Below are 142,826 nucleotides of genomic sequence, written 5' to 3' on the forward strand. Positions count from 1 at the left end.
TTTTTTAGGACTACAGTTCCCATCATCCCCGAACACTGGTCCCGATAGCTAGGGATGATGGGAGTTGTAGTCCCCCCCCCAAAAAAAAACACAGCTGGAGACCCAAGTTTGGGAAAACTCTGGTCTAGTTAGAGTAAATAATAAATAATAATAAATTTCATTTATATCCCGCCCTCCCCAGCCGAAGCCGGGCTCAGGGCGGCTAACAACACTAAAACAGTGCAACATTATAAAAACATTATAAAAGTTAATTAAAATCAAAATTGATGGCATAAACTAAAGTTTTGTAAAGATTGCCAAAGGCCTGGTGGAACAGCTCTGTCTTGCAGGCCCTGCGGAAAGATGTCAAGTCCTGCAGAGCCCTGGTCTCTTGTGACAATAAATAAATAAAGTCAAATGGGCCTTAGAAAGCACTGCAAATAACAAGGCCAGTGGAAGTGATGACATTCCAACTGAACTATTTAAAATTTTAAAAGATGATGCTGTTAAGGTGCTACACTCAACATACCAGCAAGTTTGGAAAACTCAGCAGTGGCCAGAGGACTGGAGAAGATCTGTCTACATCCCAATCCCAAAGAAGGGCAGTGCCAAAGAATGCTCCAACTACCGCACAATTGCACTCATTTCACACGCTAGCAAGGTTATGCTTAAAATTCTACAAGGAAGGCTCAAGCAGTATGTGGACCGAGAACTTCCAGAAGTGCAAGCTGGATTTCGAAGGGGCAGAGGAACCAGAGACCAAATTGCAAACATGCGCTGGTTTGTGGAGAAAGCTAGAGAGATCCAGAAAGACATCTACTTCTGCTTCATTGACTATGCAAAAGTGTTTGACTGTGTCGACCACAGGAAACTATGGCAAGTTCTTAAAGAAATGGGAGTGCCTGATCACCTCATCTGTCTCCTGAGAAATCTCTATGTGGGACAAGAAGCTACAGTTAGAACTGGATATGGAACAACTGATTGGTTCAAAATTGGGAAAGGAGTACGACAAGGCTGTATATTGTCTCCCTGCTTATTTAACTTATATGCAGAATTCATCATGCGAAAGGCTGGGCTGGATGAATCCCAAGCCGGAATTAAGATTGCCGGAAGAAATATCAACAACCTCAGATATGCAGATGACACAACCTTGATGGCAGAAAGTGAGGAGGAATTAAAGAACCTTTTATTGAGGGTGAAAGAGGAGAGTGCAAAATATGGTCTGATGCTCAACATCAAAAAAACCAAGATCATGGCCACTGGGCCTATCATCTTCTGGCAAATAGAAGAGGAAGAAATGGAGGCAGTAAAGGTTTTACCTTCTTGGGTTCCATGATCACTGCAGATGGTGACAGCAGTCATGATATTAAAAGATGCCTGCTCCTTGGGAGAAAGGTGATAGCAAACCTAGACAGCATCTGAAAAAGCAGAGACATCACCTTGCCAACAAAGGTCCGTATAGTTAAAGGTCTGGTTTTCCCCGTAGGGATGTGTGGAAGTGAGAGCTGGACCATCAAGTAGGCTGATCGCCAAAGAATCAGTGCTTTTGAATTCTGGTACTGGAGGAGACTCTTGAGAGTCCCATGGACTGCAAGAAGATCTAACCTCTCCATTCTGAAGAAAATCAGCCCTGAGTGCTCACTGGAAGGACAGATCCTGAAGCTGAGGCTCCAAGACTTTGGCCACCTCCTGAGAAGAGAAGACTCCCTGGAAAAGACCCTGGTGTCGGGAAAGATGGAGGGCACAAGGAGAAGGGGACGGCAGAGGACGAGATGGTTGGATAGTGTTCTCGAAGCTACCAGCATGAGTTTGACCAAACTGCGGGAGGCAGTGGAAGACAGGAGTGCCTGGCGTGCTCTGGTCCAGGGGGTCATGAAGAGTCAGACGCGACTAAACAACAACAGCAGTAGCCTGTGTGGTTCCCTTGGCCAAGCCAAGGGAAAAGGCGAGGAGGGCGGGGATCATGGGAGATGTAGTCCCAGGAAGGGTGGTTGTATGGTAGGCGGCTTTTCCAGGGGTTGATGGACTACAGTTCCCATCATGCTCATCGGCCCAGCTGATCATTGCCTACCAGGCGGGCTGCTGGGGGAAGATGGGAGATGCAGTCCAGCAGCCTCTGAAAAGCCCACCCCCACTGTTCCTCTCTGGGAGGCTAGAAGCTGCCCAGGGTGGCCAACAGATAGATATACCATCTAAAGAATAGATTAAAATAGTGTGTGTGTGTGTGTATCGTGTTTCCTTTTATATTTTGTTGGAAGCAAGCTGTCCAGCGCATCTAGGGCAACCCAGTTATGCAGGGTGCAAGTAGTAAATTATTGTTATTGTTGTTGTTATTAATATTATTATGAATTGCACATTTCTTCTCCAAGTCGCTCAAGATGGCATACGTTGTTCTCCCCCTCCATCATTTAATTCTCACAACAACCCTGTGTGGTAGGTTGGTCTAGACTCGAGGCAGTAATTCGCCAAAAGTTTTAAATCTTTGACATTTTACTATGCTTTTTTAAGTGCTGTGAGCCGCCCAGAGTGGATTATTATTATTATTATTATTATTATTATTATTATTAGAGTGGCAATTTGAACTGCAATATGAAAATCAGGTCCTAGTTAATTTACAATGAACTAAAATGCTTTGAGACTTCCGCGCTTCACAGCATAAGCAATATTCAAGTGGGGATGCTCTTTAAGAAGAGGAAGACGACCAGAACTGCCACTGACATCAGTGAGGAACTGCTGCTCTGAGGCTGTGTACATAACGCCCATTTAAAGGTAAAGGTAAAGGGTCCCCTGAGCATTAGGTCCAGTTGCGGATGACTCTGGGATTTACTGACTGAGGGAGCCGGCATACAGCTTCTGGATCATGTGGCCAGCAGGACTAAGCCACTTCTGGCGAACCAGAGCAGTGCACGGAAACGCCGTTTACCTTCCTGTTAAGTTGTGGGTTGACATAGCAGACGACACAGCGATTTCTCCCAAGCAGCTCTTTATTTGCAAGCTGGAACAGAACTGCCTGAGCAGCTCAGTCAGCCTGCTTATATAGAGCTCCGAACAATTGTAACTGTTGCAACGTTCTAAAACTATCCAATCACTGAACGTCACTTTCGATCCTTCATTTGCATAACTATCTACAGTATCCCCCTGCTGGCCCAGGGTGAGAACTTCAGTACATAACACTTCCCGCCGGAGTGGTACCTATTTATCTACTTGCACTTTCCCGCCGGAGTGGTACCTATTTATCTACTTGCACTTTGACTTGCTTTCGAACTGCTAAGTTGGCAGGAGCTGGGACCAAGCAACGGGAGCTCACCCCACTGCCCACCTAATCAGCAAGCCCTAGGCTCAGTGGTTTAGACCACAGCGCCACCTGCGTTTTACTCTGCATCAAATGCCCTACCAAGGTTAGCCACGATTCTATGAAATCCTGCATTTCCCCCGGAAAAACAGCTTCGAACCAAACAGGAAAAAAGACCGGCCTAGACGCAGGTGGCGCTGTGGGTTAAAGCCTCAGCGCCTAGGACTTGCCGATTGAAAGGTCGGCGGTTCGAATCCCTGCGGTGGGGTGCGCTCCCGCTGCTCGGTCCCAGCGCCTGCCAACCTAGCAGTTCGAAAGCACCTCCGGGTGCAAGTAGATAAATAGGGACCGCTTACCAGCGGGAAGGTAAACGGCGTTTCCGTGTGCGGCTCTGGCTCTGGCCAGAGCAGCGATGTCACGCTGGCCACGTGACCCGGAAGTGTCTCCGGACAGCGCTGGCCCCCGGCCTCTTAAGTGAGATGGGCGCACAACCCCAGAGTCTGTCAAGACTGGCCTGTACGGGCAGGGGTACCTTTACCTTTACCTATCTGTGTTTTAAGCTGGTGAGGTATACACAGTCTTTGAGCCTTTTTTGGCTAAAGGATGGGACATGAAAGCCATAAAGAAATCCTAATAAACCCAATAAAAAGGTGGAGAGACTTGCAACATTAGAAGCAACAGTCATTACCATCTAGTGTCATATTGCCTCCCTGCCCAGAAGACCATTAAGTCCAGCGTCTAAAATCACTTTATTCTCCGAGCTGGAGGGGAATGTGCATCAACCCTCATAGGAGTTTAACCCTAGGGGGGGAAATGTTACAGGATTTGCAATTTTGGGCAAGTCACATCCAAAATGAGGGAGAAGGGGGGGAAATGCAATTCCCTGTCCATGTGCTAATAAATAATAAATAATAAATAAATATTAGGCACTGCATGTTAATTAATTATCTCAATTATTAATAACTCATTAATCAGAGCCTAAATCCTCGTCGCGGAGCTTCATGGGAATTGCAGTCCAGGGCAGCCTAAAACGGTTCGCTGGGCGCCGCTATGCCAAGACTGCGCACGCGCCTTTGCTGCAATGCCTCATGGGAGTTGGAGTTCAGGGATGGAGGCAGGCAGGCAAGGACACGCCCCTTTGGAACGGCCGCTGCTCCAAGGGGAAAAAAACGTGAGCGGGCGGAGAGTTACGTTCTCCTTGCCTCGCGCGGCGTCAGGGGAGGCGCGCCCCGCCTCTTTCGCGCAAGGGCTTTCGGGGGCTGTAGTTCCGCTGAGTGGGGCGTGGGTAACAGGTTGCCATGGGCAACCACAGCCCTGGGGCCTGGCTTGGTTCTTTCCCCTTCCAATTCCCCAGCTTGCAACGTTTTCTAAATCCACCCTTGAAAATAAGAGAAAAATAAAACCGAGTTTTGCTGACAACATTCGCTGTTATGATAGCCATGTTATTTAGAGTCATAGAATCAAGCATATGAGTTGGAAGGGGGCCCAGCCAGATGGGCAGGGTATTAATAATAATAAATTATTATTATTATTATTATTATTATTATTATTGTTGTTGTTGTTGTTGTTGTTGTTGTTATTATTAACCCAACCCCCCACAAGGCAGGAATCCCAGCTAGATCATACACGGCAGATGGCCTTCAAATACGTTGTTCTGAAGTTTACAAATTAACCTTTCCATATTCAGTGCTACTTTCCTGCTCACATAAGAGTAATATTAAACCGTACCCTGCTTTTGTTTTATAAACAATTTTGGGCATTACGGCTGTTATTTTGCATTGGCCATACTCAGAGCAGACCCACTGAAATCTGTGGGCATAACTACGGCCACAGAATTGTGGGAGTTATAGTTTGTTAGCATCTTAAAAAGCAGAGACATCACCTTGCCTACAAAGATCCGTATAGTTAAAGCTCTGGTTTTCCCACTAGTGATGTATGGAAGTGAGAGCTGGACCATCAAGAAGGTTGATCGCCGAAGAATTGATGCTTTTGAATTCTGGTGCTGGAAGAGACTCTTGAGAGTCCCATGGACTGCAAGAAGATCAAACCTCTCCATTCTTAAGGAAATCAGCCCTGAGTGCTCACTGGAAGGACAGATCCTGAAGCTGAGGCTCCAAGACTTTGGCCACCTCATGAGAAGAGAAGACTCCCTGGAAAAGACCCTGATGTTGGGAAAGATGGAGGGCGCAAGGAGAAGGGGACGACGGAGGACGAGATGGTGGGACAGTGTTCTCGAAGCTACCAGCATGAGTTTGAGCAAACTGCGGGAGGCAGTGGAAGACAGGAGTGCCTGGCGTGCTCTGGTCCAGGGGGTCACGAAGAGGCGGACACGACTAAACAACAAGGGTGCTGAGAGTTCTTAGGAGATCTCTGTTCCCCCTTCCCAGAGCTACAATTCCCAGAGTTCCCTCCATACCTGTCCGCATTTTCCTCGGAGACTCAGGGAAACCTATTCCGAAAGGCTAGAGGCACCCTTCTCCTCCCAGAGGCATCCGCCAACCAGAGGAGGAGAAGTGGGCGATATTAATTAACAGCTTGCGTATTTGATTGTCAACACATATGGGCTAATGGGAAGCAAATCGAGTCAATGTTTGCAAATGCTCACAGCTGCGTCGGCTTAAGGGGAAACAGCAGGGTTGTGCGTGTTGTTGTTTTGCACTCAACCAAACCTCTGCAATAGCAAATGTTTGCCTGGAAGGCCCGCCTGCAAGAGTCGCGCACCTGGGCAGGTAAAAGCGTTTGCATTTTCCGCATGCAGGGACACACATCCCTGGGTGCAGCTAGCTGGACATCGCTCTATCATACAGGAGAGGGAGCCTTCATTTAGTCCCATCTTTGCTGAATTGGAACACAGCAGGGTTTGTTTTGAAATTTAAAAATTGAGGTCTTATAAATATAATAAATGTTCATAACTGCATATATAAACCACATGTCTGAAACCCCACAGAAAAAGTCCTGAAACCATTTTGTCCCTCCATAATTGACCTCAAATATTTCTCTGCAAGGTCGAAGGAAAATGGAAAAGCCTCCCCATTGTCTTTTCCTTCACAAGTCCTATCTTAAGAGTATGTCTGTGTATGAACAGGGTGAGCCTGTGACCTGGCTCAGGAACTAAGTATTTATCATTACAAAAGACTGGCCAGGATCCCCAGGTAATCCAATCAAGGGACCATTAACAGGTAACCTGCCAGACAGGAGATAAGCACCGCACTCAGATTTCTGTTGTAGACCGCTCTTTCTGTGATTTAGGTATGATGTGTCTGGGGGTGGTCTTTGACTCCAAGGCAGGGAATTTAAAATGTCTATATAAGGGCGGACACACCCTCCTTCTCCTGCGTGTGAGGGGAGCACCCTGTTGCAACAGTTCAATAAAGATCAGGCTTACAAGCTGCTTTGCTTCTCAGTATTCTCTGGTTGGCCTCTGTTATTTTCTCCGACCGATGGAGAACCTACAAAAGACTCTATAAGGACTCTTGTGTTCCCCATAAGGGCATATTTTTGTTTATTACAGTTTCCAGGTACAGTGGTGCCTTGCAAGACGAAAAAAATTCGCCGCGAGTCTCTTCGTCTTGCGGTTTTTTCGTCTTGCGAAGCACCCCTATTAGCGGATTAGCGCTATTAGCGGCTTAGCGGCTTAGAAAAAGGGGAAAAAAGGGAAAAAACTCGCAAGACTCGCAAGGCGTTTTCGTCTTGCGAAGCAAGCCCATAGGGAAATTCGTCTTGCGAAGCGCCTCGAAAAACGGAAACCCTTTCGTCTAGCGGGTTTTTCGTCTTGCGAGGCATTCGTCTTGCGGGGCACAACTGTATTACTGCCTCAGATTCCCGACACAACAAGCCTTCCCTCCGGAAAGCAGGCTTCCCTCCGGTTTCAGAGTTACATGAGCTTCGTATTATGAGGTGCACTAAAGAAACAGAATTGAAAACCCGGGGTGGTTTCTGCATGCGATGGGGATGTTGTCGACTGCTAGCGTTTTCCCCGCCCCTTGGCCATGGGTGAAATCTCAGAGTGGGCTGTGGGTTTCGGGGGTTTTGCACCAAAGACAGGCTAACCCATCAGCTCTGCTGTGAGATCAGTTCCCTCAGGGCTCCTCACCCATAGCTGTCACCCGGGGGCAGTCATTCCCTCCTACTCCCTTGGTGGGAGAGATGGGAGGCAGAAAACTTGCTCCATCAGCTCTGCCAAAAGGCCAGCTCCAACAGGTGCCTTCTACCCCCACACTGTGCCAGCATTTGATCATGATACCAAAAAACATTGTTTAAAAATTGGGTCCTGAGTTTGTTTGTTTTCCTCCTCCCTCCCTGTGCCTTTTTCCTTGTGTGTCATGGTGGTTTCTCTTTCCTTCTTTCTTTCTTCCTTTCAAGATTATAAGCCTGCAGGCAGAGACTTGTCTTGTTTTAATTGAATGTAAGTAAGCCCCTCTGGGAGCCCTTTTGTCTGAAGAGGGAGATAAAACACTCTAAATAAGTTAGGTACTGATAAGTAACCCTTTCCCACTCCATCTCAGAACACTATGCAGAATGGGGCTTTTCTGAAAGATGCAAGAACGCTTCTACTGGAAGCTCCACTGTAGTCAACCTACCGCTTAATTTACACTATTAATTTCCCAGGCCCTTAACCATTGGGGTCTAGGGTACGTCAAGTCCCCCAGAACCCTTATATCCCAGAGGCCTTCGGGGGAGTCACTGTTCACGGTCCCCCACGGGTCAGATCCAAGAGGAGCCATGCAAAATTTATGGAACTGCCTTCCAGTTGGGGTCAGACAGGCCCACTCTCCCTGTTGAACTTCCAACACCAAGTGAAGTCTTCTTCCATTCCAGCAGGCAGGTAAACTGAATCCCGATTTTATGGGTTCCACTTACTTTTATCTGCATTGCATTGTTTTTCCCAGCTTAAGAGACGAAGAGGTACGCAGTCAAAATGAGTATAGCCAGCTGCCCTGTGGAAAGGATCCCAATGCCCTTTAAATAGGTTAAAAAGGGAAAGGTAAAGGTACCCCTGCCCGTACGGTCCAGTCTTGACAGACTCTGGGGTTGTGCGCCCATCTCACTTAAGAGGCCAGGGGCCAGCACTGTCCGGAGACACTTCCGGGTCACGTGGCCAGCGTGACATCGCTGCTCTGGCGAGCCAGAGCCGCACACGGAAACGCCGTTTACCTTCCCGCTGGTAAGCGGTCCCTATTTATCTACTTGCACCCGGAGGTGCTTTCGAACTGCTAGGTTGGCAGGCGCTGGGACCGAGTAGCGGGAGCGCACCCGCCGCAGGGATTCGAACCGCCGACCTTTCAATCGGCAAGCCCTAGGCACTGAGGCTTTAACCCACAGCGCCACCTGCGTCCCCTTTAAATAGGTTAAATAGGTTAGCAGCATATATTTTTGAAGTCTGTCCATTGAATGATATTGCTTGTAAGCCACACCTTGGTAAGGTTTGTATCTTGAGATGCAGGATCTAAATTACAACACATCAATCATGCTGTCAAAAGGGAGGTGATTCATCCTCATGCAAGTTTCTCAGGGACCAGGCCTACCACTCAGACTTACCAGAAAAGGCTGACTTTTTCTCTGGTGCAAGTTTTTAATTGTTTTTATCAGGTTTCAAATAGATATAGAAAAATTTTAAAACCCTCCTTGTTAAGTTGTGGGTGAACATATCAGACGACACAGCGATTCTTCAAACAGCTCTTGTTTATTCATAGGCCAGAACAGAACTGAACTGAAGGGTTCAGCCAGCCTGCTTATATAGAGCTCCACTAGAACGCAACAGTAACCACTTTCTGTAACTATCCAATCACTGAATGTCACTTTCGATCCCTTATTTGCATATGTGGACCTGAGTGAAAACTATCTACAGTATCCCCCTGCTGGCCCACGGTGAGAACTTCAGTACATAACACTCCTCTGGGTATAGAGGATGAATCACAATACAGATATTTTGATAAAAGAAAAAGGGACAAAGTCCATTAACTTTGCGATTGTTACTATACATTCTATTACGTTTACATGCGGGATCTCATCTACAGCTTCTATGGCAGATTCAGCTTCTGCTTTGAAATCTCCCAAATAAGAGTTTCTTGAAGGAAAATTGTCAAAATGGCCATGTTGTTTGGTAATTCCCTTTTTCCCAAGCAAGGATAATGCAAACTTTCACCTTTCAATAAAAAGCTGTTTGCATCATTGAAAGCTGTTATTGTGTTTTCCTTTTAAGACAAAAGATGTTAACGTATGACTTGTTTTTACTAAACTAAAACCTCAGTATTCAGGTTAAATTGCCGTGAGATAAATAAGTGGGTTTTGGGTTGCAGTTTGGGCACTGGGTCTCTAAAAGGTTCGCCACCACTAGTATAAGGCACCTCTCTGGGTTCCCAAGGCTTGCCCTCCAATGCAGAGACATGTATAGGTTTTGCTGACAAGTTGTGTTCATCCTTATCTATGTGGAAGCCGCTGCCTGCAGCGACTAAGACAAGAGGGGACCCACAGCATAAATGCAGACCCCTCCAAGCCTCTACATGCCCCCGGCACCCTTTGCAGGCCACACGCCCTCACCTCCCTTGCTTTGCATGCCCCTCGAGTGTTGGATGGTAGCTAATGGATCATTTTCTATGATTCTATAGGGAACCAGGCAGAGGGCCTTCTCGGTAGCGGCGCCCGCCCTATGGAATGCCCTCCCACCAGATGTCAAAGAGAAAAACTACCACCAGACTTTTAGAAGACATCTGAAGGCAGCCCTGTTCAGGGGAGTTTTTAATGTGTGACATTTTAGTGTATTTTTGATCTTTATTATTATTATTATTATTATTATTATTATTATTATTATTTCTACATGGCTGAAATGCATCCTTGAACTCTGATGATGCTTCTTGCTTACCTGACGGGCAGACAGAGAAAGGGCTGTGTGTTTAGAAACTAGCCTTCTGTAGAAAAAGGTAAAATTTGCATGCGTTGATCCACTCCCTTTTGCCCACTCCGGTAAGTGGACCTCAAGGGGTTGCCCAGAAGGGAATGTGGCCCTCGGGCAGAAAACATTCCCCACCATGGACTAGGACCCTGCCTTCCCCAACCTGCAGTTGTTGTTTTTCTGGAGAGCTGCCATCGTCCACGCTTGGGGTTGAAGGAAGTTGTAGCTGAGCCAGACAGGGCTGAGAGTAGGTTGCAGGCGCGAGGGACCTTTGGCCCATCAGATGTCGCTGAACTATAACTCCCGCCAGCCCCACAGGAATGGGTTATAAGCCAGGGGTGATGGGTGCCATAGCATCCGGGCGGCCAAAGGTTTCCGGCAGGCAGGCAGGCAGACCCCAACTTTTGCAAAATGAATCCAGATACAGTAGCCTTTGTTCTGACCCAGCCAAAAGGTGACTCCTAACGTTCTCAAAAGCAGGTGTGGGCGCACCAAGGAGCTCTCTTCGAGGGATGGGGGTCAAGCCCCTTTGAGCTGCAAAGTTTATCAACCGATAGTAGGCGGCAAAGATCTTTTTTAGAAGTAGACTCAAAGCAAACCCTTGCTTTAATGCATGGGTAGGCAAACTAAAAGGACGTGGCTGGCGCTGTGGTCTAAACCACTGAGCCTCTTGGGCTTGCCGATCAGAAGGCTGGCGGTTCGAATCCCTGCGACAGGGTGAGCTCCTGTTGCTCGGTCCCAGCTCCTGCCAACCTAGCAGTTCGAAAGCACATCAAAGTGCAAGTAGATAAATAGGTACCACTCCAGCGGGAAGATAAATGGCGTTTCCGTGTGTTGCTCTGGTTCACCAGAAGCGGCTTTGTCATGCTGGCCACATGTCTGTGGACAAACACTGGCTCCCTCGGCCACTAAAGCGAGATGAGCACCGCAACCCCCGAGTCCTCCGCAACTGAATGGTCAGGGGTCCCTTTACTTAGGCAAACTAAGGTCCGGGGGGCCAGATCCAGCCGAATCGCCTTCTAAATCCAGCCTGCGGGCGGTCCAGGAATCAGCATGTTTTTACATGAGTAGAATGTGCCCTATTATTTAATATGCATCTCTGGATTATTTGTGGGGTATAGGAATTCGTTCATTTCCCCCCAAAAAACATAGACCGGCCCCCCACAAGGTCTGAGAGACAGTGGACTGGCCCCCTGCTGAAAAAATTTGCTGACCCCTGCTTAATGCATATGAAACACCTCCTCTTTTTTTTTAAACACTCAACTCAGTATTTATTTCTACATTCACACAATGCTAGATTACATTATACGAGTCGATCCTCTACGTTCTGCCACGGTGCGGCGTGGGCAACCGACAGAGTTAAATGCAGACATGGGGTAATCTCTGTTCTCTAGGGGGCTAGGCCGAGTTTGACGGGAGAAGTTCACTCGCGGCCTGAGAGGTGGATGGGCAGTCGCTGAAACATATTCTTTCAGAGGCGAGAAGAGGCAAGAAACCAGGACAAGAAACCTCCTCAACTTTGTCCAACCCAATGCGCCTTTACACTGTTATTAATAATCTGAAAACAACCCTTGATAGGCGTACTGGCTTGAACGGGGATAAAAACTGAACGTCCTAGCACTGGACGGAGCTAATAGCCATATATATACACGACGTATATAATTATATATATAATTACTAAAAAGGCACTTTCTTTCCAAAAAGGGACCAGCCTTACAGATCAATTGCAAGAAATGCAAAGGTTCCTTCTTGCGGCCTTTGGGTGGGGCAAAAGCGTCCTTTTGGCCTTCAAACGTCCTCATGTCCCGTCCCGATCAAACCCCTTTTCAGAAAATCCTCCTTTTTTTCTTTTTTTTGCGGCTTCAAGCAGGCCGTGCTGCTGGGCGGATGGGGCAACCCAGAGAGTCCCACCGCATGCTACAAGGGAGTTGTCTGCCTCTGGGGAGTGAGCAGCAAGGGCGAAGCAGCTGGCGATGGACTAAGGGCCCGGCGAGCTTGCAGAGGGTTCCTTTTTCGGGGAGCGGGGAGCGGAGGAGAGGAGTTTGAGTTCATGTTTCCAGCACTCGGATGAGAGGCAAAGGTTTGGGGCCTGGAGACTTGGTGAGCCGTTTGCTGCAGGAGAGAGAGAGAATAAGCCGACATTAGGAAACGTGGAGGTAAAGGTGTTGGGATATTCCGTTCCACCTTGAGCAACAGGAATGACTGTTGTGTGTCACATGCCTGTTTACACTCCAGCACAGCTTGCTGGAAAATTTGTGTATAGCTTTTGCTTTAGCTGACTTGCTTTGGACACGGAGATCAGACATGTTTCCTTTTGTCCTGATGTTCCGTATTTTTCAGGGACACGGGCAGCACTAGGGACACGGGTGGCACTGTGGGTTAAACCACAGAGCCTAGGGCTTGCTGATCAGAAGGTCAGCGGTTCAAATCCCTGCGACGGGGTGAGCTCCCGTTGCTCGGTCCCTGCTCCTGCCAACCTAGCAGTTCGAAAGCACGTCAAAGTGCAAGTAGATCAATAGGTACCGCTCCGGTGGGAAGGTAAACGGCGTTTCTGTGCGCTGCTCTGGTTCACCAGAAGCGGCTTAGTCATGCTGGCCACATGACCTGGAAGCTGTATGCCGGCTCCCTCGGCCAGTAAAGCGAGATGAGCGCCGCAACCCCAGAGTTGGCCACAACTGGACCTAATGGTCAGGGGTCCCTTTACCTTACCGTATTTTTCGCTCTATAAGACTCACCCGACCATAAGACACACCTAGTTTTAGAGGAGGAGGACAAGAAAAAAAATGTTCTTTCCCTCTCTGCGCAGCACCTCTCCAGTGAAGCGAAGCTAGGAGAGAAAGGGGGATCGATCCCTCTTGCTCTCCTGGTTTCAGCGAAAGCTGCGCAGCCTGCATTCGCTCCATAAGACACACAAACATTTCCCCTTACTTTTTAGAAGGGGAAAAGTGCATCTTATAGAGTGAAAAATATGGTGCACTGAACAAGCTGCTTGCAAATATGCTCACACAGCCTCTCCGGCCACTTCTGTTTGTGCAGCGTTATCTCTGCTGAGTCGCATGCCCTGGCTTCTGAAGCTCGGGCCGCAGATTCATGCAGCCCCAAGGACTGGAGTTCGCCCGGCACGCCGATCAGTGGGCTGGAGCCAGCTGGGGGCCTGCCAATTGCCCCCATTTCCTTGTCTGCATGCCAACATAAGGATGGCCTTTCGCTCACATGGGCCTACTTGGAGGTTGCTGCCTGCGTACCTTCACTTGGGGAATGTCAAGATCCCAGTCCCCATGGGTTCAAATAGGTTCAAGGGTTCAAATAGGAACACAGGACGCTGCCTTGCCAATCTGCTCACCATCGTCAACACTGATTGGCAGCGCCTCTCCGGGGTTTCAGGCAAGACTCTGTATCCCGGCCCTAATGGGAGATGCTGGGGACATTCTGCTTGCCCCCCCAGGGAGCCATGCCCCTTCCAAGGTATGTTCTGCAGTGAGTGGGTAGGACTTCTAGCTTTTTGCAGTGAACTGAATAATAATAATAATAATAATTTATTATTTATACCCCACCACTCTGGGCGGCATCCAACAAAACACTAAAATACAATAACCTATTAAACATTAAAAGCTTCCCTAAACAGGGCTGCCTTCAGATGTCTTCTAAAAGTTTGGTAGTTGTTTTTCTCTTTGACATCTGATGGGAGGGCGTTCCACAGGGCGGGCGCCACCACCAAGAAGGCCCTCTGCCTGGTTCCCTGTAACTTGGCTTCTCACAGCGAGGGAACAGCCAGAAGGCCCTCGGAGCTGGACCTCAGTATCCGGGCAGAACAATGGAGGTGGAGACGCTCCTTCAGGTCTACTGGGCCGAGGCCGTTTAGGGCTTTCAAGGTCAGCACCGACACTTTGAATTGTGCTCAGAAATGTACTGGGAGCCAATGTAGGTCTTTCCAGACCGGTGTTATGTGGTCTCGGTGGCCGCTCCCAGTCACCAGTCTAGCTGCCGCATTCTGGATTAGTTGTGGTTTCTGGGTCACCTTCAAAGGTAGCCCCACGTACAGCGCATTGCAGTAGCCCAAGCAGGAGATAACCAGAGCATGCACCACTCTGGAGAGGCAGTCCGCGGGCAGGGAGGGTCTCATCCTGCGTACCAGATGGTGCTGGTAGACAGCTGCCCTGGACACAGAATGTGCGGGTGAGCACTTCCTAGGGATTCTGGCCCATCGCTTTGAAGGCGTGTTAAGCAATTCGCATTTTAGGAACGTGCAAGTCGCTTTGGGGAGGGGGAATAGAAGAGGGGTGCACAAAAGCAGCTCATGGCTCAGAGAGTGTAGGGGGTGAGGGGCAAGACCCCACCAGGCAAGGCCTCTTTCCACCTGCCTTGCCCCACCCTCCAGTCTCTGCTTCTCATTTTGTACTGCATTATGTTGTGTACTGTGGCTTGCTGTTGTTTTATTGACTGGAGTTGGGAAATTACTTATTTTAACTGTTAAGAGTGCATTTCTGTTTAATCTTGAGATGCTGATATTTAATATTACAGTGGTACCTCAGCTTACAAACCTAATTCGATCTGGAGGTCCATTCTTAACCTGAGACTATTCTTAACCTGAAGCACCACTTTAGCTAATGGGGCCTCCTCCTGCTGCTGCCGCACCGCCATCACACATTTTCTGTTCTCATCCTGAAGCAAAGTTCTTAACCCGAGGTACTATTTCTGGGTCTGTAACCTGAAGCGTCTGTAACCTGAAGCATCTTTAACCTGAAGCATCTGTAACCCAAGGTACCACTGTATTCTATATTATTCTAATGAATGTTGAATGTTATTTTATTTGCATATTGTATATTGTATTATGCATATTGTCTTATTTATTATGATGTTAGCCACTCTGAGCCCAGCTTCGGCCGGGGAGGGCAGGATACAAATAATATATATATTTTAATTATTAATTATTATTATTATTATTATTATTCCAACCCAGGCCGGATGCCACTGCCCCTAAAGGGCAGGTGGCAACCCTTCCACCCCGCCCCCTCTTCCCAGCCGCTCACCTGCTGACATACTCTGATTTGGAGCGGGGCCTTGCATTGTGGACCCCGGAGCTCTGGGCCTGCTTTTCAATGAGGTGCTCCATGCGGTCGTGCATCTCAAGGTTCTGAAGGGAGCAAACACGAGAGTGAAAGGGATGATGTCACTGAACTGCAGAGGGCTGCTCTAAATGAACTGGGGGTGGGGGGCTTCCAGCTCTAAAACCGTATTAAAAAGAGGGGCATGTTCATTATACCGGCAACATTTCGCTCGGGGAAAAGGGAGGCAGACAGAACTGGTCTGAACCAATGGAAGAACAAACGGCATTTCAGTAACGGCAGCAAAGCATCATGGTCTGGACGTGGCAAGAGAAAAACTACGCATTTGGCAGAAACTGGCAAAATGTGCATTAAATTCCTCTTTGATGGCGCTGTTTGATCTGCTTTGATGCTCATTTTGGCGGGGAGGGACAGCAGTCCCACCTGCAAGTCAGTTTCATGCCTGTGTGTGTCCCTTCAACACACCTGGAGAGTCAGGTTGCAAGAGTCTGCTCTGGACCCGGCTGACATTCCCGTGGCACCGCAAACACCCCACCAGGGGGCAGCCAAGGGCTCTTCTGGGGCAAGGAATGCGCTTGGTCTTTCACCACCCAGATTGCCAACTTGCAAAATCGAAATGCAAACACCCCGCCCTACTCCAAAATTGGATGACGCATTTTCTCCAGATTTCACGATGGGAAAGGATGTGAAAAAATAGGTGTTTTTAAGGCTGTGTATGCAGCCTTAAAGCACGTGCAAAAACCGGGTCTTTTTTTAAGGCTGCGTATGCCATGCCTTGTTTTTACAGGCGAATGCACTGAGAAGTATTAGCGGTGCATTTTACGTTTTTAAAAGAGTATATTGTACGTAAGGAGAGCATCCAAAATGTGGGCTTCAGGGGTGGTGCCCTACTCAGCGTAGACCTCTGCCTAAATTAGCAAACCTAAGCTAGGCATGTTGATTTCAATGAGTCCTAGTAGGACTAACGTTGGATAAAATTGTAATAATCTGGAGCCAAATGCACAAACATCGTAGGGAGAAATATGATCACAAGGTGAGCTGATAGGGGACTGCACTGGATGGCGCTAAAAGGGGACTACAGTGGGGCCTCGCAAGACGAAAAGAATCCGTTCCGCGAGTCTCTTCGTCTAGCGGTTTTTTCGTCTTGCGAAGCAAGCCCATTAGCGGCTTAGCGGATTAGCGCTATTAGCGGCTTAGGGGCTTAGCGGATCAGCTGTTAAGCGGCTTAGCGGATCAGCTGATAAGCGGCTTAGCGGATCAGCTGATAAGCGGCTTAGCGGCTTAGAAAAAGGGGAGAAAAAGGGGGGGGGACCGCAGAAACTCGCAAGACATTTTCGTCTTGCGAAGCAAGCCCATAGGAAATTTGTTTTGCGAAGCACCTCCAAAACGGAAAACCCTTTCGTCTAGCGGGTTTTCCGTCTTGCGAGGCATTCGTCTTGCGGGGCACCACTGTATATGGGTTTGCAGCCAATGATAGCCCTACTCAATGCATAGAAAAACAACTCATGAGAAAACCTAGGCCTTTTAATGACAACATCTTGCAGGCAATTGGATTAGGAACTTTAATGAAAATGGCTGCCTACCTCAGCCTCCAGGTAGGCCACACGTTCTTTGAGTTCTTGGATGATTGTGTCTTTGGACTGAATCACAGTCTTGGAGTTTTGAAGCTGTGGAGAAGGAGGATTGTTAGAAATGAACAGCCCTGGAGTTTCCAGAAAAGGAGACGCTAGCTGCAAACATACCCCCAAAAGGCCCAGGTTAAGTTGCACCAGGGACGCGGGTGGCGCTGTGGGTTAAACCACAGAGCCTAGGACTTGCCAATCAGAAGGTCGGCAGTTCGAATCCCTGTGACGGGGTGAGCTCCCGTTGCTCAGTCCCAGCTCCTGCCAACCTAGCAGTTCGAAAGCACATCAAAGTGCAAGCAGATAAATAGGTACCGCTCCAGCGGGAAGGTAAACGGCGTTTCCGTGCGCTGCTCTGGTTCGCCAGAAGCGGCTTAGTCATGCTGGCCACATGACCCAGAAGCTGTACGCTGGCTCCCTCGGCCAATAAAGCGAGATGAGCAACCCGAGTCGGCCACGACTGGACCTAATGGTCAGGGGTCCCTTTACCTTTTAAGTTACACCAGGGGTTTAAAACTAGCACCCCCACCCCCAGAGAAAGTGGGATCTGTAATCTTGGGGAAGGTGGGAGAGAGACAGACAGATCTCAAAGCAAAGATGCAACATCCAACTTCAACTCCCATGAAGTGGGGCCACAGCTGTCAAAGGAGGAGTGAGGAATCGGCAGAAAGCTCCCGATGTTGCTGGACTTCAACTCCCAGCAGCCCACAGGGTCAAAGGTCAGGAATGCAGCTGTAATCCACTACCACCGATGACACAGAAATGTCTGAAAACACTCTCTCTCTCTCTCTCTGTAGTTAATGCATGCTGCTTGATTAATTGGGCTCCTAGAGCAGCTTATAAATCATTTTAAAAATGCAACAGCCCCTCCCCATAGGCTTAGAATCTAAAAAGTCGCAACACACAAGGAAAACCGATTGGGAGGGAAGAGGAAAGAAGGAAACTCAAAGCCCGTAAGTTGCAAAGTTGTCCTAACGACCAGCTGGGAGGCTCCAAAGGTTTTTCTAACACAATTTAAGTTTGAATCCCTAATCCTCTGGCGATTTGCAGAACTTTCAGAGAGAGAGAGAGAGAGAGAGAAAGAAAATCATCACTGCATCAGCCCCAGACACCTCCATGAAAAGGGCTTAGTTACAGGAGTCCTTTTGAGGTGTGAGTCACTCAAAAGATGGGAGGTCAGTTTTAAATCAAACAGAAGCCAAATTAATTGGCACAGGGCTTAAGAGTTAACTCTTTCCCAAGTCAGGGAGATACACACACGGCTGGTTTTAAAGGCGGAGAGACTCTCTCATTTTTATTTGTTAATCTTACCATCTGGTTTCTGTTATGTTTGGCTGTTAGCTCACTTTCACCGTCTAGACTTACAAATGTACGAAGACAAGCCTATCCAGACATGCAGAGCATTGACATGTGTTTTAATATGGCTTTTTATAGCTCTCCATTAACTATTTTTTTGAAGGTTTTAAAGAATTGTTCAACAGGTTTTTGAAAAACAGATAATTCCCTTGCTTTATTGTCTCTGTAATCTGCTTTGTGGTCCAATTAGCTTTTTCACATTCAAGTGACATATAAACTCTCCGGAGTAAAATAGGTAAGAGCAGATACGCAAAAATTCTCTTTTGGGTTACTCCCAGTGGCGGCCTGGTGCCGATTGGGACTGGTGGGGAAGAAGGCAGAGAAATAATCCCAACGGGAGGCGGAGCCAGAGCTAACGGGAGGCGGAGCCAGTGTCAACAGGGGTGGAGCCTGTGTCAACAGGAGGCGGAGCCAACTTCCTCTACTTCCGCCCCTTCTTCCTCCTACCTGCCCAGTTCTACAAGGGGCAATGCTGAGACCAAGGGTGTCAGGTGTGCGTGCAGGAGCCGGGCCCTGTGACCAGTAGGGCTTCGCAGGACTGGGGCCTTCCTAAGTTTGCTCTGGAGAGGCAAGACGCGGCCACACAGGTGAGGCCGATTGGTAACTCGCTGCACCTGGTGGCAAGAGCCGGGAAGGGATATAAGGGCAGCATTTTCCCTTCGGCTCTTGGCCACAGCAACACATTCCCTGCCTTGCTGCGTTTGGCTTCTTGCTTCCTGATCCTTGAACCTTGGGCTTCTTGATCCTCTGACCCTTGACTTCTTGACTCCTTGCTTCTTCACCCTCGGACCCCTGACTTTGTGACTCCTTGCTTCTTGACCCTCGGACCCCTGACATCGTGACTCCTTGCTTCTTGATCCCCTGACTTTGTGACTCCTTGCTTCTTGATCCTCTGACCCCTGACTTTGTGACTCCTTGCTTCTTGACCCTCGGACCCCTGACTTTGTGACTCCTTGCTTCTTGATCCTCTGACCCCTGACTTTGTGACTCCTTGCTTCTTGATCCTCGGACCCCTGACATCGTGACTCCTTGCTTCTTGATCCTCTGACCCCTGACTTCATGACTCCTTGCTTCTTGATCCTCTGACCCATGACTTTGTGACTCCTTGCTTCTTGATCCTCGGACCCCTGACTTCATGACTCCTTGCTTCTTGACCCTCGGACCCCTGACTTTGTGACTCCTTGCTTCTTGATCCTCTGACCCCTGACTTTGTGACTCCTTGCTTCTTCACCCTCAGACCCCTGACTTTGTGACTCCTTGCTTCTTGTTTCTCGGACCCCTGACTTCTTGACTCCTTGCTTCCTGACCCTCGGACCCCTGACTTCGTGACTCCTTGCTTCTTGATTCTCGGACCCTTGACTTTGTGACTCCTTGCTTCTTGACCCTCGGACCCCTGACTTTGTGACTCCTTTCTTCTTGACCCTCGGACCCCTGACTTTGTGACTCCTTTCTTCTTGACCCTCGGACCCCTGACTTTGTGACTCCTTTCTTCTTGACCCTCGGACCCTTGACTTTGTGACTCCTTGCTTCTTGACCCTCGGACCCCTGACTTTGTGACTCCTTGCTTCTTCACCCTCGGACCCCTGACTTTGTGACTCCTTGCTTCTTCACCCTCGGACCCCTGACTTTGTGACTCCTTGCTTCTTGACCCTCGGACCCCTGACTTCGTGACTCCTTGCTTCTTGATCCTCGGACCCCTGACTTCATGACTCCTTGCTTCTTGATCCTCTGACCCATGACTTTGTGACTCCTTGCTTCTTGATCCTCGGACCCCTGACTTCATGACTCCTTGCTTCTTGATCCTCGGACCCCTGACATCGTGACTCCTTGCTTCTTGATCCTCTGACCCCTGACTTCGTGACTCCTTGCTTCTTGATACTCGGACCCCTGACTTTGTGACTCCTTGCTTCTTGATTCTCGGACCCTTGACTTTGTGACTCCTTGCTTCCTGACCCTCGGACCCTTGGGCTTCTTGACTCCCGGCTCTCGGACTCTTGGCTTCCTGACTCCTGGCTTCTGGACCCCCGTTCCTGCTCCCACCCCGCCATCTTGTCCCCGGTCCTGACATCCCCTGCCGGGACTTTGATCCCCCATGAACCGGACCATGACAAAGGGTGAGGAGGAAGCGAACAGGCAGGGCCCCCCCTCGTACTGGTTGTTAAGCAGGAAGCTAGGCAGGGAAGGAGTTGGCTGAGAGCAGAGTGGGAACAAGGACGCTGGACTCATCCTGCTCTTTGCATTACGCTCGGGTCTAGCACAACATTACCTCTGGAGACAGCAGGATGTCACGCTGCCGGCAAGCGGAGGGGTAAGAGTGGAGGAAGGAGAAAGAAGCAGGTTGCATAACCCAAAACTCAGGAAGGGGACAAGGCCCCCAAAACGCTCCATCGTAGCCGCAGCGCACAGCTCATCCCCAGCACCCACCTGCTCAATCATCTGCCGGACCTTCCTCTGCTGGCTCTTGAGCATGTCATCCAAGTGGTGTATCTTTTCCCGCAAAGTGGCAACTTCCTTCTCCAGTTTGGCCGACCTGAGAGCAGGAGGACGAAGAAGAAGGACAAAGAAAGAGGCCACAGGTTATGCAAAAGCCAGTTTCGTAAGATCCCGCTTTTCGTTCCAGCTTGAAAAGCGGCTGCACGGCCAGCTCCTCATTTACGCGCTCTCGGGGCACATACGTGCATTGCTGCGAACTCGGGCGCAGCATAAAAGGGGGCGGAAACAGCCCCGTAGGAGCACAAAAACGGCCCCATGACAACACTAGGGAGGTCCCAAGTAGCAAGATTGGTCTCAACTAAGGAAGTTAGATTAGCCTCAACCAGAGCCAGGGCCTTTTCAGTACTGGCCCCGGCCTGGTGGAACGCTCTGTCTCATGAGACCAGGGCCCTGCAGGATCTGATTTCTTTCTGCAGGGCCTGTCAGACAGAGTTGTTCCACCTGGCCTTTGGCTCAGAATCAGTTTGATTCCCTCCCCCTCTTTCTTTTTCCTTTCTCCTCCTATGAAGAGATTGCTCCCTAATTGTTTTAATGTTGTATCTTAATCTTTTAAATTGTATTTTAATCAACTTGTTTTTATTATTGGTTGTTAGCCGCCCTGAGCCCGGTCTTGGCTGGGGAGGGCGGGGTATAAATAAAATTTATTGTTATTATATTATTATTATTATTATTATTATTATTATTATTATTATTATTATTAACTAGGGCCAGGGCCTTTTCAGTACTGGCCCCAACTTGGTGGAACACTCTGTCCCAAGAGACTAGGGCCCTGCGGGACTTGACATCTTTCTGCAGGGCCTGCAAGACAGAGCTGTTCCACCTGGCCTTTGGTTTGGACTCGGTCTGACCCTTATGTTTCCCTCCCCTTATGGTTTTGATCTATGGACTACTTTTAAAATGAGGCTGCTTTTTAAATTGCATTTTAACCTGTATTTTAAATTGTTGTTGTTTTTCCCCTATTATGTTTTTATTCTAATTTTACTGGTGTTAGCCACCCTAGCCCATCTCTGGCCGGGGAGGGTGGGGTATAAAATATTATTATTATTATTATTATTATTAATGATTTATTAATCACTCAAAAATAACATGTAGCAATCCCAGCACTGAACTTTGAGGCCTGTGGAGCATTGGGAGTTTGAGCAAGGAGTGATCACAGTGGAGTTTGGTGGGGGGTTTTTGGTTTTTTAAAAGGGTTTTCCAAAAGTTTGGAGGGTATTTGGCGGTTTTCCCTATGGTGTTCCAATATATGTGATTTCACTTAAACGTGTTGTGCCTCGGAATGTAACCCGTATGCAAATGGGGATCTGCTTATTATCTCTCCTCCCATCCCATGCCCTGTTCTATGCTATCCGTCGCAAAACCCTACTGGACGCAAGTCAGACACAAGGCCCCAGCCCCACAGATCCCCGCCTGGGGCTCAACCCTCTCACCTTTCCTGCTCGGCAACTTTGTCTTTCTCGACGCTGCGCAGCTGCTCCAGCTCCGACTCGTCGTCTCTCATCTTCTGCAGCAGAGTTTTGTGCTCCTGCAACGGGGAGAGAAGGGCAAGCGGGGTTAAGGTGGCTGCCGTGAGGCTCTCAGATCCGGCAGCAGGCCTTGCAAAAAACCCGAAAAGCTACGCCTAGGGAGGGGAACGCCGTAGGGCTGGGCAGTATTCCTGACCCACAGTACACACATAATTTGCTCTCGCTAGAGGCAGCGACACCTGCCAACTTGAATGTCTTTTTAAAAGAGGACGAGGCGGATTCACAGATGGTGAAAAGGGCCACTCTTCTTCTTAGATTCCCATTCTGTGCAGGTGTGGGTACTTTAAGCCAGTATTTCCCAGCCTTGGGTCTCCGGCTGTTTTTGGACTCCCATTCCCATCATCCCTGCTAGCTAGGGATGATGGGAGTTGTAGTCCTAAAAACTGCTGGAGGCCCAAGTTTGGGAAATGCTGCTTTACGATACGATAATCTTTATTGTTATTGTCCCATACAGAACAAGGAAATTGGAAGGGGAAAAAATCTACACAAGACATTCAAAACCAACAAGCCTGCTATCCCAGCCTGGTTAGCTGCCTAAAAACTCTGATACCCCATTTTAAAAATACAATACACTCCCATAGAGACCCCTTAAAGTAAAGGTAAAGGGACCCCTGACCATTAGGCCCAGTCGTGGCCGACTCTGGGGTTGTGGCACTCATCTCGCTTTATTGGCCGAGGGAGCTGGCGTACAGCTTCCAGGTCATGTGGCCAGCATGACTAAGCCGCTTCTGGCGAACCAGAGCAGCGCACAGAAACGCCGTTTACCTTCCCGCCGGAGCGGGACCTATTGATCTACTTGCACTTTGACGTGCTTTCGAACTGCTAGGTGGGCAGGAGCAGGGACCGAGCAATGGGCGCTCACCCTGTCGGGACTCGAACCACCGACCTTCTGATCGGCAAGCCCTGGGCTCTGTGGTTTAACCCACAGCACAAAATCACATTTGGATAGAAACGGTTTCTCAGGCGGCTAGTCCTAATCTTTTAAGCTGTAAACCAGCACGTTTTGGGTTGAATGGTATTGTTACATTTTTTATTTTATTTTTTTAAAGGCATTCTGGTCTACGGCTGCTCCTTTCCAGGGTCTAAAGAATTGTTTGGTCTCTGATAAGTTTGCTAGACTGTTTTTAATGCTATCTTCTGCTTGCAAGGGCCACTTCAAATAAAAGACAACTAGAGAAAAGAGGGTTCTGAATTAAACAAAAGGTACAATTAGATGCATCACCAAACCAAGCAAATTTGCACCCTCTCTTAATTTTGGCCCAGCGGCACAACGGCTTTCGCTGCGCCAATCTGCCCTGCGGACAACCGCCGGCGTCTTCCATCAAGCAAAAGTACCTTTTCCATCCCTGTCAGGAGTCTCTGCAGCTCCTCCAGCTTCAAATCCTTCTCTTCCAAATCCAGTTCCGCCCTCCTGAGAGCTGCTCCCGAATGTTCGGCTTCCCTCCGATAATGGGAAATGGACGTCTGCAAGAAGAAGGGAGAGGGGGCACTTTTGCATGCATGTCGACCGTTTCACACACACACACGGCTAGCGAAATTGCATGGTTCACCCCAAAAGGCTGGCAACCATCAATGTGGAGGCCATGACAAGGGGTCCCTTCCCTGGCCATCAGCTCAAGCATCTCATCCAACCGGCAGCGCAGCCTCAGAGAGGGTGGTCCTTGCAACCACGGTCAAGGATGCAGAACCACGGGCCTCCCAGGTGTTGCTTAAGAGAGGATGTTGGGCCAGATCAATGGTTCTCAAAGTGGACAGAACCACTCCTGGGGGAGAGGGGAGATTACCCAGCAGGGTTCGAGGAGGGATGATGTGTGTCACTGTGCGTGATGCAGGGAAAACCATGACTACTGCAATGCGCTCTACGTGGGGTTACCTTTGAAGGTGACCTGGAAACTACAAATAATCCAGAATGTGGCAGCTAGACTGGTGACTGGGAGTGGCCAAGACCACATAACACTCGTCTTGAAAGACCTACACTGGCTCCCAGTACGTTTCTGAGCACAATTCGAAGTGTTGGTGTTGATTTTTAAAGCCCTAAACGGCCTCAGTCCAGTAGACTTGAAGGAGCGTCTCCACCTCCATCGTTCTGCCCAGACACTGAGGTCCGAGGGCCTTCTGGCGGTTCCCTCCCTGCGAGAAGCCAAGTTACAGGGAACCAGGCAGAGGGCCTTCTCGGTGGTGGCACCTGCCCTGTGGAACGCCCTCCCAGCAGATGTCAAAGAGAAAAACAACTACCAAACTTTTAGAAGACATCTGAAGGCAGCCCTGTTTAAAAAGGTAAAGGTAAAGGTACCCCTGCCCGTACGGGCCAGTCTTGACAGACTCTGGGGTTGTGCGCCCATCTCACTTAAGAGGCCAGGGGCCAGCGCTGTCCGGAGACACTTCCGGGTCACGTGGCCAGCGTGACATCGCTGCTCTGGCGAGCCAGAGCCGCACACGGAAACGCCGTTTACCTTCCCGCTGGTAAGCGGTCCCTATTTATCTACTTGCACCCGGAGGTGCTTTCGAACTGCTAGGTTGGCAGGCGCTGGTTAGGGAAGCTTTTAATATTTAATAGGTTATTGTATTTTAGCGTTTTGTTGGAAGCCGCCCAGAATGGCTGGGGAAGCCCAGCCAGATGGGCGGGGTATAAATAATAAATTATTATTATTATTATTATTATGAAGCCAGGCAATGCTCTGCATAGCTCTGTCCTTATTTCAGACACCGTGATATTGTTAGAATTCCTGCTCCGTGATTGCAGTCATGGGATTTTATTTTTCACATGACGGTGTATGTTTTGACTCCACAGAGTGGGAAGTGACGCAGACAGGATGTTTGTGTTGCTGTGTTCCGTGAAGTGGGACTATTGTCCTTTGTCCTTTTTCTCTTTGCTGTCTGATGCTAGAGAAAGGGGGAGCCATGTTGCAGTGCTCCGTGTGTGTTTATATGTAAAGAAAGTAGATTAGCCCAAATGCTGAGTTGCTGAGGTCTGTCACGCATGATGCACAAACTCTGCGGATCCCTAAGTGTGCCGGTGTCGCTTGGCATCGGTCGCTGTGATGTTCAGGCTGAAGAAAGCTTATGAAGCTCCCAAAAGTTCGACCAGGAGGGAGAGTACATGCCGGTCGGGCTTGTGTCTCTACCAGGGTCCTACTCGTGTGTAGGCCGAGCTCCTGACAGATATATCAGTACAGTCGTACCTTGGAAGTTGAACGGAATCCGTTCCGGAAGGCCGTTCGACTTCCAAAACATTTGAAAACCAAATTGCAGCTTCTGATTGGCTGCAGGAAGCCCCGCCAGAGGTTCAGGTTCCAAACGAGCGTTCGGAAACCAGAACTCTCGCTTCCAGGTTTCAATCGTCCGGGAGCCAAAATGTCCGGGACCCAAGGCACGACTGCATATTGCAATGTTTAGCTGGTGATATATCGCAATGCTGAAAGCCAGGTATCAACCAGCCCTACACCGGGGTGCCGGAGGTGTAAATAACTGTCACACTTTGGAAAACTGCTATCCCTGGATCAAGTTCATCAATTTTGTTGAATTACTCAAGCTAAACTGTATTCAGGATTTAACCTCCTTCCGCCGGGCCTGTAAGACAGAGCTATTCCGCCTGGCCTTTAATTTGAACTCAGCTTGATCTTTTATCTCCCTTCTCTTCCCTCCCCTTTTATGAAGACCACCCGCTCTGAGACCCCACAGCTAATTCTCCCCTGGCCTCCTCACTGGCCCAAGTAGGACCAATTCAGCCAGCTAGCCCCACGGATTATCTAAATTGATTTCTGAACTTTGAATTTTATTGTTATTCATGTTTGTATACTGTATTTTATGCTGCTTTTACAGTTAAGTCTTTTAAATTTGTTGTTAGCCGCCCTGAGCCCAGTTTCTGAACCAGGAAGGGCAGGGTATAAATAAATTTTTATTATTATTATTATTATTATTATGAACTGGATTTTGAAGAAATGTGCAATTGATTGCGACTGCTTTGAATGTTATTGCGTTATGAGCTTCCTGAGCAGGTAGCTCAAACTGCAGTTTTCAATCATGATTTTTGTAGGGTAAGGTTGCGGGCCCTGGGGATGAGCTTATGGAACCAAGGAAGCAGTGACCCCCATAAAAGTTTGGGAACCCCTGGCTTGATCCAGTCTTGTGTTCTGACCTCATAAGCGGCTCTGTCCGACTGGTGGCGCTTCTCAGCCTCTTGAAGTTTCGTGAAGAGCTTCTTGGTGGTCTCCCGCATTATTGAGATGTCTTCTCCGGGGTACGTGGGCTCATCCTGAAGAGAGGTAAGGTTTTTAAGCAAGGGGGACCTTTTTCGGCCGGAGGGCCACCTTCCCATTTGGGGGCAGCCTCCCGAGGGCCGCACACCAGCAGTGGGCGGGGACAGAAACAAGAGTGGGCGGAGCAATGAAAGGGGATGTTTTGTTTTTTATGATAGGTTAGTTTCCTACTTCGCTCTCTCTCAACAGATTGAGGTTGAATCCTGACAAGAGAGAAGTACTGTTTCGGGGGGACAGGAGGCGGGCAGGTGTGGGGGACTCCCTGGTCCTGAATGGGGCAACTGTGCCCCTGAAGCGACTAGGAGCGCAGCCTGGGAGTCATTCTGGACTCACAGCTGTCCATGGAGGCGCAGGTCAAATCCGTGTCCAGGGCAGCTGTTTACCAGCTCCATCTGGTACGCAGGCTGAGACCCTCCCTGCCCGTGGACTGTCTCGCCAGAGTGGTGCATGCTCTGGTTATGTCTTGCTTGGACTACTCCAATGCGCTCTATGTGGGGCTACCTTTGAAGGTGACCCAGAAACTGCAATTAATCCAGAATGCGGCAGCTAGACTGGTGACTGGAGCGGCCGTCAGGACCACATAACACCGGTCTTGAAAGACCTACATTGGCTCCCAGTCCGTTTCTGAGCACAATTCAAAGTGTTGGTGCTGACCTTTAAAGCCCTAAATGGCCTCAGTCCAGTATACCTGAAGGAGCGTCTCCACCCCCATCGTTCTGCCCGGACACTGAGGTCCAGCTCCGAGGGCCTTCTGGCGATTCCCTCACTGCGAGAAGTGAGGTTACAGGGAACCAGGCAGAGGGCCTTCTCGGTGGTGGCACCCTCCCTGTGGAACGCCCTCCCACCAGATGTCAAGCAGCTATCTTATTTTTTAAAGACACCTGAAGGCAGCCCTGTTTAGGGAAGTTTTTAATATTTAATACTGTATTGTTTTTAATACTCGATTGGAAGCCGCCCAGAGTGGCTGGCAAAGACCAGACACAGAGGCCTGGAGGGGCACATTTAGCCCCCCCCCCCAGGCCTGAGATCTCCCCACCCCTGAACTGCCAACGATGGACTCCCATCTCCCCATTTGGTGCTGACATCCAGGGTGGTGCAATGGTTAGTGCGCCGGACTGGGCTTCAAATCCCCACCAGGGTGACCCCGGACTAAGCCTAACCTACCTCACAGGGTTGTTGTGAGGGGGGCGGGCTGAAGAGAAAGGGAGAGGTGCATAGGCCACCTTGAGATCCTTGGAGAAAATATGGGGTATAAATGCAATAATAAATAACGTGCAAACGAGTCACAAGCAAGCTGGCTCACCTTGCCCATGGCATTTATTAATATCTTTCCTCCCTAAGAAGTTCCAAGGCAAGGGGCAGGGCTTTCACTTCCCTGGCTTCTCCTTGCAAGGTCGGCGCCCCCAAAAATCACCCAGCGGCAGAGTGAGGATGCCCTACCCCACTGGCCTGAGGCTCTAACCATTGCACCACACTGCTTCCCCTCTCTCCCCTAACTTCAGCTCTAGGTCAGAGCGAGTGAACAAGCCGGCCCTTTTGTGACCAGCCCAGTTTCTCCCCAACCTCAGTTCCTTCCAGACATGGAGGCCACCTGTGAACGGCAACCGTACCCCCACCACCACCACGGACTCTCGCACACGGACCTGGCATAGCGACACGCTGCGAAATGAGGTAGTTCTGTGAGGACGGATCCCGTTTGGCTTGTCCAGCGTTTTCTGTGTTTAAAGACATACACGCAAATAATATAAAATTAAAATGGAGAAATGGACCAGAACAGCATCTCTTTTCGTGACAGAACTCCACACAGAGGTGTCTCTCACACCCTTTTAATCATGCAGATAAAGAAACCATATTTATCGCCAGGGTTTTAGCAGCTGACAGGTTATGCCATTTTCAGGACAGTTTTCAAAAGTATATTACTTATGCAATTTATCACAATTATTTCAATGCTTTTTTGTGTTGTTTTTTTCAGATTGCCCTGTGACCATTTTTAGTGAAGGGCAGTATAGCAATCTCTTCATTATTTTATTAATAAGCGGTTATAATAATTGACATCAGAGATGTACAGTTAATATGCAACTGAATAAAAGTGGCTCTCTCTGTGTGTGTGTGTGTGTGTGTGTCTGCACTTGAACGATGGTTCCTGAGGCAAAGGAGCAACAGTGCCTCCATTTTGGGAAGCCACCTGGAAACAAAACGGCGGACTCAAACTTTTGGAAGTGCAGCGATTTGGACCCCTCTTAATGTTTGGGAACCAAATTTGGCAAGGCGGTCCTTGGGACTGAGGAGCATGGTTTTCTCTAGGCCCAAATACTCTTGGGCGCCATTTTGAATCAAGATGGCGGACTCAACATTTCAAAGCTGCAGGGTCCATGGGTTCATGAAGATACCAACAAAAGGTAAGTTTGGAGATATTCACAATACCATAATCAAAAGGCTGCTGCTCGCCCCCGATGGGGCCCTTTAGGCTAAGCAAATCAGTCTCTTTAAGCTTAAGCCAAGAAAGAGCATTCTCTATAAGACTGAATATCAATATACAATATCAAGACCTTGAGGTTAGACCACTGAAGAAGCCCGGAAAACTACCTTGGGAGTGTGCTACCTGCAAGCCCCAGTTAAAGGGTCCCATCGGGGGCATACAGCGGCCTTTTGATTACTTGGACTGCCAGGGCGAAACAGGTGCAAAACGCCGGCACCCTGTTTCTACAACTCCACTAGCATCTCTCGGTATTGTGAATATCACCAAACTTACCTTTTGTTAGTATCTTTGTTAACTTATCTAATAGACAGAGTTAAGCATTTGAAAAAAATCTATTGAAACTGGACATTATAAGTTCATCTTAGGTTAGGTAGTTTGCAAGTCTTTGTGGCTTTGTTTAATGTTTTGTATTTTTCTCAGGTGGTTGATAATGTATGTACAGTGGTACCTCAGGTTACATACGCTTTAGGTTATATACGCTTCAGGTTACAGGCTCCGCTAACCCAGAAATAGTGCTTCAGGTTAAGAACTTTGATTCAGGATGAGAACAGAAATCGTGTGGCAGCAGAAGGCCCCATTAGCTAAAGTGGTGCTTCAGGTTAAGAACAGTTTCAGGTTAAGTACGGACCTCCGGAACGATAACCCGAGGTACCACTGTATAATTATTGTTCTGTGTATATTACCGTATTTTTCGCTCTAAGACGCACCTAATTTTTGGAAGAGGAAAACAAGAAAAAAAGTATTCTGAATCCCAGAAGCCAGTCCTGGTTTCTGGGATAGCCACACGCAGCCTCTCCCAAGCAAGGGAAGCCTTCATCCCCTGCTGGGGAGAGGCTGCACGCAGCTAAGCCTCCCTCAAGGGCCACGCTCCCTTTAAAGAGCGCGCGCATAGCTGTCAACCGTCCCTTATTTGGCGGGAAAGTCCCTTATCCCTGCTGTCCCGGATTGATGATGTCCCTTAAATTCCCCGGGTTTCAAAGGAAACAGCTCCTCTCCCTCTCTCCCGGCCAGGGAGGAGGGAGGCTCCACCTGTGTTGCTTGGCTACGTTGCTCACCCAATAAGGAGTCTGAGAACGACTGGGGGGTGGAGCTTGCATGCCTTGTGCCAATCAAATCGGCCGCCTTGCCTGGGGACTCGCCTTTGCTCAGCGCTTCCCAGCGGAGAGGTGACAGTGGTTTTCCTTGCTGCATCCCCTTTGCCGGGTTGCTGCGCTGTGGGAACCACCGCTTGAGGCTTCGTTTGGCTGCTGGCTGGGCTTTCTGCCTTTGGCTCGGAGGGGCTCAGAAGTTGAAGCTCCATGTGCTCTGAAAATCCCTTATTTTGGCTGCTGATCCCTTATTTTCAAATCTGTAAGTTGACAGCTATGCTGCATGCGGCGTATGTGTGCGGCTCTTGGGGGCTTTTCCCTGAGGAGGGAGATGGGCAGCCCTTCTCCCTCCTCGGGGAAAAGCCCCCAAGAGCTGCACACACGCTCCACACACTCTTTAAAGAGAGCGCTGAGCAGAACCTCCCGCCTGCATTTGCCCCATAAAATGCACACACATTTCCCCTTACTTTGTAGGATGCGGAAGTGCATCTTACAGAGCAAAAAAATACGGTAAGTGCCAACGTGTTGCATGAGTCACAATACTTTTATCAGCAGCATTTTATCAGGTTGCATTTTTCTAGCAGGGTCCATGGGGGCTGCTGCTTCCTGAGCGACGCCAGTCACTCCTGCTCTTCCCCCGACACACAAACACACACAAACTCCAGTCACAACCTCTTAGCTTGGCCGACCTCACAGGGTTGTTGTGAGATAAATTTGGGGAATTTTTTTTTGTTGGGGGAGAGAAACACTCCGTACATCGCCCTGGAATTCCTCGAAGGAAAGACGGGATATAAACAGAGCCAAATCCTCGTCTGCTCCCCCTCTGGCTCAGCCTAACCTCTCCATCTCAGGCAGATGAAGATGATGGAATTTATGGAGCTGGCTGATCTCACTGGGAGAATCCGCGACCAGAAAGGACTACCAAGAAGACCGGAAGAAATTTAAAGACTATTTGAACAAATATTCTAATATTAAAGAAATGTAACCACTTGAAAGAACCAATCAGGCCTAGGATTAAATTAGACTTAAATATATAAATAAGAAAATGTACTATAAGAAAGGTAAAGAAATTGGAATACGACTGTAATATTGTTTTATGAAATAATGATATTGGAAACTGCTACATTCAAATTAAGAGGAAATTCAGACGGAGGAGATTAGAGGAAGTCAACTAAAATGTTTATGGAAATGGATTTCAATTAATTAATTGAGGGTTTTTTTCTGTTTACGAATTTTAAGTTTGTTATTCTTTTTTTCTCCTTTTTCACTTCTCTATTGTGTTGTTGCATATTTTCTTTTTTGTTATGTCTATTGAAAATTAATAAATATTATTGTCAAAAAAAAAAAAAAACCCTCTCCGTCTCAGACTTTCTCATCTCTGAAGGAACCGAGCAAAAACCCATCAGGCTGGCTGCGGTTGCAGACCTCCCAAAACTCTTGGGAAACGCCGGGGACTTTTGCTAAAGGAACCGCCAAACACTTCAGAGCGGGGAGAGGCCCTCGCTGTGAGGTGTGGCAGGCAGGCAGCTGGCCAAGACAGGCAGACAAAACACAGAAGGCAACTCCTGACAGATACTTTCCAGCTAGCAAAGCAATTACGGCTTCAGATCCGGCAGCGCTTCTAAGGCGGGCGTGAGTCAGCGAGCTTCTTGATGCAAAAGGGGGGGGGGAGAGAGAAAACACCCTTTGGTGCCAGTTAGGCGGAGCAGATTTCTATAACCAAGCTCCAACACAAGGCGTTCCTCTGCACAAAGGTTTGCCTTTTGCAACTTGTCTTAAGGGCCTTCCTTACTCCCCTTTGCAGAATGCATCAGCAAGAATGCACAAATATATTTTTTTTCTGGGGTGGAATCTGTGCATTGGTGGGAGAAGAATACACTGGGTAGCAACAGGTTTTTTCCGAACTGCTGAAGAGGCAAGCCTCCCTTTCTGGCTGTAGCTGAAAAGTTGCTTGCCTCTTCAGCCGCTGCAGTAAACTTCAAAAATATTTGTTATTTCTGCACACACACACACACACACACACACACCCCTACCTTTCAGTGCCCCGTTGAGAGTCCGTGCCCCCAGCTCCTTCCGTTTTGCAAAATTACCTCCCCGCTACTTGCCAGCACACATTATTTAAAAGGATGCTAATTACCGCTTGGAGATGACAGCCGTCACTTTTCAGTTGATGGAGGCTCTTTTCGTTCTGGGCCCTGTCCTCGGCTCGGGCTCGGAGGTAGACCTGAGTCACAGAGGAGAAACCACAACACCCATCAAGTCCGGGAAGGAAAGCTGCCCCGGTAGGAAGAAGGCAAACCCGGCGCAAGATGGGGCAGTTGGGGAACGGTTGAGGATCAGGGCTGGGGGAGCAAGTTGGAGCCCTCCAGACGTGGCTGGACTCCAAGTCCCATCAAGCATGGCCAGACACCAGGGATGAGGGGAGTCGGTAGAAAAAAGACAGTCACGGAACTGAGAATTGCACAAAACAAATGAAAATCCCTGAAACGAGAAGTAATCGACTAGAAATATTCTCTTGTAGAAATAAGCTAAATAATAAAAATCAAAAAGTTTAAGGGGAAAAATTAGAAAAACCTTGCTTTACCTAGGATTATAATACCAGAAGTTTGGGGAGTTCTACCCTTTTTTTGAATTTTGGTCCTTTAAAGTTTATGATTTTTCTATTTCCTTCTGAGGAAACTCAATAGTTTAGTGAAACGAGGTTTGTAGCCAGCATCCCATTAAGGCTTTGTTCAATTTTAGGTTTTTCTAAAATTTTTTCTTAAACTTATTTCTATTATTTAGTTTATTTTTACCACGGATGACGGGAGCTGGAGTCCAGCAAAATCAGGAAGTACGTAGCCTCCTCTGTAAGCTTCACCTACACTGCCTTGTTGCTGAACTGCAATCCTTCCCCCTAACAGCAAAGATTCTAGTCCTCATGTTTCGAAAAAGAAGCCAGAGCCACAGCACCCGGCTTCCCCTTGCAAAGCATCCTGGGAACTGCGGCTCTGAGAGGGGGCAAACTACAGTTCCCAGGAACCGTTGAGGGGAAGCAAAGGAAGAACGGATTCAAAAACTTACAGAACAGGCGGAGAAACTTACCGGAGGAATAAGAAATCAAGTTAACAAACTTTTTATAAAAGAATGGAAATGGTTTATTGAATATTTACTGATAAATTGTAAACAGATAAGAACATTGGCAGGATTATTGCAATGACCTGCAGTTCTATAAGAGCATATACCGTATTTTTCGCTCTATAGGATGCACTTTTTCCCCTTCAAAAATGAAGGGGAAATGTGTGTGAGTCCTATGGAGCGAAGACGCCATAGCCCCGCGACCCTCTCCCGGCTGGAGAGGTGATGCGCGGCTATGGCAGGAGCCTCTATAGCCATGCGTCACCTCTCCAGCGGGAAGAGCTCGCGCGGGGCTAAAGAAGCACCCCACAACCCTCTCCCAGCTGGAGAGGTGATGCGCGACTATGGCAGCAGCCTCTGCGCTGCGCCTTTCCGCTGCTCCCTGACCTGCTCTTTGGGGCTGGTGGTGGGCTTCCCCCGCCAGCCCCAAAGAGCAGGTTGAAAGGAACCTGAAGCCTGGAGAGTGAGAGGGGTCAGTGCACACCGACCCCTCTCACTCTCCAGGCTTCCAAGGTAGCCACCTGAACGCACCTTAAACGACACCTTGTTTTAGAGCGGGAAAACAAGAGGGGGAAAATTCTCCCCCTCTCTGCGCAGCACCTCCTGCCACTTCGCTGAAGGGGCGCTGGGCAGAGAGGGGGGATTTTTTTTTCCTTGTTCTCCCCCCTCTAAAACAAGGTGCGTCCTATTGTCCGGTGCGTCCTATGGTGCGAAAAATACGGTATTTAAAGCAGATGAATAAATGAGCAAATTAAGTGGATATGCAAAAGGTATTAAAAATAAATTTAAGGAACTGCGGAAAGAAGGAGAAGGAAGTCAAAGTTATGAAATGTTAAAACGATTGTGAAATTAGTGAAATGTATAAACCTGAAAAGCATAAATGAAATGAAATGAAATGAAATAAAATGAGCCCTTGAGGAGAAGGCAGGTGCTTTAAATGTACACCGTGACCTTAAACAGGAACACAGGAAGCTGCCCTTCCACAGAGCCAGGTCACTGGGGTCTACATACCTCAGTGCTGCCAACACTGGCTGGCAGCTGCTCTCCTGGGTTTCAAGAAGAAACCAACCCCATCTGGAGATATGGGGGGCAGGATTGAACCCAGGAACTTCTGCATGCAAAGCAGGGACTCTCCCCCAGAGCTGCACACATTCCCCCCCTTAAAATGAAGCAAGGCTCCAGTCCTCATGGTTCTGAGCAAGAGGGCTGCTTTAAGCAGAGGCACCAGAAGTTGCCTTATACTGAAGCATCAGGGCATATAGCTCCATACTGCCTACACTGACTGGCAGCTTCAGGCAGGGCGTCTCTCCCAACCCTGCCTGGAGATGCTGGGGTTTTGCACCTGGGACCTTCTGGTTGCAAAAGCTACAAGACTACAAGACCCTCCCTGAAAAGCCGGTTCCTTCCTTCTATTTTTCGCTCGCAAACAACACCCTGTCTGCTAAAAATAAAGCCGCGAAAGCCGAGCACCGGCTGGTCCCAGCTCACCTTGATGATTTCCTCGTCGCCCTCGCTGGACTTGATGTACTCAGACGCCAAGGCGTGGCTGTTGGGGGGCCGGTTGGCCACCATGGCAAAGGCCCTTCCCACCGGCTGCGGGAGACAAAATGAAGACTTTGTGTGAGCAGATTCCCTTTTCTGCTTGCCCTCTGGATTTTAGATTGAACTGATTTTAGAATGTATTTTAATTAATTGATTGTGATTTTATTTTATTATTATTATTATTAAATTTATTTATTCATTTTTTCAATACAAACAACAACCACAAAAGGCACACACAACAAAAACCACAGTAACACTAATAACACAATTTAACAATTCAGATTTGAGTACGGATATACCTATAACTACACCTTTTTAACAATATTTCCCCACCTCTCCTCCCCCTACTTCCCACCGCCTTATCGTTTAATTGATTGTGATCTTATGCAACTGTCGCTCTGAGCCCAGCTTCGGCTGGGGAGGGCGGAATAATAATAATAATTATTACAGTGTTACCTCGCAAGACGAATGCCTCGCAAGACGAAAAACGTGCAAGACGAAAGAGTTTTCCGTTTTTTGAGTCGTTCCGCAAGACGAATTTCCCTATGGGCTTGCTTCGCAAAACGAAACGTCTTGCGAGTTTGTTTCCTTTTTCTTAAACCCGCTAAGCCGCTAATAGCCATGCTTTGCAAGACGAAAAAACCGCAAGACGAAGAGACTCGCGGAACGGATTAATTTCGTCTTGCGAGGCACCGCTGTATTATTATTTGTTATTATTATTATCATTACTACAGTGGTACCTCGGGTTACATACACTTCAGGTACAGACGCTTCAGGTTACAGACTTCGCTAACCCAGAAATAGTACCTCGGGTTAAGAACTTTGCTTCAGGATGAGAACAGAAATCGTGCGGTGGCGGCACAGCAGCAGAGGGAGGCCTCATTAGCTAACGTGGTGCTTCAGGTTAAGAACAGTTTCAGGTTAAGAACGGACCTCCAGAATGAATTAAGTACTTAACCTGAGGTACCACTGTATTATTATTGTTGTTGTCGTCGTCATCATCATCATCATCTCTCCGGGGAGGGCCAAGTTAGCAGTGGGAAAGCTCGAAGGGAGGTGACGAGGGACCTGAGGGCCACACTCCCTTCCTGGGTAGCCTCGTGGGGGCCGCACTAAAGGAGGCCCAGGTGCAAAAGCAAGGAGGGCAAAGGATTCTCAACTCCGCAAATAAATGAAATGAATGGAAATCTATACGATGCCACCCATCTTTAAAAACAATTTCGGCCGTCCTCTGGGCAGTTTCTCTTAAAATTTTATTTCAGTAGCACTGGACACACACCTTGCAAGAATAAATTCTTCACTGGTATGCTGGAAAGGCTGTGGAGAGCATGGTTCCTATTTTCATGACTGCCAGGAGTGCACTTTTGGGAAAAGGTGTTTCGTCCGTCCTCCAAAATCACTAAACAGTCTGTTTCTCCCAATTTGGCCCTTGCTTTTATTAGATCCGACTCCGAATCTTACTCTCAGATGCAAAGAAATAATTTCCTTCTTGCTCATACCGGCATTTGGACTTCTTCTCTCCCCCCCCCCTTCTTTATTAATGAAAAACAAAGACATTTAAATGCCCTCATCATCCCAAGGATGCTTATGGACAGGGTATAGTGACTGAAAACGTTTCATGAGCCAATGTGACGGTTAGATATTGACTGGAAATGTGGCCAACATGGCAGCAATGTGTAATTAAAGCTTATTATTAGGAACATTTTATAATGCTGTAGTAAGAGAGAAAGTTATATTGCAACTTTAAATTTCATTTGAAGTCTATTGTCATGACTTGCTTTAATATTAACATTAATAACAATTTTTTAAAAAATAAGCTCTGCAAATCAGGCAGTTCTACAGCCCCACAAAACCCAGAAATTTCTATATATAGACCCAAACACACCTCCTTCCCCTCATTACCAGCTGCGCAGCCTGGGAGTAATTTCGGACTCACAGCTGCCCATGGAGGCGCAGGTCAATTCTGTGTTCTGGCAGCTGTCTACCAGCTCCATCTGGTACGCAGGATGAGACCCTCCCTGCCCGCAGGCTGTCTAGCCAGTTATCTCCCGCTTGGACTACTGCAATGCGCTCTATGTGGGGCTACCATTGAAGGTGATCCAAAAAGTACAGCTAATCCAGAATGCGGCAGCTAGACTGATGACTGGGAGCGGCCGCCGAGACCACATAACACCGGTCTTGAAAGACCTACACTGGCTCCCAGTACGTTTCCGAGCACAATTCAAAGTGTTGGTGCTTACTAACCCTCCACCCCAGAAAGAAGATCGTTGCGTTTTACTAAACACAAGCAGGAATGCAAGAACTGTGTGGAGTGGATTATAGTTAAAGAGATGACTGGTAAACAACGAGAACGGAGGAAAATTTTATGACGCAGCTTAAAATGGCGCCTCGCTAAGACAGGCTTGCCTGAGAAAGAAAGACAGGGGAATGAGGATCAGGACCACTGAAATGTGAATGATGATTGGAATGTGATCTTAACCTGACAGAGCCCTCCTGATATACTTGGCAAGCCTGAGAAAATTAAAGGACAGACCGAAGATAATTTCTTTATGGAAGCGTGGAATGGCGGCTGTCCCTAAGTGGTATGATCTTTGGAGAGTACAAAACCCACACAGAGGATGTCTGTCTCTAATCTGCTTGTGAAGATTATCAGAGATCGCAAAGAAAGGAATATATGATAACAACAAGATGAAGAACAAAGTAATAAAGGACTACAGTCGTACCTCGCAAGACGAAATTAATTCGTTCTGCGAGTTTTTTCGTCTTGCGATTTTTTTCGTCTTGCAAAGCACGGATTTTGGAAAAGCTTCAAAAATTACCAAAGTCTTCAAAAACCTCAAAAAAGGCTACCACACCGCGTGCTATGAGTTGCTCCTCAAAGTCAAGTCGCAACTGCATCCCCTGAATGCACGGTTTTAAGAAAAAGGAAACAAACTTGCAAGACAAAGGAAACAAACCTGCAAGACGTTTTCGTCTTGCGAAGCAAGCCCATAGGGAAATCCGTCTTGCGAAGCAACTCAAAAAACGAAAAACTCTTTCGTCTTGCGAGTTTTTCGTCTTACGAGGCATTCGTCTTGCGAGGTACCACTGTATCTGGATAGAACTGGATAGAACTGCTTAATGAAAGCAGCAATATAAGTGATGTTTGGACCCATTCGGAGCTTGATGTTTGGGTACCCCCAACAAAATTTAAAATTTGGCTGTATAATTTGGAACTAATGTGATTTGGATAATGTGATGTGATTGGCCTGTTAATAAAAATTATTATTAAAAAAAACAAAGTGTTGGTGCTGACCTTGAAAGTCCTAAACGGCCACGGTCCAGTATACCTGAAGGAGCGTCTCCGAGGGCCTTCTGGCGGTTCCCTCATTGCGAGAAACCAAGTTACAGGGAACCAAGCAGAGGGCCTTCTTGGTGGTGGCGCCCGCCCTGTGGAACACCCTCCCACCAGACGTCAAAGAGAAAAACAACTACCAGACTTTTAGAAGACATCTGAAGGCAGCCCTGTTCGGGGAAGCTTTTAAAGCTTAATAGGTTATTGTATTTTAGTGTTCTGTTGGAATCCACCCAGAGTGGTTGGGGAAACCCAAATCGCTCCCCATAATGAGGACCTGGACATTGTCTTTCACGCCACATTTAACAAACATGGCTTCTTCCCAAAAGAACCTGGGCAGTGCCAGATTTACGTATAAGCTAAACAAGCTATCGCTTAGGGCCCTACTCTCTTGCCCCCCCCCATATACTTCTTAATTGCATTTCACTATTAATATACTGTATTTTTCTGTGTATAACACGCCTGTGTATAAGACGCTCCCTTTTTGGGGGGACTCAAAATTAAGAAAATGGGGGGGTTGCCCCTACGTATAAGACTACCCCCCCCCTTTTAACGTTATTTTTTAGTAACAAAAAACAAAAAACCTAGTCTTATACATGGAAAATACGGTACTTCTTCTAAATTGTATTTCAGTTCAACAATTACTTTGATAAAATACATATTTTGTGATGTGCAAATGGCTTTAGATACCTATTAGGTCCATCAATTTCCATATAGCATATATTCAGCACAAAAAACAGTGACAATTTGTTGTTGACAAAGGACAGCTGGGCATATAAAGGGCCCCATTACCTTCAGGAGCTGAGGGCCTCATCAAACCTAAATCCGGCCCTCATCCTGGGAACTGTAGCATTTTAAGGGTGCTGAGAGTTATGAGTTATCACAAAGCTACAGTTCCCAAAATTTCCTAGGAAGGTTCAGTCAAGCTGCTGAGAGTTGCAGCTCTGTGAGGGGAACTGGGGGGGGGGGTCTCCAGACAAATCTCAGCACCCGCAACAAACTACAGCTCCCAGGTTTCTTTGGGGGCAGTCGTGGCTGCTAAAATAGTATAGCAGACGGGGCCTTATTCACACAAGCCACTCACCTTTTGCTTTCCTTGGTCGCGCCTGTCCCCAGGGAGGTCATTCTGGAGGGTCAGTCTTAGTATTTTCACACTGTCCTGGAAAAGAAGACGGCAAAGGAAACACGCTCAATACATTGGCTTAGCAACATTTACCACTATTTGCAAATTGCATCCCAAAGCGATCTCTAATATAACAGCCGCAGAAAGGTTGTCATTCAAGGTGCTGTTGTCGATTTCGTTCGTGGATCGTTTCCCATGAGGCATCCCAAATTTGCGGCATGATCAAAACATAATCAACCATTATATAGAACTGCATATGCAGTCTATAAAATATGTATAAACAGGTGAAACTCGAAAAATTAGAATGTCGTAGGAAAGTTCGTTTATTTCAGTAATTCAACTTAAAAGGCGAAACTAATATATGAGATCGACTCATGACATGCAAAGCGAGAGATGCTTCTACTTCTCAGAGGTCCAATCTTGCTCGATTTGCAATCCTTGTCTTGCTGATTTCCTTGAATTTTCTGATTTTCTGAGATTGTTAATTTGGGGTTTTCATAAGCTGTATGCCATGATCATCGCAATGGTAACAAATCAAGGCTTGACATATCTCGCTTTGCATGTCACGAGTCTATCTCATATATGACTTTCACCTTTCAAGCTGGATTACAGAAATAAAGGAACTTTTCCATGATATTCTAATTTTTCAGTTTCACCTGTAGAACAAATCAAGGCTTGACATATCTTGCTTTGCATGTCATGAGTCTATCTCGTATATGAGTTTCACCTTTGAAGCTGAATTAGTGAAAGAAAGGAACTTTTCCACGATATTCTAATTTTTCGAGTTTCACCTGTATATCCTAAAATACAAAACACAGTCTCAACATAACAGCGGTTGCTTGAAATCAACTTGCACCCATCTAAGAGAGAAGGAAGCTGGGATGGAGATTTTAGAAGGCTGTTGAAAGAGGAACTTATTAAACAGGTGCCAAAAAGACGAGAGAGAAGGCACCTATCTGATACGTGCAGTGCGAGGGAGTTCCGAAGGCTAGGGGCCACCACACAGGAGGCCTGGTTCTGTGATGGTGTGAAGCAGATCTCCTGATCTCAAGAATGACAGGCCTCAGCCGAAGGCTTCATGGGATGGGTCGACTTTACAGAGGGATCTGAAGCAGGGGAAATGAAGTGCCGTCTAACAGCTGAAGAGATTCTTCCAAAAAGGCACTATTATGAACAAACCCTAGACAGCATCTTAAAAAGCAGAGACCTCACCTTGCTAACAAAGGTCCGTATAGTTAAAGCTATGGATTTCCCAGTAGTGGTGTATGGAAGTGAGAGCTGGACCATAAAGAAGGCTGATGGCCGAAGAATGGATGCTTTTGAATTCTGGTGCTGGAGGAGACTCTTGAGAGTCCCATGGACTGCAAGAAGATCAAACCGATCCATTCTGAAGGAAATCAGCCCTGAGTGCTCACTGGAAGGACAGATCTTGAGGCTGAGGCTCCAAGACTTTGGCCACCTCATGAGAAGAGAAGACTCCCTGGAAAAGACCCTGATGTTGGGAAAGATGGAGGGCACAAGGAGGAGAAGGGGACGACAGAGGACGAGATGGTGGGACAGTGTTCTCGAAGCCACAAACATGAGTCTGACCAAACTGCAGGAGGCAGTGGAAGACAGGAGGGCCTGGCGTGCTCTGGTCCAGGGGGTCACGAAGAGGCGGACACGCCGAAATGACTAAACAACAACATGAACAAATAACAGCTTTGGGCGACTAGCAATTCTTAGTGAACAGCCAGAGGTGGTAGAGAACAACTACCGTATTTTTCGTCCCATAGGACGCTCCGTCCCATAGGACGCACCTAGTTTTTTTGGGGGGAAATAAAGGAAAAAAATTTTTCCTTTATTTCCCCCCAAAAGCAGGTCGGGGAAACCGAACCAGGTCGAGGAACGGCGCTGCGCCTCCCTGAGCTTGTGGGGCTGGCCGATGTCTGCCTCAGGCGGCAGGCTGCTATCCGCAGCGTGGGGAGCCCTGCGGGGAACCCCTGCAGGGCTCCCCACGCTGCGGATGTCTTCCTGAAGCCTGGAGAGCGAGAGGGGTCAGTGCGCACCGACCCCTCTCGCTCTCCAAGCTTCAGCGAAAGCCTGCATTCGCCCCATAGGACGCACCCAGATTTCCCCTTCATTTTTGGAGGGGAAAAAGTGCGTCCTATAGGGCGAAAAGTATGGTACTCTGCATGCAGAAGGTCCTGTTTAAACTACCCCTGTGTTCAGAACCATGAGGACTGGAGTCTTGATTTGTTTTTGGAGAAGGCGGCTCAGGGGCAGAGCGGCCGTTTTGCATGCACAAGGTCCCAGCTTCCATCGCTGGCGTCTCCAGGAATGGCTGGGGAACGTCTCCCGGTCTGAAACCCTGGCAAGCAGCTGCCAGCCAGTGCAGTCTGCACTGAACTAGAGGGACCACAGGTCTGGGTCTGCAGAAGGCTGCTTTCTGTGAGCCCCCCAAACCCTCCCAGGCCTCAGGCTGGCTCTGCAGGAATCAATGCAAGTGCTGTTCTGCCCGAGAGACAGGCACTCATTTTTAATTCGTGGGAGACAGTTGGCGCGGAGAATTCGTTTCCGCCTCCCTGCGCTGTGTAAAGAGCTTAACATGCAGGCTTTCCTTTTCTCCTTCTGCCCCTAGCCAAACTTGTTCAGCAACTTGTTCTCAGCCTTGTAAACAAGTGTGAAAATAGACTTATTTTAGCCACACACAGAGAAAGAGAGAGAGAGCGCGCCAGACATCGGGGCTCTGAGACTCAGCAAAAGCGACGCTCTTATGGTGTCTTCTCTCCCTGCGAAGTCGACCACAGCGTTCAGTTGCTGTGCACACGTCCAACAAACTCAGGGCGAACGTTTTCACGGCAAACGGCAGCCCACGGCAAAGGATGATGGAGCAGAGTTGGAAACTCAGATCTGTATTTAGCCAAACGGCTCCTTAAACCAGGCTTACAGAGCGGCTTCCAAGTCATGTTTTTCAACGTGACTTCTCGGTTCCTGAAATTCATTCCAATTGTGCAGATAAAACGTAACGGGAATAATTCTACAGGACGTGTTGCTAATGTGTGGAAACAGTCAAGATCATGGGCAGGCAAACTAAGGCCCGGGGGCTGGATCCAGCCCAATCGCCTTCTCAATCCAGCCTGCGGATGGTCCAGGAATCAGCGTGTTTTCACATGAGTAGAATGTGTCCTTTTATTTAAAATGCATCTCTGGGTTATTTGTGGGGCATAGGAATTCGTTCATTTCCCCCCCCCAAAATATAGTCCGGCCCTCCACAAGGTCTGAGGGACAGTGGACCGGCCCCCTGCTGAAAAATTTTACTGACCCCTGGTCAAAATCCAAGGATCCCCAGACGTGCAACTCCAAGTGGTGCGGGCAGGTGTCTGGTGAATTTTGAACGCTGGATGGGAGCTGTAGCCGGAAATCACCTGAAAGGCATCATAGAAATGTGGAGTTGGATGGGACCCCGAGGGTCATCCAGTCCAACCCCAGACAATCTCAAAGATTAGCCTCAACCAGAGCCAGGGCCTTTTCAACACTGGCTCCAGCCTGGTGGAACGCTCTCTCTCTCATGAGACCAGGGCCCTGCAGGATCTGATTTCTTTCCGCAGGGCCTGTAACACAGAGTTGTTCCGCCTGGCCTTTGGGCCTGGAATCAACTTGATCCCCTCTTTCTTTTTCTTTTCTCCTCCTGTGATGGAACTCCTATTTGGGGACTTCCCTGGCTTTTTTCTGGCCCACGTAGGACCAGTCTGGATAGCTAGCCTTGGTGAAGACTTGACGTTTTCATCCCCAAAGAAGTTTTTGAGTTTCTGCTGAAATGAGGCTGCATTTTAATGTTGTATTTTAATCTTGTTTTTAAGTTATTATTTATTATTAAATCCTACATGACAGGTGGCCTAGGCCTGGTTTACTGGCGAACCACCCTACGTTCAGACACCCACTTGATGTCCTGAACGCATTTTATGAAATGGAGTGACACGGGGGGTGTGGTGTGCAACAGTCAATGTCACACAACACCTGACACAGGGCCTCTCTCGACAAATTTGCACGCCATCTGAGAGCACGCTGTTGCTTTTCTTTCCTGCTGGTGGTCTCCTCGTGAGCAGATTGCTTGAGTGTTGTAGCTGCTGGTGCCAGCCAAGATCCTTCTGCCGTTCAGCTAATTAACACGGCGCTACCAGCACACGGACAAGTACGGCGTGATCAGCAAAGCGTGAGCATTTGGGCAAGAGAGAGAGCACCTGCCAACTTCCGCACATCACACCTCTGTGGAACTGCACACACCTGTTTAGGATACCCGTGACCCCACCTGGACGCCCAGGGGGCCACAATTAGGACCGACCCACGTTCCCCGTGCTTTAATCGCCAGCAATTTGTACGTGCGCCGCCAGCCCTTGAACACCCAATTCCAGTTGAGAGGGAGGGCGTTCCAGAAGCAGCTTCGAGAGCACATCGTCTTTCAACATGACACAGAAAGGCGTACCTTAATTACCTGGCGGGCAAATGGCTCTAGCGAAGCCTATTAAAGTCACTGTCGTCGTCTTGTTTGCAGTTTTTTAAAAAAACACCATTCCAGCTCCACGTTGGCAGGCGACCAGGAGTTCGGGCCGACCTGGGGCGATTTGTGGCACAAGGGCAAGGCATCCTCCGCCCACCTCTGACATTTTGGGGCTTTCCCCCCTTATTCTGGGTCTGTCCCAACTCTCGATTACGACATCCGGGGTTTATGAAGCAAGAATCAGGAACAAACCGGGACGGCAACATTTTTTAGGCAAACTCGGAGCAGGATCTCCGCAATGCCTCATTCCACACCCAGGACAACCCAGCTGCTGCTCCAGAGGTGCAGGATCTGCCCTGAACAAATGCTCTCACGTTTGCAAGAAGATATTTGCCTTGTTTTTTGGGCGGGGGAGAATTCGGCTGGAGATAGCAAGCAGAGTAGAAGAGATTGCACCACATCTACCTGTCTGGAAAGGAATTTCGACCCAGAGAATACAGTCGGTATTCCGCTTTCGGTTCGCTCACAATACGTTCCCCTCTGCGCTGAAAAGAACTCGCCTGGCATAACGTAAGGGCTTTATCATTTACGTAATGTAATTACGCAAGTTATGAGGTTTCGCCACGGCAGAGAGTGAGACGCACGATGTAGCTTTTGGCAGAAGGCAAACTGCAGGGGAACAGAAACGGCGCCACGTGCAACCACTACAGGGCAGAACAGAAAATGCCTTCTTGCTTCCCGCACCAAAGCCTGCAGAGCTGCAGAACCAAAACAAAAAATATAAACAGGCTCGTTCTGTTATCCAGGAGCATGCAAAACCCACACATAATATGATAGTAAGCTCCAAATTCTGATCTCAGAGAATTTCAACTTTTAAAAGCACATACACACAAACAAGGTTGTAGTCCTCATTATGCACAGATAAACTTGGAAGAATGCAGGTGGTGCCTGCAGGAATCACCAAAACAAAGAGGGTGGCTGGAATATCGGCCCTTGTCTGAAACAATGCCTTCATTCCCCGCCCCCCCCCCTTTTCTCCATCTCCTTTGGGCTAATGCCTAGGTCAGAGGTTCTCAAACTTTGCTTTCCTGCCATGGGCCACATTAAAATTGCCAAGAGTCCTGCGGGGCAAACGGCGTAATTATTTTTTTTCTGCCCATGGTAGCATTTGCAATTCTTTTTAACCTGCATTTTTATTGCTTCTTTTAGTTCTTACACATTGTACTCTATCATGTTACAATCCGAATTCCATAGGATTCAAGCCATAATACGGCAACGTAAGAAGCAGAAGCAGCAATAAAAATACAATTAGAAGCCAATTTGAATCTCTGCTGCTATATGAATATTTGATGGGGGGGGGGCGTTCTCCTAACAACTCTCAGCAGCCTAAACTACCATGACCAGAATTTGTTCCAAGTGATATCACAGTGCTTCAAATACCATGGTGTGAATGTGGCCATACACAACTCACAAATAAAAGATGCATTTCTGCGCCCACAGTAGGCTTCCCCAACCTGGTGCCTGCAAAATGGACGCTGCTGGGACTCCAACACCCATCATCCATTGCTGGCGCTGCCAGTGGATGATGGGAGTCGTAGTCCAACACTTCGGGGGGGGGGCCATGATCTAGAGCCATGGTTTCTTCAACTTGGGAGTTGTTGCTGAATTACAATGCCCACTAACATATGGTCGAAATTCGCTGGTGTAAAGAGGGTTGATTATCTCCAAGAGATTCGACTAACTGCAGATTTTCTTCCAACGGCTGACTACCTTTTCCCTGTTTGGGTGACTGGCTCCAGTTCCTGAAATATGAGGATTTGTGGCAGAGATCTACCAGCCCCACCAAGAATTCTGAAGGTTTGGCAGGTCAACCGAAGCAGTTATTAACCTGGTCTCTATAGCAGCCATTGCCACGCAAACACAAAATACACAGGTGAGATTCTGCAATCGCCCCATATATGGTAAGGGGGAGGGCAGAACTTCACAGATCTGCTGAGTGTTTCAGGAAATGAGTCACTGCATTCACCAATATCAAGGTGGGAAAGCCCCTAGGGGAATTATATATCCATACACACACACACACACACACACACACACACACACACATATGCAAAAATAAAACCAGCCCAGAAAATGCAAGTCAAGGTGTAGAAGTTAATATTTTGTTAACGGTCAATGAGCTTGCTCTATGTAAACAGCCTAAGCACGGAATTTTTCCTTCGCATCCAAGGTGAATCTTATGCTTGTATATTTTGGAAGCATGCCGAGAACACTTTAAGAGTCACAGTCTTTCCCCACACACACTCCTGAGAGAATCCTGGGAGCTGTAGAACTACAATTCCCAGCACCCTGAAACCCTACAGTTCCCAGGAAAAAAGCGCAAACCCAGGTGTAAGTTCTTAGCTGCAAATTCTTCTAGGTGGCCAGCCGGGATGGGAAAGGAGAACAGGCACAGAAGTGGATAATCCTGCCGCTGCTTAACATAGATTCCAAACAAGACAGTCCCTACCTCAATAATTTTATTTTATTTTTAAAAAGACACACAAGGGAAAAGGGACAGGGAGGGAAGAGGAAAACTCAAGCACCTATTTCTCAACAGGTGTTCCTGTAATGACCAAATGCTGGCGCAGTTCAGGGGCAGGAGGTGCCTAAGGGAACGGGGTCTCCAGAAAAGATGATGAGACGTGCCCTATTGATTCCCAACTCTCCCACTGACACAGCCTGATGGAATGGCTTTCCCCAATGAAATATGGGGGGAGAGGCGGCCGAATGGAGCTGATCTGCCCCAGCAGAGGCAATGGAGGGAGCTCTGCTTCACAGATGTGGTCCAAAACCTGTGGACCAGGTTGGGGGTGGTTGCTCTGGCCAATCGGTCAATGTTCTATTTTATTTCTTGGCTAGGGAAATGCCCGACCTTAAAGCAATTAAGGTTCATCCCAGTTCAGAAATCATGCAAACATTGGCAGTTGCTAGAGATCTGCACCATCTGTGGACTCGAGACTCTGAAAAACACCCCCTTAGCGTTTTTGCACAAAGAGGCATCGCAAAATCAATTTTGCAACTGAAAAGAGCATCTAGAACAGCACTATTACATCAAGCAGGGGCTGTGGGTGGGTGGTCTTCGTCACAGCGGCACGCAGGTTTCCCCAGGTTTTCAGAGCATCAGTTCCCAATGTATCTCCATTCACCTTTGCTGTCCACCGCTCAGCCAGATTCCTCTTTTTAAAACCTCAAAAGGCATTATGTGCTGTGTCAGGAGAGCTGTGACACGCATCTGGATCCGTCACTTCAAGCCGAGGTGCGATCAGCTGAACGAAATTGCGGCTAAGCCTCGCGGCTCTCTCCTGAGAAATAAATGACTGAACGAGCAACATGCCGCAATTTAAGTCCCAGGAGATGTCTTGATTACGCAAATGCGATTCTCCCGAGTCCCCGGCACAATTACCCACTCGGCAAGGGGCATGTTAAATGTTGCAGAAAGATTACAGCCCCATTTTCCACGCCGGGTTATAATTATCTTTACATTCCTCACTCTATCAGAACCCATTTGCGAGCGACGTTTATGAGAAACATGAGGTCAGAGCGATAGGTATTTTTCAAGACACTAATGAGCAAGAAACACATAACCAAACCCCTATTTGTAGTTTCCCCCCCAAGGTTAAGAGGAATGGGTGTCTTAAAACAGCCGTGGGGGTGGTCACTTACGCTGAGTAGATGCTGCCTACAGGTAACGAGTCTTACTCATTTTTTGAAAACCACTTGGAGGCTTTTTACAATCAAGGTTTGTATAAATTTCATTAAATAAGTAAATGTATTTACTTCTTCTCTAAGACGGGAACTAATAACAGGGCGGTAATGGGAGGGCGGTGTCTTAACTGTGGTGGCTCCCTGGGGGGAGAAGGAGCAGTCAGGTGTAGAATGAGAGTCAGACTAGGTTCAGAGTTCAAATCTCAACTCAAGTCACAAAGCTCAATGGATCAGGGTGATTAGGCTGAGAGGGAGGGACTGGCCCACATTTACCGTATTTTTCAATCTATAAGATGCCCCCGCTTTTGGGGGGGGTGGAAGGATGTATCCGTGTATAAGAGGCCCCCTAATTTTTGACATTATTTTCTAGCGAAAAAACCTAGTCTTATACACGGAGAAATAAGGTAATTAAGTGGAGATTTTGAAGCAGGTGATATTTTCCAACGCTCATCAATTAAAAAGGCACTAATTGACATATTTTAGCCAATGTGGTGCACTGCTGTATACTGGTCATGAGGACGCGGGTTCCAAATTCTATTGTATGAACCTTAAGTCGGTCACACAGTTCTACCTCACAGGGATGTTGGTAGGATAAGATGAGACCACGTACGTAGCCTTGGGAAAACTGGAGGAAGGACAGGTTAAATAAAAATAAAAAATAACAGCCGCCACCTGATAGGATGTGAACAGAAGAAAAAGTTTGTGGCCTCCTTTACAAGTCTGTTGTACAAAGCCTTCACATTTTCTCTTCAGCAGGGCTTAGAGCCCAGTCAGAAGTCTTTTCCACAATACTGTAATTTGAGGTGGGTTAACTGGAGATACTGGGCATTGAACCTGGGAAAAGAGGCAAGTTACTAGTCCTCAGTGTGCTTAATCACTAGTATCCACCCAGGCAGGATATTAGCCACAAAATCCCTCTGGGTTTGTTGTTGTTGCTGTTGTGTCATCAACCTAACATCACAAACTTCCGACTCCCAAACGCAAGCACGTTATGTATTTGATAATAACTAACTCCCAATCGGGGCGCGGGTGGCGCTGTGGGTAAAAGCCTCAGCGCCTAGGACTTGCCGATCGCATGGTCGGCGGTTCGAATCCCCGCGGCGGGGTGCGCTCCCGTCACTCGGTCCCAGTGCCTGCCCACCTAGCAGTTCGAAAGCACCCCTAAGTGCAAGTAGATAAATAGGTACCGCTTTCTAGCGGGAAGGTAAACGGCGTTTCCGTGTGCTGCGCTGGTTTGCCAGATGCAGCTAGTCACGCTGGCCACGTGACCCGGAAGTGTCTGCGGACAGTGCTGGCTCCCGGCCTCTAGAGTGAGATGAGCGCACAACCCTAGAGTCTGGCAAGACTGGCCCGAACGGGCAGGGGTACCTTTACCTTTACCTTTAAGTCCCAATTGCAAGCATGTTATGTATTTGGTAATAACTAACATTTATATTGGGACGCAGGTGGCGCTGTGGGTTAAAGCCTCAGCGCCTAGGACTTGCCGATCGAAAGGTCGGCGGTTCGAATCCCTGCGGCGGGGTGCGCTCCCGCTGCTCGGTCCCAGCGCCTGCCAACCTAGCAGTTCGAAAGCACCTCCGGGTGCAAGTAGATAAATAGGGACCGCTTACCAGCGGGAAGGTAAACGGCGTTTCCGTGTGCGGCTCTGGCTCTGGCTCTGGCCAGAGCAGCGATGTCACGCTGGCCACGTGACCCGGAAGTGTCTCCGGACAGCGCTGGCCCCTGGCCTCTTAAGTGAGATGGGCGCACAACCCCAGAGTCTGTAAAGACTGGCCCGTACGGGCAGGGGTACCTTTACCTTTAACAGTTATATAGGAGTCCAGCTAGCAAGACTCTTGTGATCCAGGATGTAATTGCAGAAAGGCCACAGGCACCTAGTGGACAGCGCCTGTGACGTCACTGGTAAGGCACCCTTGGTTGCTAGAACGTGGATACGTTCACACAGTAGCCACAAAACTGGCTCATCCCAAAACAAGAGGTAGGTAAAGGTAAAGGGACCCCTGACCATTAGGTCCAGTCGCAGCCGACCCTGGGGTTGCGGCGCTCATCTCGCTTTACTGGCCGAGGGAGCCGGCGTTCAGCTTCCGGGTCATGTGGCCAGCAGGACTAAGCCGCTTCTGGCGAACCAGAGCAGCGCACGAAAACGCCGTTTGCCTTCCCGCCAGAGCGGTACCTATTTATCTACTTGCACTTTGACGTGCTTTCGAACTGCTAGGTTGGCAGAAGCAGGGACTGAGCAACGGGAGCTCATTCCGGAGCGGGGATTCGAACCGCCGACCTTCTGATCAGCAAGTCCTAGGCTCAGTGGTTTAACCCACAGCGCCATCTTATAACAAGTTTGGGATGGGCTTAGCACACAACTGAAGAAAATAAGAGTTGTCAAAACAGTCACTTTCCTCAAGAACGCAAGCTGGGGGAGGTTGGGAGAAGAGGTTTATAAATCTACCCTGCAGAGACAAGGAATGCTATTGTTATGACACTGCCTAGGAATTTTAAAATACCTTGTTGGAGTCCTGAGATGCCGCAGCTGCATTCAGTGGCAGTTTAGCTTTAATTTCCACCTTAATCATTACTTGTAGGAGAGGGGGGGATTGTTAATTCGGGAAAACTTCAGTGACAAAATTCAGTGGCCTACGGTTCTTTACCGCCATTTAAAATTCAGCGCGATGTGGCGGTAAACTGATTTTTAAAAGGCCAGTTTTCTAACGCAAGGCATTGCAGTGTAAATGGAATGCTGGAAATCAAGGCGTAAGCGCTACAATTTATGACCAGTAAAACTAGCACACACAAAAAGCCCACACCTGAATGTAGCCCATGTCTTGCAAACTATTTTTTTTAAAAAATATACTGTTTTCCAAATGAAATCTGAGTCACAAAGACACCATTTCAGAAGTCTGTGATAAGCCAGACGTTCACATTCATAACCCTGCCTAATAAGAACAGAGGGTCACAGTAGATTAAAAAAACAGGTAACTTTCCTTCTCAATGATCACACAATACATCCCTGGCAAAACAACTTTTTTTTTTAGGAGTGGGCAGGGAACGACCATTGTTGGGGCAGGGAGATTTGAGTCGCATCCTAGCTAAGCATTCCAGTTGTTTATTTACATTATGTTATTACACTTATTAGGGACGCAGGTGGCGCTGTGGGTTAAAGCCTCAGCGCCTAGGACTTGCCGATCGAAAGGTCGGCGGTTCGAATCCCTGCGGCGGGGTGCGCTCCCGCTGCTCGGTCCCAGCGCCTGCCAACCTAGCAGTTCGAAAGCACCTCCGGGTGCAAGCAGATAAGTAGGGACCGCTTACCAGCGGGAAGGTAAACGGCGTTTCCGTGTGCGGCTCTGGCTCGCCAGAGCAGCGATGTCACGCTGGCCACGTGACCCGGAAGTGTCTCCGGACAGCGCTGGCCCCCGGCCTCTTGAGTGAGATGGGCGCACAACCCCAGAGTCTGTCAAGACTGGCCCGTACGGGCAGGGGTACCTTTACCTTTACCTATTACACTTATTAGTCTTTTAAAATAAAACCACACAAAGCCAACTCAAAAGCAACAAGCGAACATTAAAACCAGCATAAAACAAAACAAAAAGACAATTGTGTTTTTAAAAGGCAGGATTAAAACATCCCACCCAATCAAGGAGCCTACAGATAACGAAAGCCGAAGGCCTTGCAGAAAGGTAAAAGGTTTCCTAAAGGTGAACAATGATGGGGATCAGGTGAGCATCCCTGTTTCTAACCAGAAGAGACGGTTTCCCCCCTTTGACCTTTTCTTACTCTCTCAGAAGCATATATATATGCTAAAATCCACTCAGAAGCCTTCCTCCTTCGGCTTAAAATTAAGTTTTGTACACCAGCCAACTGACCACTTAAATGTTGTCAATTCGCCAGCAGTCAAATATTCTATGAGGCTTGACAAAGTGGACGGCTGTCTACTTAGCAAAAACAGCCTTTGTTTCAGGTTTGGCTTTTTTAAAAAAAAAAAATGCTTGCTGTTACGTTTGCTTTATTTGGCTTAATAGCCTTTCTTAAAAAATGGACTTGAAGCAGATTCTGTGTTCCAGGATTAAATAAAAAGCGCGTGTCATGATCTGTTTGTTTATTGGGAGCCTTAGGGAGTGTTGTGCAAAGTTGGAACATTAAATAAAAAGGAGCTGGATTCCTTTGCTACTGAACCAGAGTTACCTACTTTGTTTTTGTGTTCCGCCTACCTGCTAAGCCTGCTGATTATTTAAACTTTAAACGATTTAAATCACATTTCTGTTCCAACACAAATAAAGTGCAAAATGCTTCACTGTAACTTGACTGGTCAAATGGATAATTTTATTTTTTTTTCTTTTTTGCTGGGTCAAATGCCCAAATTTTTATCCAAGCGACAGCTACTCATTAAAGAAAGGGGGGGGGGAAATTCCTTCAGAGTGTTGTTGTTGTTTTACTTTTTTAAAATGCCAAGACCCGGACAAGGAATGAGCAGCAAATTAAGCCAAGGAAAAGGCTGGGAAGGAGAAACTCATTATCTTGGCCTTTTAAGGTGAAGGATGTGACGGTCAAAGTTCATGCTTTGATTCAGCAATTTCAAGAATTTGGGTGGGCAGAGGAATTTGCAAAACCAGGTAAAACAGCAGAGAAAGAACAAGATAAGGAAGAAGAGAGAGAGAATTCAGGTGAACTACCATACCCTACCTATCTCTCTAAGGAGAGTAAACACAGGTAAATTTAGCTATTGAGTCAGACCAACCTGGGCAGTTTACAAATCTGTGTACCAGAGGTTTTATTTACAATTAAGTGGCACGTAAATTCTGTTAAATAAATACTGGCAAATTAACAAACACAACAGACACCCACTCTGTTTTGCAAAAGTGCAAGACATTAACATCCGCCTGAACTTGCATTAATTTTTTCAAAAATATGTTCCCACCAGCCATCCTTTCAACTCCTACCTCACCTCCCTTCCCCCAAAAAGGACTATTTCGGGAACATCTCATTAATTTGCCCTCCTCATCTCCCAGCGGAGACATCAGATAAGCAACCATTTTCAGCAGCAAGGAGTGGCATCATCATGTCATCACTGGTGCCATCCCAGAGAGATTTGACATGTCAAAACAGCCAACCTGCAATTCCTTCAGATAACAGTTTTAAATCATGTTCGACCTTCCGCTGCTTCTCAGGCACCGGAGAAACAAGACATTCCTAAGAGTCTGTGACCAGAAGGAGGGGGGTTACCAGGAAGAATGGACGAAATTTAAAGACTATTTAGTAAACTATGTTAAGTTAAACTAATTGGAGAAGCTTGCAAATAACAGATAGGACATAATCAGATAATAGGATGAATTAATATGTTTAATACAGAGTTGGAAAGGAAAATAAAAATATTTTAAGTGACTAAGTTAGTTTTATAAGAATAGTGGTTTTGGGAAACCGTTAAAATGATATACACTGAAATTCAAGCAGGGGGATATGAGGAAGTCACTCAACAATGTTACCAAGTTTGGTTTAAATACGGTTGAGATATATGTTTGTTTTTCTATTTGTGTGTTTGTTTAAAAAAATTTTTGGAAAATTAATAAAATTTTTGGAAAAAAAGAAAAGAAACGAGACTCATTCCTGCGTCTCACAGTACAAAACACTCCGATCAAAGACCATGCAACCCCATTGGAAGCCCCCCCAAAATAGTAAGATGTTGGAAAACCCCTAGGGACTCCCCAGGTAGCAGGCCAAGCCCCAGTTGCTGACTCCCAGACCCCTACAACTAAATCTACCCTGGGATTTAAAGAGTCACAGGGATCCTGCTTTAAGAATTTTATTTGGGGGGGCAGTGGGAGATGGGACAACCCCAAACTCACCAGAGAGAGATGATCACTAGGTGACCTTCACAAGTGACAGGTAATGGTGGGAGAGTCTCTAAAAAAGTGTTTCCCAACCTTAGGCATCCAGATGTTTTTGGCCTACAACTCCCATCATCCCTAGCTAGCAAGACCAGTGGTCAGGGATGATGGGAATTGTAGTTCAAAACAGCTGGAGGCCCAAGGTTGGGAAACACTGCTCTAAAACAGGGTGGATCTGATTTAAATCACGATTTAAATCACTAGTCAGTAAGACTTGATTTAAATCTTTCCTTTTTGGAATAATAAATTTCCAGAGCGGTTTTTACACTTATATCAAAAATTACTGATTTGGTTATACTATTAGAAATACATAGACAGATAATTATGAAATTACTGTGAGGTTCAATAAGTGAACTGTTTATATTTGGACAACTTTTCTGCGGTACTTTATTTGGAAGGAGAAAAATAATCATTTACTTAATAACAATTTAAACAACTTATTTAACTAAAGCAATAACATTGTAGCATATGTATCCATGTTTGTTAACTTAAAACAAATCCTTATTTCCTGATGAACAGCCTTTGGACTATAATGTAACCTAAACAGAAAACTACCTTTAGAAAAAATTTTCTTCCAAAGCATTTTATTTTTAAAATCCTATTTAAATAAAAAAAATCCATTTTTTTTAAAAAAATCAGTGATTTTTATCCACCCTGCCCTAAAATAAGTCCTAGAAGAAGAGAGGCCTTTAGTAACTGCAACCTCACAAACATATAGGAATAGATGTCACCTCCGGGCTACCACATACAACAAAAATCACTATGACAAAAGTTAAAACACAACTGCAGTGAACACTGGTAGTCCTCACAAACTCATCAGGTGGCCTGAGGCAAATCATTTTCTCCTGGCCTCCATTTCCCCCATTGCCATCTGCAAAATGGGCACACAAAAGTGTTTCATTCCTTGCTTCCAAGGGTCAATGTTACGGCCAGATGATACGGCACACAAAGACAAAAACTTTTTGGGGAATCCTTTTTCAACTGAAGCATGGCAATTATGTCCTAAATCTAGCCACTGCCTTTGACATTTTGCACAGATCACCCTGCAAAATAAATACTTCTCAAAACCGTTGAGCCTCTCAAATATTAAGTGTTACAACTCAGAAGTCACCGCAGGAATAGCAGTAAAAAATTATATAGCCTCCTCCTTACAGAGGAGCGTATGCTATGTATTTCTTTAAAACACAGTTTGCTTTTCTCCATTTTTTTTAAACAGGACACCCAAGGAAGAAGCAAACAGAGCAATCCGATCAGCAGACTCATGCATACATATAGGCAGTGATCCTAGCTACACCTACTCAAAAGTAAACCCCACAGAATTCGATGGGGAGTCACTTCTGAGCAATCAAACTTAGGTTTGAAGCAATAGATTTGTTCTTTAAATCTTGAGTCTACTTGACTTTAATACAAGTTCAGACTAATCCCAGATAAAAAATGTGTCTCTAGTAGTCTCTTCCACACCAAATAGGAGCTTTTTGGCCCAGAATTGAGGATATCATGCCTCCCCCCCCCCGAAAAAACTATAACCTCTACTTTAGGGGTGACTGGCAAAAAAAGAGACAGAGACTAAGAAATACTGTATATATGTGTGGAACTTGCTGACATAAGGGTCAACTGCCCATGCTCAGAGGCAACCTTTACAAAGCGCAATGAGCGACAGCTAGTATTTACATTACGAGTAACCACCACACAGGACTATCTTATACAGTACTTATTTAACTGAGTGCCAACTGCACTCAACTAACAGGGCGATCCTACACAGGTCTACTCAGAAGTAAGTTCTGCTAAGGTTCAAGGAGTTGTATTCTCAGGGACAAGATTACAGTCCAAGTGTTTACAGGATTCAACCTTGATCTGCCAAACACACACCTACACTTCTGGCTGCTTTTAGTATCGCATTATAATCTGATTTTGACTTAGAACGAACTTGTCTATCTTTTTGACAGTCGTTTTTCTTTTTACATCTCAGACGCCACATTATTCTTAAATAATGTACAGTACTGCATTTAAACACACAAACACACAATCACAATACTTCATTTTCTTTTTATTTTCTTTTAAGTATCAACAGGGCACATCGCTTTCCAAGGGTGTGAACTCGATGCTCCTCAGAGTAGACCCACTGAAGAAACACAACGAATTCAGGTTCAGAAAATTCAGTGGACCTACTCTGAGTAACATTTAGCAACCTAAAATCTTTTTTTTTTCTTTTTAAAAAATAGCAAATAAAGTTACCAAGGAACGATGCTTTACAAAGGGGAAGGAATTTTTAAAAAATGATATTAAAAAGGAAAATACTTGCTACGGGACCTGTTTGTTACTCTTTATGATTGCCACAGTCTTGCAAAGGTTTCAAATATTAGAGAGAAGTAAAATTTATTTAAAAGTTTAATTATTATCTATAAAGCCTCGAACAGGTGCAGAGGAACGCTGCTTTACAAACAGTAAGGAATTTTTAAAAATGATATTAAAAAGTAACATACTTGCTACGGGACCTGTTTGTTACTCTTTACGACTGCCACAGTCTTAGAATCATAGAATCCTAGAGTTGGAAGAGACCCCAAGGGCCATCGAGTCCAACCCCCTGCCAAGCAGGAAACACCATCAGAGCACTCCTGACATATGGTTGTCAAGCCTCTGCTTAAAGACCTCCAAAGAAGGAGACTCCACCACACTCCTTGGCAGCAAATTCCACTGTCAAACAGCTCTTACTGTCAGGAAGTTCTTCCTAATGTTTAGGTGGAATCTTCTTTCTTGTAGTTTGGAACCATCGCTCCGTGTCCGCTTCTCTGGAGCAGCAGAAAACAACCTTTCTCCCTCCTCTATGTGACATCCTTTTATATATTTGAACATGGCTATCATGTCACCCCTTAACCTCCTCTTCTCCAGCTCCCTTAGCCGTTCCTCATAAGGCATCGTTTCCAGGCCTTGGACCATTTTGGTTGCCCTCCTCTGGACACGTTCCAGTTTGTCAGTGTCCTTCTTGAACTGTGGTGCCCAGAACTGGACACAGTACTCCAGGTGAGGTCTGACCAGAGCAGAATACAGTGGCACTATTACTTCCCTTGATCTAGATGCAATATTCCTATTGATGCAGCCCAGAATTGCATTGGCTTTTTTAGCTGCCGCGTCACACTGTTGGCTCATGTCAAGTTTGTGGTCAACCAAGACTCCTAGATCCTTTTCACATGTACTGCTCTCAAGCCAGGTGTCACCCATCTTGTATTTGTGCCTCTCCTTTTTTTTGCCCAAGTGCAATACTTGCCATTTCTCCCTGTTAAAATTCAACCATCTTGCAAAGGTTGTAAACATTAGAGAAAAGTAAGTTTTATTTAAAAGTTTAATTTTTATCTATACAGCCTCGAACAGGGGAGGCTGAAAAGGTGCAGAGTCGCTTACCGGGTTCTCTCCCTCCGGTTGCACATCCACCAGCGTGCAAAGGCTCCGTGCCCCGTTCATTGCAGCAAACCTCACCCGCCAGCTCCGCTCCCGGCGACGCTTCCTGACGACTGAAGGCGCATCCGGCCGCGCCCGCTCCTTATATACCGGCCACGCCCACTTCCCCGCCCCTACCGCCTCGGCACGCCCCTTCGCTTCTCCCCTTACTCGCCCGGCCACGCCCACCCTCCGTTCTGCAGCGTCATCTCCCCTCGCGCTGGCCACGCCTCCGCGCGCTCTCAAAGGCCCGCCCACCGTTGCCGTCATTCTTTTGTCCGCCGCGGCTCGGCGACTCCTTAGGCTCCGCCCCCTTCCCCTCCCAACTCCCTTTCCCCGCACATGCGCACTCGCTTTGTCCCTTTATATTAATGCATTGGCAATGTATACAATCTATTAACTAATTGGTTAGTCCCACGCATAAAGTCTGCAAACGTTTGAGGGCAGGGAATTGCCGCTAGAGTCAGGATGCCTGCCGTCCTCAGTGATCCAGCCTTCAGTCAATAATAATTCATTTTAATATTTTCAGTAATTATTAATTATTGGCTATTAAGCAATTAATAATTACGTATAAACTCGTTATTATTAAGTTTTGGCTACTTATGGCGATTATTAATAAACATAATTAAGAAATTGCAATTTTATTTAAAAATTACAATTGTAATTGTTATTGATTAGCCTTATTAAATATTAGTAATGGTCATGCATTAGTTACTGAGTGCATGGTATTGTAAGCTACCTTCCAGGCTCGGGTAGTTTACAGGTAGACTGCTTTGCTCAGAGATTGCTTGAGTTTTCATTGCTTCCAGATACAGCATGAGACACACAATTGTTTTGCAAACAGCATCAGTCAGAGATACACAAAACAACACATTCTGGGAAGGCTTTTAATGTTTGGGTCGCCTGTGTGTGGAAACTGGGTTACTGCACAAAGGGGGAAATAGCTCAGCTGTCAGAACATGAAACTCCATCTCAAGGGCTTGGGTTTGAGCCCCTCATTGGGCAAATGTTTGGGCAAATAAATACACACACATACATATATGCAGCAGTGTTGAATAGTGGTTAGAGGGCTGGGCTAAGATCTGGGCGTGTCCAGGGTTCAAATCCCCACACAGCCCCATGACGTTGGTTCAGTCACAACCTCTCAGCCAAACCTACCTCACAGGGTTGTTTTGAGAATACAAGGGTGGGGGGGGGGAGAAGCACATGGGCTCCCTTGAGCTCCTTGGAGGAAACGTGGGATAGAAATGTGATAATGAACAAACTAAATCTATAAAGTAGAAACACCAAGCACCACATCTCAAGAGCATGTGCAGAGTGCATTTTGCCTGTGCTATTAAGCAGTCGCCTTCAGGCACATCTCCACCAACCTGACATGGAAGGTGGCCTCCTGGAGCCATCGTTGGCCCATAAACCCAGGACTGCAGCTTGGCAAGGACAGTCTGTGCCAGTTTGCTCCCAGGCCCTGAAGCCTGAGCTCAACAGTGGCCAATATCTTTTTTTTTTGTTTTTGTTTTTCTGACAAGGCCCACATGCCCTCAGGATGGCAGGTGCCCCAAACCAAATGAGTGACATTCTCTCTCTCTTGAGTGGCACATCTCATTTTTTAAAATTATTTTTATTGATTTTCCAATAAAAACATCCAATTAATATATCCAATCATAATACTCCAATTAAAATAAAAACCTAAAATTTAGAAAAGACCAAATTATAGTCCAAATTATAACTATTAATTTTCCGGAGCTCCCCATAGTCTGGATCTCTGAAGCATATCTCCACATCTCAGTCCAGCCTCTCCTCGTTGATTCCATATTTTCCACATCTCGGTTTTAATGCTTTAGGCACATCTCGTGTTTAATGCACCCTCTGTGAGGCATGCTCTTTTCAGCTGTGCAAACCTCCACCCCCTGCCCACCCATCAATGCCCGTAGGTCCCACCAGTGCCTGGCATGGGGAGATGGCAGAGAGTGTGAGTCTGCTGATTCTCTCTGTGGCTTTCCATACCACTGGGAATCAGTTCTGCTTTGAAGGCTCCTGGCCCCCTGGAGCCTTCAAAACGGGGGTCTACAGGAGTCAGTCCCCCCACCCCCGTGCTGTTAAGAATGTAAGAAGAGCCCTGGAGCTGGATCAGGCCAATCTCCTGTTCTCACAATGGCCAAATGCCCCTATCTCAACCCAGAAATTGAGATAGACTGTCTCTGGAGCTGGAGGTTCCATCAGAATATCTGAGAAGCCCTGCTGGATGAAGCCAAAGTCCCACCGAGTCTCACATCCTGTTCTTACAGTGTCCATAAGGGACAGCTACACATTGCTGCATTGGGGGGGTTGGACTAGATGGACTCAGGGGTCCCTTCCAACTCTATGATTCTAAGCAGAATCTGATCTCCCCATTTTGTTGTTGTTTAGTCCTTTAGTCGTGTCCGCCTCTTTGTGACCCCCTGGACCAGAGCATGCCAGCCACTCCTGTCTTCCACTGCCTCCTGCAGTTTGGTCAAACTCATGCTGGTAGCTTTGAGAACACTGTCCCAACCATCTCGTCCTCCGTCGTCCCCTTCTCCTTGTGCCCTCCATCTTTCCCAACATCAGGGTCTTTTCCAGGGAGTCTTCTCTTCTCATGAGGTGGCCAAAGTCTTGGAGCCTCAGCTTCAGGATCTGTCCTTCCAGTGAGCACTCAGGGCTGATTTCCTTCAGAATGGAGAGGTTTGATCTTCTTGCAGTCCATGGGACTCTCAAGAGTCTCCTCCAGCACCAGAATTCAAAAGCATCCATTCTTCGGCAATCAGCCTTCTTGATGGTCCAGCTCTCACTTCCATACATCACGACTGGGAAAACCATGGCTTGAACTATACGGACCTTTGTTGGCAAGGTGATGTCTCTGCTTTTTAAGATGCTGTCTAGGTTTGTCATTGCTTTTCTCCCAAGGAGCAGGCATCTTTTAATTTCATGACTGCTGTCACCATCTGCAGTGATCATGGAGCCCAGGAAAGTGAAATCTCTCACTGCCTCCATTTCTTCCCCTTCTATTTGCCAGGAGGTGATGGGACCAGTGGCCATGATCTTCGTTTTTTTGATGTTGAGCTTCAGACCATATTTTGTGCTCTCTTCTTTCACCCTCATTAAAAGGTTCTTTGATTCCTCCTCACTTTCTGCCATCAAAGTTGTGTCATCTGCATATCTGAGGTTGTTGATTCTCCCCATTTAGGATCCTACAGAACAGAGCTACCAAGGCTAGTAGCCCTTGATAGCTGCTCCCCTCCTCTCTGTATTCATCCAACGCTCTTTTAAAACCCTCCAAGTCAGTGGTCATCGATCTGAATCTGCTGAGCAGGGTCATCCAGAGATTTGGAGTGCGTTGTCATCAATTCGCTGATGACACACAGCTCTTATTTCGCCTTTACATCAGAAAGTGCAGCGGTGAATGTGCTGGTTTGGTGTCTTATTTCGGTAATAGGCTGGACAAGAGCCTCGAGCCCTAATCTCCAGACCAAGAGAAAACAAGCAGGCTCCATCTTTCCATGTGAGATATTTGAGATATTTGAAGATAGCTCTCATATCTCTTCTCAGTCACCTCTCTTCCAGGCTAAACATGCCCAGCTCCCCTACAGTGGTCTACACACTAAAGGAGACAATAGAATTATCTATTGAAGAATGGAAGGGACTTGACGTTTTGTTCCTGAATAACAAAGCCTCTGTAGAGGAATTACAAGCTTTTTGGAATTAGAACATTTGTGCAGGAGAGCAGGGGGGAAAAAGAAAAAAAAAAAAAAAGAGGAGAAGAGAGAACAATAAGAACAACAAGAAAAACAAGAACTGGACAAAGTTGGAAGATAGACCCCTCCTTAGATTGGACATTTGAAATTAAAGATGATTAAAAGATGGTAAAGACTTTTAAAAAGACGGCAAAGCGAACTGGTGAAGGATTATGGCTTAGATGTGGGAGCTCCAGGAGACAGTGGATATTGATGGACATTGGGAACGCAACCGGGAAAGGGGGGAGGGAAATTTGGAATCCAAAGGGTGTTAAATTATATTTTATTCTTTTTTTAATTCTTTTATGTTAATCTGTATCTTATATTAAAGAGGGGAACTCGTGGAAGGGAACAGGTCGATTTTAGGGGATGGGAAAATATTTTTTTAATTGAGTTAATGATAATAATTTTAATTTGGGGTAAGAATTTGTTGAATTTATTTGAAAGAATTGGAATATAAGAGGGGGTGGGGAGGGGGAAGTCCTGGAAAGATGATATTGAAAATAAGGTCTTAAATTTGGATGTTTTTCTTTTTTTGTTATATTTGAAAATCTTTAATAAATATTAATAATAATAATAATAAATAAATAAACATGCCCAGCTCCCTAAACCATTCCTCATAAGGCTTAGTTTCCAGACCCTTGATCATTTTGGTCGCCCTCCTCTGCACATGTTCCAGCTTGTCAACAGCACCCAGAACTGGACACAGTATTCCAGGTGTGCTCTGACCAAGGCAGAAGAGAGTGGGACTATTACTTCCCTTGATCTGGACCCTAGACTTCTGTTGATGCAGTCTAAAATAGTGTTAGCTTTTTTTTGCTGCTGCATCACATAGTTGACTCATGTTGAGCTTGTGGTCCACCAAGTGGTACCTTGGGTTACAGACGCTTCAGGTTACAGACTCCGCTAACCCAGAAATAGTACCTCAGGTTAATAACTTTGCTTCAGGATGAGAACAGAAATTGCGCGGCGGCAGCGGGAGGCCCCATTAGCTAAAGTGGTGCCTCAGGTTAAGAACAGTTTCAGGTTAAGAACGGACCTCCGGAATGAATTAAGCTCTTAACCCGAGGTGCCACTGTACTGCTGGCAAGCCAGGTGTCCCCCATCCCATATTTGTGCATCTGGTTCTTCCTGCCAAAGTGCAGAACCTTACATTTGCCCTTATAGAAATTCATTTTGTTAACTTGCTTGCACCCAGGTCTCCAATCCGTTAAGGTCATTTTGAATTCTGATTCTGTCTTCTGCGGCATTAGCTACCCCTCCCAGTTTGGTGTCATCTGCACATTTGATGAGCACCCCCTCAATTCCTTCATCCAAGTCATTTATAAAGACGTTGAAAACAACCGGCCCAGGACACAACCCTGCGGCACCCCACTTGCCAACTTTCCCCCAGGATGACGAGGAACCATTAATGCAGCGGTTCTCAACCTGTGGATCCCCAGATGTTGTTGGACTACAACTCCCATCATCCCTGAGCTCTGGCCTTGCTAGCTAGGGATGATGGGAGTTGTAGTCCAACAACATCTGGGGACCCACAGGTTGAGAACCACTGCATCAATCTTTGGGTTAGGTTGGTTAACCAGCTACAAATCCACCTAACAGTTACCTCGTTTGACCCAGAGTTTACCAGTTTCCTCATGAGAATATCACGGGGGACTTTGTCAAAAACCACACTGAAATCAATATATTGTATACTACACTCCCTGTGTTCAAATTTAAATCAGTCCTATAACCAAAACCATGAGAACTGGAAACTTAACTGTTATATTTAAGGGATAAGGCGTAGTTCCTAGCAGCAGATCTCAAACACACACACACTGGGAGGCGAGGCCAGAGAAAACCCATGACAGGAATAAAGTTATTTGATGTGAACACATCCGTGTCTTTTTATATTCTCCGTTCCGGTTGTTGATGTAAGGAAAGGCCAGCGCTTGTGTGAGAGACACACCCCTGAGAGTTAAGGATAAATTACAGGGCTCGCTCACCCTGCCAGAATCGTAAGGTTTAAAACGAAAACAAGAACTGGGTAAGGGCTTTTGTTTGCTTTTACTCCGGCTGAACCCTTAGGAAAAGCTCCTGGCAGTTTCATCAGTAATTTGTTTTTCCCCCGCTATAGAATCATGAGAACTAGAAACATCCCATTTATTTATTTTTTAAAGAGAGAAACCATGCATTTGCTCCTTAAATAAACACCAGGGTTTGAGCAATAAAGCTAGGCCTGCCGCGTCTGTCTATTTGCAAACGGCTGTGTGTCTTTGCATCTTAATCAAATACAGCGGAGCCACAGGAAGCAGGTGCTCTAACACAGAGCCACAGCCTCTCTCTTAAAGTAAGGCGCTAGTCCTCATGGTTCCTGAATACAGGGCTGCTCTAGAAAGCCTTATCTAGGTCTTATACCTAGTCAGTACAATGCTCTGCCTAGCTTCATACTGTACTGGTTTCCTCTGTGGGGTTTCAGTCAGGGATCTTGCTATAAAGCACATTTAAAGAGCACACACACACAAATCCAAGAAAAAGAATTGTAGTTTGTTAAGGGTGCTGAGAATTGTAGCTCTGTTAAGAGGTAAACTATAGTTCCCAGGATCTTTGCTGTGTGCATTAAATGTGCTTTAAATGTGTGTACGCAGCTTATTCTTCCTCAATCTAAGAAATATTACGGAAACCAAAGATCTGGCTTGTTAGCAGTGTAAAATTCAGCCCTCTATATCACCTCCTGGCAAATAGAAGGGGGAGAAATGTAAAGAATGTCCTTCAGAGGCAGTGAGAGATTTTACTTTCTTGGGCTCCATGATCACTGCAGATGGTGACAGCAGCCACGAAATTAAAAGACACCTGCTTCTTGGGAGAAAAGCAATGACAAACCTAAACAGCATCTTGAGAAGTAGAGACCTCACCTTGCCAACAAAGGTCCGTATAGTTAAAGCTCTGGTTTTCCCAGTAGTGATGTATGGAAGTGAGAGCTGGACCATCAAGAAGGCTGATTGCCGAAGAATGGATGCTTTTGAATTCTGGTGCTGGAGGAGACTCTTGAGAGTCCCATGGACTGCAAGAAGATCAAACCTCTCCATTCTGAAGGAAACCAGCCCTGAGTGCTCACTGGAAGGACAGATCCTGAAGCTGAGGCTCCAAGACTTTGGCCACCTCATGAGAAGAGAAGACTCCCTGGAAAAGACCCTGATGTTGGGAAAGATGGAGGGCACAAGGAGAAGGGGACGACGGAGGACGAGATGGTGGGACAGTGTTCTCAAAGCGACCAGCATGAGGGAGGCAGTGGAAGACAGGAGTGCCTGGCGTGCTCTGGTCCAGGGGGTCACAAAGAGGCGGACACGACTAAACGACTAAACAACAACAACCATGTACTGAACCAAACCCTCGATCCGTGTACCTCAGTATGGTCTACACAAGGCATGTCCAACTTCCAAGAGAATGGTAAAGGTAAAAGGTAAAGGGACCCCTGACCATTAGGTCCAGTCGCTGATTGCTGAAGAATGGATGCTTTTGAATTCTGGTGCTGGAGGAGGCTCTTGAGAGTCCCATGGACTGCAAGAAGATCAAACCTCTCCATTCTTAAGGAAAGTGCTCACTGGAAGGACAGATCCTGAAGCTGAGGCTCCAAGACTTTGGCCACCTCATGAGAAGAGAAGACTCCCTGGAAAAGACCCTGATGTTGGGAAAGATGGAGGGCACAAGGAGAAGGGGACGACGGAGGACGAGATGGTGGGACAATGTTCTCGAAGCTATCAGCATGAGTTTGACCAAACTGCGGGAGGCAGTGGAAGACAGGAAGGCCTGGCGTGCTCAGGTCCAGGGGGTCACAAAGAGTCGGACACGGCTAAACGACTAAACAACAACAACAAGGGTGCTGAGAATTGTAGCTCTGTCAGGGGTAAACTATAGTTCCCAGGATCATTGCTGTGTGCATTAAATGTGCTTTAAATGTGTGTACGCAGCTTATTCCCTATTCAAAGTTTCTTCCTCAATCCAAGAAATATTACGGAAACCAAAGATCTGGCCCCTCGCTGACACACACAACCTGTCCTAACACCCCCCCCCCCATTTTATCCCTAGCCCCTTGACTCCTCAACTCCGCTTCAAGAGATCTCCTTGCCTCTGTGACATTTTTGATATTCCTCCCTTCCTAAAACTGCTTCTGGCCACAAAAATACTAATTCCCCGCCTGTCGACTCTCTGCAGTTCCATCCATTTTTCTGCATTCCGCGACTGCCCTTTGGAGGCAGCTGAACATTCTGTGTCATCAGAGAAGGTCATCCAATGGGAAAAGTGTTCGCAGACAATGGCATTTTTTTAAAAAAAGCAGTTACACACACATGACACATAACGAAGAGCAACTCTGTTCTTGGAACTTGTATCCTGGAAGTCATCAGGAAATCCTATCCACCCCCAAGGCATTGGTAATGTCACTGCCAATGACATTTTGGAACAATACAAAGAACAAAACAAATTTAAATACGTCCTGCACAGGTCAGGAATTTTAATTAGGTGAGGCCGAGAAGGAACTTGAGCGGTGCGTACACAAAACACATCCCTCCCACCCCGAGAATCCTGGGAAGTGCGGGGGGCCGCTAGGGACACCTTGGAAGATGGCCGACAATACCATCTATCTAGCTTGCACAAGGTAATTAGAGGCTGATTATGGGGAATAAATCAGTCTCCCTCGTCTTCTCAGGGGTTTGGGAAGATGCTGCCTCACCTGCAGTTGCCATAAATCACCCCCGAGTTCGGAAGAAGGAGGGAGTGAGAGGCACTGGGCGGAAAGCCCTCAGGCAGGCTTTGGAACTCCCTGAAGCTGCTTCCAAGAGCGAAACTGGTTGCGTTGCTTAAGAGTAACAAAAATTGGAGAAGTAAACGCACATGCTTCGAGTGAGGTCAGGAGTATTTTATCTGCTAAATAATTCCACCACTGAGACGATGAAGAATGGGACGGAAGGAACAGAGGACAGCATCAAAGATCGCAGACATATTGGTATGCTGAACGGAATGGAAAGGGGGGGAGACTTTCTTCTTTTTCAATATGATTTACCTAACAACCCTCCCCCTTAGAAGAACCGTCACAACGACTAATTGCAAGTGGGATCAAAAATAAACTTGGGGGGGGGGAATATACGAATTAAGGTTTTACTCTGTGAAAGATTTGGAAAGAAGAAAGGCTCTCTTTGTGACGCAGTTATAAAAGTGATCCGACACCAAGAGGCAGACCTTTGCTGCAAGATTGGTAGTCTTAGGGAGGGTGAGCCGTCATTCTGCTATCAGGTTTGGATTGTAAATCCGAAAGGGCAATAACCCTCCTGGACAGACTTATTTACGATGCAGCGGGTCTGGGAAAATTAACGAGCAGACATTTAGACTGTATTTCATCGGAACGGAATAAGATGGCGATGCCCACTCGAACGGGACTCTTGGACTATTGTATCTATGTGAGTGAATTACGAGAGAGCATTACAAAGTTCACACAGAAATATAAACAAGACTGTTTCTTTCAACTCACTTGTGGAGACAACTCAGAGGTGATTGAGAAGAGAAAGGGTAACGACAAGGAGATGAGAAGACAGGATTGTGACTATATTGTAAACATCAAAGCAGCAGGAATATAAGATGATTGGACTCCTACCGATCTCGAAGCATGGGTACCCCCCACAAAAATTTATAATTAGGCAAAATATTTGGATTTTATTATTTGTATTGTTATAATTTAGAATAATTAGTATGATATGATTTGGTAAATGGAAATTTAATAAGAATTAATTTTTAAAAAAAGAGAATCCCAGGAAGTGCAGTTCACCCTTCAGTGGTCTGCAAGTTCATAGCGCCCGTAAAAAACTACAGTTCCCAACATTATTGGAAGGGTGCTTTTAATATATGGTGCGTGCACAGTCACAGAATAAAAAAGGAAACAGGAAGTTTGTTTGGCCAAAAGAAACAGAGGCTGCCATCGTTTGGGGGGTAGAGACACCAAGTGACAGGCAGAAATTCTGCAGGTGCAGCTTATGTTCTTTACTGCAGCTCTGTGCTAAGGGGGAAAGCTTCACCTGTGAGTTTTCTGCTGGACAGGCAGCTACTGAATATTATCCTGAAAGAGCATTAAAGATAGCAAGCTCCCCTCTCAATATGTATTACATCTGATCAGACCGAGAGATAGAGAAATATTGTTATATTCATGTTATTGTAAGTTGCCTTGTGCTTTTAAAAAATGGGGAGAGAATTTTTTTCAAAGGAGGACATTTAAGAAGGAGAAAACCTGCATTTGCTGGATCCGTTCCCTTCGGTATCTATTTTATAATTTTGCTTTTCATCTTTTAATTTTCATCTGTTATCTGTCGCTATGCTTGTTCTCTCTTATATGCATTATATTCATTTTCGTTAAAAAAGAAACAGAAAAGCTATACCAAAATAATAAATAAATTCCTTTCAGCTTTTCCGCCTGCAAGTCTTCACACCAAATAGTCTGCAGCCTGCAAATTTGTGTTGGCTATGCATGACATATTTCCTATCTAAATTTGACTGCCTCCTCCAGGTGATTTGAATATACTTCTCCATCAACATGCAAATGTATTTTCTTTTCAAAAAACACAGTTGGTTTCTTTCAAATGAATCAGACCCCGAGTTCAAATTACGCCCCTTCTGCTGTGCCAGCTCCTTGAGATCTGGCTGAGTTACCAGAATTCAAGATGAGCCCAGCAATATGCCTTTTCCTTGAGAGGGCGTCTCTGCTTATCGCATCGTCATGTCAGCAGATGCCTCCTTAAATATCTTGAAAACATATTGAGGTTTTGTCCAAATGCTAATTTGTTTAATTGATTAAATGAGTCTAATTACAGAGGATTAATCACACGTACAGACTTCTTTTTTAATCAAGTTGCTGAAAACATGTCAAGCAGCGGCGTAGCGTGGGTTGTCAGGACCCGGGCAAGGCAAGTAATTTGCGCCCCTAACCCCTAACCTGCCGCCGCTGCCAGCTTCTTCTTGCTGCTGCCTGGGCTGGGGTATTTACGGTAAGGTAGCCACGGCGGCGGCAGCGGGTCCGTGTCAGGTGATCTGAGGCGAGTTGCCGCTGGCGCTGCCGCCCAAACGACGCCGCTTGCCCGGAGGAGGAGGAGGGCAGAGAGGCGAGGAAAATGCAACATGGCCCAGCAGCTGCGGCGGGGCTGTGAGGAGGGGCTGCCTGGCGCACCCTCCGTGGCCCTGACGCGCGGGGACGGCGGCGAGCGCTGAGAGCCGCTGCCTGCCGGACGCCTTCAGTCCGGACGCACGCGCAGCTCGTCGGTTCCGCGAGACATGGGGCTCTGCTACAGCCTGCGCCTGAGGCTCTTCGGCGACTCCGGAGGCAGCGAGCGCGCCCCCCCAGATGTTGCGCCCGGTGCGGCTGGCCCCCCTGCACCCCCCATGCTACGCCACTGATGCCAAGCACACGTCAGTGAATATTCAACACCAAAGCAGGTGTGTTGACACACACACCCAGAACGAGGGTTTATTGGGGTGCAAGGCCACCCCATCCAATAGCCTGGGTGCCCCTCAATAACAGATAACCATGCAATCGCTACCAACACATCTTAAGTCCTGAAATAACTCATTTCCATTATTTATTACATTAATATCCCAAGGTTCTTCTCACAACAACGTTGTGAGGTAGGCTAGGCTGAGAGGCCATGACTGGGCCATCAAAGCTCCATGGCTGACTGGAGATTTGAACCCGGGTCTCTCCCTAGTACGGCACTCTAACCACTACACAACCACTGCCTCTGAAGTGCCTCAGGTTCCCCCCTCCTGCCTTACCAAGTCAAATTGCTTCAAGAAAAGGCATCCGTTTAGCGAAGAATTGGAAGAAACAAGATTTACCAACTATCAAAGAATGGCAGATGAAGATGAGACCAGAGAGACGAGACGGTGGAAGAAGAATGGAAGAAGTTTAAAGAATATTTCAAAATAATATGTTAATATTTAAATCTTAGAATAGCTTTGGAAGTGGATATAGGCTGTAGGGTTAGAAGTAGAAGATAGGGTATTTTAAAATAGTATTATTTTTAAGTATAAAATGTGAAGTTATTTTAAGTGTGATTAAAAAAAAATTAGAAATTATAATGCTAAAGATGAAGTAAAATGAAAATCAGATATGGGGGACTTGGGGAAGTGCACTTAACAATGTTTAGAAAAATAAGGCTATGACAAGAATTTGTTTGTATTGTTTGTCTTTTCTGTTTGCGTTTTTTATTTTTGTTATAAAATTAATAAAAAAATCTGAGAAAATAAAAAAGAGCAGGCGTCCGTTTTCTGCCGGTCGCAGTGCGGCTCGCTGTCTCGAGTCGTCGGGAGCTTTTAAAGAAGTCTGACAAGGCGCAGGTTCTGGTCCAACACTCTGACTGGCACATCTCACAGACTCAAGACTCATCGGCGCATTAAACGGAGCACAAGCCGTGGGCCAGCGCTTGTGCAAAAGGCTGTGTACACTTGTGGGAAAGAGTGAACACGTCTGTCGTTGAACCTTAGAGGTGAGCAGCTACATGGCTGCACAGCTTGTGTACAGTGGTACCTCGGGTTAAGTACTTAATTCGTTCTGGAGGTCCGTTCTTAACCTGAAACTGTTCTTAACCTGAAGCACCACTTTAGCTAATGGGGCCTCCTCCTGCTGCTGCTCCGCCAGAGCACGATTTCTGTTCTTATCCTGAAGCAAAGTTCTTAACCTGAAGCACTATTTCTGGGTTAGCGGAGTCTGTAACCTGAAGCGTCTGTAACCTGAAGCGTATGTAACCCGAGGTACCACTGTACTTGTCAAATGCAGCATGTAAACACTCGTTGCAGGAGAAGGTGAGCAGAAGGTTCTGGATTTAATTCCTGGCATCTCCTGGTAGGGCTGGGAAACAGCTTCCCATCTTCTTCCTATCTTTAAATCAGCCCCATATTTCGAACGCTGAGGACTGGAATCTTAATTTCTTTTTAAGGAAAAGACTGCAGCTTAAATGGGCAGGGCAGCTGCCCTGCATGCAGAAGATTTTAGGTTCAATCCCAAACATCTCCAGGTACAGCTGGGAATGTTCCCTGCCGGAAACCCCTGGAGAGAGCCTGCCAGTCAGTGTAGACAATATTGAGGTAAATGAACCCCTGGGCTAACTTGGTGGGAGCCAGCAGCTCCCAGTGTTCCTACGAGAGCCTCCTCTGAAAGATATAAAATGAAGAGACATCTTTTTCTCTCTCTCACCAAAGCACTCACCACACCAACAGCCAGATAGACCCCCCCCCTTTCTGAGGCGGGAACACCTCCAGGGACTCCCCGCAGGTAGACCACTCCTGGCTGGGGAGGCTCTATCTGGCCTCATCCACACAGACCTAGGAGAAACATTTATCCCCCTTCAGGGATGGCGTCTAGACGGGAGCGGATTTTGCCCGAGGGGTCAGCCGTGAGCTTCCTTGGCCCCAAATCACTTGACAGATCTCCATCTAGTGCAATTTTGCTTCCCAGAGTTGCCTGCACACCATATCTTTAAAGCACTACCCCCCAAAGAACCCTGGATACTGTAATTTACGCCACAGAACTACAATTCCCAGCACGCCCAACAACTTACTTTTAACACCCCCTCCAATAACCTGAGAACTATAGTTTCATAGAATCATAGAATCATAGAATCCTAGAGTTGGAAGAGACCACAAGGGCCATCGAGTCCAACCCCCTGCCAAGCAGGAAACACCATCAGAGCACTCCTGACATATGGTTGTCAAGCCTCTGCTTAAAGACCTCCAAAGAAGGAGACTCCACCACACTCCTTGGCAGCAAATTCCACTGTCAAACAGCTCTTACTGTCAGGAAGTTCTTCCTAATGTTTAGGTGGAATCTTCTTTCTTGTAGTTTGGATCCATTGCTCCGTGTCCGCTTCTCTGGAGCAGCAGAAAACAACCTTTCTCCCTCCTCTATGTGACATCCTTTTATATATTTGAACATGGCTATCATATCACCCCTTAACCTCCTCTTCTCCAGGCTAAACATGCCCAGCTCCCTTAGCCGTTCCTCATAAGGCATCGTTTCCAGGCCTTTGACCATTTTGGTTGTCCTCCTCTGGACACGTTCCAGTTTGTCCGTGTCCTTCTTGAACTGTGGTGCCCAGAACTGGACACAGTACTCCAGGTGAGGTCTGACCAGAGCAGAATACAGTGGCACTATTACTTCCCTTGATCTAGATGCTACACTCCTATTGATGCAGCCCAGAATTGCATTGGCTTTTTTAGCTGCCGCATTTTTTAGTTTACTTCTCCCAGAGCGACAATTCCCAGCACCCGTGACAAACAACTTTTATAACACCCCCCCCCCAAGAATCCTGCAGTTCACCCCTCGTAGTGCTACATTTCCCAGCACCCCTGACAAACTACATTTAAAGCAGCCATGCACCCCAATAACCTGAGAACTGCCATTTACCTCTTTTAAAAAAGCTATACATTTCCCAGCACCCCAACAAACTACATTCAAAACACACCTACCCCTCCAGAATCCTGGAAATTTTAGTTCGCCCCTCACAGAGCTACAATTCCTAGCACCCTCGACAAACTACAATTCCCATATCTTTTTGTGGAGATCGAATGCGCTTCCAAAACGTCGCCAATCCAGTTCATCCATCCTTCTGCCGCTCCTGGGCCAAATTTGGCACAAGGTCCGCCAGTTGCTGACCCAGGTCACCAAGCAGACTCTGCGGGAAGCCCCTTCCCCTTCAGAGACTCACCTGGGGGCAAAAGACCCTCCTCTCTTCTTCTGGGCCCCAGAGATGAGGGTGCAGCCAGCTTCTCCCTATTCCTCCGGCCGGCATGGAGAGCCTCCTGGGACGGTTCCAGGAGGCCATAGCGCCTTTTCGGCTCGGAGCATCTGTCGACAACAACCTCTCCTTCTTCTTCTTCTCCTCACCTGCCTGAGCTGAGGAGCCGGTCTGACCTCCAGCTCGGCTGAGAGAGGCGTTCCATCTTTCCCTTGGGCTGCTCCTCCTCCTCCTCCTAATTGTCACATTCCCTCGAAATTACATCATGGAGGCCCAAGACAGAAGGAAGTCTTCAAACACATCGGGGAGACTGGAGACTGCATGCACAAGGACAGAATTAAAGCAGATTCTCCCGTGGGAATGTCTTGTTGTTGTTTTAAAAATTTATTCATTTTTCTTTTTCATTCATTACATACATCTCAAATTCTGAACGTTTACTATATAGTCCTCCCCCCTCCTCTCCAAGATTTTCCCCAACTTCCGCTACTAGTTTGTTTCTCCTTTCACCCGCTTTGCTATCTCTCAGCAGAAAAAGATAATATTTATTTATTTATTTATTTATTTATTTATTTATTTATTCATACATACATACATACATACATACATACATACCCTGCCCATCTGACTGGGTTTCCCCAGCCACTCTGGGCGGCTTCCAATAAAACACTAAAATACAATAACCTATTAAACATTAAAAGCTTCCCTAAACAGGGTTGCCTTCAGATGTCTTCTAAAAGTTTGGTAATTATTTTTCTCTTTGACATCTGGTGGGAGGGCGTTCCACAGGGCGGGTGCCACCACCGAGAAGGCCGTCTGTCTGGTTCCCTGTAACTTGGCTTCTCGCAGGGAGGGAACCGCCAGAAGGCCCTCGGTGCTGGACCTCAGTGTCTGGGCTGAACGTTGGGGGTGGAGACGCTCCTTCAGGTATACTGGACATAACATCAAACCTAAAAACATAGAAATAAAAGTAAATACACCATCCTATTTCACCATCTTCTAAATATTTTCTGATGCTGATAATGTGGATGTTTTTTTAAATCCTGCCATCAAGTCTATTTTTTTTTAAAAAAATAATATTTATTGAAAATTTCCAAATATAACAAGAAAAAGAAACATAAAAAAAACAAAACATTCACTTTACCTTCTTTTCATTAACATCCTTCCAGGACTTCCCCACCCCACTCCTTCTTGTATTCCAATTCCTTCAAATAAATTCAGCAAATTCTTACCCCAAATTTTAAACTTATTATCATTAACCCAAGGTTAAGGACATTTTTTTAACCCCTAGAATCGACCCCTTTTCCCTTCCACGAGTTCCCCTCTTTAGTATACAGAACAGAATAAAATAAAAGATAAAAAACAATGTATAATTTTACACCCTTTGGATTCCAAATTTCCCTCCCCCCTTTCCCGGTTACGTTCCCCAATGTCCATCAAAGTCTGCTGTCATCCTGGAGATCCCACGTCTAGGCCCAAATCCCTCACAGCTGCACTTTGCCGTCTTTTTGATAGTCTTTGCCTTCTTTTTAATTGTCTTTAACTTCGAACATCCAATCTTGGAAGAACTCTGTCTCGAAGAGGTCCATTTTTTCCATCCAGATCTCTATATTTAGGAGTAAAACTCCAATTTTATTTCTTTAAGCCTTTTCACTCTGAATGTCCCAAATGTTCCGACTTCCAGCTTTGTCCAATTCTTGTTATTCTCTTTCCTCACTTTCCTCTGTTTTCACTGCAAAAATGTTCTAATTCCAAAAGCTTCTAATTCCTCTACAGAGGCTTTGTTGTTCAGGAACAAAACCTTACGTCAAGTCCCTTCCATTCTTCAATAGATAAATCTATTGTCTCCTTTAGTGTAGAGACCTCTGTAGACAAAACAGTGTTCCATTTCTGCAGTTTTCCCAAGAGATAAGAAATCCTATTCAATTCCATGCATACAGCAATACTTGTAGTGTCCCAAAGCCCCTCTAGGGGGATTGTGGTAACTCAGTTTCCTTCCAGATCACACCCAACAGTCAAAATAACTTGTTATCCCTTGTTTTTAACAAATTATATCCAAATTGTAACAAATGTAACCGGCAAAGTCCTCGTAACAAAGATCTCTTTTTATTCTTCAACTTTGACAGTTCCTTTGACAGCTGTCAAAGCTTCTATTTCTCCTCGCCAGGCGCTCTCACGAATCGCTCCCGGTTCCCGGGGGGGGGGGTTACGTTTAGCTCACACGTTCCACTTTTCTCCTCCAGCACAGTCTTATAATTTTCCATCGTGAAATTAATAACTTTTATCAATATAAAACAGCTCTCGATCTTAATTGTCGAATCCTTTGCTTTAAATCCTCTACAACGGGGGGAGACGGACTTCCTTTTTGCACCTCCCCCGCTCGTTCCGAATTTAAAAAAAAAAAAATTTCTTCCTTTTAAATCCAATTTTCCCAATTACTCACGGGTTATTCTTTTTAGTCCAAATTTTCAATGGAAGAAGTCAGCGCTCTCCGTCGAATGGCATGCGGCTTCGCTCGGCAGGGGAAGCGGAGGACTCATAGCACCACACCACCCCCCGTCCCCCGCTCCGTAGCCTTTAAAAAGGCTCCTTCGCGGGTCGGGGGGGCGCAAACGGTGCCCGCCGAGTCACCATGTCCATGGGTTTCAGCGCCCATGGTTTTTGAGGGTCCCCGCGTCGCCGGCGCGGTAGGACCCAGCCCCTGCCGTGCAGGCTCCCTCCGGAGCTCGGAGGGAGTCCGCCATTCGGCGATGGCGCCAACCCGGAAGTCTATTGACTTTCTTTGTTTCTGCAAATATAATATGAATGGTTCCCAATCTTTTCCAAAGTCTCTGTTGTCTTTTTCTCTTAGTCTATCTGTCATTTTTGCCACTTCTGCATCGTTCATCAACTTCTCTTGCCGTTGTTCTTTAGTTGGTATTTCTCCAGTCTTCCAATTTTGTTCAATCAATGTGTTGTTGTTTTTTAAGGGTGCTGGGAACTGTAGATCTGCCCATGGGGAAACTACGGTTCCCAGGATTAAGAACATAAGGAAAGCCTGCTGAATCGGCCCAAAGGGGGCCCAACCAGTTCAGCATCTGATTCTCACCTTGGCCAACCTGAGGCCTGTGGGGAACCAGCAAGCAGGATTCAAACTCTTTCTCCTCCTGTGGTTTCAGCGACTGGTATTCAGAAGTGTTATGTACTGAAGTTCTCACCCTGGGCCAGCAGGGGGATACTGTAGATAGTTATGCAAATAAAGGATCGAAAGTGACGTTCAGTGATTGGATAGTTTTAGAAAGTTGCTACAGTAACGTTGTAGTGGAGCTCTATATAAGGAGGCTGACTGAGCCCTTCAGTTCAGTTCTGTTCTGGCCTCTGAATAAACAAGAGCTGTTTGAAGAATTGCTGTGTCGTCTCACATGTTCACCCACCACTTAACAAGAAGCACTGCTGCCTCTGGCTGTGGAGGTTCTGGTAACCTCCGTTAATTAATACATCCAATCCTCTTTTACAGGTAAAGGGACCCTTGACCATGAGGTCCTGTTGTGGCCAACTCTGGGGTTGCGGCACTCATCTCGCTTTATTGGCCGAGGGAGCCGGTGTGCAACTTCCGGGTCATGTGGCCAGCAGGACTAAGCCGCTTCTGGCGAACCAGAGCAGCGCACGGAAATGTCATTTACCTTCCCGCCGGAGCGGTACCTATTTATCTACTTGCATTTTGACGTGCTTTCGAACTGCTAGGTTGGCAGGAGCAGGGACTGAGCAACGGGAGCTCACCCCATCGCGGGGATTCAAACCGCCAACCTTCTGATCAGCAAGTCCTAGTCTCTGTGGTTTAACCCACAGCGCCACCCGCGTCCCTAGATATATAATAAATGTTCATAAATGTACTAAGTACATAGATCAGCACAGGAAGACCGACCTAAAACCATTTTTGATTCCCAAACTGACCAAATGTTTTCTTTGCAAGGAGGGAGGCGGGTCAGGGAGCCTTCCCACTGTCTCAGGAATTGAGTAATCAGCATTTTAATGGGTGACAGACTATCAGGAAAGGCAATCAGGAAAGGCAGATAAACTGGCAGACAGGAAAAATGCGTTCAGATTTCTGCTGTAGACCGCCTTTTCTGTGATGTAGGTATGTGGGGGGTGGTCTTGGGTTACACCCCTTCTTTGATGTATGTATGACGTGTGGAGGGGTACCTCGGTTTTTTAACGTAATCCGGTCTGGAAAACCATTTGAGTTCTGAAATATTCAATAAGCGAAGAATTTACTCCTGGAAGCATTTAATTAAGGAAAATTCAATATGGAAGCCGCGTGGCCAGTTCGACTTCTGAAAAGCATTCAAAAAACGAAGCAGTTACTTCCGGATTTTGGGTGTTTGAAAACAGAATGAATCAAGAAGGGAGTTTCAGGTAGAAAGACACGCTTCAGAATAGACCCCCAATCAGGATTGAATCCTCCATTCCCCAGCCATAAATGGGAGGGTAATACTGAGTTGTGGGACGCAGGTGGCGCTGTGGGTTAAAGCCTCAGCGCCTAGGGCTTGCCGATCGAAAGGTCGGCAGTTCGAATCCCTGCGGCGGGGTGCGCTCCCGCTGCTCGGTCCCAGCGCCTGCCAACCTAGCAGTTCGAAAGCACCTCCGGGTGCAAGTAGATAAATAGGGACCGCTTACCAGCGGGAAGGTAAACGGCGTTTCCGTGTGCGGCTCTGGCTCGCCAGATGCAGCTTTGTCACGCTGGCCACGTGACCCGGAAGTGTCTCCGGACAGCGCTGGCCCTTGGCCTCTTAAGTGAGATGGGCGCACAACCCCAGAGTCTGTCAAGACTGGCCCGTACGGGCAGGGGTACCTTTACCTTTTTAATACTGAGTTAGATGGAACAACGGCCAGACTACACAGGGAAGCTCCCTTTGAGGCTGGTGTCTCCTGAATTCAATTTAGAGGGCTTTGTTTAAAGCAAACTGTCAGGGAGGTGCCATCAGTACTGGAGGGAGAGAGCCAAAGCCAGAGCGATTCCAGAGGGCGTCCAGGGATCGGGAGAAGCAGCCCATCTTCTGGGGAAGAGAATCAGCGTAGCACCAGTGGAGAAGGGGGGCAGGTGGGGGAAGTGGCGAGGCGGTCCCATGACTCCTTGCCTGGGACCAGCGGGGAGAGTAGGGGTCCTCCGTTGCCCACGCCCTCCCTGCGCAGAAGGCTTCCGCGCAGAGAGGGTAGGCGGAGACTAGGCGTCAAAGAACTTCTTCGCTGGAAGAAGTTTAAGAAACGCCCACTGACGGATTCTGCCAGCGATTGAGTCAGCCACGGGCAAGTGGCTGTCCGGACAGAGGAGGTTCACTTTGGCAGCCCAGCCAGGTGTTGGCACCCAGCCAGGGAGATAAGCACCTGCTTACACACGAGCAACCCCCTTAGGAACCTTTACACAAACATATGTAGGGAAACTTAAAATGGCTTCTAAAAGAAACAGATAAAACTGTTCCAGACTGGAAAGATGGGGATTACACATAACATCTACATGCAGCTGCTGGGAGAGATCACCAGGGGGTTTGGGTTGGGTGTCCATCAATATGCGGATGATACCCAGCTCTACTTCTCTTTTAAATCAGAACCAGTAAAGGCAGTGAAGGTCCTGTGTGAGTGCCTGGAGCCGGTTGGAGGACGGATGGCGGCTAACAGATTGAAGTTGAATCCTGACAAGAGAGAAGTACTGTTTTTGGGGGACAGGAGGCGGGCGGGTGTGGGGGCCTCCCTGATCCTGAATGGGGTAACTGTGCCCCTGAAGGACCAGGTGCGCAGCCTGGGAGTCATTCTGGACTCACAGCTGTCCATGGAGGTGCAGGTCAATTCTGTATCCACGGCAGCTGTCTACCAGCTCCATCTGGCATGCAGGCTGAGAGCCTACCTGCCTGCAGATATTCTTGCCAGAGTGGTGTGTGTTCTAGTTATCTCCCGCTTGGACTACTGCAATGCTCACTACGTGGGGCTACCTTTGAAGGTGACTCGGAAACTGCAATTAATCCAGAATGCAGCAGCTAGACTGGTGACTGGGGGTGGCCGCCGAGACCATATAACACCAGTCCTGAAAGATCTTCATTGGCTCCTGGTACGTTTCTGAGCACAATTTAAAGTGTTGGTGCTGACCTTTAAAGCCCTAAATGGCCTTGTTCCTGTATACCTGAAGGAGCGTCTCCACCCCCATTGTTCTGCCCGGACACGGAGGTCCAGCACCGAGGGCCTTCTGGTAGTTCCCTCGCTGCGAGAAGTGAGGTTACAGGGAACCAGGCAGAGGGCCTTCTCGGTGGTGGCGCCCGCCCTGTGGAGCAGATGTCAAGGCAAAAAAAACCTATTTTACTTTTAAAAGACAACTGAAGGCGGCCCTGTTTATGGAAGTTTTAAATGTCTGATGCTGTATTGTTTTTAATATTCGGTTGGAAGCCACCCAGATTGAATTCAATTTCAAAGACTTTTTTTAAAGGGAAGTTTAAAAGGTCTTCCATGAACCAGATGGAACCACCCATGCCTGGTGTGATAGGAATTTTATGGTCTTTGATATATGGTAATATTCATAACCGCACATACATAGATCAACACAGGAAGACCAACCTGGAACCATTTTGATTCCTAAACTGACCAAATCCTTTCTCTGCAAGGTTAAACTGGAAAAGCCTCCCCATTGTCTCTTTCCTCACAAATCCTGTCTCAAGGATATGTCTGTTTGAATAAGGTGTGAGCCTGTGACCTAGCCCAGGAAATAAGTATTTTACCACTACAAAAGAATGGCCAGGCTCCCCAGGCAATCCAATCAAGTAACCTGCCAGACAGGAAATAAGGACAAGAGAAAAACAACATTTAAATTTCTGTGATGTAGGTGGGATGTATCTGAGGGGTGGTCTTAGGTTACACCCCTTCTGTGATGTATTCATAATGTTTCTGGGGATGGTCTTGATCTAGATCAGTGTTTCCCAACCTTTGGTCTCCAGCTGTTTTTGGACTACAATTCCCATCATCCCTGACCACTGGTCTTGTAGCTAGGGATGATGGGAGTTGTAGTCCAAAAACAGCTGGAGACCAAAGGTTGGGAAACACTGATCTAGAGGATGGGAATTTCAAAAGTCTTTATAAGCCCTTGCACAGCATTTTGGGGGTTCCTCCTCCTTTCCTGCGAATGAGGGGAGCACCCTGTTGCAACAGATCAATAAAGATCAAGCTTACGAGCTGCTTTGCTTCTCAATATTTTCTGGCTGGCCTCTGTTATTTTCTCCTACCAATAGGGAAACTATGTAAGGACTCTATATGGGCTCTTGGATACCCCATAAGGGAAAAAAGGGCATATTTTTATTTACAACACTGGGATGATGGGCTTTACACCAATCTCTAGAATTGAGTGGACTGGGGGCTTGTAACTTTGACAGGCACGCATTCTTTATAAAGCAGGGGGCAACACCAGTTGTAAAAAGTATCATAATTAGTCATCAAAAGGAGTAAATAGGAGGATAATGAAAGGGGAATGGAATTGGATAAAACACATGTTAATGAATACAAGGCAGCTCAGGAATGGCTGGATGAAGTCCATGTCCAACAATTAGTCAGGGAGGGTAGGACACCTGAAGGCAGTTTTTGTCTACAAGGGAGGGACTTGCGGTCCTGGAATCGTATAAAAGGACTTGTTGCCCCCCCCCCCATTCTAACAACAGCTCATCTCACCTTCACCTGAGTACTTCTCTTGAGACCTTGGTAAGTGAGAGAACTCCATGCCTTTTGCTGCCTCTTCCTTTCCAAACTTCATTCTCCGCTTCCTTTTTTGAACCCAGACCCGCCTCTCCTTGCTCATCATCTTTCTCATTTCCTAAGGGCACTTTGGCTATTAAGGAAGACTCCTTTCGTATGGAGTCAGAGCGATCCTCCATATAGTTCAGGTCTGTCTACAGGAGGGACGGGGAATATCAATGGTCCTCCCAGAGTTGCTGGACTACAACTCCCATCCTTCCTTGCCATTGCCTGTGCCAGCGGGGCCTGATGGGTGCTGGAGTCCAGCAACACCTGGAGGCACACAGATACCCCCACCCTATTCCTGGTCCACACGGACTGGTGCTGGGGGCTCTCCTAATTTTACTTTGAGATGCCAGGCATTTCTTTCTCCAAAGTGTATTTGGCAGGGCTCCTAGAACACGTTGCAAAAAATCAGATAGGAAAACAAAATGAAACACTGAAGGGGTAGCTTCTTGGTGCAAGTTTAGCTTTGCAACTGCAAAAAAGCACAGCATAAAAGGGAAAGGGGGTGAGGAAGGAAGAGGTGATTATGAAGCCATATACCTTCCATTGGGGACGCAGGTGGCGCTGTGGGTTAAAGCCTCAGCGCCTAGGACTTGCCGATTGAAAGGTCGGCGGTTCGAATCCCTGCGGCGGGGTGCGCTCCCGCTGCTCGGTCCCAGCGCCTGCCAACCTAGCAGTTCGAAAGCACCTCCGGGTGCAAGTAGATAAATAGGGACCGCTTACCAGCGGGAAGGTAAACGGCGTTTCCGTGTGCGGCTCTGGCTCGCCAGAGCAGCGATGTCACGCTGGCCACATGACCCGGAAGTGTCTCCGGACAGCGCTGGCCCCTGGCCTCTTAAGTGAGATGGGCGCACAACCCCAGAGTCTGTCAAGACTGGCCCGTACGGGCAGGGGTACCTTTACCTTTACCTTTTATACCTTCCATTGTCAAATATCTTAAGGGCTGTGGCATTGATGACAGAGAATATCTGCTTTCTGTTGCTGGAGAAAGTGTGGGGAATCTGTGGCTGCCATGGGGTTGTTGCATTCCAAGTAGTATTAAATCTTAGTATTAAATCTCAACAGCATATGGTAAACACAACATAAAATGGTCCCAACCAGAGAAAGGGTTTGTGTATGAGAAAGAGAAGGGCACAAATATATAATAGAATTAATATCTTACATTTGAGTTTCCTGAGCTCTCACACCCTTCAAAGTTTATTCTGAGGGGTCAGGACAACCTTCAGCTCCTAGAAACACAAAAGAAAAGCATGAAAATGTAATAATTTCAGAGTTCGCAGGAACAGACAAGGATAAAGAAGAATGCTTTTAGATCTTTTCTCAAAGTAAGTCATAAGGATGATAGACACTCTTCAGAGGGCCACGTGTTCCAAGAGGAGGAGCTGCCTGGAGGAAGATCATCTCATGAGCTTGCAAGGGAGACAAACCCGTGGGTGACACCACCAAGAGTCCTCCAATGCTAGACTGCTGCACTATAGCTGGCTTGGGATTTTTTAATGATAGAGAATGTTTTTAACGAACTTGCATATTGTGTTGTAATCTCCCCTTCTTCCTCTCTGTCTTCACTGCTGGTGGTAGGGCTTGTTGTTGTGGTTGTTGTTTTGTTATAAATTGGATGTGTGAATCATCATGAATGTGTGAATAAATTGGATGAATGTTTGCTCATCCTCATTTCAGATCCAGTACCCATCACTCCAAAATGACCTGTGGCTACACTTCCTCCTGCTGTTACCCAGTTGGCGGTCTGGCCTCGCTGAAACCAAGTTGTGGCTCTGGGGGCTTTGTGCGAAGTGGGGCCTTAGGAGTCTGGGGGGGCTTTGGCTCCCTTGCAGTCTATGGGGGTTCAAGTGGTGGTGGAGTGTCATCACGTAGCCTCGCTAGAAATCCTGCCGCCAGTGTTGATCGCATCACTCAGGTACCACCATTAGAAATAATCATCAAGCCACCTTCATTTTTTGTGATCTTCCCAGGAGCAATACTTTCTGCCTATTGTGATCCAGTTCGTGTGGGAGGACACATCGCCCGTGGTGGTACATAGTCTGTGGGAGGAGACCAGGGACACGGCTGCTCTAGACGCTATTTGTGCTATTAAAGAGAGCAGAATGACCTCACCGGCAATTGACGAACTCGGCATGGCCTCACGACTGATTATCTCATGGGCCTTGGTGCCAGAAATGCCAAGCGTCCCCAGTTCAACCACCAAGTTTACTGGATTCCCAGATGCTTTGCTCATCCATGTTTGTCTTACAAATGTGCAGCTGCTTCCTAGGATGTGTTGATCCCAACTTCTATTCACTATGCATTTCCTCCTCCTCCTCCTCCTCCTCCTCTTCTTCTTCTTCTTCTTCTTCTTCTTCTTCTTCTTCTTCTTCTTCGCTTTTGCTGTGGAATGTATCTCCAGTTGAGGCACAGATGTTTGAATGAATCCAACTTGTAATGCGTTTGAATGCCATAGAAACATAATACAAATTGATTTTAGCTCACAGTTTTTTTGACATTCACATTTGGAAGTGTCCATAAGTTCATTAGGAGAAAATAACTCCTGGTAATTTTGCTTGTTTCTGAGAGACTTTTTATTGCCCAAACATGGTGGAATCTACAAGGTTTGGGAGGAGACTCATAGTATAAAAAAGGGGGGAGGCTGGCTATAGCTTTGAAAATAACCCACAATGCAATGGTGCTGACAGGAAAGGAGGGAAAGTGTTAAGTTGTGGGTGAACATATCAGACGACACAGCGATTCTTCAAACAGCTCTTCTTTATTCAGATGCCAGAACAGAACTAACTGAGGAGCTCAGTCAGCCTGCTTATATAGAGCTCCAGAACAATTGTAACTGTTGCGACTTTCTAAAACTATCCAATCACAGAACGTCACTTTGCGATCCTTCGTTTGCATACAAACTATCCAATCACAGAACGTCACTTTCGATCCTTCATTTGCATAACTATCTACAGTATCCCCCTGCTGGCCCAGGGTGAGAACATCAGTACATAACAGAAAGGATGCCTTTTATGTCATGTAATGTCTGTGTGATGGCCTGGGAATCCGATTCAGAGGCTGAACCGGAGGAATCCCAGCCTGCACAGGAGTCCCCGCCTCCAGGGCCGGCTGAACTGGGGCAGGGCCTTGATTCTGAAGCGCCTGCACCTGTGCCGGATCCTCAGGAGCAGGCACCAGGTGAATGGCTCCAGAGGTGGTTGAGGACTCAGTGCCTGCAGGTGAGTCTCCCCCTGGGCCCAGTAACCCTTCAGCCTCTCCTGAACTGCAGAGGCTCAGGGCAGAGAGGCGAAGGGAACTGGTTTCTCCCAGGAGGAGTGTTCGCCTTAAGGCCAGGAGAGGCGGGTCTCCTGGGGGCCGGGACCGCCCCTGGCCTCAGAGAAGATAAAGGCCAGTCAGCCCGGTCCCAGGTTGCGGGAGCAATGTCGTTGATGAGCTGTTTTGGCCAGCACCCAGTCCTGTTTCTCCCAGAGTTCCTGTCCTTGCCCGGCTTCCCTCTGCGGACCCCGCTTCACCCGTGGAGGACTGTCTGCCAACCCTCAACTCAGGTCCTGGACCTCGCCCCACGGTAACCTCCCCCCCCCCTCGACCAGCACAGTCTGCTTATTTACCAGATGGAGGGAGACACCATTCCTGATAGGGATGACTCCCCTGTGGGAAACAGGCAGGGTCTTCAACTTGCAATGTCCTCTCCAGAGGGGAGGAATCACCCCATCTCTCCACAACAACCCTGCCTGCTGCAAAGGTGGTTGTGTCTTCATGTCTTTCTCTCTGTGTAAAGAGAAACACTTGAGTGCTTGCTTGAGTTGTGGGGTTTCCCCCTTTGCCCTGTCCTCTGCTTCATCCTGTTTGCTAGATCATCATTCTGATCATCTTTGTTTTACTGTGTTTTCCAGTTGCCTCCCCCCCCCCCAGCTTCTTCATTCTATTCATGCTTCTCCCCACCCCCCGTGTTGTCTGGGGAAGGAAGAGTCTAGGGGGCAGCTGGATTCCGACCCGAGTGCCGGGCAGGCACAGGAGAAGTCCCCAGAAGCAACTGGGCCAGGAGCTTGTGTTTCCCTTCTATTTCATAAAATGTCATGAATGCCATTCTGTTGGAACAACTCAGAGTTTCTTCAGGAGGCCTGCATATGAAAAAGGCTTACAAAATATTTAATCAGTTTCATTGCCAGCAATCTCAAATTGTTGAAAAGGAGAAGGAGAAAGTTGCTGTTGTCGAACCTAAAGCAATACAAAGGGGAGCTTAAGTCTTACAGAGGCGAATTGAAGACTATAAGTTGAGGCCCTTTATGATTGAAACTAGAAAAAGTCAGATTTTGAAGATCGGAGCCCGGCCTGGACTGGAAAAGGAAAGTTGGAAAGATCCCTCTACGCAGGGATTAACTGACTTTTGGAATATGGACTTGGGTCAGGAGGAGACTGGAGCTCGGGGGGCCTTTGGATTTGGAGGAATTTTGAAATATGCCCTGAAATACTTTATGGATCCTAGCTTTAATTATGGAAATTTGGCTGACCTGTCGAGAAGGAACAGAAGTATCGTTGGATTGGAGTTTCCTCGAGATCTGCTCTTTAGCATCAAAGAATATGAAGAAGACTGGCAGAAGGGACGTGGAAAAGAGTTAAGAGCCTCGGACATAAGATCTCCAGGTTGATGGACTGTATGGAGTGGACGGACGTGTCTGGCAGAGCCCGAGACCGGGGAGAGGAGATGGTGGAAGAAGATTGGAAGATTTAAAGTTTATATATAGAAATATTGCAAAATTAATGAGTGACAGGAAAATGTTGGAAAGAAATTTTATGGCCTTAGTAGAAATGCTATAAGGAGTTAAGCTTAAATAAGTATACTAATTTTAATGGAAATAAGATTAAAAATATGTTAAGATATTTATATGATAGAAAATAGAGAAAGATGGAAAGGAATTGCTGAAATAATTAATGGAAGTGGAATACAAAGAGGGAGGTGAGAGGAGGTCAATGATACAAGGGAATGAAAGAAAGAATATGGAAAAGGAACGATGTATGTTTTTAAATTGTTTTTGCTTTGTTTAGTTTAGTTTATCGTGTTAGATTAATGTGTTAAGGTTGTGTTTTGTATGGTTCACATATTGTATTGTATTGCTTTATGGTTTTTTTGTTTTCTTTTTTGTTGTTGTTGTTGTTCTTGCTCTTTTTTTTCTCTCTTGTCTTTTTTTCCTCTTTAAAAAAGTAATAAATATTATTTTTTTAAAAAAAGAGATTCTACTCATTCAGCCAGTGGACAGGATGGAAACATATGAGGATCTCATTTATTCAAAATGTATTTGCACAACAGGTTTTTTTTTTGTGTGTGTGTGTGTGTGTGTGCATGCTTCCGTTTTTCAGTGATTCCACCATGAAAAACCAGTGTGATATAGTTGAAAGCCAGTTGTGGCATAGTGGGAGACCAGGGTTCTGATCCCCACTCAGCCATGAAAACAATGGGAAGATTACAATGTAAAACTTCAGAGATTTTCCATCTTAACAGGGTTACAGATTTATTTATATTTTTCTGGAAGCTGCTAACATGAATAAGAATGCTAAACCAGATAGGACTAGGTTTCCCAAAGTGGCTTTTACTTAAAAAAAAAAAAAAATCAATTCATTTCATTTCAACATCATTAACGTTCAAAAATTTTACAGTTCAATTTACCGTTAATTTCTTTAACCTTATCTTGCCTTCAAAACAATAAAATTTCATAATTTAAACCATATTTTTAAACTTAACTCCTTCAAACCTTTCTGCTAAGGCCAATTAGTTCCTTTCCAGCACATTCTAGTAATAAGGTAAAATAAGAATTTGCAAGAACGGATTGATATTAGATGAAAATTTGAAGTTATAATATGGGAGGATAAACAATAAGAGGGTATGAATTTGCTGAACCAACTTTTAAATGGAATACAAAAAAGGGAGGTGTGAGGAAGTCAGGAAAATAAGTAAATGAACGGAAAGAAATTGAAAAGAGGGATTTTTATTTTTTATTTTTTTATTTTTTATTATTTTTCTATGTTAAATTTGGTTTTTGTATTTTTCTTGTGTTTTTTTGTTTATCGTTTTGTAACTTTTTTCTTGCTAAAATTTAATAAAATATCATTATAAAAAAAAATCAATTCTAAGCTTTTAATTCAAAGAACGAGAACAGAGTCAAAGCATAAACCGCAGCCCCTTGTCAACAGAGGGCTATAAACACAAGTGACAATGTATGTGTGCAGCATTCAAAGAACATCTCCCAAGAACATCAAAAGACCTTGTAACACATTGGTTTAAGTGACACGTTTGGGGGGGGGGTTCAGAGGAGAAACATTTCCTACATTAGATATATTGGCAAAATGAGACCGAAGGCAGAGGGGTGAACCTCATCTAAAACACATCACGGACAAAAGAAAGCAGAGATTTCTAAAATCGACTGCTCACGAGGACACCGGTCTTGAGCTCCAGGGCAGGGAATTTAAAATGTCTAGACGTTGTTCGAGGTCCTCCTCCTGAGGCATCTAATCATAGCCTGCATTTTTATTAAGGCTTGATCAGGGCCTGTATTTTAAAATGAGCTTAAAGATTTTCAAATGTTTCATGCCAGGCAGAAGAGCAGCTGCCTAAGAACCTTGGCAATGTTTTCCTCCTGGATAAGGGGGCCCCCTGATTTATAGCAGAAAACAATTCTCAAAGTCGTAAAAAGGGAATTACAGGCTGACAGCCAAGGTTACACTGACCCTACATATTACAGAAGATAAAAAAAGAGATAAACATAATTAAGAGTGGGTAAATAGTAAAATAAAACCATGTGCCTCCCATTCAACTTGAGCCATATTTTCCTAAGGTTGAAAGGTCAAGAGCAATGGAAAAGCATCTAGCTGGCAGAAAGGAAGAGAATATTTTGGGAAGTCTTTTTCTAAAGTTGTTTCTTTCTTAAACTGAGATCCTTTTAAGATTTCTTTTCCTTTTAAAAGGTTATTTATGTTATGTATTAAATATATTGGCTTAAATGTAATTATGCAAAGGAATTAGAAGCTAAGAAATGTTAAATCCTTATGCTAGATTCTTATTTCATATAGTTGGAAGAGATCACAGGGGCCATCAGCCACCAGCCCAGCCCCCCTTGCCAAGCAGGAAACATCATTAGAGCACATATGGTTGTCAAGCTTTTGTTTAGAGACCTCCAAAGGAAGGAGATCTTTCAATGATGATCCTTGACATCTGTTTAAGATAAAAATTTAAGATTAACCATCTGTTTTGGAGGGCAATAGGGCGAGGTGAGCTGGTAATTACGGTTCCTTGTTGAGACACATGTAAGATATATTACTACTTATTTGTCATTTATAGATAGAAGAATATATAGCTTTTTGTTTCCCATAAAAGGACAAGAGGAAATGGGTGTATCTTTTGTGATTGGTTCTAGCAAACAATAGGAATTTCAACCAGGCTGATTGGACAGAGGCAGCCACAGGAGGAGCAAGGGGGCTGGATTAAGGAAATATAAGTGCTGGCCAGAATGGCAGGAGGCCAGGCCAGAGCTTGGTAACCATATACCACTGTGCCTCATATTTATTTGTCTGACAAATAAATTATTTTAATTTCTCTATTGCTGCGTTGAATATTTCATTCCAGCTAAGCGTTAACCACAAGCAGGGTGCTACACTCCTTTCCTGCATGCGAGGGGAGCAGCACCCTATTGCAACAGATCAATAAAGATCAGGCTTACTAGCTGCTTTGCTTCTCAGTATTCTCTGCTTGGCCTCTGTTCTTTTCTCCTACCAATTGGGAACCCACGTAAGGACTCTATATGGGCTCTTGGATACCCCATAAGGGAAAAGGGCAATTTTTGTTTACAACACTCCTTCCTTGGATGTTTTTAAGCAGAGGTTGGACGGCCCTCTGTCATGGATGCTTTCGCTGAGATTTCTGCATTGGACTGGATGACCCCTGGGACCCCTTCTAACTATGATTCTATCCTTATGCAAGACAGCTTGCTCTGAAAAATACAGAAGATCAGCCACCGGATGAAGCAGAAGGGCAGGCGCTGCTCCCTGGAAGCTTCTACCTGGAAAGGTAGGCAATGATCTCTGATTGGCGGCTCCTCCTAAGGAAACTCAGCGAAACTTGAGCGACAGGAGCCTGCAAAAGTTGCACAGCAGAATTGGATGTGAACTTTGTCCTGACCAGCTGAGCAAACACAAACAGTGCCCAGCCCAGGCCACAGTTTGCCACTTACCCCAGCAGCTGATAACTGGGGCCGGTTTGGCAGATTTTAGATATTTGAGATGTAGCAAAGCCACTTTCCTTCTCCTGAGGGAAGGAGCTTCGGGGGTGCAAAGGATCTGCTACTGGGAAATTGGTAGATTGCCAGGAGGCTGCTGAGTCTTTCTCAGTAGACCAGAAAACCTTGAAAGCCTTTCTTGACTCGGCTCTAACTGTAGGCAAGCTCTGAGCCTCGGTGTTCCACAGATGTAAAATGGGCCTGCGTGCTGCCGCTGCTGCTGCACCACGTTGCTTTTTCCTCCTCCCTCCCAATCACTTTTCCTTTTGTGCCATGTCTGTTTTATTCCTTCATGCTTCCAAGCTGACCTGGAAGGCTTTTCCAGCAGTGAGCAGCGGGTTAAAAAATGCTTTGAATGGATGGATAAAAATATTCATTCTAGCCTGGTGTGAATTTCTTTCTTTCTCTCTCTCTCTCTCTCTCTCTCTCTCTCTCTCTCTCTCTCTCTCTCTCTGTTTTTCACCTAGAAATATGAGTGGTTGTGAATGAGAACCTAAAGCATGGGTAGGCAAACTAAGGTCCGGGGGCCGGATCCAGCCCAATCGCCTTCTCAATCCAGCCCGCGGATGGTCCGGGAATCAGCATGTTTTTTCCTTGAGTAGAATGTGTCCTTTTATTTAAAATGCATCTCTGGGTTATTTGTGGGACATAGGAATTCGTTCATTATTTTTTTCAAAATATAGTCCAGCCCCCCACAAGATCTGAGGGACAGTGAGCCGGCCCCCTGCTGAAAAAGATTGCCGACCCCTGAGTTAAAGCTACATGGAACTGTTGCATAAATTAGGGAAGATCAGAGCAAACCTCGCTGGCTCCTCCATCCTACTGAGGTTGCCCTTTCTCTATACCCAACATAGTCATGTTTTCCGTCTCGCCACAGGTATGATGTCACACCTGAGCAGGAGGGAGGCGAGTTCTGCAAACCAGGTGTCCAATTACAGAGCAATTCCTTCGCAGTCTCAGAGAGGTTCCATCACCGCAGATGGCTGAGCGGATCATTTTTGCCCTGTGAATCACCTGGAAGACACGCAACATCTGGCCAAAGGTGGTGTTTACAGGATCACAACAAGGAGGCCGGAAGACTCGAGGCGCAGAGCTCATCTGCTTTCTCTCTCCGTATCCTGCTTTTCTCTTCTTGCTCTGCTTGCTGTTGTAAACTGTAGCAGGAACCCCCCACCCCAATCATTCTGTTTGTACAAACTTCACACACACACTCACACTCACACACTACATACGCCACACTTCTGTTATAAATTCATAAGAAAATTAGCCATAATTCGGATTTGCACTGTTCCATTTTTATTTTACTCCATGAAGGAAGGACTACAAAATGGGGAAGGTTTGATACAGGGCAGCCATAATCCCTTCACCATCCCAGCACATCCACAGGAGCCCTGCCCAGTTGCTATGCCAACCCTGATGGTCCTAGACAGAAGACAATCAAGATCACAAAGAACTTGCATATGGGAGTGGATTCAGCATGGACTGAAACAAAGGACACTGATCAGATCTTCCCTCAGGGGGCAGGAAACTGCCAACTCCCCTTTGTCTCCTGGAAGTGACTCATGGGGAGGGGGAGAGAAGGGAACCAGCCAGGTGACAGGACACTCAGGTTGCCACCACAACTCCTCCCTCAACCCCTCCTATCTGTAATGTATGCATGATGTTTCTGGGGGTGGGCTTGACCTAAAGGTAAAGGTAAAGGTACCCCTGCCCGTACGGGCCAGTCTTGACAGACTCTGGGGTTGTGCGCCCATCTCACTTAAGAGGCCAGGGGCCAGCGCTGTCCGGAGACACTTCCGGGTCACGTGGCCAGCGTGACATCGCTGCTCTGGCGAGCCAGAGCCACACACGGAAACGCCGTTTACCTTCCCGCTGGTAAGCGGTCCCTATTTATCTACTTGCACCCGGAGGTGCTTTCGAACTGCTAGGTTGGCAGGCGCTGGGACCGAGCAGCGGGAGCGCACCCCGCCGCAGGGATTCGAACCGCCGACCATGCGATCGGCAAGCCCTAGGCGCTGAGGCTTTAACCCACAGCGCCACCTGCTTGACCTAGAGGAGGGGAATTTCAAAAGTTTTTAGAAGGCCTTGCACACCATTTTTCTGTGTCTTTTCTCTCACCTGCAAGTGAGGGGAGCACCCTGTTGCAACAGTTCAATAAAGGCCAAGCCTACAGGCTGCTGATTTGCTCCAATTTACTCTGGTTGGTGTCTTTACTTTTTGTCCAAGGGAGCCCTCGGATTTTTCTGGTAACAAAACAAAATCTGCCCTTTTTCCCTTATGGGGTATCCAAGAGCCCCATATTGAGAAGCAAAGCAGCTAGTAAGCCTGATCTTTATTGAACTGTTGCAACAGGGTGCTCCCCTCTCACGCAGGAAAGGAGGAGGACCCAGGACAAAGGTGTGTCCGCCCTTATGTAGACTTTTGGAATTGCCCACCCTCAAATTCCAGACCACCCCCAGAAACATCATACCTACATCACAGAAAATGCGGTCTACAACAGAAATCTGAGTGCATTGTTTATCTCCTGTCTGGCAGGTTACCTGTTAATGCTCACTTGATTGGATACCCTGGGGAGCCTGGCCAGTCTTTTGTAATGATAAATAAAATAAAAATAAAAACAAAATATGCCCAGTGCTATGGATTTGATTTTTTTAAAAAAGGAGGACGGCTTAGGAATGGACAAATTTCGGCTGCCATCTGCAGTTTGAGGCTTATCTGCACCAGCTTGCAATGTTCAAAGTCCTCATGATGATTTGCCAGCATCTTAGTGCGTATTTTAAAGCGTTGGGAAATGGCTGAGGTTATTGGCAGACCCCCTAATGATTTCCCTGCTTATTGTAGCCATTGTTAATGGGCTGTGCTAAGCGACGCTGGGTGGTTCTTAATTGCCTTTTAATTGCCTCTTTCATTTTCTAGAAATTGTTCTGTACAGAATGCAAATCGCTGATAGAATTCAATTTGCCGCGCCATAAAACACAATCTAAGAAACAAAAGAAGCAATCGTGAAGTGGTTAAATAACTCAAGATTGAATATCGAATACAATGGGTGTTGTTATAAGAATTCGAAGGTCTCAAATACAGAATAAATGTTCATAAACGTACAAGGCAAACGCACATGCATAAGTATAGTGTCTGAGAGCAATCCTGAAGCAATTTTGACTCTCCCAAATTGACTTCAAAATTTTCTCTGCAAGGAGGAAGGAAATGGGAAAAGCTTTCCAATTGTCTTTTGACTCTAGGGGCTTATACCTCCCTTTTCAGATACAGTCTGGCAAGTATCTGTTAAGCTGAGCAAACTATCAGTATACTTAAGAGATTCAGGAACTAAAGTATTTACCATCTCAAAGGAATGTCAGGCTACCCAGAAAATGCAATCAAGTAAGGCATTATCAGGGATCCTGGCAGACAGGAGAGAAGCAACACTCTCAAATTTCTGCGATGTAGGTATGATGTTTTTTTGGGGTGGTCTTTTTGGGACGCAGGTGGCGCTGTGGGTTAAAGCCTCAGCACCTAGGACTTGCCGATCGAAAGGTCGGCGGTTCGAATCCCTGCGGCGGGGTGCGCTCCCGCTGCTCGGTCCCAGCGCCTGCCAACCTAGCAGTTCGAAAGCACCTCCGGGTGCAAGTAGATAAATAGGGACCGCTTACCAGCGGGAAGGTAAACGGCGTTTCCGTGTGCGGCTCTGGCTCACCAGAGCAGCGATGTCACGCTGGCCACGTGACCCGGAAGTGTCTCCGGACAGCGCTGGCCCCTGGCCTCTTGAGTGAGATGGGCGCACAACCCCAGAGTCTGTCAAGACTTTTTAAGGCATTATCAGGGATCCTGGCAGACAGGAGAGAAGCAACACTCTCAAATTTCTGCGATGTAGGTATGATGTTTTTCTGGGGTGGTCTTGGGCTTCAGGGAAGTTTTTACTGTGTGACATCTTAGTGTATTTTTGGTCTCTGTGGAAGCCACCCAGAGTGGCTGGGGAAACCCAGCCAGATGGGCGGGGTACAAATAATAAATTATTATTAATTATTATTATTATTATTGGGCTACAGGGTGGGCAATGTCAAAAATCTTTATAGAGGCTGGTACACCATTGTTCGGGGTTCTCCTCCCTCCTGCGTGTGGTGTGTGGGAACCCTATTACAACAGTTTATTTCCTTTAATAAAGATCAGGCTTACTAGCCGCTTTGCTTCTCAATATTCTCTGTCTGGCATCTGTTATTTTTCTCCTACCAATAGGGAACCCACTTAAGGGCTCTACACGGGCTCTAGATACCCCATAAGAGAATTAAACATATTCTTTCTTATGACAGTGTGCTGTTCCCCGACAGCCTTTCTCAACCTGTGGGTCCCCAGAGATTGTTGAACTACAACTCCCATCACCCCTAGCTAGCAAGGCTAGCGCTCAGGGATGATAGGAGTTGTAGTGCAACAACATCTGGGGACCCACAGGTTGAGAACCGCAATGGAGCTGGTGGATCACTGAGAGGTGCTCAGATCAGGTTGGGAACTCCTAGAGGGCTGGATCAGGTCCTGGAAAACAAGCAGTAGTAAAAACTATGCTGGTGAAATGCTTGTGTTCACAGTGAAAACCATCTCACGCTTGTGACTAGGACTGGAGCAAGCACAGGGTACGTCTGCCCTCATGGCCAGTCGAAGGGAGAGGGGGAGGGAGGGGAGGGGGCAGGAAACAGGAAGAGAGGAGAAATGACGTCACACACAACCCCCTCTACCATTTACATTTTCTATGGTCTGACTATCTGCCTCTCAGCAAGACAGCTCTGTGGCATTAACCCCTTCTCATGCTAACTAGCAAGAACATTCATTTGTTCGGCGTTTCCCAAATTCTGCTAATCTCCCAAATTTTGATCAGCCGCTGTCTCGCTAAGGCATAACTTACTTCGCAGGGCTGTTGTGAGGAGAAAATGTGGAGGGGGAAGAACTGTATATGCCACCCTCCTGGGAGAAAAAGGTCGGATATATATAAATGTAAGAACTAAATAAATACATCATCAACTGATTGTTCTTATTTATTGATCATTACATTATATTATTGGGACGCGGGTGGCGCTGTGGGTTAAACCACAGAGCCTAGGACTTGCCGATCGGAAGGTGGGTGGTTCAAATCCCCGCAACGGGGTGAGCTCCCGTTGCTCAGTCCCTGCTCCTGCCCACCTAGCAGTTCGAAAGCACGTCAAAATGCAAGTAGATAAATAGGTACCGCTCCGGCGGGAAGGTAAACGGTGTTTCCGTGCACTGCTCTGGTTCGCCAGATGCGGCTTAGTCATGCTGGCCACATGACCCGGAAGCTATACGCCAGCTCCCTCAGCCAATAAAGCGAGATGAGTGCCACAACCCCAGAGTCGGCCACGACTGGACCTAATGGTCAGGGGTCCCTTTACCTTTACATTATATTACTACTACTACTAGATTTCTTACCCTCCTTTCCACATAAGGTCTCAGAGTTAGGGTTGCACCAATACAAAAATCAATATTTAAAAGTAGCTTTGGAACAAATGACAGGAACAGGGCGGATCTACTTGCATGTCATTCTCATGAATATATGCATTTCTACACACACTTACCCCGAACTGGTGTAGCAGGTAAGAGTGTCAGGCTAGGACTTGGGAGATGAGGGTTCAAATTCTGCACGTGGCCATGAAACTCACTGAGAGTGACCTTGGGGTCCAGTCACTGCCTCTCAGCCTAGCCTACCTCACAGGACTGTTGTGGAGGTTAAATGAGGAGGGAGAGAACGATGGACACCACTCTCTCCTTGGAGGAAAAAGTGGGATAGAAGTTAATGAAATAAATAAATAAAAATAAAACAACGCCTGCCTTTTTATAGACATTTTTGGTGGGTTAGAGGAGGGCGTTGCAAAATCTGGAGAGGTGCAGGTTGTGGAGAATGGCTGTTCCGGTTCTTACACTGTTTCAAGAAGTGCAGGAGGCCAGGGAGCTCCTTCGTTAAAACAGGAACCGAGCCAAATTTATCCGCCATCTCCAGTTTGGCGGCGGGAAAAAGTTAATGTGTTAGTTTTCGGCTCATGGCGGTGTTTGTCTTGGAAACCGCAGCTGCCTCTCAGGTTGATCTAAATCTGCTTTCAATAAAATGAATTAGCTTGTAAAAAAAATAATATGGGGGAGGCAATGGCTGTGGGCAGATCTATAGATAGATATATAGATATATATGGCCTTCCGATGATGTGAAAGTCTTGCTGCTCTGCTACCGTCAAGCTGAATGTCCCTTGAATGGCTGAAAACATTTCAGGGTCTTTTGGCATAATTCTCTTTTTTACTGGGGTGGGGGCTGGGATTTGGTACATTTCAAACAAGGAACAGAGAATGCCTCTTTCAAGATGGTATTAATCAATTAATAAAGCTCTGTTTAAATCAGGCGACAGCCCTATTAAGAGCGAATTCAATTCGAGAAACGGAATGTGAGCTGCAGACATCCACTCAGCAGGTAGAGACTTCTGTGCCAGGGGAAAGGTGCACCAGTTGGATTTCTGCCTGACGGTTACAGGTGTTTTTGCCCACAATGACAAAGGGGGGGGGGGCGGGGAGGGGGAAAGCCCTAATTTAGGGCTGTGGACCAGAGCTGAGAGGGCTAAAATAAAGCACAGCTCATAAATGGCGTGAAGTTGTGTCAAGAAAGGTTTTATTCCTGCAGATCCTACCAGGATTACACTGCCAGATTGGGGAAGCAGGCCGCAACATGACTTCAGTCTAATTACAAACAAAACTGAAGGAAAATGTGATATATACTGCATGGGTGTGCATGTGATTTTACATAGGTAAAGGTAAAGGTACCCCTGCCCGTACGGGCCAGTCTTGACAGACTCTGGGGTTGTGCGCCCATCTCACTTAAGAGGCCAGGGGCCAGCGCTGTCCGGAGACACTTCCGGGTCACGTGGCCAGCGTGACATCGCTGCTCTGGTGAGCCAGCGCAGCACACGGGAACGCCGTTTACCTTCCCGCTGGTAAGTGGTCCCTATTTATCTACTTGCACCCGGAGGTGCTTTCGAACTGCTAGGTTGGCAGGCGCTGGGACCGAGCAGCGGGAGCGCACCCCGCCGCAGGGATTCGAACCGCCGACCTTTCGATCGGCAAGCCCTAGGCGCTGAGGCTTTAACCCACAGCGCCACCTGCGTCCCACAACGTGATTTTACATAGATTATACCAAAACAAGAGCAGTAGCCCCGTCGTTGTACGAAAGGCGATCTCTTTCCCTTGAGAGAAGTGAGATGCCCGTTTGACAACGGTCTATTTATCAGCCTCCTGTTCTCAAATTCCCCTTTGAACCAAGGAATCCAGATAGACTGCTCCTGGACCTGCAGGTTCCATAAGGACGCCAAGAGAGCCCTGCCAGATCACCAGGCCAAAAGGGACTCGACATCCTTTTTCCCACGGTGACCTCCCAAATTCCCCAATGGGAAGAAGCCCGCAAGCCATACCTGAGCACAATATCAACAGTCTCTGCTTGCGATTCCAGCAACTGGCGTTCAGAAGCATACATGCAGCTGCTGGGAGAGATCATCAGGGGGTTTGGGCTGGGTGTCCATCAATATGCGGATGATACCCAGCTCTACCTCTCTTTTAAATCGGAACCAGTGAAGGCGGTGAAGGTCCTGTGTGAGTGCCTGGAGGTGGTTGGAGGATGGATGGCGGCTAACAGATTGAGGTTGAATCCTGACAAGACAGAAATACTGTTTTGGGGGGACAGGTGTGGAGGATTCCCTGGTCCTGAATGGGGCAACTGTGCCCCTGAAGGACCAGGTGCGCAGCCTGGGAGTCATTCTGGTCTCAAAAGTGTCCATGGAGGCACAGGTCAATTCTGTGTCCAGGGCGGCTGTCTACCAGCTCCATCTGGTACGCAGGATGAGCCCCTCCCTGCCCGTGGACTGCCTTGCAAGAGTGGTGCATGGTCTGGTTATCTCCCGCTTGGACCACTGCAATGCGCTCTATGTGGGGCTACCTTTGAAGGTGACTCGGAAACTGCAATTAATCCAGAATGCGGCAGCTAGACTGGTGACTGGGGGCGGCTGCCGAGACCACATAACACCGGTCTTGAAAGACCTACATTGGCTCCCAGTATGTTTCCGAGCACAATTCAAAGTGTTGGTGCTGACCTTTAAAGCCCTAAACGGCCTCGGTCCTGTATATCTGAAGGAGCATCTCCACCCCCATCGTTCAGCCCAGACACTGAGGTCCAGCACCGAGGGCATTCTGGCAGTTCCCTCATTGCGAGAAGTGAGGTTATAGGGAACCAGGCAGAGGGCCTTCTCAGTGGTGGCGCCTGCCCTGTGGAACGTCAGATGTCAAAGAGATAAACAAGTATCTGACATTTAGAAGACATCTGAAGGCAGCCCTGTTCAGGGAAGCTTTTAATGTGTGACATTTTAATGTATTTTTAATCTTTGTTGGAAGCCGCCCAGAGTGGCTGGGGAAACCCAGCCAGATGGGCAGGGTACAAATATTAAATTACTATTACTATTACTACCTCATCCAGTGGTGAACTCAGCCACATCCACTGCTAGCCCTGCCCTCCATCAATTTGTCTAATCCTCTTTCAAAGCCAAGGGCATGCCAACGAACCAGCGCAGCGTTGTGGTCACAGGAGGAGAGACCAGGGTTCGAATCTCCACTCAGCTGCAGAGCTCATTGGGTGACCTTAGCCCAGTCACTGCCTCTCAGCCTCAGCTGATTAAATGAGAACCATGCATGCCACTTTGAGCTCCTTGGAGAAAAAAGTGGGGTATGGATGCAATAAATGAATATACAGTGGTGCCCCGCAAGACGAATGCCTCGCAAGACGAAAAACTCACTAGACGAAAGAGTTTTCCGTTTTTTGAGGTGCTTCGCAAGACAAATTTCCCTATGGGCTTGCTTCGAAACGTCTTGCGAGTTCTTGCGAGTTTGTTTCCTTTTTCTTAAAGCCGCTAAGCCGCTAATAGCCATGCTTCGCAAGATGAAAAAACCGCAAGACGAAGAGACTCGCGGAACGGATTAATTTCGTCTTGCGAGGCACCACTGTAATAATAATATTCAATAATAATAATGCTAGGCAAATATGTGGGCTGCCTAGCTAAACCTTTCCCCATGACCCCTGGGAGAATCCTAGAATTGTAAAGTAGGGTCATCTAGCCCAGGGGTCAGCAACCTTTTCCAGCCGTGGGCCGGTCCACTGTCCCTCAGACCTTGTGGGGGGCTGGACTATATTTTGGGGGAAAATACGAATCAATTCCCATGCCCCACAAATAACCCAGAGATGCATTTTAAATAAAAGCACACATTCTACTCATGTAAAAATGCAGTGATTCCTGGACCGTCCACAGGCCGGATTGATAAGGCGATTGGGCCAGATCCAGCCCCCGGGCCTTAGTTTGCCCAGCCATTATCTAGTCCAACCCCATTCAATGCAGGAATCTCAACCCACAATCCCCAATCCAATCTGAAACCATTTGCCGCTCAGCTTTGCATGCAGAACGACCCGGGTTTGATCTCCAGATCATAGCTGTCAACCGTCCCTTATTTGGTGGGACAGTCCCTTATCCCAGCACCATGTCCCGCTGCTGTCCCTTATTGATGATATCCCGTAAATTTCCCGGGTTTCAAAGGAAGCAGCTCCTCTCCCTCCCTCCCTCCCTGCCGGCCAGGGAGGAGGGAGGCTCCAGCTGTGTTGCTTGGCTGCGTTGCTCACCCAATAAGGAGTCTGAGAACAACTGGGGGGTGGAGCTTGCATGCCTTGTGCTGATCAAATCGGCCGCCTTGCCTGGGGACTCGCCTTTGCTCAGCGCTTCCCAGCGGAGAGGTGACGGTGGTTTCCCTTGCTGCATCCCCTTTGCCGGGTTGCTGCGCTGTGGGAACCACCGCTTGAGGCTTCGTTTGGCTGCTGGCTGGGCTTTCTGCCTTTGGCTCGGAGGGGCCCAGAAGTCGAACATGCCTGTGCCCCTTGGGAAATCCCTTATTTTGGCTGCTGATCCCTTATTTTCGAGGCTGCTGGTCCCTTATTTTCAAATCTGTACGTTGACAGCTATGGATGAATGAATGATCTGACTGCATACAAGACAGCTTCCTAAGTTCCCAAAGGCTGAAGCCACACACCACAGGGTGGAGTTCTGCTCCTTAAAGGACTGGGAAGAATAACCACCAGGAGAGTGTGGGAAACTTATCCGCTTATCAGACTGGCTTCCCCCAGCTTTGCTCAATATGTAGGCCAGAAGAGGATCCGATTTCAGGGCGTGCCGGAAACCCATTCCTAGGCACCCAGCCCAGCCCTCCAGCAAACTCCCTTCACTCTTTTGAGTTACGCAACAAATCTCTGTGCCATTTCCCCAGCAAAATGCGATACGACTGAGCTACACCAGGTTGCAGAACCACTCTGCGTGGGCCTGGGACATGTCACAAATATTGGGACTTCCTGGTGGCCCAGGTAAGTGTTAGTGCTGACAAGGGTGCAGAAGTTTGCCTCCCGAGGTGGGCGGGGCCAGAGGCAAAAGTGGGAGGGGCAATGGATGAGAGGCTTAACTTTGTACAACTGCTAGGCAAAAGCTAGAGGTTTTCACACACCTATGCACCAGGGTAAGTCTGGGGGCCGATGCAAAGAACCAGAGGGCCACATAGGGAGAAATCCAGTCGCTTCAGAGCTTAGGGACCGGCAAGGGTCAGCGCCAGGCCTTGAGAACCATGCTCCTGGATTTTTCTGTGGAGTACCAGTGCGGTTATTGTCATTTTAGGTGCCCGGCAAGGGAGAAAATTCTTCCCCTCTGGGTTTTTGGGCGAGGTACCACTCAATGTCGGGACGCGGGTGACACTGTGGGTTAAACCACAGAGCCTAAGACTTGCCGATCAGAAGGTGGGCGGTTCGAATCCCCGCAACGGGGTGAGCTCCAGTTGTTCAGTCCCTGCTCCTGCCAACCTAGCAGTTCCAAAGCATGTCAAAGTGCAAGTAGATAAATAGGTACCGCTTTAGTGGGAAGGTAAACGGTGTTTCCGTGCGCTGCTCTGGTTCGCCACATGACCAGGAAGCTGTACGCCGGCTCCCTCGGCCAATAAAGCGAGATAAGCACCGCAACCCCAGAGTCGGCCACGACTGGACCTAACGGTCAGGGGTCTCTTTACCTTTACCTTACCACTCAATGTCAATGACTCCCTCCCTTCTGTTTTCAAGGCTGTCGCTGAATCGAATTGAGCTCCTGTGGGATCACAGAGTCATTGCAGAGTTGGGAGAGATGCCTGTCTGTGAAGACAAGGTGTAGTTGTATCACTGGACTCTAGTTCCTATAAAGTAGTACCTCGGGTTACAGATGCTTCAGGTTACAGACTCTGCTAACCCAGAGATAGTACCTCGGGTCAAGAACTTTGCTTCAGAATGAGAACAGAAATTGGGCGGCGGCGGCACAGCAGCAGAGGGAGGCCCCATTAGCTAAAGTGGTGTCTCAGGTTAAGAACAGTTGCAGGTTAATAACAGACCTCCAGGACGAATTAAGTTCTTAACCCGAGGTACCACTGTAATCCCTAGGCACCATGGCCAATAGTTAGGGATGACAGCAGCTCACGTCCAACCTCTGCAAGCAGCACAGCTTCTTCCACTCACAACTCTTATGTTTTAAATCAGGGGTCAGCAACCTTTTTCAGCAGGGGGCCGGTCCACCGTCCCTCAGACCTTGTGGGGGGCCGGACTATATTTTGGAAAAAATAATGAACGAATTCCTATGCCCCACAAATAACCCAGAGATGCGTTTTAAATAAAAGCACACATTCTACTCATGGAAAAACATGCTGATTCCTGGACCATCCGCGGGCCGGATTGAGAAGGCGATTGGGCCGGATCCGGCCCCCAGGTCTTAGTTTGCCTACCAATGTTCTAAATGATCTTGGGACCAGTTTTACCTGTGAGATCACCTTGCCCCATGCATGCCCACTCAGCCTCTCTGATCTTTGGAACTGCCTGCCTGTTGACGTTTGGCTTTTGCCGTATTCTTTTCAGCATGGACTGAAAGCGATTTTGGTTTAAGCAAACCTATCCAGACAAGTAGATGCTGACATTTTTTAAAAAAATTATTATTATTTACTTATCTTTAAATGTTTTAATTTAAATCATTATAATCAGGCATTTTAATGATGAAAGGATAGATTCACCCAAGGCCTTTACCACATACCAATTTGGGGGGTGGGAGAGTGGGGGTGGTCAGAAAGTTCAATTCGTATAGGACTTTAGGGGGGGGGTTGGAAAAAAATCAATGTACACGGTTGTGGTGTGGGGTTGTGTGTTTTTTTTTGTTCTTTATTAAAGGAAAATAAATCTGGAGGGAAATCAAAAATTACAAATAATAAAAACCAACCCAGATCGTATATTATAGCAGCCATTTAAAACTGTACAAATCCGCTGTGCTGGGGATGAGGGAACCCTCGTTACGAAACAATCCTCTTTGATCAGGTTTTTCTCCCTCCCCCAAATATACACACTTCTAAATTATTGCATTACTGTTTAAAAAAGAATGAGAGAGAGAGAGAAAGAATCACAACTCCAAAAACCTAGGTATAAAAACCTCACCCTCAGGTTTTGCCCCAGGGAAACTGAAGGAGGCAGGCTGGGAGGGGGGCATCCAAAACAAGGGAACATTTTCAAGACATCCAGTTCTGAAAACCAGGTTCCAACAAAACACAGTCCGTCTTGCCCTGACGCACGCAGCGGCGCCTGCTACCAAAAGCTGGATCTCTAAACAAATGACCCGGATTGGGTTTTCATGTATCCAGAAGGTAGAACCGGGCGGTTTGTTTTGTTATTGCGACTTGAGGCCTGAAGATGCCTACTCCTTTTTTGCTCTCCGTAAATCTGAGCGGGTAGTTGGCAACCTGCGGACCCCTTCACAAGACGATTACCGGTCTGAATCACTTTATGCAACCTTCAAGAGAGGGAGAGGTGAAGCGAGAAACTCATCTGAGCCCAGAAGCTGGATAAAAGGGACAAAAACAAGGCAGGAGTTTTTTTCCCATCTTGGCCAAATGACATTTCAAAGACCTGCCACACCTTTGGCCCACCAGATGTTCCTAAACTCCCGTTAGTCTTAGTGAGGATGGCCTGGGATGATGTGAATTGTACTCCAGCAACTTTTGGATGGTCAAACTGTCTCCACACCTGATCTGCAATGTAATGGCTAAATTTGACAACAGAGGAGGCTGATTTGAAGGCTGTGTGTTGCTCCAGCTGCCGGTGGACATTGCAGATCAACTCATTCCACTGAATTCCTGACGCCCAGCGACTTCTGCAGTCCGAAGCCATGTTGAGGGTTGTGGAGAACAAACAAGACGTTATCCCCACCCCGATTTGCTATGACTATAACTCAAAGACATGGACGGCGTCGACGAAATATAAACCACAAGCTCTCCTGAGAGAAAGATTTGCAGAAATAATCGGTTCAAAGACATTTGCATGAGAACACTTCCAAAACAAGGGGAGTGGTCTTCCACAAATAAGATGGTAGCTCTGCTTTTGATGCTGGCTGCAATGCAGTCGAGTTTCTTGGGGACTAGATGCCTTGTGTGTTCTCGGCAACACACCCAGTAAAACCTCTTGGACGTTTCTGCAACCACTGAAGCAAAGAAGCTAAGATCTCCCCTCTGACCCACACTGTATTTGGAAGATTTGTGCTGGCAAAAGAGATGAGCCTCCAGAGACTGCCAAAATAGTTGTGGGGGCAAGGTGGTGCCAGCCAGGGGGGGTGGAAACGATCTTGCCTCACTTTTTTTCCTGCCAAAGGTGTAATTTCCCCTCCCCACAAAATGTGCAGCCCTTTAAGCAGGGCTCGTTTCAGTGCAAAACAGAGTATCCAGCCAGGAACCAGCACTTTAAAGTCGTGCTGAAATCCCTGTTTTAGCGCCATTGTGATGATGACCGCACAGCGCCCGCTTTTGAGAGGGGGAGCCACAAGGCAAGCAAAGATGGGACCTAGCAAGACCTCAAGGCCGGACCATGTGTATGCAGAAGTATAAAAGGCAGAGGTGCGCCTCATGCCTTTGATGGTGCCATTCCAAGCATGGCACAGCCAGTCGGTTCCCGCGTGAAACAAGTACATTAAGAGTGAGCCCTTCTCCTGGGACACTTCCATGATAAGGCACTTGGTGCAAGGCCTGGAGAGGTTAAATTGGGGCACCTGGGTACTGTTAAAGAGGGCGCAGGGAATCCTTTTGGCCCAGCAGACCAGCTCCGACATATGGGTGGGGCAATGCTCCTGTCAATTCACCTGATGTCGGGCTTTGACAGGTGGGCAGTCACACCCAACCTATCAAAGCTGCTTGTGCAGTGCTTCCCAGGCGCCTGACTGAGTTTGGGGAGTGCAAAGCCCTTTGTGATATCTGAACTTGGCCTTTCTCGAGGTCTGGCAAAAGCGCTTTCTGCAGGAAGCGGCTGTGCAGTCCCGTTTGCCTCACGGGGAATGCAGCTGTGAAGTGTGGCGATTCAGTCTCCCCACCCCATAGATTGGCTGTTCAATCAAGTTCCCCCTAAAAGGAACTCTTCTGCGCAGCTGACCTCACCACACTGACATGCCCCACACCTGATGTCACAGGTGGTTGCGGTTTGGGGCGGAAACAGCCTCGGGGGCTAAACGGAGATCCATGCCAGGCCACGGCCACATCCACATCTGGCCTGTGGGTCCGAGGTTCCCCACGCACTGTGTTAAGGGGACAGGGTGGAAAAAGCAGCCCTTACTAAGGTTTGATAACGCAGCCGTATTCTGCTGCGCGACACAGTTGCATCCTCCGACGCCCAGTCTTGTGCGAAGCAGAGTTTTCCCAAGGAGAAGTCCACAAACCCCCAAATTGTCACGGAGGCGTTCTTCCACGGAGTTCGGAGCTCATGTTCCACCTTCGCGATGCCCCAGCTGGAGACATGGCACAGCGATCGGCCCGGGAAGAAAAGGGGCAGAGGGGTGTGCGTTTTGCAAACACGCCGACAGTCGTATGCGAAGGATTGCGTGCGGTGCCTCCGACAGAGCCAGTGGTTGCAGCGGGGGCAATATCGTACCCTCGGCTGTTAGGTAGCGTCTTAGCCAAGCGAGGGCTCCAAAGGGCAATCAGAAAAAAGAGCTATTGCTGTTCTCCCGTCCCCCCGACAGAGGAAACTGTCAGCATGGATCCGAGAAGAGTATCTTCAGAACTGGCCGTCCCGATAGGGTTGCGAGACCAGAGTCTGGCTTTGCTGTTGCTTTAGGAATCAGGAGCGGAAAACCCCACGGCCACGATGGGACATAGTTTATATACAAATAGGGAACGGGGACACATGGCTTCTCCAGATCTCGCCGGACTCCCAACATCTGTCATTTGGGGCTGATGGGAAGTCCAGAAACATCTGGCTCCCCACCCCTCATTCAGAAGACCACAAAGATTTTTCTCTCTTTAAAATTTCCATGCTGGAGATGGCAGATTTCATGAACTCATCAGCAGACAAGAAGTTCGTCTGACATGGCCACCATCCAGCCAGGTCGGTCCTGGCCAATGGCAGCTGGAGTCAAACATCATTCAGAGGTTCACCATTCCTGGAAGGGTTCCTCAGGTTAGTCTTGGCCTCATTCCCAACGCAGAACCCAAAATGCCTTGAAGAGAAAGCCAAGGAATGGTGCCTCGCTGATGGAAACTGGGACTGCTGTTCCCTCCAGATCTTATTGGCCTACAACTCTCATCAGCCCCAGCCAGGATGGCCAAGGGTCAGAGGTGACAAAGAGCTGTCTGCAGAGAGCGCCAAGTTGGCTACCATGGCTCGATGGCCCCAGCCAGATCCTCTCTCCCTGCAAAATGAAAGGACTGACATTTGGGGAACGGTTCGGAACAGAGCCCCAGTTCTGCAAAATGGCAGCTGGTGACCCGGGATGGTGGTAACAGAAGCTGGTTCTAATTTACGCTGCTCCAGTCAGCAAGAAGCTTAAAATGGAGGGAAGTCCTATTGACCTCGCCATCGGCGTTTCAATGGCCGCTTGCCCAATTTCTGCATCAAGGCCGTCGCTCGTGTTGCCATCCCAGGCAAATCCCAAACGACGTTTCAGAATCCCGTCGCTGAAAGATTCATCTTCACTTCCTGGGTGAGACGGTTTCAGGTGACGCATTTAGGAGAGGGTCGTCCGAGGACATGAACAGGAAATTCCAGAAAGGGGAGCAGGGCAGATGTCCAAAGATGAAGCAGGGATCGGCTTCGAGGGTCTCGGTGGCGAGAAAAATCTATGAGCGGAGATAGCTGCCCAGCGGGAAAGTCACAAGTCATCTCTTCCCATCCCGCGCGCCTGGTCTTGAAAACTCACTGGGATGGACAAGGGCACAGCGATCAGTATCAGTAGTTAAGGCCACCTGAGGATCTGTTTTCTGCAGATCCATATATACATGTACCGCAAAGGGGGGGGAGCGGCTCCAGGTCTCCCCCCCTCCCAAGACACATTCCACTATCTCCCCAGATCCCTCCATGAAACATTATTGCACATCCAAATTTGGAACACATGCAAAATTAACATACATACACAGGCCCTATATATATATATATATATCTATATCTATGTACACATACATATGCAAAAAATTAAAATTTTGGTTTAGAAAAAGCAAAAAACTGGAAGATTCTATTTCTTAATCATTCACCAGTTGCCCTGAGAACCAGATCGAGGGGGGTTTAAAAAGAGAGAGAGAGAAAGTTCTGTCATCATTTCCATTTTACAACCGGCCTCTCGTTGCCCCATAGCAAGCAAAGAAAAAGAATAAACATAAAAAATATATCCTTCACTTCGATAAAGAGGTCTGTTTCCATCTTCAGGCACACAACATTTCGGAGAGAGGAATCTTCCGGCTGCTTCGCCAGGGACCGGCAAATGCGAGGACGGCACTTCGGACGGGTTTCGAAGTGTTTTAAAAGTTCAGGGATCCGCAAAGGGGTCGGCCAGAAGATGCTAACAGGAGCTGGTCTGGAGGTTCCCTTCCGTCAGAAGCGAGGCGATGGAGGACGGGCCGTAGGCGCTGTCAAACTCCTCATCGGAGCTCAGGTGGTCGTCCTTCAGGGATGACTCGGCTGTGGACCGGGCTGCCTTGCGCCTGGTGGAGAAGGGAGAGAAAGGTTAGGGGGCAGATTCCCTAAGAACCTGGGAATCGAGGTAGACTGCCTATGGGGCTGGAGGTTCCATAAGTACATCAAAGAGCCATGCACCTGGGTTAGGCCAAAGGGGGTCTATCTAGGCCAGCATCCTGTTCTTGCAGCAGCCAATCGGACACCCCAAAGATGGTAATAATAATAATAATAATAATAATAATAATAATAATAATAATAATTTATTTATACCCCAGCACTTCCCAGCTCAAAAACTGGGCTCAGGGCGGCTAACAACAAATTTAAAACACTTAATTGTAAAAGCAGCATAAAGTACAGTATAAAAACATGAATAACAATAAAATTCAAAAATCAATTTAGGGGAAATAAGGATTAGATAATCCCCAGGGCTAGCTGGCTGAATTGGTCCTACTTGGGCCAGCGAGGAGACCAGGGGAGAATTAGCTGTGGGGTCCCAGAGCGGGTGATCTCCATAAAAGGGGAGGGGGAGGGAAGAGAAGGGAAATAAAAGATCAGGCTGAATTCAAATTAAAAGCTAGGTGGAATAGCTCTGTCTTACAGGCCCAACGGAAGGAGGTTAAATCCTGCAGGGCCCTGGTCTCATGGGACAGAGCATTGCACCAGGTCGGAGCCATCACTGAGAAGGCCCTGGCCCTGGGGGAGGATAGTCTGACTTCCTTAGGGCCCGGGACCTCTAAGCTATGGTTCTTCATGGACCTTAAGGTCCTCTGCAGGGCAGACCAAGACCCATTTCCTCAGGACCCACAAAGGGTCCGCCCTCCTTACCAGAGGTCCTTCTCCAGGGACTTCACGCGGCTCTGGAGCTGCTCATTGGTCTCGTGCTGCTCCTCCAGCTCCCGCAGGGCCTTCTTGCGTGCAGCTTCCAGCCGCTCGATCTCCTCTTCTGCCTCGTCCACTTGCCTCTTCAACGCCTTGACCCTCAGGCTTAGCTATGGGAGGAAGGAAGGAAGGCCTGCTCAGTTTGACTCAGGGGTAGCAGCAGGGAGATCTGGGATGCCCTGGCAACTGAAGGGCCCAGCGGAGACCTCATAAATACATGCTGGCTAATTTAACTCCCCCCCCCCCCCGTAAGGAGTGGAATCATCATACAGCAGGGTCTTTCCCCTTTAAACCTTCCAGTGCAGCAGAACCTGTCCTTTGGAACTCCCTGCCAATGGACACCAAGGAGGCAGCCTTCACTGAACTCTTTTTTAAAAAATCATCATAATTATTAATATTATTTTCGCTGAACTCTTTTCAGCGTCCCCTTGAAACATTTTTGTTTAAGTTTTGAAACTTAGTTTGTGATTATATTATCAGTAGTGAATATGTTAAAATTTGTTGTAAAACCTAATAAAAATATTTTTTTTTTTAAAAAAAAAAGGCAAGCCTATCTAGACACGGAGAAGCTGCATGTTTTATCTCTTTCTCAGCTAGAGTTGATTTCAGTAATACTTTTAACACCAATTTTTAATAGCATTTCAAATCAACGATTTTAGCGTTTGGTTTAACAATCCAGCAGGAAAAAGATAAATAAGTGGCAACCAGGCAAAAAGCACTCAGTTGCAGAAGATGAAGCTGGGGCTATTTGTGTGCAAAGCTCTATACCCCGCAATCTTGGGCCCTCCCTGTAAAAGTAAAAGTAAGGGTCTAGTCCTCAAGGTTCTGGTTTTAAGCAGAGGAAGCTGCCTCAAACAGAGCCAGGCTCTCAGGTCCACCTGGCTCCAAAGGCTTGAAAGAAAACTACATGAAAATGATGTATAGATGGTATATCTTGTTGGGATACTGCCAGGGAAGACAGAGTCCATCATGACCCCACATCGTCTCCGTTGCGATCCATCAGCCTCCCGTAGACACGCAGTATCATTCAATTAGCGACACGAGCTCCAGAAATAGCTTGCCACATTCCAGAGCTGATGCACGCTCTATCAGCAGAATTCGCACAGCGAAAGATGCACGCAGGAGAGCATTATTTACAACTTTATTCAGCGTTGGTCAGAACAAAGAAAACATGACTGCCTGCTTCAATGTCTCAGGCAGAGAGAGAGAAACGAAAGCAAAGACAAAACAAACTTCCTGTGAACAGGAAATACACAGACTCTGTGACTCACAAAGCCTGCTCCCTTTTAAGGTGGAGCGGAAATATCCTAACATATCACACCAGTACAAATAGCAAAAATGTACAAAACCAGGTCAAATATATGCTGGAGACGTAAAGAAAAAGAAGGTACTTTTTATCATATGTGGTGGGAATGCAGAGAAGTTAAAAAATTTTGGGAAATGATTTATAACAAACTGAAAAAAAAAATGTTTAAAATGACATTTGTAAAAAAAAAACCAGAAGCATTTTTGTTAGGGACTGTAGGACAAGACCTGCCAAGAAAAATAAATAACTTATTTATGTATGCTACAACAGCAGCAGGAGCCTTGTTAGCACAAGGAGATGGAAGAATGAGGAAATCCCAACGAAAGAACAGTGGCGAGAAAAACTGATCAGCTATGCGGAATGGGCCAAATTGACATACAAAGGACAATCGTGACTTCAAGGAAGAACTTTTTACAAATTATCTAAAAAGACAACAAAAAGATTTGGACTCCTTGGCAGGTTTTGAATAAACAGCCACAAATTTATTACTTGAATACATGATAGATAAGGCAAGGATAGGGACAATTTTATAATATGCAGAGAACAATATGTGCAAAGAAACCAGAGAGGGGAGAAAATAATGTAATTGAATATTTGGATTGATAATTTGTTATGCTGAAATGGTCTAATAAAAATATTTTTTGAAAAAACACACCACAAAGGCGGGCTGTGGTGGTCCAAGATTTCAGAAAGGGACATCTTTCTACAGCCCTGTCTGGAGATGCCTTTGGGGGTCTTCTGAGCTCCCCTGCCCACCCCCAGCTCACCTGGTCCTTCTGGTCGTTGACATGCTGCCTCTCATCATCGATCTGGATGGTCAGCTCCTTGACCTTCCGCTCCAGCTTGCGGTTCGAGGAGACCAGGACGCTCTTCTCCCTGTGGCGACAGGGAAGGAAAAGGGGGGAGCTGATTTCGGAAGAGTCCGACCACTGAGCTCAGCACTGCCTGCACTGAGCGGCAGCGGCTGTCCAGGGCTTCAGGCAAGTGACATTTCCAGCAAAACATGGAGGTGAATTCTGGTGCTGGAGGAGACTCTTGAGAGTCCCATGGACTGCAAGAAAATCAAACCTCTCCATTCTGAAGGAAATCAGCCCTGAGTGCTCACTGGAAGGACAGATCCTGAAGCTGAGGCTCCAAGACTTTGGCCACCTCATGAGAAGAGAAGACTCCCTGGAAAAGACCCTGATGTTGGGAAAGATGGGGGGCACAAGGAGAAGGGGGCGACAGAGGACGAGATGGCGGGACAGTGTTCTCGAAGCGACCAGCATGAGGGAGGCAGTGGAAGACAGGAGGGCCTGGCGTGCTCTGGTCCATGGGGTCATGAAGAGTGGGGCACAACTAAACGACTAAACAACAACAACAATGGAAGAAGGGGGGGAAACTTTGGTCCTCGCGGTGTCGCTGAACTACAACTCCCATCAGCTTCTACCTCTCTTTTAAATCAGAACCAGTGAAGGTCCTGTGTGTGTGTCTGGAAGCAGTTGGAGGATGGATGGCGGCTAACAGATTGAGGTTGAATCCTGACAAGACAGAAGGACTGTTTTGGGGGGAACAGGGTGTGGGGGCCTCCCTGGTCCTGAATGGGGTAACTGTGCCCCTGAAGGACCAGGTGCGCAGCCTGGGAGTCATTCTGGACTTACAGCAGTCCATGGAGGTGCAGGTTAATTCTGCGTCCAGGGCAGCTGTCTACCAGCTCCATCTGGTACGCAGGATGAGACCCTCCCTGCCTGCACACTGTCTGGCCAGAGCAGCACATGCTCTGGTTATCTCCCGCTTGGACTACTGCAATGCGCTCTACATGGGGCTACCTTTGAAGGTGACCCGGAAACTGCAACTAATCCAGAATGCAGCAGCCAGACTGGGGACTGGGAGTGGCCGCTGGGACCACGTAACACCGGTCTTGAAAGACCTACATTGGCTCCCAGTACGTTTCTGGGCACAATTCAAAGTGTTGGTGCTGACCTTGAAAGCCCTAAACGGCCTCAGCCCAGTATCCCCGAAGGAGCGTCTCCACCCCCATCGTTCAGCCCGGACGCTGAGGTCCAGCACCGAGGGCCTTCTGGCGGTTCCCTCACTGCGAGAAGCCAAGTTACAGGGAACCAGGCAGAGGGCCTTCTTGGTGGTGGCGCCCACCCTGTGGAAGGCCCTCCCATCAGATGTCATCTGAGACCCCACAGCTAATTCTCCCCTGACCACCTTGCTGGCCCAAGTAGGACCAATTCAGCCAGCTAGCCCTGGGGATTATCTAATTGATTTTTTATTTTTATTGTTATTCATGTTTTTATACTGTATTTTATGCTGTTTTTTAACTAAGTGTTTTAAATTTGTTGTTAGCCGCCCTGAGCCCAGTTTTTGAACCAGGAAGGGCGGGATATAAATATTATTAATTATTATTATTATTATTATTATTATTATTATTATTATTATTAATTACTGAGCAGGGTACCTGAACCCCGGTTTCCCCCATGACACTCTGACCACTACCCCACACTGCCTCTCCACGACTTACCTCTCTTCAGCCTGGAGTTTGTCCTGAAGCTCTTGAATGTGCGATTCCAGCTGGGAGACGTTGGCGCTGGGCTTCTGGAGGACCTCGCTGCTGGCCAGGCGGCTTTTCAAGTCTTTGTTCTGGAAAGAGAGATTTGGAAGCGGGGAGGTTTAGAGGGGAAATGACCAGCGGCCGGGGACAAGTTCCTGCATGACCTGTGTTAAGTTGTGGGTGAACATATGAGACGACACAGTGATTCTTCAAACAGCTCTTGTTTATTCACAGGCCAGGACAGAACTGAACTGAAGGGTTCAGCCAGCCAGCTTATATAGAGCTCCACTAGAACGCAACAGTAACCATTTTTTGTAACTATCCAATCACTGAACGTCACTTTCAATCCCTTATTTGCATATGTGGACCTGAGTGAAAACTATCTACAGTATCCCCCTGCTGGCCCAGGGTGAGAACTTCAGTACAGTGGTGCCCCGCAAGACGAACGCCTCGCAAGACGGAAAACCCGCTAGACGAAAGGGTTTTCCGTTTTGGAGGTGCTTCGCAAAATGAATTTCCTATGGGCTTGCTTCGCAAGACGAAAATGTCTTGCGAGTTCCTGCGGGGTTTTTTCCCCTCCCCCCCCTTTTTCTAAGCCGCTAAGCCGCTTATCAGCTGATCCGCTAAGCCACGAATAGTGCTAATCCGCTAATGGGCTTGCTTCGCAAGACGAAAAAACCGCAAGACGAAGAGACTCGCGGAACGGATTCTTTTCGTCTTACGAGGCACCACTGTACATAACAATCTGGAAGGGACTTCTGTGGCTAGGGTTGCCACCTTTGCTCTGACAAAATACTCTCTACAATATCCTTTTTGAGATGAGGGCACCAGCCTTTCAGAAGGTCTTTGCGTGCATGGGGAAACTGAGGCAGAAAAGGACTGGAGAGAACAGCGCTCTGATCTTCATTGGACCAATACTTTCATTAAAAGCCTCTTGCAGGATTAAGAAACCAGAAGCCTTTCTACTTGGAATAATAGGACTGGAATTGCCCCCAAAAGATAGTAGGTTGTTTTCGTATGCCGCCACAGCGGCAAGACTTTTACCAGCCAAAAACTGGAAATCGCAAGAGATACCAACAGTAGAAGAATGGCAGATGAAGATGTTGGACTTTCCGGAGCTGGCCGATCTGACTGGAAGAATCCGCGACCAGAAAGAAGAGGTGACATAAGAGGACTGGAAGAAATTCAAAGAATATCTAGCAAAATATTGTAATGTAAGATAAATAGAAAATTCCTGGAAGTAACAAATAGGCTTAGGGGTAGAATAAGAATATGTGTTAGTAATTATTTTGGATTTCAATATTAATAAAGGAGAAGAAGTTAAATGAAAGAAGTTAATATTATTGGAAGTAAGAATTTGGAGAACTGCTAAACAGGTGATATAATAAAATTCAGTTAGAGGGGATTTGAGGAAGTCAGTTATTAATGTAATGAAATTAGGAATTTGAAGTAATAATTTTTCTTTGTGCTATTTTTTGTTGTGTGTTTTTGTAAGGTTTTTCTTTTTACGTGATAAATGTGAAAATCAATTAAAAAATTGGGGGGGGGGGAAGCCTCTTGCAGGTGGCTTCTGGCTGAGTCAGCAACTTGGGGTTATCAGCAACAAGATGGAGAGCAAACACAGAAACACACACACACACACAAAAACACACAAACTCCGGCTGCACAGGGTTATGTAACGTCCCGGGCCGGGCTGAACAAAATTCCCCTCCCCGCTTCAGAAAGCAGGAATTTTGATTAGCAGAGTTACATAACAGTAATAATTGCTTTCCCCTTGCTTTGCAGTGCAGCCAAGTTGGGTGATGGTGGGAGGCCCGGTTTTGCTGCTTTTCTTTATGAAAGAGAGAGAGGAATGCAAAAAAAGAGCTCCTGTTCTCTCTCATCTGTGTTCAGACATGTTTTGGGCCACAGCTCCCAAACAGTAGCACAGACAGGGAAGCGCCAGCCCACAGAGACCTCTGCCAAATCCCTTAGAAATCCGGTTTTCGTTTAAACAAAACAAAAGGGGAAGAAGAAAGAGGCTAGTCCTCATGGAGGCCGAGAAACACGCAGAGGCCTATCGGAAAGAGGTTTTCTTTCAGGCCTCAAAGCAACCTGAGTTTTGTGCCAAAACTCCAAGGCTGGTGCAAAAGGATAGCAGGCAGGCAGGCTGGACTACTAGGGAAATGGTAATATGAATAATAATCCTAAATTAAGTGCAGTGAAATGAGGACGCACTGCAAAAATCGACACCGCAGCAGGCAAGCTTCCCTGTTCCACAGAACGCCTCTCCAGGCGATCTCTCCCTTTCCGTTTATAATGAACATTTTATCACATGTGGTGGGAATGTAAAAAGGTGAAATGCTTCTGGGAGATGATATATAATGAGTTGAAAAAAATGTTGAAATATACATTTATAAAGAAACCAGAAGCATTTTTATTGGGCATTGTGGGGAGTGACATAAATAGAAAGGAATGTAAGCTCTTTTTATATGCAATAACAGCAGCAAGAATATTACTGGCCCAAAAATGGAAGCAAGAAGAATTACCGACAATTGAAGAATGGAGGATGAAGTTAATTGACTATGCAGAATTAGATAAACTAACAGAAAGGATTCGAAACCGGCGAGACCAGAAATTCACGGAAGACTGGAGTAAATTTACGGACTATTTGAAAAGTAACTGTGAAGAACAGACGACGTTTGTAGGGTTGCAAGAAGTTTTGTGAGGAGTATTATTAGAAGAATTGTAAAAATGGAGAAGGGGAAGGATGATTTGTTAAGACATGTAAAGGCAATATAAAGTTAAGAAATGCATAAGAAGTGGTTAAAATGGTGGATCATCAGAGGTGCTGATGGAAGTCTAAAAAGATTGTATAAGTGATAAGTTTTGTGGTACATTTTATAATTTATATGTTAAAATTATTTTAAAATATTATAAAAAATATATATAATGAACATCCAGAAATGAAGAAGCGCTCTGCTGAGCTCAGAGGCTTGCTCACTGCTCTGCAATGTTTCGAAACAAACCGGTTCTGTTGCTGCTTAAAACTAGGAGTAATGTAATGCGTTAATTAGTAAGCATTTGGTCATTTGGCCCAATTAAGGGCCAAACGAGGCACGAGCCTGTTCTCGCGCTTGTCTTCCTTCCCTGGGGACGAAGAACATCTGTGGTGAGGAGGGCACCGAGTGCGAGAAAATGGAGAGGCGAGGAACAGGCTCAAATATCCCCTTCCTTGCTCCCCAAATTCAGTTTTATTCCTCACATAGAATAGCAGAATTATAGAGTCTGGAGGAATTCTGGCCAAACCCCCCTGCAATGTCTTTTTTAAAAGGCCCAGGTGTGAATGTGGCCCCCAAACCCCTTTCCTTGGCCCCTGGGACTCTCATAAAGGGTGGGGAAGGAAGCTCAGAGGATGCGACGCCTGCCACCAATTTGCTTTTTACTATCTAATGTGGTTTTAACTGATGTCACTTAAGTTCATCACTGTGTTCCCACCATCCACGGATCTCTCGGTGTGAGGGGGGTGGTTTAATAAATGCAATTTAAAAATCCTGTAAAATTCCTGGGAAGGAAAGGGATCGGAAGCACCCAGCCGCACCCCTTGCAACTTTTTCATAAAAGGTAAAGGTAAAGGGACCCCTGACCATTAGGTCCAGTCGTGACCGACTCTGGGGTTGCGGCGCTCATCTTGCTTTATTGGCCGAGGGAGCTGGTGTTTGTCCGCAGACAGCTTCCGGGTCATGTGGCCAGCAGGACTAAGCCGCTTCTGGCGAACCAGTGCAGCGCACGGAAACGCCGCTTACCTTCCTGCCTGAGCGGTACCTATTTATCTACTTGCACTTACTTTCAAACTATTAGGTTGGCAGGAGGAGGGACTGAGCAACGGGAGCTCACCCCATTGCGGAGATTCAAACCGCTGACCTTCTGATCGGCAAGTCCTAGGCTCTGTGGTTTAACCCACAGCGCCACCCACGTCCCTTGCAACTTTTCCATACTTTGGCTCAAATGCACCAACTTAAAAACAAAACTCTTTGCATGGTAAGCTGCGATTCCTGGATTGGACTAGACTAGATGATTCTTAAGGTTTCTTCCAACTGCACAATTCTATGATTCTGCAGGCAATATTAGTCATACACAAGAGTAGACCCATTTGAAACTAATGGGTTGAGTGACTCATGTCTATTAATGTCAATGGGCCTCCTCAGAGCATGACTAACGCTATAAAATCCTACGGCTGCAGGTCTCTTCCCATACAACCCAGAGCCGAGTAGAAGTTTATGCAAGAAAGCTTCTGATCTATTGCTTTAAAAACAAACAAGAGCCATCCCACAACGGCTGGTTTTCAGCGCTGTAAGAAAGCTTCCATTCCCCCCCGCCCCGTCCCGCAAAAAGGAATGTTGGGAACTATAGTTTGAGGGTTCTGGGAACTGTAGCTTTGCAAGTTCCCAGGATTCTCTGGGTGGAAAGAATGTGCTCTGAATGTATGGCACGTTGGCCAGTCTAAAATTTGTGGCTCTCCAGGGCTCCAACTCCCAGCAGCCACTGGGGTTGCTGGGAGTTGTAGTCCGGCGGCGCCCAGAGGATCGCAGATGTTCTAGCCCCATCCCTGTTGAAAGAAGCAGGTTTCTCTCTCTCTCTCTCTCTCACACACACACACACACACAGGCAAGAGGCAAGACGTAGCTCAGCTTCTCGTGAACCTGGGGGCCTGGGAGAGGGTGATAATACAAGAGGAAAGTCTGTTTGCAAAGGACAATTGCAGGGGGTTGGTCTGAATGACCTTGTGGGGTACCTTCCAGCTATGCAATTCTACAATAAAGGTCTCTACAGGGAACGCTCTGAGCCGCACGTGGCCGGCGTCCAAGCAGAGTGTCGCCTGGGCTGTTTTCGCCCTCGTTAATTGCACAGCAACAGCGGCTCGTTTATTGAAATGTCTCGTGGGGGTTGGATTTTGAAATGGTGCAAATTACATAACCCGTCTCGTCACCCCCCCACGCCCCCAACTGCTACAAGCCCAGACAGGCAGGGCTCCTGCAGATGCAGAAGGCAGATCTGGTGGGGAAAGAGACTGCTGGGGAAGTTTCCAGGTCGAAACCCGCTTCCGAACAACAACTGCTTCGAACAGAGCCTGAAACACCACCCCCCACCGTCCGAATGCCAGTTGGGGGGCAATATTACACCACTCTGGGAATTTCAGCTCTGTGAGAGGGAATAGGGAGAGAGGGGCCTCCTAGCAAACCACAGCTGCCAATTTTATTTTATTTTTGAATTCTCATCTTTATTTTAAGTATTAAATCCCTCCACCGCAAAAGAACAAAAAAAAAAAAAAAAAGCAAATCACCTCACATACAATTCATAAAATTATTCCATAAATTGTGACTTCCCTAATCCTCAATATGGGTCCATTATTACCTTGTTGACTGCATATTTTTTAACTTATCGTTAATTGTTTGTATTCATGGTGGAATATATCATTGCAGAAGTTATTCAAAAGATGTCAGAGATCTTATCTGAGAACAATATAATTTGAATAAGTCCCTTTCTTTATTAAACTCTTGGTTTGTTTGATTCCTAATTTCCCCTGTCATCTTTGCCAATTCTACATATTCAAAGAACTTCACCTGCCATTCCAATTTAGTTTGGATTTTATCTCCCTTCCACCATCTGGCACTGCCAAAATTATTTGAAGGGGGAGCCAAAGCATTCTCTGTTTCTGGTGTGAACTTGGGACTCAGAAGGATTAGAAACAGAAGCAACAGTAGCCGAAATATCATCTTTGGGTGAGACAGGGGCTAGATAAAAAGACTCCGGACTTTAAAATAAAAATCAATAAATAAACTAGCCCCAAGACACCACCATTATAAGCTTCTGGGGGTCTAAGTAGATCACAAGCTTAACATGAGTCAACCGTGTGATGCAGCAGCAAAAAATGCCAATGCTATTCTAGGCTGCATCAACAGAGGTCTGGAGTCCAGATTAGGGCATGTAATAGTCCCCACAGTTGTGATGTATGGAAGTGAGAGCTGGACCATAAAGAAGGCTGATCGCCGAAGAATGGATGCTTTTGAATTCTGGTGCTGGAGGAGACTCTTGAGAGTCCCATGGACTGCAAGAAGATCAAACCTCTACATTCTGAAGGCAATCAGCCCTGAGTGCTCACTGGAAGGACAGATCCTGAAGCTGAGGCTCCAAGACTTTGGCCACCTCATGAGGAGAGAAGACTCCCTGGAAAAGACCCTGATGCTGGGAAAGATGGAGGGCGCAAGGAGAAGGGGATGACAGAGGACGAGATGGTGGGACAGTGTTCTCGAAGCTACCAGCATGAGGGAGGCAGTGGAAGACAGGAGTGTCTGGCGTGCTCTGGTCCAGGGGGTCACGAAGAGGCGGACACGACTAAACAACAACAACATTCTGCCTTGGTCAGAGCACACCTGGAATCCTGTGTCCAATTCTGGGCACCACAATTTAAGAAGGATGTTGACAAGCTGGGCAACCAAGATGATCAAGGGCCTGGAAACCATGCCTGATGAGGAATGGTTGAAGGAGCTGGGTACATTTAAGCCTGGAAAAGAGGAGACTGAGAGGAGATATGAGGGCCACCTTCAAATTTCTCAAGGGCTGTCACATGGAAGATGGAGCAAGCTTGTTTTCTCCTGCTCCTGGAGGGTAGGACTCGAATCCATGGCTTCAAGTTCCAAGAAAGGAGATTCCATCTAAACATCAGGAGGAACTATCTGGCAGCAAGAGCTGTTTGGCAGTGGAACAGGCTCCTTCAGGAAGTTGTGGACTCTCCGTCCTCTGGGTGGTGGGGGAGCAGAATCAGCCAGTTATTATCTGCATCACTTTAAAATCATACGCGGTGGCAACAGGAGGATCGCTGAGTCAGCAAAGAGAAGGTGCAGACCTGACCGAACACGCCGATGGCAGCCTCACCTGTCTTTCCAGTGAGATCTTATCGCACTCCAGGTCCTGTCGCACGGAGCGCTCTTGAAGGAGTTCGGCCCGCAGCTGGTCGATCTGGAGGGAAACAGAGAAAGGAGACAGTGTTGTCAGCAGAGCACCCTGGCTGCGTCAGACAACAACAACAACAACAACAATAAGAATAAGAATAATAATTTTATTTATATCCCGCCCTCCCCAGCCGAAACCGGGCTCAGAACAGCTAACAATAATAAAAGTAACAGCGTTTCCATAAAATCACAATCAATTGATTGAAATGCATTCTAAAACCAATTCATTCTAAAATCAATTCAAAATCAAATTGATGGCAACCACTGGGCTAGAGTTCTATGTGTATTACCGAAGGAGGGGGTCAGGCTGTGCCTTGGCCAAAGGCCAGGCGGAACAGCTCCGTCTTGCAGGCTCTGCGGAAAGAGGTCAAGTCCCGCAGGGCCCTGGTCTCTTGGGACAGAGCGTTCCACCAGATCGGGGCCAGTACTGAAAAGGCCCTGGCCCTAGATGAGACCAATCTAACCTCCCTGTGGCCCGGGACCTCCAAGATGTTTTTGTTTGAAGACCACAAGGTCCTCCGTGGGACATACCAGGAGAGGCGGTCCCGTAGTACACCGCAGTATCCCAACCCAGTGCACTGATGCAGCCTGCAGCCAGCTATGCCCATCTCAGTCCAGCCACCAGACGAACTAGTTTGTTTGTTCAGGGTGCTGAGAGTTGTTAGAATATTCCAGGCATCCCCAACCTGCGGTCCTCCAGATGTTTTGGACTACAATTCCCATCATCCCTGACCACTGGTCCTGTTAGCTAGGGATCATGGGAGTTGTAGGCCAAAACATCTGGAGGGCCGCACATTGGGGATGCCTGGAATATTCTAACAACTCTCAGCACCCTCAACAAACTACACTTCCCAGAATTCCTTGGGGTTTAAAGTGGCACAACGCTGCTTTAGACGCAGCCCGCGTTTTGCAAGCAGCCAAGAGGTCGACAGGCGCCATCTCCCCTACCTGGTCTCTCGTGCGGTTGATCCTCTCTGTCAAGAGTTCCACCGTGTTCCTTTCCTCGTCCAGCTCCACTTCGAGGCGTTTCGATTTGTCCTGAAAAGCCATTTTACGCGTTTAATCATACGTTATCTGCTATCCTGCCCATGAGTGCAGGTATCATTCAGGCCATGACATAAAGGCGGCGCATTGAGCTGGCTTCAGAAATGGCACTGAAGCTCTGGAACTGCGTGGGAAAAGGCCACAATAAAATGTTGCTTGCAGGGGGGAAAACCCAGCCCTGACCAGAAGAAAGGAAAGCCTGACTTTAATAATAATTATCTCATTTATATACCAACTTTTGCTCCAAGGAGCTCAATCTTTAAATTGTATTTGAAACTGTATTTTAAATTGGTTTTCCTCCCCTATTATGCTTTTATTGTAATTTTACTGGTGTTAGCCGCCCTGAGCCCAGCTCTAGCCAGGGTACAAATAAAAAATTATTATTCTTATTCTTATTCTTATTCTTATTAGCTTCCTGTGAGCTTCCTGGCTGTGGACAGAGATTTGAACCCTGGTCTCCCAGGTCATAAATCTTACAACCCTAACTACCTCTAGCTAGTGGGATGCACTGGCCAGAGTGTGGGACTACCACAAATCCCCACTCGGCCACGAAGCTCTCGCTGGGTGACCTTGGGCCAACCCGCAATCTCTCAGCCTGTCATTACAGGGCTGCTGGGAAGATAACATCAGCAGAGGGAAGAATTCTACAAGCCACCTTGAGCTCCCTGGAGGAAAGGTAAAGGGACCGCTGACCATTAGGTCCAGCCGTGTCCGACTCTGGGGTTGCGGCGCTCATCTCGCTTTATTGGCCAAGGGAGCCGGAGTACAGCTTCCGGGTCATGTGGCCAGCAGGACTAAGCCGCTTCTGGCGAACCAGAGCAGCACACGGAAACGCCATTTACCTTCCCACTGGAGCGGTACCTATTTATCTACTTGCACTTTGACGTGATTTCGAACTGCTGGGTTGGCAGGAGCAGGGACCGAGCAATGGGAGCTCACCCCGTCATTGCGGGGATTCGAACCGCCAACCTTCTGATCGGGAAAAAACAAAACCATCAGACCGCTTGGTTTAATTTCTGACTGTTTAAACTTGGGAAATAGGTTTTTGCCATGGTTGTTTTACAAAGAAAAGGGGGGCTTCATGTGGAAAAATGCAGTGTTTGCAAATGTGTTGCAGCAGGAGGAGCCGGAAAACACATCTGTGCTGTGTTGCTATTTTTAAGCACATGCAAAAATTATCAGGTTTTACCAAAATTGCTGGGGGTGGGGTGTTTGTAGCAGAGACAGATGAATCAAACAGCTGTATGGGGGACAGAGAGAGACTTTTTGGAAAGCAGCGCTGCTGCCTCCTGCTGTTGGCTAGGAGGTGTTGCATGCATGGGGGACCCAGGCCAGAAGGCACAAAATTGCTATTTTTTCTTGTTTTGACAAGGAGAGCAACCCTCCCTCGTTTCCAGTTTTCTATCCCCCTACAATTCCCAGAGTGCTCTGCGAAGGGGGAGCGATTCTTCAGCCCCTCTGGGAGCCAGATGGAGGCAGGAGGAGTCTCCTAGCAATTCTCAGGACCCTTGCCAAACTACAGCTCCCAGAATCCTTTGGGGGAAGCCAAAGGCTGTTTACGAAGATGCATCACACTGCTTTAAATGTGTGCTGGAGCCACGGGTCTGGAGGTCTGCTGGGATTCTCAGTTCAGGAAAGAGGAAGGCAGGGGAGGGTGGAAATGCAAACCTCCAGGGCCTTGACTTGCCGGGATCGATCGTCTTGCGACCTCCGCTTGGACTCCATCTCCTGCTCCAAGTTGTGGAGCCGCTGGGCCAGCAGTTCCTTGTCCAGGACGGCGTTCTCACGCTCAGCTTGGGCATCCTGCAGGGCTTGCTTGAGACGCATCACCTGGAAGGGAGGGAAACGGAAGCGGGTTTGCGAGGAGGTAGACCAGCATGCCTTTCTGGAGGAGTCAGAGATTCGAACCCAGGCCCTGCCTCCAACCTGGAACTTGCGGGAAACCCCCATGACCCTTGGGTGTTGCTGGACTACATCTCCCATCATCCTTAGCTGCCACGTAGGGCTGCTGGGAGCTGAAATCCACACTTGCCCTACAGCCACACTGACTCTCCCACCGGAGGCAGTCTCAGCGGAAGCCCACAAGGCGGGAACGAAAGAGGCAGCCCCCCTCTTCCGGTGCGTTCCCCTAGCATCAGAGATAGACTGCCCCTGCACAGGGAGGTTCTGTCCCCAGCTATCGGGAGTGAATAAGGATGCTGGATCAGGGCAAGAGGCCCATCCAGCACCCACTGGGAAAGGTGGGGCGGAAGGCACGGGGACCAAAGAGTAGGAAGAACCCGTGCTTATCTCCCGCTTGGACTACTGCAATGCGCTCTACGTGGGGCTACCTTTGAAGGTGACCCGGAAACTGCAATTAATCCAGAATGCGGCAGCTAGACTGGTGACTGGGGGCGGCCGCCGAGACCACATAACACCGGCCTAGAAAGACCTACACTGGCTCCCAGGACATTTCAGAGCGCAATTCAAAGTGTTGGTGCTGACCATGAAAGCCCTAAACAGCCTTGGTCCAGTATACCTGAAGGAACATCTCCACCCCCATCGTTCTGCCCGGACACTGAGGTCCAGTGCTGACGTCCTTCTGGCAGTTCTCTCACTGTGAGAAGCCAAGTTACAGGGAACCAAGCAGAGGGCCTTCTCGGTGGTGGCACCCGGCCTGTGGAACGCCCTCCCACCAGATGTCAGAGAGAAGAACAACTACCAGACTTTCAGAAGACATCTGAAGGCAACCCTGTTTAGGGAAGCTTTTAATGTTTAATAGGTTATTGTATTTTAGTGTTCTGTTGGAAGCCACCCAGCGTGGCTGGGGAAGCCCAGCCAGATGGGCAGGGTGTATATATAATAAATTATTATTATTATTATATTATAGTGGCAATGAAAAGCGGAGCCAGCTAACTCTAGTTCCTCCCCATCCTTGTTCTTCCTGCTGAGTCTCATGGAGACCAAAGAGGAGGAAGACAGCCGCGGACAGCTCACCTGGCCGAGACGACTGGCCCCACCTAGCCCAGTGTCCACTGCTACCTCTGGGGTCTCGCAGCTCCCTGCTCATTCCACAGCCCCTTCCTTGCATTGTGTTCGCCTTTTGATTTTGGAAGCAGAGAAAAGGGGAGCAGGGCCCTCTTCCACCCCGTCATACCTCGTCCTGCAACCGCCCCAGGTTGTACTGCATTTTCTCCACCTCGGTGTTCCTGTCCTTGGCCTGCTTCTGGGAGTCTGTGATCTCCTTGCGCGACTTCTCCTTGTATTCCTCCAGCTGAGTCTGCAGCTTGGACAGGGCGCTGTGGGATTCCTGAGCCATCTGATCTAGCTGGAGGAGAGGAGAGGGACTCCAGGTGAAACCTCAAGGAGGATGTTTTAATCATCATCAACCTTTATTACGGTCCAGAGACCCAACAAATCATTACAAAGCAATGCACAATTCATACAGCCTACCTCCGGGTTGAACAAGCATTTTGTTCAAAAGCTAGGGATCATTGGTTCTTGCAACCATGTTTTAATCACGACCAGTTAAGTGAGAGATTTTACTTTCTTGGGCTCCATGATCACTGCAGATGGTGACAGCAGCCACGAAATTAAAAGACGCTTGCTTCTTGGGAGAAAAGCAATGACAAACCTGGACAGCATCTTAAAAAGCAGAGACATCACCTTGCCAACAATGGTCCATATAGTTAAAGCCATGGTTTTCCCAGTAGTGATGTATGGAAGTGAGAGATGGACCATAAAGGCGGCTGATCACCGAAGAATGGATGCTTTTGAATTCTGGTGCTGGAGGAGACTCTTGAGAGTCCCATGGACTGCAAGAAGATCCAACCTCTCCATTCTGAAGGAAATCAGCCCTGAGTGCTCACTGGAAGGACAGATCCTGAAGCTGAGGCTCCAAGACTTTGGCCATTTCATGAGAAGAGAAGACTCCCTGGAAAAGACCCTGATGTTGGGAAAGATGGAGGGCACAAGGAGAAGGGGACGACAGAGGACGAGATGCTGGGACAGTGTTCTCGAAGAGACCAGCATGAGTTTTACCAAACTGCGGGAGGCAGTGGAAGACAGGAGTGCCTGGCGTGCTCTGGCCCAGGGGGTCATGAAGAGTCGGACACGACTAAACGACAACAACAGTTAAGTCTGGCTCCAAGGACCAGGAAGACGGTTAAGGCCCTTCCCAATTTCCCCCCGTCTCCAAGAACTGGGAGGATGGCTGGCTCCCCCAATTGACCAGAGCAGAGATGGGGAAGCTCAGCATTTTGCATTTTTAATACATGTTTATACAGCTGTGGAAGAGCTAAAGCTCAGTGGTAGGGCATCTAAGGTCCTCTCTAACACACACGCAAAATACAGGGTCTCTGGGCGTCTCTCTGCACAGCCTGACCAAGATTCTGCGTCGCTCCCTCTCAGGACCAGCGAAGGCCAAGGCATCATCTGCTGGCTGCTCCTGTCATCGCCTTGTCCACCCTCGCGGGCCCTGTCACAATCCTGCTGCTCTGTTAAAAGCCCCGCCAGATCGCCCGTGTCAGCTCCTTAAACCTCAGCAGAAAATGGGAGCTGGCAGCAAGGGCCTGGTTCCGAATGATCTGGCTGTCTTCTCATGGCCGGCTGGGAGCGAACGCCACCCCCCTCCTGCAGTGCTGCGGCAGCCGGCTTTGCAGCAGAGACCCTGAGAGGGAGCTGAATTCAGTCCACATAGAGCTCTAATGTGAGGCAAGGCAAGGCAGAGACACACCGAGGAATTGGTTTTGCAGGCCTGCCAAAGCTGAGGAGGCCCGTGCCTCGGTGAGGGTGTTGATAGGAGTCCCAAGAAAAGGTAAAGGTAAAGGGTCCCCTGACCATTAGGTCCAGCCGTGTCCGACTCCGGGGTTGTGGCGCTCATCTCGCTTTACTGGCCAAGGGAGCCAGCGTACAGCTTCTGGGTCATGTGGCCAGCAGGACTAAGCCGCTTCTGGCAAACCAGAGCAGCGCACGGAAACGCCGTTTACCTTCCTGCCGGAGCGGTACCTATTGATCTACTTGCACTTTGACATGCTTTCCAACTGCTAGGTTGGCAGGAGCAGGGACCGAGCAACGGGAGCTCACCCCGTCGCGGGGATTCGAACCGCCAACCTTCTGATCAGCAAGTCCTAGGATCTGTGGTTTAACCCACAGCGCCACCCGCGTCCCTTAGGAGTCCCAAGTATCGTGTTTAAATATATGCAACCATACCTCATGTTGCATCCGCTTCCGGTTGTGTTTTTTCAGGTTGCGGACTGCCAAAACTCGTAAGTACCGAAACCCAGAAGTAATCCGGCAGAAGCACTAGATCGTGCTTTGCGCATGCACAGAAGCCCTGAATCGCAATCCGTGTGTGCGTAGACGTGGGTTGCAAACGTGCATCCCGCATGCATCACATTCGCAACCTGAGCATCCACTGTAAAAGCGATCAAATCAAGGATACCAGGAGGACAGGCAGCTTTAACCCCCCTGGGGGACAACCCACTTCGAAGTAATCTGAGCGCAGAGCCTTCTCAAAAAAGGACAGGAACCAATCAAGAGCATGACAGTTGGCTGGTGAGGTCACGGCCGCTAGCCAGTTGGTGCTCATGAGCGACTGCCATTTGCTTCGATGGGGCCTTCACGGGATAATTTCAAAGTGAACAGGGCTTACTCTTTAAACCATCCTTTTCTACATCTGCCCATGAGGCCTGGTACCCTGGAGACCCTAACTCCGTGGTAGAGTATCTGCTTTGGACAAAGAAGGGCCCTGGCACAATCTTCCATGCAGGGATGGTTGAATGTTAAGAAGGATGCTAGATCACAAATAATTGACCACCACTAAACTAGATGGAATTAGGATGATAAGTAGATCGAGGAAAATATAAATCATTTGGAGAACGATTAGATTATGTTTAAAAGAATAGGACCTAAGAATTTAAATAAGATGATAATTTGCTGGTTAAAATTTAAGACGATGTAAGTGGGAGCGGGAGATGTGAGGGAGTCCAAAGAGGTTTTGAAAATATGTTATGATATATGCTATATTGTTGATTATTTTTGCATTTGTATTTAAAAAATCTTAATAAACATTTATATATATATAAAAAAAAACCTGCGGGACCAGAGATTCACAGAAGATTGGAAGAAATATACGAACTATTTGAAGAGCAACTGTAATCAACAAATTACACTAGTAGGACTACAAGAAGTTTTGTAAGGAGGAATATACAAACCATTGCAAAGAAGAGAAAGAAGAGAGATATTATTTATGAGATTTAAATGTAATAGTGAAAGTAAGAAATGTATATTAAGTGAATAGATTGGAAAATTTTCAGATGTGGTTGATGGAAGTAAAAAAAAACTGTTTAAGATGTAAAAGTACAGTCATACCTCAGGTTACTTCAGGTTGAGCATTTCCAAGTTACGCTCCGCGGAGACCCAGAAGTATCGGAGCGCATTACTTCCGGGTTTCGCCGCTCGCACATGCGCAGATGTTCAAAATGGTGTCATGCGCATGCACTGAAGCGGCAAAACGTGACCCACGCACGCGCAGTCGTGTCTTACATTCTACTCAGGATGCAAACGGGGCTCCGGACCGGATCCCGTTCGCATCCAGAGGTACCACTGTATGTTTAATTATTGTTGAAAATGATATGTTAAAAAAAACTAATAAAAAAAGAGAATTAGGCAGGTCCTCTACAAAAAAAAAAAAAAAAAGGGGGGAAGCAGAACTTAAGAGCCGCCAATAGCCCATCTGGTCCAGCCTCCTGTTCTCACAGTAGCCAACCAGATGCCCCCAAGGGAAACCCACAAGAGGGATCTGATCGTGGTAGCAACGCTCCCCTCCTGCAGATTCCAGCAACTGGATTTCACAAGGGGCTTCCATCCGTGGAGGCAGAGCGAAGCCATCGTGGCCAAGAGCCACTGATATCCCTCTCCTGCTCCATGGATGTCTCTCATCCTCTTTTAAAGCCAGCCACGAAATTAAAAGGCGCCTGCTTCTTGGGAGAAAAGCAATGACAAACCTAGACAGCATCTGAAAAAGTAGAGACATCACCTTGCCAACAAAGGCCCGTGTAGTTAAAGCTCTGGTTTTCCCATTAGTGATGTATGGAAGTGAGAGCTGGACCATAAAGAAGGCTGATCGCCAAAGAATGGATGCTTTTGAATTCTGGTGCTGGAGGAGACTCTTGAGAGTCCCATGGACTGCAAGAAGATCCAACCTCTCCATTCTGAAGGAAATCAGCCCTGAGTGCTCACTGGAAGGACAGATCCTGAAGCTGAGGCTCCAAGACTTTGGCCACCTCATGAGAAGAGAAGACTCCCTGGAAAAGACCCTGATGTTGGGAAAGATGGAGGGCACAAGGAGAAGGGGACAACGGAGGACGAGATGGTGGGACAGTGTTGTTGAAGCTACCAGCATGAGTTTGACCAAACTGCGGGAGGCAGTGGAAGACAGGAGTGCCTGGCGTGCTCTGGTCCATGGGGTCACGAAGAGTCGGGCACGACTAAATGACTAAACACAAGGTTAGTGGGCTTGATTGCCTCCTGCAGAAAGGATTTCCACAGATTAACAACAAGCTGCATGAAGTCATCCTTCCTTTCAACAGCCCCAAAATCTTCCAACGTTCAGCTTCCCTGAATGCCCGTGAGCTCTAGTCTTAGGAGGGAGAAAACCTAGGGTTATAAGTCTTTAGAGAATTAGTTCAAATATATCAGTTTTAATGAGAAATAAGATTAAATAAAGTAAAAATTGTTGGATAATTGGTGAAAGAGAGAATAAATTACAGGATATCAAGATAAATTATTAGGATAAAAACAAGATGAAGGATTTGCTGAAATACCTATCTGAACTAGAATATAAAGAGGGGAGGTGTGAGGAAGTCAAGGAAATAAGTTAAAGAAAGGAAAATATGTAAAGGTTTGACTTGTTCTTTTTTCTTTTTGATTTTTTGACTGTATGTATTTTCAACTTTTTTTTTTTCCTGTTTTCGCTCTTTTACTTTTTCCTGGATGTGATTTGCTTTTATGTACTGTTTTTGTTTTCTTTTTTGATTCTTTTTGTAACCTTTAAAATTTGAATAAATATTATATGAAAAAAAAAAAGGAGGGAGAAATCCAAGCTCTCCATGCCATGAATAATTTTTATAGACGCTTGCTGGTTAATTAGCAGCGGCCAGCCAGCCCGGGGGGCACCCACCTCCTTCGTCAGCTTCCCGACGCTCTTGTCCAGCAGGCGCTTCTCCTCCTCCAGCTCGGTCTTGGCGCGCTTGAGCTGCTCCTTCTGCGCCAGCTCCTCGTGGAGAGAGGTGCTCAGGTCCTGGTGCTCCCGGGAGAGTCGGTTGAGGCTCCTCTGGGCGTCTTCCAGGCGGCTCTCCAGAGACCGCTTCACCAGAAGCAGCTCCTGTTCCTGGTCGGTGGCGTCCCCCAAAGACTCCTCCATCTGCTTGCGGTCGGACTGGGAACGGGGGGACAACAGTGCAGGAACTCCCGTCAAAAAAGGGAGACGGCGGCGGTACACAGAGCAAGAGATCTGCAGCTGCTCCTTCAAGTCCCTATTCCTTAAGAACGCAGGCACTTCGGATCGGTCCCCGTCCACCTACAGTTTAAGGCAGACTTTCTCAACCTTGGGTTCTCGGGTGCTGTTGGACTACCACTCCCATCGTCCTGGATTGCTGCCCCTGCTGGCTATGGACGATGGGAATTGTATTCCCCCCCAATAAATTTTTATTATTTTATTAACGCAGTTTTATACAATACAGTGGTACCTCGGGTTAAGTACTTAATTCGTTCCAGAGGTCTGTACTTAATCTGAAACTGTTCTTAACCTGAAGCACCACTTTAGCTAATGGGGCCTCCTGCTGCCACTGCGCCGCCAGAGCACGATTTCTGTTCTTATCCTGAAGCAAAGTTCTTAACCTGAAGCATTATTTCTGGGTTAGTGGAATGTGTAACCTGAAGCGTATGTAATCTGAAGCGTATGCAACCCAAGGTACCACTGTACATCAAACCACATATATACTCTTAGCTCTGCCGAGCTTGTGACTTCCCTCCTTCCCTTCAACATGCATCCCTTATTCTTTTAAATCGCGTATTTTAATACTAAACCTCTTTATCTTTACACTGTAGGAGTTATTTCAATCCTGCCAGTGTTTTCAGAGTTTTACAATTATCCTTTAAATGCACCATAAATTTACTCCAACTTTCCTGGAATCTCTGATCGTCCTGATCCCGAATCCTGGACGATAGGAATTGTAGTCCAACAACATCTGAGAACCCAAAGTTCAGAAAGCCCGGTGCCTTGGTTGTCAAACGGCTTGGCTCCCCAACAAATCGGCTCCCCCAACACTGCAAACCTGGAAGTGAGTGTTCCAGTTTGCGAATTTTTTTTGGAAGCCAAATGTCTGGCGCGGTTTCCGATTGAGTGCAAGGAGCTCCTGCAGCCAATCGGAAGCCGCGCCTTGGTTTTCGAACGGTTCCAGGAGTCAAACAGACTCCTGGAACGGATTAAATTTGACAGCCAAGGTAATAGTCAGCCTGGATAGGTCAGATGGTTAGGCAGGGGTCAGCAAACTTTTTCAGCAGGGGGCCGGTCCACTGTCCCTCAGACCTTGTGGGGGGCCGGACTATATTTTTTGGGGGGAAATGAACAAATTCCTATGTCCCACAAATAACCCAGAGATGCATTTTAAATAAAAGGACACATTCTACTCATTTAAAAACACCAGGCAGGCCCCACAAATAACCCAGAGATGCATTTCAAATAAAAGGACACATTCTACTCCTGATTCCCAGACCTTCCGTGGGGGCCAGATTTAGAAGGCGATTGGGTCGGAACCGGCCCCCAGGCCTTAGTTTGCCTACCCATGGGTTAGAGCACAGGGCTGGTAATGCCAATGTTGCAAGTTCAGTCCCCATATTATTTTTATTATTTTTATTTACTGAATTTATATACCGCCCTATACCCAGAGGTTCCCACGGCGGTTCACAGAACACAATCAAAAAATAAAACCCCATATGGGACAGCTTCATATTCCTGCACTGCAGGGGGCTGGACGAAATGGGCAGCTTTCAGCAAAATATAAAAGCAGAACAAAACACCAAACGTTAAGAACTTCCCTATACAGGGCTGCCTTCAGGGCTGTCTTGCAGAAGTCCCGGGGCTAAGCAAACTGGCGGCCAAGGGATCAGTGATGGAAAACTTTTGTCTGGGTTGGGATACAGTTCCCCGCCATGGTGGGAAAATAAAGAGGCTTGCGAGAAACTGCCCCAACCTCTCCCTTGTGATCTTCGCCTGCCCCGCCAGAAGGTAAAGGTACCTCCAGTTTGGCAATCTTCTCCTTCAGCCTGGCCTCTGTCGCTTGCCAGTTGTCTGCAAAGTGCCTGTATTCCTTGAGCTGAGTCTCTAGGCCAAGGATCTTCCGCCGAAGGTCGTCGTTCTCCTCCTGCGTCTCCCTCAAGGTGGACTCTACCGCCTTCTTCATCTGCTCGGTCGCCTCCTTCTCACCTTCCAATGAGGACTTTACCTGATGGAGGTAGGATGGAGGAAAGAGACAAATAGGTTAATTTATTTATTTATTTTTTTAAAAAAAGAGTCAGGCATTTAAGTTTTTTATCTGTACTTTTCGAATTTATACATTTCATTAATTTTACACTCCGTTCAACGTTTCAAAATTTGACCTCCTTCCCCCTCTTTCTGCGTTTCCTTAAATTTATTTTTTCGTATCTTCTGCATATCCGAATTCATTTGATTTACTCATTTAATTATCTACTGTAAATAGATACCAGCCAGGCGGAATAGCTGTGTCTTACAGGCCCTGCGGAAGGAAGTTAAATCCTGCAGGGCCCTGGTCTCCTGGGACAGAGCATTCCACCAGGTCGGAGCCATCACTGAGAAGGCCCTGGCAGAAGATAGTCTGGCATCCTTAGGGATGTTCTTATGTGACGGGTGGGGGGAACTGAGCCCAGATGGGCAGGATGGATGCGCCACCCCATGCCCAAGGGCCAAACTTCAACAGAGGGTTGGGGTCACCTGTGTGTCAATCAACCTGACATCACCGTGGGAACTCTGGGCAGGGAGCTGATTGCAAAGACACACACACACACACACCCAGCAAAAAAAAAACCAGGGATCCTTGCCTTGAAGGCCTCTTCATAATCCTTCTGTAGCTGCTGGACGTTCTGCTGGAACTGCTGCTTCAGCTCAGCCATTTCCTGGTCGTGGCTGCCCACTTCGTCCTCCAGATCTAGCAGCTCCCTCTCCCGCTGGCGGAGGAGGTCGTCTTGGGCTTGCTTGGACAACGTCAAGTCTCTCAGCTGATCCCGGACCTCACGCAGCTCCTGCCAGGATGGGGGAAAAGGAGAGAATTAGAAAGCCATGAACACACACACACACAAATCCACAGAGCCTGGTGGAGACACAGCAAGCATCCATCGTGGAAGAAAAGAGTTCTTGAGCTACAAGAGATCGGTATGACCATTAAATTAATAAATTCAGTGGTACCTCGGGTTACATACGTTTCAGGTTACAGACTCCACTAACCCAGAAATAGTACCTCGGGTTAAGAACTTTGCTTCAGGATGAGAACAGAAATCGTGCGGCGGCAGCAGGAGGCCCCATTAGCTAAAGTGGTGCTTCAGGTTAAGAACGGACCTCCGGAATGAATTAAGTACGTAACCAGAGGTACCACTGTAATAGGTAAAGGTAAAGGGACCCCTGACCGTTGGGTCCAGTTGCGGACGACTCTGGGGTTGCGGCGCTCACCTCACTTTATTGGCCGAGTTAGCCGGCATACAGCTTCCGGGTCATGTGGCCAGAATGACCAGAGCAGTGCACGGAAACGCTGTTTACCTTCCTGCCGGAGCGGTACCTATTTATCTACTTGCACTTTGAATTGCTTTTGAACTGCTAGGTTGGCAGGAGCAGGGACCGAGCAACGGGAGCTCACCCCGTCGCGGGGATTCGAACCGCTGACCTTCTGATCGGCAAGCCCTAGGCTCTGTGGTTTAGACCACAGCGCTAGAGTGAAACAAAAAGCTTCTGTGATTAGCCCCGCCTCCTGTCTGCCCCTGGCCTCGCCCACAGAACCTCTGACCATTCCCCATAAGCCCACCCACACTGCTGCAAGCCAGAGTCTGCCCTAGGAACCCCCGTGAAACGAGCGAACCTTTCTGAGGGCACTGGCCTCTCCGGAATCGCCAGCACCGTTCCGGGCCTGATCCGCTTCCTGCCGCACGGCTGCAAAACGCTCCCGCATCTCCTTCAGCTCCTCCTCGAAGTCCTCACGTTCCACCTTCACCTGCAACAGCCTGGAGATGGTCAAAAGAAGGAGAGCCAGAAAAAGGAGGCATTTAATTGTGATTTGCTAAATTCGCACCCGCCCTTCCGCTAAAGGCAAGATAAGTGAAACATCTAAAATGGGAGTTCTCCACCTGTGGGTCCCCAGATGTTGTTGGACTACAACTCCCATCATCCCTGAGCTCTGGCCTTGCTAGCTAGGGGTGATGGGAGTTGTAGTCCAACAACATCTGGGGACCCACAGGTTGAGAAAGGCTAAAAGCTTCTAGGACAGATCATAGAATCATAGAGTTGGAAGAGACCACAAGGGCCATTGAGTCCAACCCCCTGCCAAGCAGGAAACACCATCAGAGCACTCCTGACATATGGTTGTCAAGCCTCTGCTTAAAGACCTCCAAAGAAGGAGACTCCACCACACTCCTGGGCAGCAAATTCCACTGCCGAACAGCTCTTACTGTCAGGAAGTTCTTCCTAATGTTTAGGTGGAATCTTCTTTCTTGTAGTTTGGAACCATTGCTCCGTGTCTGCTTCTCTGGAGCAGCAGAAAACAACCTTTCTCCCTCCTCTATGTGACATCCTTTTATATATTTGAACATGGCTATCATATCACCCCTTAACCTCCTCTTCCTATGTTCCTATGGGGGGCAGGGACAGCGGTTCTCAGAGGGGGCTGTGTGCCACACTGGCATGGCAGGAGATGGCGGCAAGTGTGGCAGGAAGAGTCAAGGGCAATCAAGGAAACATTTAAACCTACTTTACCCCTGTAAATTTCGCAAAGATTTATCACAATAGTGATAATCTATGTTGGAAATGTAAAGAAAAAGAAGGTACCTTTTATCATATGTGGTGGACGTGCCCCAAGGTGAAAGACTTCTGGGAGAAGATTTATAATGAATTGAAAAAAAATGTTGACATATACATTTATTAAGAAACCAGAGGCCTTTCTTCTTGGAATAACAGGTTTGGAACTGCCCAAGAAAGATGTTAAATTATTTTAGTATGCCACAACTGCAGCAAGAATTTTGTTAGGTAAGAATTGGAAAACACAAGAAGTTCCAACAGTGGAAGAATGGCAGATGAAGATGATGGACTTTTTGGATCTTACCGACCTGACTGGAAGAGTCCGCGACCAGAAATAGGAGGAGTACCAGGAGGAATGGATGAAATTCAAAGATTATTTAGTTAAATATGTTAAGATAATTTAATTGGAAAAGCTTGTAATTATCAGATAGGCTTAGGATTTAAGTATGTAATGTTAGGAATTAATATGTTTAAAGCTAAAACAGAAAGAAAGAAAGATGTTAAGTGATTAAGTTAATTTTATGAGAAAATTGGTTTTGGAAAACTGTTAAAATGATATACACTGAAATTCAACTAGGGGGATTCGAGGAAGTCTCTTAACAATGTCACTAAGAATACAGCTGAGATTTATGTTTGTTTGTTTAATTTTTTTAAAAAAATCAATAAAAGAAATTGGAAAAAAACCAAGGAAACATTTAAACCTTTCAGTGTAGTGTAGCATCAAAATATTTGGGTGTTTTTTTAATTTGCAGAATATGGATAGATATTCAAAAGCATTGGCTATCCTCCCAGAGTTCTCCAAGACATATTGTTTCGAACTGGGGTTTTCAACTCTGACAAATACCAAAGGTCAGAAAAGACAAAGGCTTCTGTGTGTTGACGAGGAGATGAGAGTTTCTCTGTCTCAAATTAGACCTCATGGAAATGAGATTGCCCGGCCAAAGCAAGCTCATACCTCTCATTGAGCTTGCATACATACTTCAGGTACATAAGTCAGAGGCTCGTTTATATTTCGGGAATTATATTTCGTGCTTTTATGTAGCTGTGCTGTTTATACTTTCTGCATGCCCCATGAGCATACTAATAATAATAATAATAATAATAATAATAATAATTTATTATTTATACCCCGCCCATCTGGCTGGGCCTCCCCAGCCACTCTGGGCGGCTTCCATAGAAACCAAAAATACAGTAAAATATCACACATTAAAAACTTCCCTGAACAGGGCTGCCTTCAGATGTCTTCTGAATGTCAGGTAGTTGTTTATCGCTTTGACATCTGCTGGAAGGGCGTTCCACAGGGCGGGCGCCACCACCGAGAAGGCCCTCTGCCTGGTTCCCTGTAGCTTTGCTTCTCGCAGGGAGGGAACTGCCAGAAGGCCCTCGGTGCTGGACCTCAGTGTCCGGGCTGAACGATGGGGGTGGAGACGCTCCTTCAGGTATACAAGTCACTGTATTCTATGTCAGAAATCAAGCACTGCGAGGAGTTTTAGCTTTTGTTTTCCAACGTGTTTCTTAGCGATTTAAAACAACCACAACCACATCAGTTTGGCACCAGCAAATTTTTGTTCTGGAAGTGTGGTCCAGAGGAAAAAGTTTGAGAACCACTGACCTAGGCGGAGGAAGCAGGGGGGTGACTTTGAAAAACAGGGGCCTCTGGATCAAGTTCACCTGTTTGGTTGAATTAAGCTAAATCGTTTTAATTGGATTTTGTATCCCATTAATTCTTTTGAATCTTTTTTAAAAAAAATTAATTTAATTTAATTTAATTTCCATGCTTATTACATACAAAAAAAAGGGAACAATACTGAAAAGGGCATACAACTTAAGAGGGGAGGGAAAAGGAAATAAAATGAAATTTACACAATCTGTTATTAAGATAAAAATTATGACAAAAATTTGTGGTTACAATTTCATGTTACAATAAAAGTAAAAAAATCCCATTATCTTTCATACCCGACTTCCCATTTATTCCTTAATTCTTTTTACATAAATTTACTGCCGTATCAAAATACTTTTTTAAAAACTCTTTTGAATGTTACTGTGTTACTGTCTTCCTTAGTGGGTCACGGAAAGCCCCATTCAGAAGAATCCTTTTTTATGTGATAGGGCAGGGGCATTGCGGATGAGTTTATGAAACCAAGGGGGCAATGGGACCCCCCAAAAAATGTGGAAAGTGCTGTCTAGGCTGCCCCTCGCTACAGAAGCCTAAAAGGCTGAGGCACTATATGTGGGGCATTTGTCCCAAGGAGAAAGACTTCTGGGAAAAGATTTATAATGAATTGAAAAAATTGTGGAAATATACATTTACTAAGAAACCAGAGGCCTTTCTACTTGGAATAATAGGTCTGGAATTGCCCAAGAAAGATGTTAGATTGTTTTTGTATGCCACAGCTGCAGCTAGAATCTTGCTGGCCAAAAACTGGAAATCACAAGAAGTACCAACAGTGGAGGAATGGCAGATGAAGATGATGGATTTTTCGGAGCTAGCCGACCTGACCAGAAGAGTCCGCGACCAGAAGGAGGAGGAGTACCAAGAGGAACGGAAGAAATTTAAAGATTATTTAGTTAAATATGTTAAGATAATTTAAACAGAATTACTTGCAAGTATCTGATTGGCCTAGGATTTAAATATGTGATGTTGTAGAATACTATGGTTAAAAGTTAAAATGAAAGAAAGAAAGATGTTAATAGATTAAATAAATTTTATGTGAACTCAGTTTTGGAAAACTGCTACAATGATTTATATGGAAACTCAGCCGGGGGGATTAAAGGAAGTCACTTTAATAATGATAACAAAAGTGGAATTTTTACAGTCAGGATATATGTGTGTTTGTTTGTTTGATGTTTTCTTTCTTATGTTTGTGGATATATTTGTTATAAATTTGGGGAAATGTAATTAATTTTTTTTGAAAAAAATAAAGGGCTGAGGCACTGAGAAAAACGCAGGACACACCAGCGACCCACATGCTGCCTTGAGCATAAAAATCAATTGGCTCAATTTTTAAAGATTTGGGGAGGAAACGGGGAGGACGGGACGACTCACTCCTGCTTGGTGCTTCGCAGCTCGTCCTTGTTCTTCTGGAACATTTCCTTCCAATGGACAGCCTCCTCGCTGCTCTCCTGCAACTCCCTCTGCAGATTTCTCACCACGGTGTTGATCTTCTGCCTCTCCGACTCCAGGCTGGCCTGATCCTGGCAAGAGACGAGGAGAAGCAAAGCTACGATTTCCCCCACGTGCAAAAGCAGGCTGGCGCTTGAATCTTGCAGCAAAAGGCAGCGTCGTCTAGCAAGCCCAAAGTCGGCAGGATAGCTTGGGCAGCGCATGTGTGCGCTATGCGCAGCTCTGGATTCAAACAGATGAGGCAGCGGCCCGGGTGATCAGGAAGCATGACGCCTGCTGCTATTCTGGCCTAATGGTAGGGCTGGCCCTGTTTGTCAGTGACGACTGGTGTCGGGAAGATGATTCTGGGGCACCTAGAATGCTTGCTGTCTCATTCTGCCTAATGGCAGGGCCGGCCCCCAGATGAAATCTTATGTCTGTAAGTGGTGAACAGGGTCAGGGCGATGATTCTTGGACGTAAAGGATGTTTTGCCGTCTCCCTCTGCCTAATGGTAGGACCGGTCCCCGGACAAGATGTCAAGTTACCGTATTTTTCGCTCCATAGGGCGCACCTAGTTTTCAGAGGGGGAAATCAAGGGAAAAAATATGATTTCCCCCCCCCCCAAGCTCTGGGAGCAGCGGACAGGCTGCACGCAGCCTGTGCACTTCTCCCAGACCTTCTCCCTGCTTCTGCGGGAGGTGGGGGAATTCCCCCATCTCCCGCAAAAGCCCACAGGAGCCGCGAACCCTTTAAGGAGTGTGCAGCTCCTGCGGGCTTTTCGACCCAGCTTGTGGGGCTGGCGGTGGGGGAAAGCGCTGCTCAAAGACCAGCCTCAAAGACCAGACTCTCCTGGCTTCAGCGAAAGCAACGCAAAGCCTCCGGAGCACAGGCTTCGTAGGGTTCGCGTTGCTATCGCTGAAGCCAGGGAGCCTGCATTCGCTCCATAAGACACAGACACATTTCCCCTTAATTTTTGGAGGGGGGGAAGTGCGTCCTATAGAGCGAAAAAGAGCTATAGAGCTCTTTAAAGGGTGCGCGGCTCCTGAGGGCTTTCCTACCAGGTGGGAGAAGGGACTGATGAGGCCAGCCAGTCCCTTGTCCTTCCTCGGGGAAAAGCCCCCAAGAGCCGCACGGAGCTTGTGTGCAGCTCTTGGGGGCTTTCCCCGCCTGCCTCCCCCCTGCATTCGCTCCATAGGACGCACACACATTTTCCCTTGCTTTTTAGGAGGGAAAAGGTGTGTCCTATAGAGCGAAAAATACGGTAAGTGGTGACCTGGATCAGCACAATGGTCCGTGGGCCAGAACAGATGGACCCGCTGTGGCATGTGTTTCTAACACAATGCCTTATCTCCAACTCTGACCAAATGGCTCTGACTGGTAGCAGCTCTGCAGGGTTGCAGATGGAATAAATAATAATAATAATAATTTATTTATACTCCGCCCATCTGGCTGAGTTTCCCCAGCCACTCTGGGCAGCTCCCAATCAAGGGTTAAAAACAGTACAGCATCAAATATTTAAATCTTCCCTAAACAGGGCTGCCTTCAGATGTCTTTTAAAGAGAAGATAGTTGCTTATTTCCTTCACATCTGAAGGGAGGGTGTTCCACAGGGCGGGTGCCACTACTGAGAAGGCCCTTTGCCTGGTTCCCTGTAACCTCCCTCACTTCTCGCAATGAGGGAACCGCCAGAAGGCCCTCGGTGCTGGATCTCAGTGTTTGGGCAGAACGATGTGGAGAGTTCACGTAAAAGCCGACATGAGGGTCTAAGTCTTGCCACCGAGACTGTGGGTGAGGGCCCATGACCTGCCTGGTATCCCTGCACACAGAAAACTAGCCTGTCAGGGAGAGGACAGGCCTCTTATCCCTGATGTGCTAGATTTCCAAGTGCGAGGGGCTTCGTTCTCATTCACAGAAAGAAAGCCATCTACGTGGGCCTCCCATCTGCAACTGGAGATGGTCAAGCCCAATGGGCTCACCTGCGACACGTCCTCCATGTTACGCCGGAGCTGCTCCATGTCGTGCTGGTACTCCTGCCGCACCCGGTCCAGCTCCCGGTCGTGACTGGCCACCTCCTCCTTCAGGGCCCCCTTCAGGGCTGTCAGCTCCCTCTCCCGCTGGCGAAGGTGGTCCTCCAGCTTCTGCCGGGCCCTCAGAACCTCCTCCAGCTCCTCTCTGGTCTCCAGCAGCTCCTGGGGAAAGAGGGCAGAACTGGCTCTCACGCCATCGGCTCAGCCTTGGCAGGCCGGCTCCATCAGGCACCTTCTGGCACTGAATTGGGCCAGCTTTTAGAGCTTGACTTTTTCCTCTTCCCTCCGTGTCCCTTTTTCCTTGCGTGTTGTGGTTGTTGAGTGGTTGTTGTTGTTGTTGTTAAGATTATAAGTTTGATTATAAGGGACTGTCAAACATAAGCCACTCTGCTAGCCATTTTGGACGAAGAGCAAGGGTAAAAAGGAAAAGGGACCCCTGACCATTAGGTCCAGTCGTGGCCGACTCTGGGGTTGTGGCACTCATCTCGCTTTATTGGCCAAGGGAGCCGGCGTACAGCTTCCGGGTCATTTGGCCAGCAGGACTAAGCCGCTTCTGGCAAACCAGAGCAGCGCACGGAAACACCCTTTACCTTCCCGCCAGAGAGGTACCTATTTATCTACTTGCACTCTGATGTGCTTTCGAACTGCTAGGTTGGCAGGAGCAGGGACCGAGCAACGGGAGCTCACCCCGTCGTGGGGATTCGAACTGCTGACCTTCAGCAAGTCCTAGGCTCTGTGGTTTAACCCACAGCGCCACCCGCGTCCCATGAAGAGCAAGGGTACAAATGCTCTAAATAAGCAAATAAATAATTTGCAAAACAAAGCCTGCGCCTACTTGGAGTTTTTCTTAGAACAGGGGTGAGCAACTTCAGGCACAGATTATCTGTCTGGCCCTCAGGAATCTTCCCAGACCACATCCCATTTCATCCTCACAAACAACCCTGTGAAATGGGTTAGGGCAAAATACAATCATTGGTGCAAGAATACGCCTAAGCGAGCTTCATGGCTGAGCAGGGATTTGAACTCTGGTCTCCCAGGCCTGGGGCAACCTTTTGCCCCCCAGATGCTGACCAACTACAACTCCCATCAGCCGCTGCAACATCTGGAGGGCCAAAGATCCCCCACACCCGGCCCTTGTCCAACACTCTTAACCACAAAAGTGGTTTTGCTTATCTTCCTATAGACATAGAAATGTAAGGCTGTCGTCATGCAGGAAGACCTGTTCAATCGTGGAATGGACTCTCTTGGAATGCAGTGAACTCTCCTATGCTGGAAGTTTTAAATCCAAAATTGGGAGGAGGGGCACCTGTCAGGAATTATTGAGCTGTGATCCCCAAGGTCCCTTACACCCCTACAACTCTGATTCTATTACAGGAGCACGTTGCGGAGCTACGCAGAGACTCCATGGAGCCACTTACTTTCAGCAAAGCATCCCTGTCTGGAGAGTCTCCCATCGGCTCCCGGAACCGGTCCAGCTCCTCCTGCATCTCCATCAGCTGGTCTTCCAAGTCGGCCAACTTGGCTTCTGTCTCTTCCTTGATGGTTTTCATGTCCTTCAGCCTTAAGAATCAGGAAGGAGGAAAGAGAAGGGGGTGGGAGTTCATCTTAACTGTGCCGGGTAGGGCTAGAGGCGTCAGTAATAATAATAATAATAATAATAATAATAATAATAATAATAATATTTTATTTATATCCCGCCCTCCCCAGCTGAAGCTGGGCTCAGAGCGGCTTACAACAATAAAAGTAACACAGCATTCTAAAATCAATTCAAAATCAAATTAATGGCAACCATTGGGCTAGAGTTCTATGGGGATTACCAAAGCAGGGGGTCAGGCTGCGCCTTGGGCCAAAGGCCTGGTCTTGCAGGCCCAGCTCCAGGGTCTTGCAGGCCCTGCGGAAAGATGTCAAGTCCCGCACGGCCGTAGTCTCTTGTGATAAGAGCGTTCCACCAGATCGGGGCCCTTGCCGAAAAGGCCCTGGCTCTGGTTGAGGCCAGCCTAACCTCCCTGTGGCCCGGGACCTCCAGGATGTTTTTGTTTGAAGACCGTAAGGTCCTCCGTGGGACATACCAGGAGAGGCAGTCCCGTAGGTACGAGGGTAACTATCAGACTTTGAAAAGCCGGCATGACTTGATCAAGTTCAATTTTGTCAAATCAATTTCGCCAAACAAGTTTCCATTGGATCGCAACTCATTGCTAGTTTTGAACTTGATTGTGTTGTTGTTGTTATTGTTCATCTTCCTTAGTGGGATTGGCAAGCCGCTAGTCTGAATAATGCTTTTTGTAGGGTTGGGGACCACTGGAGTAGAGGATTAAACCAAAGTCCTTCTGCTGTGTCCTTGCCTACAAAGTTTATTCACCCCATGAGCCTGCAATACAAGTGTCACCGAGACTGCAAGTGACATAGGCGAGTGTGATGGCCTGGGACTCAGACTCGGAGCCAGAGGGGTCTCAGTCCGCACAGGATCCTCTGCCTCAGGCAGCATCTGAACCAAGTCTGGGGCCTGATTCTGAAGAGCCCCAGTCTGCACAGGTTCCCCTGCAACAAGCACCAGCTGGGCCGAGTCCGGGGCCTGAGCCTGCCCTGGCTCCAGATGCAGGGATGACCTCATTGCCTCCAGCCGGGCCATCACTTACAGCTGCTCCAATGCCAGTTGGGTCAGGAGAGGCTGAAGCGGCCTCTGGGTCTAGTAAGCCACCGAAGTCGCCCGAGCTGCAGAGACTCAGGTCTGAGAGAAGGAGAGACCTGAGTAGTTGCAGGAGGAGTGCTCGCCTTCGGGCGAGACAGGGAGGTGAGTCGCCAGGGGATCAGGACCGGCCGCTACCCCAACAGAGATAAAAGGCTGCTGGATCCTGTTTCAGGTTGCGGGAGCAACGTTGCTGTTTGCCAGAACCTGCCTGTGATCCTGTACCTGTCCTTGCCTGGTTTCCTGCCTCGTGTCCTGTCGGACTGACTCCTCGCGGAACCCTTGGATTCAGGACGGGACCTGGACCGCATTGCTCGGGTTACCCCCGGGCCCAGAACAGCGAGGCTGCATGGCGGCGACAGTGGCAAGAGCTGCGATTTGGCCGCAGCCAACTCTGCTCCCCCTCCCCCAGCCCTCTGGATCCAGAAACGGCAGATCTGGACGCTGCGGCTGGAGCTCAAATCCACCCCTCTTTCACCCAGGTGCTATGGGATGCATTTCTACCCTTTCCAAATGGGTGCCACCTGGTGTGGTGGGCGGGGCCAGAGGCAAAAGTGGGAGGGGCAACACATGCAAATTTTTACCTCTGTATAGCAGCCCTGCTTCCCTCTTTCCCCCCAAAGGTATGGTATGTCCTTTTTTGCTGTAAGTCGCGTGGAGACCTTCAGGTGACAAGAGCCCCCACCTGAAGGAGGGCAGGATTCAAGTGCAACCTGGGGGTCTTGAGATCTGGAGGAAAGGGTGGGCTTGCACTTAACTCGGGGGGGAGGGTTCCCCCCAACCCCCCCCCCACAGATTTGCACTTACTCTTGTACGCTGCCCTGGAGTTCCTGGCTTTTCTTCTCAAAGGCCACCCGCAGCCGGTGACACTCTTCTTCCGCCTCCTCCAGCTGGACCTCCAGGTCATGGGGGGCGCCGTTCCTGTGGCCGTTTTGCAACAGCTCCAACCTCTGACGAAGCTGCGTTTGGGGGGGGGCGGTGAAAGAAAGAAAATAAATAGGCCCAGAATGCAACCATCTACAGGTTTTTTTTCCAGATGTTCCGGCATTACCCAGAAGCCTCTGCTTCCACAGCTTGGATGGGAAGGCGTGACAAATATGGTGGCCACAAACCCACCGACTGGGGAGCAGTGGGGAGGGGAGGAAGGAGCAGAGACCCCAGGCCCCTAACCCCAGTATTGTCTACACTGACTGGCAGAAGCTCTCCAGGGTTTCAGGCAGGGAACGCTCCCAGGCCTACCTGGGGATATTTGCTCTACCACCGACCTACATGCCGCATTTTAGATATACCGGTATTTTTTGCTCCATAAGACGCACTTTCCCCCTCCTAAAAAGTAAGGGGAAATGTGTGTGCGTCTTATGGAGCGAATGCAGGGGGGAGGCGGCCAGTCAGTCCCTTCTCCTCCTCGTAGAAAAGCCCGCATGAGCCGTGCGCTCCTTAAAGGGTGCGCAGCTCCTGTGGGCTTTTGCGGGAGGCGGGAGTATTGCCATAGCTGCACACAACCCCTCCGGCCGGGAGAGGCTGCGTGCGGCTATGGCAGAAGCCAAGACAGAAGCTGTCTTGGCATCTTTGCTCTTTGGGGCGGGGAGGATAATTTTTTTTCTCTTGATTTTCCCTTCTAAAAACTAGGTGTGCCTTATGGTCCGGTGCGCCTTATGGAGCGAAAAATACGGGTATGTGTTAAGTTTCTAGTCCTTGTGGTTTTAAGGAGATGGCTGTACTAAATGGGAACAGAGGAAGCTGCCTTGTACTGAACCAGCCCCTTGGCCCATGTAGCTCAGGATTGCCCGACACTGGCTGGCAGAAGCAGGGGACATTCCTGGGGCTACCTGGCGACACCTGGGACCTTCTACATGCAAAACAGGTGCGCTGCCCCTGGAGACACAGCACCTCTCTCCCTAAAGATAAGGGCAAGACTCTGGTCCTCATGGTTCCGAATCGAGGGCTGATTTTAAACAGGGAACAGGAGACACGCCCAGCGCCTTTTTTCCAGGAGCCTGAACCTGGGACCTCAGGAAGGAGAACAATGGCCCCATGTGTTCTGTTTCTTGTTTGTTTTGAGTAGGACCGTGTCCTCAGGGAAAAGACAATACAGGTGAGGCTCTTGTTCCAACAAAAGGGGAAGAGGTGCTGTTGCAGGAATTTATGTATAGGTTGGGGGGGGGGTGTTTGCCCCTCCAGCAGATATCATGCACACGCAGCCCACTACCAAAACCAGCACAATCACTTTTGTGACTTGTCCCCACAAAACACTTCATCACAGTTTCTTCCTATCTATTCAAAGGGCCTCTGCTGCATGATTCCAAATGTAAGAATTCACTGATAAATTTATCTATGTACCGGCTCACTGGGAAAACTTCAGAAATTCATATAGACACGTGAGCTCAGCTCCTCAGCAGCCCCTCTGCCTGAGTGATAATCCCTGGCATCCTGAGACCTGAGTGCCAGACAGGTAGCTATTCCAGAAATAACAAACCCAGATGAAGACAAAAGGGTGGGATTAACTTGGCTGGGAAACAGGGAAATGTAAATATCTCTTTTGTTACACTTGACGGGTGTTTGGTGGAGGGCAAAGAGAACCATGGGGCAGGGTCAAGGATGCTCAGATTCCGGCCACCAGACCTCCCCTTTCATGATGTAACCGTGATGTATGAGTGATGTAGTTTGGGGGGAGTGTAACATGGGGATTAGCAGCTAATAAAAGTTTGGGGGCTCTTTTGTTCGGGGCTTCCATCTTGTTCCACCTTGTGGCAGGTGGGAGTCCTGTCACGACAGTCTTCAATAAAGACCAAGCCTACTGGCTGCTGTTTTGCTCTGGTATTCCTGGCTGGGGTCCTTGTTTTTTGTCCAAGGGAGCCCTCAGATTTCTCCGTTAACAGTGCCAACACACCTTGGTTTCCTCGTCCAACTTCCGCTGCAGCTCCTCCACCTTCTGCGTCTGTTCGCCCGCCAGGGGGAGAGAGGCTGTCGACTGCGCCGTGGGGGCAGCCTTCCCAGAAAAAAAGGGGGGGGGGAGAAGCAAAGGACATCAGATGGGGAGACTCTGGAGACATGGAAAACGGTTGGCCGCTTGGAATTCTAGGAGGAAACCACCACCATCGCAAAAAACCCATAACCTGGATGTGCGTGTTGAGCCCGCTTTTATCTACGCTCTATACAGCTGACTGTGCCCCCAAATACCCCAGTAATAAGATCATTAAGTTTGCAGATGATACAACGGTGGTTGGTTTAATCACTGCTGCAGAGGGGGAGGCGGACTATAGGAAGGAAGTTGAGCAGTTGGGGGAGTGGTGCAGGAAAAACAACTTACTCCTTAATTTAAAGAAAACAAGAGAGATTATTGTGGACTTTAGGAAATGTAAATTGAACATTCAGCCACTTATTATTGAGGGGAAGTGCGTGGAACAGGTCTCGGTGTTTCGATTTCTGGGAATGGAGTTGAGAGATGACCTAACCTGGGGAGAAAACAGCAGAGACCTGATGAAGAGAGCACATCAGAGGTTATATTTTCTGAGAATCCTCCAGAAAAACAACCTCTCAAAGGATCTGTTGATGGCATTTTACCATTGTACCGTGGAGAGTGTATTAACTTATGGTCTGCGTGTGTGGTTTGGGAACTGCACGGTCAGGGAAAAAACAATGCTGTTCAGGGTTGTAAAGACTGCGGAGAGAATAATTGGGTGCCCTCTTCCCACCTTGGATCAAATCTACGCTTCCAGGTGCCATAAGAAAGCTGCAGAGATAGCGCAGGATAGTACGCACCCCGGAAATGATCTCTTTCAGCTTCTGCCTTCTGGGTTATAAAGACCAGGACTAGCCGCCTGAGAAACAGTTTCTATCCAAACGCGATTCTGGTTTTAAACACAGTATAAGGAGTCTCTATAGTATATTGTATTTTAAGATGGGGTTTCAGAGTTTTTAGGGGTTTTGGAATGTCTTATGTAGATTTTTCAATTTCGTTGTTCTGTATGGGACAATGACAATAAAGATATCGTATCGTATCGTCTGCCCCAGCCCCCCTGGGACCGAGAACGAGGCAGCAGAATGACCCCCCACCACGCTTTGAAATGTAAAGCTTGGGCAAGCAGCCTTCTTGCACCCGAGGCCCTTTCCACATCCCTTCAACCGGAGAGTCATCTGTTCGTGGCCTCCCTCCGCCCTCAAGCAGCCGGTCCTCATGAGGTGTCAGTTTCAATAGAGAGAGAAAGAGATCCCTGTCAAGAAACGAGGGCTGGAGGGAGGGCAGGAGAGAGAGGAAAATTTGCCGGGAGAGCTCTTTAAAAAGAGAACTGAAGTTTGCAAAAAGAAAAAAAGAAAGATGTTTGGGTTCATGTTTGAAAAAGTGCTAACAGCTCCCCCCCCCCCCCCCGAAGATGCACAGCAGGAATTCATCACTATCTGAAGCTGAGCAGAGATCAAAGCTTCTGGGCTTTTAAATGGTTTCATCCAAACTCTTGCTGACACAGGGATCGTTTTTTCCCCCTCTGCAAGATATTCGCTGTAAATAGAAAATCCACTTTGCCCCACAGAGTAGAGGACAGGCAGGCGAGAGTTAATCTGTCCCTTTTCCACGTTTCGGGGGTCTCATGGGGAAAGTGGGGAGAAGGGAGACTAGTTTTGGTTGGATAGGGCAATGGGAAAGCTGCCCCCCCATATCAGAAGGAAAATCCTCTTTCTTTGTGGAGAAAATGCACAAAAAATAATAATAATAATCAGCTTCCCAGTAAAGAGAGCAATTGTCGTTCCAGGGCTGGTACAACCAGTGCTTTTTTCTAAAATAAATGTTTAGGGGTACTCTCATTTTCCTACTCATATTAAAATACTGCCCCTCAATGAGGCCAAACTTAGATTCGCAAAATGTTTAGGGGTATGTGCACCCCTGCGTCCCCATAGGGAAAAAAAGCACTGGGTACAACTCTAGACAACC

At 47.5% G+C, this 142,826-nt stretch overlaps 2 protein-coding genes and 2 long non-coding RNA genes across 7 annotated transcripts in view; 1 reads left to right on the forward strand and 3 right to left on the reverse strand.

Moving 5' to 3' along the window:
- Positions 1-12,184: 12,184 nt before the first annotated feature.
- On the reverse strand, positions 12,185-71,368 carry TUFT1 (tuftelin 1). 3 transcript variants are annotated; one of them, XM_079958285.1, is made up of 12 exons: positions 71,177-71,368; positions 39,130-39,204; positions 34,658-34,762; positions 32,190-32,276; positions 28,129-28,200; positions 26,365-26,481; positions 23,562-23,690; positions 22,131-22,225; positions 20,632-20,737; positions 16,813-16,896; positions 15,206-15,297; positions 12,185-12,275 (listed from the first exon to the last, which is right to left on the reverse strand). In XM_079958285.1, the coding sequence occupies exons 1-12, from the start codon at positions 71,291-71,293 to the stop codon at positions 12,212-12,214; spliced, it is 1,143 nt and encodes a 380-aa protein (XP_079814411.1). In that variant the 5' UTR covers positions 71,294-71,368; the 3' UTR covers positions 12,185-12,211. The 3 variants fall into 3 exon arrangements, with proteins under 3 accessions (XP_079814411.1, XP_079814410.1, XP_079814412.1); XM_079958284.1 differs by having other exon boundaries at positions 15,194-15,297; XM_079958286.1 differs by lacking the exon at positions 71,177-71,368 and adding an exon at positions 56,671-56,769 and having other exon boundaries at positions 15,194-15,297.
- Positions 16,906-20,625, reverse strand: LOC307205870. The gene is made up of 3 exons (XR_013834139.1): positions 19,530-20,625; positions 18,882-18,942; positions 16,906-18,811 (listed from the first exon to the last, which is right to left on the reverse strand). It is a non-coding gene; the product is annotated as an uncharacterized lncRNA (long non-coding RNA).
- A 25,532-nt stretch (positions 71,369-96,900) lies between the features above and the next one.
- LOC307205917 lies at positions 96,901-100,672 on the forward strand. Its single transcript, XR_013834191.1, has 2 exons — positions 96,901-97,648; positions 98,387-100,672. It is a non-coding gene; the product is annotated as an uncharacterized lncRNA (long non-coding RNA).
- The window catches only part of CGN (cingulin), a 56,688-nt gene continuing 13,342 nt past the window's right edge, over positions 99,481-142,826 (reverse strand). For both annotated transcript variants that reach the window (XM_079957898.1, XM_079957899.1), the window contains exons 5-21: positions 140,790-140,888; positions 138,707-138,858; positions 136,632-136,773; positions 135,163-135,375; positions 133,130-133,278; positions 129,152-129,293; positions 128,124-128,324; positions 127,304-127,510; positions 125,185-125,442; positions 120,160-120,330; positions 118,692-118,853; positions 116,928-117,017; positions 115,903-115,986; positions 108,958-109,076; positions 107,216-107,324; positions 105,089-105,252; positions 99,481-104,289 (exon numbers count right to left, since the gene is read on the reverse strand). In XM_079957898.1, the coding sequence (XP_079814024.1) occupies positions 104,148-104,289; positions 105,089-105,252; positions 107,216-107,324; positions 108,958-109,076; positions 115,903-115,986; positions 116,928-117,017; positions 118,692-118,853; positions 120,160-120,330; positions 125,185-125,442; positions 127,304-127,510; positions 128,124-128,324; positions 129,152-129,293; positions 133,130-133,278; positions 135,163-135,375; positions 136,632-136,773; positions 138,707-138,858; positions 140,790-140,888 (2,604 nt within the window). In that variant the 3' untranslated portion in view covers positions 99,481-104,147. The remainder of the gene's footprint in view (positions 104,290-105,088; positions 105,253-107,215; positions 107,325-108,957; positions 109,077-115,902; positions 115,987-116,927; positions 117,018-118,691; positions 118,854-120,159; positions 120,331-125,184; positions 125,443-127,303; positions 127,511-128,123; positions 128,325-129,151; positions 129,294-133,129; positions 133,279-135,162; positions 135,376-136,631; positions 136,774-138,706; positions 138,859-140,789; positions 140,889-142,826) is intronic.

The sequence above is a fragment of the Podarcis cretensis genome (genome assembly GCF_951804945.1).
Source record: "Podarcis cretensis genome assembly, chromosome: 16".
Taxonomy (NCBI): domain Eukaryota; kingdom Metazoa; phylum Chordata; class Lepidosauria; order Squamata; family Lacertidae; genus Podarcis; species Podarcis cretensis.

Coding starts and splice junctions, on each gene's coding strand:
- TUFT1 (XM_079958284.1), bottom strand. CDS start 71,293: ATGGCCTCCTGGAACCGTCCCAGGAGGCTCTCCATGCCGGCCGGAGGA. Junction 23,691..26,364: donor CGGACAGAGCCGCTTATGAG/GTCAGAACACAA, acceptor TTCTTCTTGCAG/ACGTCCATTTCCCATTATCG. Junction 22,226..23,561: donor TCCTGACAGGGATGGAAAAG/GTACTTTTGCTT, acceptor TCCCCGTTGCAG/GAGCACAAAACTCTGCTGCA.